The following is a 144,179-nucleotide window of genomic DNA, read 5'->3' as shown; positions in this document are numbered from 1 at the left end:
AAAAGCAGAACCTTTTTAGAGTGCTGTGGTAGATCACTGGATCAGTTTAAGGGTCAGTGAACTGCACTGCTTGGGGAGTCAGTTTTAGTCAGTCATACGAACACATGAAATAGGAACAGAAGTAGGCTATTCGGCCCCACCATGCCTGCTCCGTCATTCAATAAAATCATGGCTGATCTGTTTGTGTTTCGATTTCCACATTGCCATTTACCCCGACAACTTTGATTCCCTTGCCTAACAAGAATCTATCTACCTCTGCCTTAAAAATATTCAATGGCCCCGCCTTCACTCCCTTCTGAGGCAGAGAGTTCCAAAGTCGCACAACGTTCTGTGAGAAAAAAATTCTCCTCATCTCTGTCCCAAAAGAGCAGCCCCTAATTTTAAAACAGTGCCTCCTTGTTCTGGACTCACCCGCAAGAGGAAACATCCTTTCCACGTCCACCTTGTCAATACCATTCAGGATCTTATATAATTCAATCTAGTCACCCCTCACTCTTCTAAACTCCAGTTTACAAGCCCAGTCTGTCCAACCTTTCCTCATAAGACAACTCACTCAATTCAGGTACCAATCTAGTAAACCTCCTTTGAAATGCCTCCAATGCATTTACATTCTTCCTTAAATAAAGAGACAAAAACTGCACATAGTATTCAAGATGCGGTTTCACCAAGCCCTGTATAACTGAAGCATAACATCCTTATGTTCAGTTCCTCTCATAATAAAGGATAGCATTCCATCAGCCTTCTTGATGACTTGCTGTACCTGCACTTTAACTTTTTGTGACTCATGCACGAAAACACCCAGATCCCTCTGCACCTCAGAATTCTGTAATCATTCTCCATTTAAGTAGTACTCCACTTTTTTATTGTACATGCCAAAGTGAATACCTTCACATTTTCCCACACTATACTCCATCTGCCAGATCTTTGCCCACTCACCCAACTTATCTATATCCATCTGCAAACTCCTCATGTTTTCTTCACGACATACTTTCCTACCTATCTTTGTGTTATCTGCAAATTTAGCTATTATGCCTTTGCTCCCCTCATCTAAGTCATTGATGTCAAGTGTAAGATGTTGAGGCCCCAGTACAGACCCCTGCGGGATTCCATTCGTCACATCCTATCAGTCAGACAAAGACCCATTTATGCATACTCTCTGCTTTCTGCCAGCCAGCCAATCGTCTATCTAAACCAATAGGCTACCCCCTACACTATGAGCTTTTATTTTCCACAATGATCTTTGGTGTAGCACCTTATCAAATGCTTTCTGGAAATCCAAGTACTATACGTCCACAGGCTTCTGCCTATCCACTTCACATACTACTTCTTCAAAGAAATCTAATAAATTGGTTAAACATGATTTCCCTTTCACAAAACCATACTGTTTCAAGGGCTAGTAGGCCACTCCCAATAGTGACTTCTTTCCCCTACTATTCCTCATCTCCACCCAAACCGATTTTACATCCTGATCCCCTGAACCAACGTCATCTCTAACTATTGCACCAATGCCATCCTGGTTTAATGGTGCTACCCCTCCACCTTTAACTAGCTTCCTATTCTTCTTGAATGTCATATATCCCTCAATATTCAGGACCCAATCCTTGTCATCTTGCTGCCATGTTTCAGTAATGGCTATCATATTTATTTACTTCAATGTGCGCTATCAATTTGTTTACTTTGTTATGAAAGCTACGCTATTCAGATAGAGTGCCTTTAGTTTAGTCTTTCCGTTACATCTCGTCTTGATTCTTTGCGTATTCTTAAGTTTTTTTCTCTTTGTCCCTTCCTGCCATTCTCTGACTCTTGTTTCCCATATTGCTATTTTCCCCTCTTACCTTGTCTCTACACTTTGATATACCACATCTGAAGCAGTCCATGTCCAAATGCAGCAAGAACTGGACAATATCCAGGCTTGGGCTGACAAGTGGCAAGTAACATTCATACCTCACAAGTGCCAGGCAATGGCCATTTCCAACAAGAGAGAATCTAACCATTGCCCCTTGACATTCAAAGGCATTACCATCACTGAATTCCCTGCTATCAACATCCTGGGGTTTACCATTGACCAGAAACTGAACTGGACTAGCCATATAAATACTAAAGCTAAAAGAGCAATAATTAATTCATTTTATTATCCAGTGTTTTCATTGCATCCATTTGAAAACTTAGCTGTAATTTCTTTCCCCTGCACATTGTTAAACTGGACAGGACAAGCAATTAACTATAACAGTGATGTAATAATAACATCAACTTAGCTGTCTGTAATCTTATTCCAGTATATATGGATTATCAACTCCAATTTAATTAACAATTAATGTTAACTTCATAGTTTTGCTTACCAAGCCCAATTTAACAATTTATTGTATCTATGTACCCCAGACACCAGCTACCATAACAAATTGAACAATTTGCTCATTTAATTAGCCAGAATATTTGTTGTATCCAATTAAAGAAATTACTAACTGTATTCCCTTGTGTATTGCTTATCATGTCCAATTTAACTATTAACTATAACTTTATTGCCCTGAATTATGTTATCAAACTCACTTTTTAAAACACTGCAACATTCCTCTATGTATGAGATTTTAACTCCATTTTGACAATTGACTGTACATTTATTCATCTGTGTACTTATTACAAATCCCAACAGAACAATTTGCTTTAATTCTATATCTTGGTATTGTTTACCATGAATAATTTAACAAATAACCACACTTTATACCATCAGTAAAAGTTTGCAAATGCAATTCAGCAGTTACTGTATCTTTATGCCCTATAAACCCTTTTGTAAGAATGCCCTTGCTCATTTTACCAGCCAGTATTGTTGTTCTATTCAATTTTTAAAAAACCCTCAGCTTATTCCCTGAACATTGATGTGCCATTCAATTTAACATAGAACCATAGGAAAGTTACAGCACAGAAAGAAGCCATTCGGTCCATTGTGTCTGCGCTTGCCGAGAAAGAAAGAAATAAAAAAAAGTAGCTGCTCATTCTAATCCCACCTTCCAGCACCTGGTCCATATCCTTGCAGGTTCCAGCACTTCATGTGCAGATCCAGGTGCCTTTTAAATGAGTTGAGGGTTTCTACCTCCACCATCAAACCAGGCAGCGAATTCCAGACACCCACCACCCTCTGGGTGAAGAAGTTTTTCCTCATTTCCCTTTTAATCCTTCTACCAATCACCTTAAATCTGTGCCTCCAGTAATAGACCTCTCCACTAGGAAAAACAGGGCATCTCTGTCTACCCTATCTCGGCCCCTCGTAATCTTGTACACCTCAATCAGGTCACCCCCTCAGCCTCCTCAGTTCCAAGGAAAACAACCCCAACCTATCCAATCTTTCCTCATCGCTGCAATTTTCAAGCTCTGGCAACATTCTTGTAAATCTCCTCTGTACCCTCTCCAGAACAATTATGTCCTTCCTATAATGTGGTGACAGAACTGTACACAAAATTCCAGCTATGGCTTAACCAGCATTTTATACAGTTCCAGCATTACATCCCTGCTTTTGTACTCTGGATCTTGTTCAATAAAGGACAGCATTCCGTATGCTTTCTTTACCACCTTATCCACCTGTCCTACCACCTTCAGGGACCTGTGGACATGCACTCCAAGGTCTCTCACTTCCTCAACCCATCCCAATATTCTCTCATTTATTGAGTATTCCCTAGTTTTGTTTGCCCGCGCCAAATGCATTACCTCATGCTTCACTGGGTTGAATTCCATTTGCAACTTTTCTACCCACTCAACCAAATCATTGATATCATTCTGGAGACAACAGCTATCCTCTTCACTATCAACTATGTGGTCAATTTCCCAATCATGCTTCTCGTTTAAGCCCAATTCATTGATATATAAAACAAACAGCAAGGGACTCAACACTGAGCCCTGTGGAACACACTGGAAACAGTTTTCCATTCGCAAAAACATCTATAAACGATTACTCTTTGTTTCTTGCCACTAAGCCAATTTTGAATCCAACTCACCACATTCCCCTGTATCCCATGGGCTTTTACTTTTCTGACCAGTCTGCCATGTGGGACCTTGTCAAATGCCTTACTAAAATCCATGTAGACAACATCCACTACACTACCCTCATCAATCCTCCTTGTTACTTCCTTACAAAATTTGATTAAATTAGTAAGACATGACCCTCCCCTAACAAGACCATGCTGACTGTCCCTGATTAATCTGTTCCTTTCTAAGTGACAATTTATCCTATGTCTCAGAATTGATTCTAATAATTTTTCCACCACAGATATCAGATTGACTGGCCTATATAATTTTCTGGCCTATGCCTCGCATCCTTTTTTAACTAATGGTACAGTGTTCACAGATCTCCAATCCCCTGGAACCTCACCTGTATCTAGTGAGGATTGGAAAATGATCCTCAGGGCATCCTTGATTTCCTCCCTGGCTTCCATTAACAACCTGGGATACAATCCATCTGGCCCTGGTGATTTATCCACCTTCAAGGATGTCAGTCACTCCAGTACATCCTCTCTCACTATGCTTATTGTATCTAATATTTCACACTTCTCCTCTTTAACTAGAATGTCTGCATCATCCCTCTGCTTAGTGAAGACAGAGATAAAGTATTCATTGAGAACCCTGCCCATATCTTCAGCCTCAACACACAAGTTACTATGTACATCTCTGATAAGGCCTACCTTTTCCTTAGTTATTCTCTTCCTCTTAATGTATTAGAAAAACATATTTGTGTTTTCTTTGATTTTATCTGCCAATATTTTTTCCTTTCCTCTCTTTGCTTTCCTAATTAGCTTTTTTACTTCTCCCCTGTACTTCCTGTACTCCTTTAGTTTCCGTTATAGCAATGATATCACGCTGCCATGTGTCTACCTGTGCCCTCAGCTCCTAGGCTTTGATTGCTATACTTCCTGTATATAAATAAGTACCTTTAACACTGCCAAATTCCTGTGCTGTAAGCCTTTTAACCTTTGCTTCTTCTGAGCTTCAGAGTCACCTGCTAATATTCCCCCTGATCTGAATTTGTCCTATCTGAATCTGCCCTCAGGTTCCCATCCCCCTGCCAAGCAACTATAATGTTATTCCCTTGTGAACTGGTTATCAACCCCATTTCATTATTTAACACTATTTCAAACCCTGTGTTTCTTTTTGTTTACCATTGTCATTTTAACAATTAGCCAAAACTTTTAAGCACTGAGTATTCATTTCAAAGTGCAATTTAACAATTACCTATAACTTTGTAACCCATGCAAACATTATCATGATCAACTGTTTACTCATTTCAGTAACCAGTGTATTCATTGCATTGAATTGAAAAATTAATGGTAATTAAATCCCCCTGCATAATGCTTATCACGTCCAATTTTCTATAAAATAACTAACAATATTCCCCTTTGTATTAGATATCAAGCCCAATGTAACAATTAGCTGGAACTCTGGGTGGAATTTCATGCTTGCGCTAGTGTCAAGTTTGGAGGCTAATAGGGTATGTAATTAGGCGGCATGGAATCCCTCCACCAGAATTAAGTTCTGGGTGGGAAGGCCCATGGTTGACCTTCCTGCCCTGCCTCCTATTGAGGTCCTTAAGTGGCCAATTAATGACCACTTAAGGGGTTTATCCTGCCACCGTTTGTATTAACTCAGCTGCAGGTGGGTTTGTTGCCATGTAGCATGCACAGCAGCTACAACTGTGTGGCCAGCTTCTCACCTCCAGGATGGAGGGGTGGTGTCAGGATGTCAGGAAGGAGTGGGAGGGGGTTGCTGTTGAGATCCAACTACCTGCCCTTGTAGCCGACTTCCATGCGCCCCTCTCCCCATGACACCCACCCTGCAGAACCTCCCATCACTCAATTACATATCTGTAGTCTGGGTCACCCCACGATCCCGGGAAGCTGGTGCTTGTCCTTCCACCAGCAGCCACGTCCTCCCCAGTGGCGCTGCTGAGCACAAGAGCTGGTGGCCTCTGATTGGCTGGCAGCTCTCGGTAGATGAGGTTTCTGCCCCCAGGGCCTTCATTTGACAGCGGGACTTCCTGAAAAGAGAAAGTGCATGTCTCTCATCAGCTCTCCAGCCAGAAGTTGGGACCCCGATGCCTCAACAAGATTCCATCCTGTCCTTCCTTGCATATTGATCATCAAGTCCATTTACAATTGAACATACAAATTAGGAGCAGGATTAGACCATTCGGCCCCTCAAGCCTGCTCTGCCTTTCATTAAGATCATGGCTCCACTTTCCACCTACCCCCGACAACCTTTGATTCCCTTGTTAGTCAGGAATCTATCTATCTATGACAATAAAATATCTATTGACCCTGATTCCACCAATCTCCAGGGAAGAGAATTCCATAGATTCATAACCGTCAGAGAAAAATCACCTTCTCTATCTTAAATGGGAGACCCTTTTTTTCAAACTGTGTCCCTTTGTTCTAGTCTCCCCCACAGGGAAAACATCCTTCAGCATCCAACCTGTCAAGTTCCCTCCAGATTTTCAGTAAGGTCACCTCTTGTTCTTCTAAACTCCACTGGATACAGGCCCAGCCTGTCCAAACTTTCCTCATAAGATACCCCACCCCCATCCACTCCCACAATCCCAGGAATCAGACCAGTGAACCTTTTCTGAACTGCTCCTAATGCATTTGTATCCCTTCTTAAAATAAGGAGACCAAAACTGTACACAGTACTCCAGATGTGGTCTCACCAAAGCTCTGCATAACTTATACAGCTTCAGAAAACACCCTTACTTTTATATTCCATTCCCCTTTTAATGACCGACAACATTTTGTTTGCCTTCCTAATCACTTGTTGTACCTGCATACTAACTTTTCCTGATTCATCTACCAGGACACCCAGATCCCTCTGTACCTCAGAGTTCTGCAATCTCTCTCCATTCAAATAATACACTGCTTTCCTATTCTTCCTGCCAATGTGGACAATTTCACATTTCCCATTCACATTATACTCCATCTGCCAAATCAGATTGGAAATTACTCACTTAACCTATCAATATCCCTTTGCAGACCCCTTATGTACTCTTCACAACTTTCTTTCCTAACTATCTTTGTGTCATCAGCAAATTTAGCAACAATACCTTTGCTGCTTCCATCCAGGTCATTGACATAAAGAGTTGAGGCCTCAGCACTGACCCCTGTTGTACTCCACTCATCACATCATGCCAACCCAAAAATGACTAATCTATGTCTACTCCATTTCCTGTTGGCTAGCCAATCCTCTATCCATGCTAATATGTTACCCTCCTACACCATGAGCTCTTATTTTATGCAGTAACCTCTGATGTGGCACCTTGTCAAATGCTTTCTGGAAATCTAAGTACAGCACACCCACAGGTTCCCTGTTATCCATATTGCTTGTCACTTCCTCAAAGAGCTGCCATAAATTAGTCAAGCATGATTTTCCTTACACAAAAACATGTTGATTCTACCTGCTTGCTTTGAGATTTTCTTAGTGCCCCGCTATAAACTCCTTAGTAAAAGATTCCAGCATTTTCCCTATGTCACTTGTTAAGCCAACAGGCCTGTAGTTTGCTGCTTTGTGTCACCCTCTTTTATTGAATAGGGAAATAACATTGGCTAATTTCCAATCTGATGGGACCTTTCCAGAATATAAGGACTTTTGGAAAGTAAAATACTGTGGGGTATTAGTTATCCATCACAATTTAACAATTAACTATAACCTTGGTACCTGTGCTGTCATGTCCCATTTAGTACATTTAAGACTGGGATGGACAGATTTTAGGTTTCTCAGGAAAATAAGGGACACGGGAAGTGGGCAGGAAAATGAAGCTGAAGCCCGAGATCAGCCATGATCATATTGAATGGCAGAGCAGGTTCGATGGGCAGTGTGGTCTACTCCTGCTCCTATTTCTCATGTTTTTAGTAATTTGCATTTTAAAGCCTTGATCAAATTAGCAACGAGCTTTAACATTGCTGTGCATCATTGCTAATTTGATATTTGCATGTAGGATTATACCCCTGTGTATTAACTAACAATAATAATTTGACTAATAACTGTACCCTTGACTTCCTGTGCATTGGTTAGCAAGACCAATTTGACAAGTAACTATAACCTTGTTCCCCTGTTTATCAGGGCCAATTTAGCAATTAACTGTAATTTAACAAGTCCAATTTGACAAGTAACTGTAAGCTCATTTCCATGTGTTGACTCACAAGCCCAAATTTACAATTAAATATAATTCAATTCCTCTCTGAATTGGATACCTAGCAGAAATGAACAATTAACTGTAACTTTAATACCTTGCATATTGATTAAAAAGCTTAGTTTCACAATTCATTGTAAAAGTGTTACCCTGTGTATTTGTTACAAAACCAAATTTGAAATAATTAACCATTTTTATTCATTCATGCGATGTAGGCTTCGCTGGCTGGGCCAGCATTTATTGCCCATCCCTAATTACCCTTGAGAAGTTAGTGTTGAGTTGCTTTCTTGAGCCGCTGCAGTCCAGTGGTGTAGGTACACCCACAATGCTGTTAGGGAGGGAGTTCCAGGATTTTGACCCAGCGACAGTGAAGGAATGGAGATATATTTCCAAGTCAGGATGGTGAGTGACTTGGAGGGGAACTTCCAGGTGGTGGTGATCTCATCTAGCTGCTGCCCTTGTCCTTCTAGATGGTAGTGGTTGTGGGTTTGGAAGGTGCTGCCTAAGGAGGCTGAAACTTTGTATCCCATGCAGTCACTATGAGTAACAATTTAACAATTAATTCATTTCTTAACCCGTGAATTTGCTGATTTCAATTGCAAAAAGACCTGTAAATTTATTCCCCTGCGTATCGCTTATCATGTCCAATTTTACCATCATCATGGACAATCCCTCATGTTGAGGATGATTCTTTCTTCTGAATGGCTGGGTGAGATGTCAGTGTAGGCTGTAGGTTTGTAGATGGCTTATGAATTTGATCTTAGCTCGGTAGGCTGTCCCACAGTGAGGACATTGATTGTTGGCTGACAGAGATGGGTGACAGATCATTGGCTCAAGCAGCCACCCTCTCTTCTCTCTCTGCCAGTGGCTGCGCCTGTTGATTGGTAAGTCTTGACACACTCTTGATGATGGATCGCCATTTCAGTTGCAGTTGGGTATCTGCTTTCCATGTGTTGACCTTAATAGAACAGATCTTCATGGAGGTTTTGAGATTGTCTTTGAAACATTTCCTTTGGCTCTCATGTGAACATGGCTCCCTGCTGTAGCTCTGAGTATAGCACCCATTTGGGCAGTCTTGAGTCAGACATTCTGACAATTTGTCATGTCCAACTCAACTGATGTGAGATTATAATAGCCTCTATACTTGACATGTCTGCATCGGGGAGGACGATCATCTTTGTTCTTTGTCCTCCCAGTTGATTCACAAGATTTTTCTTGTGAAATCTAAGACAGCATTGATGATGTTGTCCTAGGCCCTTGATAATGTTGTCCTAGGCCCTTGATATAACCTGGGTATATTGTCTGTGATTCAGCACCATAAGAGAAGTTAGGGACAACTGCTACCCGATAGATGTTGTGTTTATTGTCGGGTCTGATATCATGATTCTCAGAAACTCGAGTCCACAATTTACCATAGGCTGAGATGGCACATTGGATTGAGTGGTGTACCTCTGTACCTCTTCATCAATGTCAGCTTTTTGGGATAGATATTGTGAGGGACATTTCCCAAAACATCACCATGAGTCTCAATTGAAAGCTTTGGGTTTGATGCATTTGGTGTGGGTCGGTAGGGGATTTTCGTGCTCAAAGCAAGAAGTCCCACGCTCTCATGGGCTTTGGTGGATACATCAACTATTTGTTGTAGTTCTACTTCAGGGTAATCACTCACTTGTGCACCATCAGCATACCATTCTTCTATTATAGAAGTGGTTGGTGTCTCAGCCTTCAGCCAGTTGAGGTTGAAGAGTTTACCTTCAGTACAATAGGTTCTTGTCCAATTTAACAAGTAATTATGACATCATTCCCTTGGATATTGTCACCAAGCCCATTAAAAACATAACTGTAACATGCTTCTTCTGTGCATTACTTATCAGCCTAAATCTAACATTTAATTGTAACCTTGTTCCCTATCAAACCCAATTTAACAAATAAATGTAACTTTGTAACTATACGCCTAATTTAAAAAAATAACGGCATGTTTATACCCTGATCATTAGTTGCCAAACTCAATATAATGTTACAATCCTATTAGAGACTGTTAAAGTTTCAAGAGAAATATGAACACCCAGTAATTAACTGAAAGAACTAGACCACAAGATTTCACATTTTTAAACAAAACCAAATTTTATTGTGCATTTAAAAACTAAAGAAAGAAAGCAGTATGGACTTAACACTATCGTTTATAAAGGGTTATGCTGTAGACTCAAGTTCTACTTTTACTTCTGCCCCGCCCCCAAATGAACAACAGTTCATTTACCTTATGAAATCTTGAAGGTTCATTCACTTTCTTAATCAACCCAAAGATATGCCACAGCCCTCTGGAAGTCATCCTCCAAGGTATGAAATTGCGTGGGGATCCTTCCATTAGCTTTCGGCTCAGTGATCCTCCAATTTCCTATCAAAGACTTCACAACTTACCCTTTCAGTTCAAGCATGGGCTTCACTGACTTCTTGCTCAGGGATTTAAACATTAGGAACACTCCATTACCTAATGGCCTTCCATGCTCATACAGCTTCTGATCCCATAGCTGATTCCCAGCTCTTGGAGCAGACACATACATACACACACACGCACACACACACAAGCCCTCTAACTCCTACAGCCCATCTCCATGACAATGTGACATACTTGGGATATTCCAAACAGAAATGTAAATTAATCATTTTATACCTTCAATACAACTCTTTGATTCTGTAACCCGTATGAATAATTTATATCTGTAATTGATAGGATTGCCCTCTCTCCAGATTTGCTAATTGTTTTGTTAAGGAAACCCCTGTTTACAAACTGTTTCCATCCTCTTTTCATCTGGGATCTACATGAATAATTTAAACCTTTCATTGAAGACTTCCTGGCTACATTAAGCTAAAATAGAAAACAAACTATTGTTTATTGCTTTCACACCTCTACCTCTGACCTTGCAAGATAAAAATAGGTTAGCTTTTAATTGTAATTGACTCCAAGCTTGTTTGAATTGCATTCACTTGAGATGAATTTCATAGCCAGATGTTTCCATTTATCTTACCATTTAACATTTAATCCCTGAATCTAAAAGTTATATTCTCAAACATATGAACTAGATAGTCACAAAAATAATAATTAACTATAAATTTACTTCTTTGTATATTGGTTGTCAGGTAAATTTTAATAAATGGTTGTAACTTTAATCTTTGCAAGTTGACAAGACCAATTTAACAGTTAACTAATACTTATTAGTTACTAAGACCAATTTAACAATTAACTGTAAGCCTGTTCGCTGTGTTTTGATTATCAAGACCATTTAAAAATTAACTTCAATTAGTCATTTGGTAGTACAAAACTTGAGTATTGCTGATGTTGTGATGTGGCAGATGATGTGTGCCAGGCAGATCAAATCCACGAGGGAAACTTGGTCGCACTATCATAACGGTTTTGCAATTTGTATTTATTACGAGATGAATGCACAGAATGCAGAAGTAATAGGTCCACCAAGACTTCTAGAGATTTTAAAAAATTAAAATTAAAACATCTATTAACAAAATAAAAGATTCCAAGCACATGCATAAGATTTCAAGTTACTTACTATTATAATAACTCCTAAAAATTCCTAATTAACCTGACTCCCAGTTACACACCATTTAAGGCAATGGTTCAAAAATAGATTTTAGATTTTAAACAGATCCAGCAAGTTAACACAATATGCTGGACAGTGGAATTCCAAATGGCTTTTCCCCAGTTTCAGTTTCTGTAGACAGCAGGTTTATGCACAAATGCTGGAGGCTTCATTATTGCTATTTCACACACTTCTGTTATATCTCACAATGCCCTCACCTGACACATAACCTGATTCTCCTTTATATATGTTTCTCTCTTTTAATACATAAATTATATTTCTATATGTCTTTGAAACTGTATCTTCCTCACAATATGAATACTTTCATGTTGCTACTATTTATTGCCAGTAACCTTTGAGAAAAACAAATGCATTCCTTAGCCTTGCTTGTCTGGCTAGTTGTAAACAGACTAAAATCCCTTTGAAATCCAAATCCCCCTTCATCTATCTAAAAATGCAATTTCCCTTCACACCTTACATGCTAAGCCAGCACCCATGTTTACTCATTAGCATATCAAGCACCTAATTTCTTTTGATGAGTTAAATCTTGCAGTCCAATTGACTCCAAATGTAATTAAATCCACACAGACAGACCCAACTACACACACTTCACAATAAACCAGAAAAATATGAAAATGATTATACTTTCATGACACCTCCATCCAAGTTATGCTGCAAATGTATAAAACTGGTTAGGCCACAGCTGGAGTACTGTGTTCAGTTCTGGTCACCACATTATAGGAAGGATGTGATTGCCCTGGAGAGGGTACAGAGGAGATTTATCAGGATGCTGCCTAGGCTGCATGGTCTGAGCTATGAGGAAAGATTGGATAGGCTGGGGTTGTATTCCTTGGAGCAGCGAAGGTTGAGAGGGGATCTGAATGAGGTGTATAAGATTATGAGGGGCATAGATAGGGTGGACAGGAAGGTACTTTTTCCATTAGTACAGGGGTCAATAACCAAGGGGCATAGATTTAAGGTAAGAGGTAGAGGGCTAAGAAGGGAGTTGAGGAGAAGTTTTTTCACCCAGAAGTTGGTGGGAGTCTGGAACTCACTGCCTGAAAGGGTAGTTGGGTCAGGAACTCTCGTAACATTTAAGAGGTATTTAGATATTCGATTGCATTGCCATAGCCTCCAGGGCTATGGGCCAAATGCTGGAAAATGGGATTAGTGTAGTCAGGTCTTTGTTGACCGGCGCAGACATAATGGGATGAATGGCCTCCTTCTGTGCTGTAAATGTTTATGACTCTATGAGAAAATGAACTGTCATAATTTAAAAAGATGGCTTCATTTTCTTAACCTTATCCATACTTATCTTTATACTTATATATTATCTATATACTTATTTACTTATCTATATACCCAAGCCACTACATTACCAGATGCATGCATAACAATATAGATATACAAATCCTTGGTATCAAAAGAAGTCATTCTAGTCCAGTGTCCGGGTTTTAAATATCCAATTTCCCTTTGAGCTTTAAACTCTCAACAATACATCTGCAATCCGATTTTCTCACCCAGCCACATGTATAATCTATAGATTAAATGGTTGCAGTAAAAAACTCCAAATCAACAGCCTTGCACTCCAGTCTCGAAACCTGTCCAGAAATTTTAAAAGAGCATGGTCTGTATAAACAATTATTTCTGATGAATTGTTTGCAACATAAACCTCGAAATGCTGCAATGCTAACACCAAACCTAGAGTCTCCTTTTCAATTGTTGAATATTTTCTCTATTGTACATTCAACCTTCATGAAAAATACCCTAGCAGTTTCTCAGTTCCAGTTTCACGCTCTTGCAACAGTACAGCCCCAATGCCCACATCACTTGCGTCAATCATTATAGGCCCCTCAGAGAATGAGGCTGGGGAAATACTAAATAGTCAAGGGGCAAAAGTGGGGGAAGGAAATAAATGCAATAACTATCACTTGAGAAAAAGTACTAGGGAAACTAATGGGGCTAAAGGCTGATAAGGCCCCTGGACCTGATGGGTTGCATCCTAGGATATTAAAGGAAGTAGCTACACAAATAATTGATTCAATGGTAGTAATCTTCCAAGAATCCTTAGATTCTGGAAAAGTTCCAGAAGATTGGAAAACTGCCAATACAACGCCCTTATTCAAAAAGGGAGGGAGACAAAAAACTGGTAACTATAGGCCAGTTAGCTTAACATCTGTCATTGCAAAAATCTTAGCGTCTATTATAAAGGATGTAATAGCAGAGCATTTAGAAATGCACAATATAATCAAGCAGAGTCAGCATGGCTTCATGAAGGGGAAATCCTGCCTGACAAATTTATTCAAATTCTTCGAGGAGGAAACAAGCAGGATAGATAAAGCGGAACCAGTAGATGTAATATATTTTGATTTCCAAAAGGCGTTTGATAAGGTACTGCACATAAGGCTACTTAAAAAGATAAGAGCCCATGGTGTTGGGTGTAATATATTAGCATGGATAGAGGATTGGCTAACTAATAGAAGACAGAGTCAGGATATGGAAGACATTTTCAGGATGGAGAATAACTAGTTGAGTGCCTCAGGGATCAGTGCTGGGGTCACAATTTGATGTGGGAAGTGAATGTACTATTACCAAGTTTGCGGCTAACACAAAAATAGATGGGAAGACAAGTGGTCAGGATGACACAATGAGTCTACAGAGGGATATAGACAGGTTAAGTGAGTGGGCAAAAACTTGGCAGATGGAATATAATGTGGGAAAATGTGTGGTTATGCACTTTGGCAGGAAGAATAAAGGAGCTGAATATTATTTAAATGGAGAAAGACTGCAGAAAACTACAGCAGAGAGGGATTTGGGAGTTCTCATGCATGAATGCCAAAAAGCTAACATACAAGTTCAGCAGGTAATAGGGAAGGCAAAAGGAATGTTGGCCTTTATTTCAAAGGGAATGGAATATAAAAATAGGGAAGTCTTGCTAAAACTATACACTAGTTAGACTACACCTAGAATACTGTGAACAGTTTTGGTCCCCTCATCTAAGGAACGATATTGTCATGAAGTTATTAATGTATATAATATTGTTGGAAATTATTTTTTTTAGATAGATGTTTGGTCTGTGGGTGTGTCTTAATTGTATTAAAGCCAGCTAGTCTGGGTGCTTTGATGTATACTGGTTTTGAGATGTAAGAGAGGTAGAGGTACATTTGCATTTTGTTGAATACAGCATTCAAGAAGGGGAGTAAAAGCTGGCACCTAGCTAGCAGAGGTCAAGCATTGTTTATATTACTAATAAAATCGTTACTATGAAAAGGGTTTTACTGTTAGAAGAGGTGAAATTCAAAGGGGCTGGTAATACAATGAGAATTTATATTCAAAGAGATGTGCTAGGTATAACAGAAAGCAGTTTTGTGTGTGCAGAGTAGAGGCATGTAACATCAAAGCCACTGTAAGCCTACAACTGTCTGCACAGGAACCAAAGTGAAAGGAACCTCATTTTGAATTTGTAAGGTAAAAATGCTTTGCCTGCTGTCTACTTAAAGTCTATGAGTGTTGTTGCCTTCGTGGAGATTAGTTTGGGAATTTGTTAAAAGTTATGACAGTAGTAATTTGTGGCCATGTGTATATGTTTAACATGCGTAGATTAATAAATGTCTCATGTAATTTGATATAAAACCTCTCGAGAACTGGTGGTTTTATGCCTGAATTCAGAGTTGCATCTCAAACATAACCAAAAGAAAATATAGGTTATAACAGTAGTTTAAAGTTTCCCTCTGGGATTTTTAAAATAACTCAGCTACCAACTGCTGTGTCATAACAATATACTGGCATTGGAGGCAGCCCAGAGATGGTTGACTAGGTTCACTAGGGGGGGTTGACTGGGTAGATGCTGAGAGGTTATTTCTCCTTGTGGGAGATTCTAGGACCAGAGGGCATAATCTCAGAGGTCGTTCATTTAAGATAGAGATGAGGAGGAATTTCTTGTCTCAGAGGGTAGTGAGTCTGTGGAATTCTTTACTGCAGAGGGCTGTAGAGGCTGGGTCATTAAGTATATTCAAGGCTGAGATAGACAGATTTTTAATCAGTAAGGGAATCAAGGGTTATGGTGGGGTGGCGGAAGGCAGGAAAATGGAATTGAATCTCATTGAATGGTGGAGCAGAGTCGATGGACTGAATGGCCTACTTCTGCTCCTACTTCTTATGGTCAATGGCCAGCTTAAATTGCTTGGTGTAATTGAGTACTACCAAAACTGGTGTTGTAGTTAATACAGTTTTTAAACTGTCAAATGCTTTCTGACACTCCAGTGTCCATTGAAATCTCTTGTTCTTTTTTTAATAGTTCAGTCAGTGGAGCAACCACTTGGCTAAAATTTGGTGAAAACTTCCGGTAAAACCCACTCATGTCCAGAAATCTCAAAACTTCTCATTTTGTTGTAGGCATGGGGAAATCTACAAAAGCTTTAACTTTCATGTCTCTCGGAGCCACCTTGCCATGTTCAATGGTATGGTTTAGATATGTAACTTGAGCTTTTGCAAATTCACTTTTACTCAAATTCATCACCAAATTAGCTCCTTGTAGTTGATTAAATAATTCTTCCAGATGTTGTAAATGCTGCTTCCATGTTTGACTGAAAACTACCAAGTCATCAATATAAACAGCACAATTGCTCAGTCCCGCAATTATTTTGTTTGTCAGTCTTTGAAATGTTGCTGGTGCATTTTTCATACAAAATGGCATGACCTTTAAACTGATATAGTCCATCTGGTGTCACAAAAGCCCATATCCCCTTTGCTGTCTCCAATAACGGTACTTGTCAACATCCTCTCAGCAAGTCAATCTTTGTGATAAACATTAACTATCCAACTTTCTTAATGCAATCTTCCAACCGTGGTGTAGGATATGAATCCGCATTTGTCACCGCATTCACCTTTCAATAGTCCACACACAGTCTTTATGTTCCATCTGAGTATACAGAACCAGGAATGGCATTGTGAGATTTCAAAGTGGGAGACTACAAAATGGCATTGGCAGTTTCTACGGTTTGTCTGGTAGTAGAAGTTATAACCTTGGATGGTTTACAAGAGGTAACTAAAGCTAAGTTAATCAAATTGGCAGATAACTTGCAGTTGAGTTTGACTGCAGGGACAACAAAAGCAGACATAATTGAAGTAATAGCACAGCTTTTGAAATTGGAAGGGATACCTGAAGCTAGTGAGTCACAGCTGGAGGTAGTGGGCAGAATTTTGCCCTTGATGGGCAGGCAGGCTCCACCAGCTCAGCGGCAGGCGGGCAGCCGATCGCCGTTGCCGAAACGGGCCCAGCCGCCATTTTGAGTGGGCGGGCCAATTAAGGCCCACCCAGCGGGCTGCCCAATGGGAAGCACTATGTGCTTCCTGTGCAGGGGGAGGGATTCCCCAACTGTCAAAGTGCGCTCTTTCACGCATGCACGCGAAAGAGCGCACATCTCCCTGAGACTAAGTGTTGTCTCAGGGAGATTGGTGAAAGCTTTATAAACATCAAAAATAGAAAAATAAAAAATTATTAACGTATCCCCCTCATGTGACAATGTCACACGAGATGGGACATGTTAATAAAAAGCACAGAAACTTTATTAAACTTTTTAAAAACAGACATGAAACCTCATCCCGCCAGTGGATGAGGTTTCCTGTTTTTTCAGAAGCCCGCTGGGACTCCTGGCCTGCCCGCCAACCTTAAGCTTGGACGGGCAGGTCTTTAATTAGGTTAACTACCCTGTCAATGGCTCAATTGGCCATTGTCAGGTCGGCGGGCGGACAGCTGATTTCACAATCCGCCTGCCCTCCTGAAGATTTAAATGGAGTTCCCCCCGACAACGTCATCCCGCGTCATTTTTGCATCGGCGAGTGGGCCCCGCCCCCAGCTCACCGACAGAAAAATTCTGCCTAATGAGACTTCAGTTACAAATAAAAAAGCTTGAAGTTGAACAAGCAAAGGAACTGAAGAAACTTGAATTGGAAGCAAAAGAAAATAAAAATGGAAAAGAGAGAGAATTGGATTTGAAAAGGCTAGAGGCAGAGGAAAAGGAAAAGGAAAGAGAAAGGGCATTCCAAAGGGAACTGGCAGAATGGCAGGAGAGAGAAAAGGCAAGAGAACAAGAAGAAAGAAGACAGGAAAGTGAAGTAGAAATGGTGAGGTTAGGAAAGGAGGAAAGAGAAAAAGAGGGAGACAGAGAACTCCAGCTTAAAAAGTTGGCAGTTATAAAGAGACACCAGAAGGTGAGGAAGGACTTATTTCCAGATCAGAACCCATTGGGAAGATGTTTAAATTTATACAAGCTCTTCCAAAGTTTGAAGAAAAAGATGTCGCAGCATTCTTTATCTCATTTGAGAAGATAGCTAAACAGGTGAAATGGCCAAAAGAAATTTGGATATTAATTTTACAGTCTAGGTTGGTGGGTAGAGCTAATGAAGAATATACGTCGCTGTCGGAAGAAATATCTGGGGAATATAATGCAACGAATAAGGCTGTTTTGAGTGCCTATGAGTTGGTTCCAGAGACATACAGACAGAAATTTCAAAATGTGAGAGCCTGGACAGACTTATATGGAGTTTGAAAGAGTCAAACAAAGGAATTTTGACACGTGGATCAGGGCATTAAAAAGAGAGGGAACCTATGAAGCCCTTCAAGCAGTAATTCTTTGGGAAGAATTTAGAGATTCACTTTTTTCAGTAGTAAGAAGCCATGTGGAGGAACAAAGGGTTAAAACTGCTAGGCAGTAAGATAGCAGATGATTATGAGCTGGTCCATAAATTAAAACCTTTCTTCAGCACCCTTTTAAATCTGAGAAGGATAGAAAATGGGAAGGTGCGAGGAAAATAGGTAGTCAAGGATGGGAAAGAACAGCTGGAAATTCAAAGGAGATTTCACCTTAGACTAGGACGAGAGGTGCTGAGAATGGAAGAAATGTAAGAAAGCTTATATGTTTTCATTGTAATAAAATTGGCCATACAAAGTCAATGTGCTGGGGTTACATGAGAAATTTTGTGGATTAGTAGGAACTATGAAAGGTGCCATAAAGTCAGAGGCTTTAGAACAAGACAAACCAACAGGATTTGTCCAAGCAGAAAAGCAAGCACAAGTATTAGCCGAAGGTGTGAAAATGGGTTTGCAATCTATTCCAAGAAATGTTGAAAGGCAGGTTGCAGACATGTTTAAAGATTTCATCTGTGAAGGAAAAGTCTTTTCATGTCTACAAGGTGGAGTTGGCAAAGTTATTCAAATTATAAGTGATAAGGGAGCTAGTCAATTCTTAATGTTATGTTATAATGATATTTGTTGTTCAGAAGGAATTTTTCAGGAAAAGGTATTGATAAGGGGAATTCATGGAGAAACAAAAAGTATTTTTTGTTGGTGTAAGAGTCAATTACTAGGGGACATAGATTTAAGGTGAGAGGAGAAAACTATAAAGGTGATGTGCGGGGCAAGTTTTTTACACAGAGAGTAGTAAGTGTCTGGAATTCGTTGCCAGAGGAGGTGGTGGAATCAGGTACGATAGTGGTGTTTAAGAGGCAGCTTAACAAATACATGAATAGGATGGACCCCGGAAGTGCAAAATGTTTTAGTTGATGGGCAATATGATCAGCGCAGCTTAGAGGGCCGAAGGGCCTGTTCCTGTGCTGTACTTTTCTTTGTTCTTCTTTGTTCTTTATTCCATTGTGTAAGGTGGATTTGAAAAGTAACTTGAAAACAGATGAAGTGATTGTAGGAGTAGTGGAGAAAATGCCTATTTCAGTGGTTCAATTTATCTTAGGAAATTATATATCTGGGTCACAGATGTTGGTGATGCCTAATGTAGTCGAAAAATCTGTAGAAAAGCAACCCACAGAAGTTTTGAAGGGGGAACATCCCAGTTTGTTCCAGACTGTGTGGTAACACAATCATAGAATCATAAGCTGAGACAGGAGGAGGAGGACTCTAGAAGACAGGGCAAAGAGACTGTAGTGCAATTAGTTGATACTATCTTTGATAAGATTGTTCAGCAAGAGAGAATGGAGAAGAATGAAGCTGAAATGTTTAGCTCGGAAATTGATAGAGTTACAGCAAAAACATCTGAAAATAAATAAAAAATAAAATTAATACCAAACAGCTTATTCAGAAACCACACTCATTGACTGTGTATCAAAGTTCAGGGAAAGATTGAACAGAGCATGTGAATTAACTAAAGAGCATTTTAAAATATTGCAGCAGGTGATGAAGGCAGAAGCAGATAGGAAGGCAAAGAATCGTAGCTTTTTAGCTGGGGAAAAAGTGTTAGATTTGTTGCCAGTATCAGGCGAACCATTAAAAGTCAGATTTAGTGGACCTTACCAAATTGAAGAGAAATTAAGTGATGCATTATTTAGTAAGAACTCCAGAAAGAAGAAAAATCCAGAGGGTATGTCATATAAATATGCTCAAAAAGTACTTCAATAGGGAGGATAACCAAAAAGAAGTAGTTTTAGTGGTGATGAATCTGGAAAAGGAAGTAGCGATGGAAGATTCTGAAACTGACTTTCTTCGACTTCAATTGGACAATGAGGAAGTGCTTAAAAATTTGAATGAAATACTGGGTCACCTTTCAGATCAGAATCGAAGTGACTTGAGAGAGCTATTGCAGTCACATGGAACTATCTGTGGGAATAAATTGGGAAAAACAAAGGAAGCTGTACATGATGTAGATGTGGAGAATTCTGTTCCAATCAAGCAACATCCTTATAGATTGAATCCAGTAAAATTATCACAAGTGCAAAAAGAAATTGAATTTATACTCAAGAATGACATTATTTAGTTGAGTTGCAGCAATTTGAGTCCACCCATTGTCATGGTGCCAAAAGTGAATGGCACACAAAGACTGTGGGCAGAATTTTACATCCCGTGGGTGGGTGATCGGGCGTAAAATTGCACGAGATGATGCTGGGCGAGCGTCCTGACATCATCACGCACTCACGCAATATTTAGCTTGGCAGATGCACACAAAAGTCAGAAGCGTGCCTGCCGACAATTAAGAGGGCAATTAATCTCATTAACAATTCAATTGTCTGCGTTTTCTGTGGCTCTTACGGTAGGTGGATGGGCAAATCGGCCAGGCGGCCTTTACATTTTTCATCAAAACTCATCCAAGAGCGGGATGAAATCTTCGTTATGAAATAAAATAAAAATAAATATCTGTGGACAGCATTTTTATGAGGTATGCTTTCAGGTGCTTGATTGTGATGCATGGACATTTTTCTTTGCAGCTTTTTACACCTTTGCAGGTCTGCAGCTCCCTGAAGCAGCTGTCTGCCTTCAGGGAGCTCTCTCGCAGCGCTCATCCTTGCTGACGTCAGTGCCCGCCCTCTTCCCACCCCCACCATGGCAGTGCTGAGCTGGCTGGCCGTTAATTGGCCAGCCAGCATGAAATCATGATTGGGGGCCGATCATGGTTGGGGGTACCTTTCCCGGTCACTCCCGAGCTTGCCGTTCACGCATGCCCACCAAGGGTAAAATTCAGGCCTTTGTGTGGATTATCGAAAAGTGAATGCAGTGACGAAAGTGGATTCATATAAATTTTCATGTTTGGAAGACTGTATTGAGAAAGTGCGATAATCAAGGTTTACTGCAAAGATTGACTTGCTATTGGAAAGGGCGAAAGAGGTTTCAGCTTTTGTAACAACGGATGGGCTCTATCAGTTCAAAGTCATGCTGCTTGGTATGAAAAATGCACCAGCAGCCTTCCAGAGACTAACGAATATAGTTATTACTGGACTGAGTCACTGTGCTGTGTACTTTGATGATTTGGTAGCATTCAGTCCAACATGCATGTCCAGCATCTGGGAGAACTATTTGATCGTCTATAAGAAGCTAATTTGGTGATGAACTTGGCTAAGAGTGGACTTGTGAAAGCACAGGTCACATATTTACTGTTGGACATGGTTAGATAGCCCCAAGAGATATAAAAATAAAGGTGATTGATGAGTTCCCAATGCCTTCAATGAAAAGGGAAGTTTTATGATTTCTGGGCATGAGTGGTTTTTACAGGAAGTTCGTGCCAAATTTTAGCAGCTTAAAGAAGAACAAGTTCAATTGGACATCAGAGTGCCAAATTGCATTCAAAAATCTGAAAACTATGTTAACAACGGCGCCAGTTTTAGTGACACGAAATTATCCCAAGCAGTTTAAATTGATTATTGATGCAAGTAATGTGGGTGTTCATACTGTTTTGTTGTAAGAAGATGACACAGATATTGAAAAGCCTGTGGGATATTTCTCAAAAGTTAAATATTCATCAACAAAAATATCCGATCATTGAGAAGGAAGCACTGAGTTTGGTACTGGCATTGCAACATTTTGAAATTTATGTTGCCAACAATTCATCAGAAACAATTGTTTACACTAACCATAACCTGTTAAAATTTTTGGAAAAGTTTTGAAATCGGAATGTGAGACTGTTTAGATGGAGTCTATTATTACAACCATTTAAATGCAAATTATACATATGGCTGGACATGAAAACCTCATTGCAGATGCATTATCAAGGGCTTAAGGTGTAAAGAAGATTGGACATGTGAAGCCTGGAAAAAAAGGAATTGAAATGGACTCTATTTTTACTGAAACCTTGGGTATATTATGTTAATGCATGCATCTTATAATGTAATAGTATAGTGTATAGAGATAAGTAGTAATTAATGGGAAAGAGGTTGAGAAAATGAAACCATCTTTTTGAATTATGATGGTTCATTTTCTAAAAACGGGGGGGGGGAGGTGTCAAGAAACAAGAAATGGTAATATTTTCTTCTGTTAATAACCCTGTCATATTTCTTATGTATTGGAAGACAGGCTGTTGGGGGTTGTAAATTTGGTAATTGGATTAAGAGCCAGAGTGACTGCAAGAGTCTAAAGTCAACAGTAGAAGTGGTTTTGATACGTTAATGAACCAAGAGGAACTTAAACCAGAGGTTTACGTTTAAAAAAAAACAGGAGTTTTGAATTGAGTTGTTTTAGTTCAAAGGGGGATATATGCAGGTTGTTTTATGAAGAAGAGTCTAATCAAGTCTGGAGGTAAAGCGTTTCTAAAGAGACTGGTTGAGACAATAGAGATCAAAGGGAAGGAACACATTTAAGGAAATACTGAAGCCTATGAGAGGGGGTAGTTATTGAGATCTCCCAGAAGACAGTGTGAACAAGGCTAGACTTGAAAACCCAGTTGCTGTCAGCCTCAGAGGACACCCCTAGAAAGAAAGACACTGTGTGGTTATATATTACTAGAATTCTATAGATTTTGCAATCTATAAGGATAATTGCTGAACAGAAAAGGGGACAGTTAGCTCTGAGGGTAGTTAAGATCTTGTGGAACTGTTTTAACGTAATGTTTACTGCTTCTTAAGTCATTCTTGTGTTTAAGTGTAATTGCAGTTTTTTTTCTCTATATTCTTTTAATAAACATTACTATGAAATCATCACAACTAGTCAGGGACTTCATTTCCTAATTTCAGAACCTCTCTTCATACTACACAAATTGCAAAAACTGTTTTGGCAGCTGTTTCAAGTTTCTCTCTGGGATTTCAGCAGCTTGGCATTTACCATCAGCCATGCCATAACAGTGAGGGTCCTGTGGATGTGTGATGGGTTTGTGAGCGCGTGAGTCGAAAGCGATGAGAAGAGTGACTTAGCCTGGTGGAATGGAGGAGATCGTTCATCCTCTTTCTACACTGGGTGGCTGTCCTCTTTTGTAGGGTGTTGGCGCTGACCACTGCTGCCACCGCCTCCATGGTGATGTTGCTGCCCATCCTGCGGTCAGAGTCAGGGTAGAGAACATCATGGCAGGCCTCCGCTGCATCCAAAAAGTGCTCAAGGGACGCACCATTGAACCTGGGGGCTGCAGTCATTTTGCCTTTTGGGGCCGTGTCTTCCATGCAGCAGTCATGAGCTGGAAGCACTGAGAGGTGTGCATACAGCTGCACTTTAAACAAGGTGCCCAGCATGATGAAACGGCAAGGTAATGCCATGGCGGGCGAATAAGAACCTGCCTGTCATGGAAACTGTGTTTCCCAGAAATGCATAGTTAATGTGGCGGGTTTGGGACGATACGACATGAGAAGCTGCCATTGCGGCCAGTGGGTAAAACGTCATTTTCCTCAGCTACTACCACACCTGGTGCAAATCTGGGATGATTCCACCCAATAGCTCAAACCCAGGCACTTTTACAGATCTGGTTTCTAGGAGGTTAGTGGGCTGTATTTTGATTTTTCACCTCTTGTAGGGATTCTGGTTTTGCATCTTCTTTGGGAAGCTTCCTCTCTCTCTATTTCTTGGAGTTCTAAATCTATTCATCTCTGTTCCAGCTGTATTTTGGCCAATTCTATTTCTTTTTGTACACTTGCCTTAGGTTTGCAACCTAATGCTCTGGCCATTGTTTTCACATTATACATATTACAGCTTTCAGGGAAACTCTAATTCTAAGTGCCTCTCTCGTCCCTTTTGACTTTTTAAGGGACAGAATGCTTAAATCCTCATAAGTAATTTCCCCCTCTTTGAGAAATGCAATGGCATCAAATGTGGACATTTTTGCACTTTGGTATTACAGAACCCAGGAAATCTTTTGCAGATTTTAAATTGTGTTCAAAGGAGGAATTTATGATTATTTTTATTAGCCTAATGGGAACAAATCCCAGGTAAGAGCCCCCAATTTGGTTATGACTGGATGAGGAGGGTGAACAGGCTCCCCTGTATTCAGCCCCCTTGATTGGTCGTAACAAAAGTTTTTTTAAAATTCTTTTCCCCTTCGATGCCTTTTTCAATCAAATTGCATTTACTTTCTAATAAGGAGCCAATCAAACCAGCTTTACTTGAGTCAAAGAAAGAATAAGTTTATTAGTTAATATAAACGAGAAAAAATAATAAAAGACACGATAGCACATACACAGACACAGACACACATAGATATCAGAAGTAAGAAAAGTTAGAGTCCAAATAAAAGTTAAAAGAATATATGGTTAAATCCTCTGTTTGTCCTTGAATGTTGTGGCCATTTGAACATACGAACAGTGAGCAGGAGTAGACCATTCACCCCTCAAACCATTTAATAAGATCATGGCTGATATGATAGTAACCTCAACCCCACATTCCTGGTTTCCTTTAAAACCATGGAGTTCAATTGAGTTTGGTAACTGCGCTTTGCTGGAAACACTCTGACTTGGTTATAATCTGCACTTGTTGATATTTTTGTTCATTCATTCATGGGATGTGGGAATCACTGGCTGGGCCAGCATTTATTGCCCATCCCTAATTGCCCTTGAGGAACTGGTGGTAAGCTAACTTCTTGAACCGCTGCTGTCCATGTGGTGTAGATTCACCCACAGTGCTGTTAGGGCTTTCCAGGATTTTGACCCAGTGAGTGAAGGAACGGTGATATATTTCCAAGTCAGGATGGTGGATGACTTGGAGGGGAAGGTTTAGGTGGTGATGTTCCCAACTATCTGCTGCCCTTGTACTTCTAGAGGTAGTGGTCATGGGTTTGGAAGGGGCTGTTCAAGGAGCCTTGGTGAACTCCTGCAGTACATCTTGTAGATGGTACACACTGCTGCTATGTGCATTGGTGGTGGAGGGAGTGAATGTTTGTGGATGTGGTGCCAATCAAATGGGCTGCTTTGTCCTGGATGGTGTCAAGCTTCTTGAATGTTGTGGGAGTTGCACTCATCCAGGCAAGTGGAAAATATTTCATCACACTCCTGACTTGTACCTTATAGATGGTGGACGAGCTTTGGGGAGTCAGGAAGTGGGTTACTCGCCGCACTATTCCTAGCCTTTGACTTGCTCTTGCAGCCACAGTATTTATATGGCTAGTCCAGTTCAGTTTCTGGTCACTAGTAACCCCCAGGATGCTGATAGTGGGGGATTCAGTGATGGTAATGCCATTGAACATCAAGGGGCGATGGTTGGATTCTCTCTTGTTGGAGATGGTCATTGTCTGACAGTTGTTTGGTGCGAATGTTACTTGCAACTTCCCGGCCCAAGCCTGGACATTGTCCAGGTCTTGCTGCCTTTGGACATGGACTGCTTCAGAGTCTGAGGTGCCGCAAATGGTGCTGAACATTGTGCAATCATCAGCAAACATCCCCACTTCTGACCTTATGATGGAAGGAAGGTCATTGATGAAGCAGCTGAAGATGGTTGGGCCTAGGACACTAGCCTGAGGAACTCCTGCATTGATGTCCTGGAGCTGAGATGATTGGTCTTCAACAACCACAACCATCTTCCTTTGTGCTAGATATGACTCCAACCAGTGGAGAATTTTCCCCCTGATTCCCATTGACTCGTTTTACTAGGGATCCTTGAAGCCACACTCTGTCAAATGCTGCCTTGATGTCAAGGGCAGTCACTCTCACCTCACCTCGGGAGTTCAGCTCTTTTGTCTATGTTTGAACCAAGGCTGTAATAAGGTCAGGAGCTGAGTGGCCCTGGCAGAACCCAAACTGGGCGTCAGTGAGCAGGTTATTGCTAAGCAAGTGCGGCTTGATAGCACTGTAGATGACCCCTTCCATAACTTTACTGATGATGGAGATTAGACTGATGGGTTGGTATTTAGCCAGGCTGGATTTGTCCTTTTTGTGTACAGGACATACCTGGGCAATGTTCCACATAGGTAGATGCCAGTGTTGTAGCTGTACTGGACCAGCTTGGCTAGGGCGCGGCATGTCCTGGGGCACAAGTCTTCAGTACAATGGCCATAATATTGTCAGGGCCCATAGCCTTTGTAGTATCCAGTGCCTTCAGCTGTTTCTTGATATCATGTGGAGTGAATCGAATTGGCTGAAAACTGGCATCTGTGATGCTGGGGACCTCTGGAGGAGGCCGAGATGGATCATCCACTTAGCAATTCTGGTTAAAGATTGTTGAGAATGCTTCAGCCTTATCTTTTGCACTGATGAGATAGGCTCCTCCATCATTGAGGTTGAGGATATTTGTGAAGCCCCCTCTTCCACCACCATTCATGGCTAGATGTAGCTGGACTGCAGAGTCTAAATCTAATCCGTTGGTTGTGGAATTGTTTAGCTCTGTTTATGACTTGCTGCTTATGCAGTTTGGCATGCAAGCTGTACCTTCACCAGGTTGACACATTTTTAGGTATGTCTAGTGCTGCTCCAGGCATGCCTTCCTGAACTCTTCATTGAACCAGGGTTGATCCCCTGGCTTGGTGGTAATGCTGTGTTATATTTTTTTCCTTCACCTATTGTCTGCTTGGCAGAACATGTTTTTGAACTTCTGTCTGTATATTCCCAGAAAGTAATTCAATTAGTATGTCTTGCAGTCATTGTTGTAGGCCAAGTAATCCTGATTTTTTGATCTTTTCAACTTTTGACACATTTCAAGGTAGAAATCAATAGGAGATGAGTTTATTCCGTCCCCCACCAAGGTTTTGAATGTCTGATGACTATCTGGCTGGTTTGTCGTTCCTATTGTCTTGTTGGAATGACAGATAATTAAAGTCCAGCACTTTTCATTTTTAATGCCATCCTTTCAAGAGAGTCCCAGTTTGAAGCGGACCTTGACACCCCCAGGTATGAAATTCCATGCAACAGGTCTGCAGTGCTATTCCTATAGAACTTTCCAGAGAACTGGTCAACTTTACAGTATCATCCACCAGGTGACTCGTGCTCTGTTCTTGTTTTTTTAAAACAGGTCTTCTTTAACCAATTCAATGTCAATGGTTAGCTGTCGAAGTTGTCGGCAACTCTCACTTCGTCAGTTTTCCTGCCGTTGTGACAATAGCCCTAATCAAGCTGTTCCAGTACAGCTACAACACTGGCATCTCCCTGACAATGTGGAAAATTGTCCAAGTATGTCTTCTCTACAAAAAGAAAGACAAATCCAATCCAACCAATTACTGCCCCATCAACCCAATGACTCTCAATTTTGTCAGCCAAGTGATGGAAGGGGTGGTTGACAGTGCTATCAAGTGGCACTTAGCAATACTCTGCTCACTTATGCTCACTTTGGGTCCTGCCAAGACCACTCAGCTCCTGACCTCATTACAGCCCTGGCCTAAACATAGCTAAAAGTGCTGAACATGTGAAGTGGGGTGAGAGTGACTGCCCTCGACATCAAAGCAGCATTTGACCGAATGTGGCATCTAGGGGCCCTAGCAAAACTGAAATTAATAAGAATCGGGGGGAAATATCTCCAGTGATTGTAGTCATACCTAACACAAGGGAAGATGTCAGAGGCTAATCATCTCAGTCCCGGGGCATCACTGCAAAGATTCCTCAGGGTAGTGTCCTCGGCTCAACCCATCTTCAGCTGCTTCATCAATGACCTTTCTTCAGAAGTGGGAATGTTTGCTGATGATTGCAAACTCTTCAGTACCACTCCTCAAATATTGAAGCAGCCCATTTCTGCAAAAAATATGATCTGGACAACATTCAGGCTTAGGCTGATGAGAGGCAAGTAATATCTGCCCTACATCACTGCCAGACAATGACCATCTCAAACAAGAAAGAATCTAACCATCGCTTCTTGACATTCAAGGGCATCACCATCACCCATCACTGAATCCCCTATCAGTATCCTTAAGGTTACCATTGCCCAGAGACCGAACTGGAACAGCCATATAAATACTGTGGCAATAAAAACAGATCAGAGGCTAGGAATTCACCTCCTGATTCCCCAAAGCCTGTCTGCCATCTACAAGTGTTTTGATGTGGCAGATGATGTGTGCCAGGTAGACCAAATCCATGAGGGAAATTTGGTTGCGCTATCACAACGGTTTTGCAATTTATATTTATTTCGAGGTGAATGCACTGAATTCAGAAGTAATAAATCCACCAATGCTTTTAGAGATTTTCAAAAATTTAATGAAAATATTTATTAACAAAATAAAAGCTGTCAAGCACATACATAAGACTACAATTATGGCTATAATAATTTCTAAAATTCCTAATTGACCTGACTGCCAATCAAAACCCCTTTAAGGCAAAAGTCCAAAAATAGATTTTAGATTCTAAACAGAACCAGCAAATTAACACAATACCCTGGACAGGGGAATTCCAAATGGCTTTTCTCCAGCTTCAGTTTTGGTACAGCAGACTTATGCACAAATACTAGAAGCTTCATCAAGGCTACTTCACAGACTTCCGTTAGATCTCACAATGCCTTGTCCTTACACATAGCATCATTCTTCTTTATATATGTTTCTCTCTTCTTAATATGTAAATTCTATTTCCATATGTCTTTAAAGTTGTACCTTCCTCACAATATAAAAACTTTCATGTTGCTACTATTTATTGTCAGTAAGCTTTGGGAAAAATAAACACATTCCTTAGCCTTGCTTATCTGGCTAACTAAAATCCCTTTGAAATCCAAATCTCCCTTCACCTAGCTAAAAATACAAATTCCCTTCATACCTTGCATGCTAAGCCAGCATCCATGTTTCCTTATTAGCATAGCAAGCACCTAGCTTCTTTTGATGAGTTAAAGCTTAGAGTCTACTTGATGCCAAATGTAATTAAATCACACAGAGACAGACACAACTATACTTGCCCTCATTAACCTACTTTACAATAAACCAGAAAAATATTATGAAAATTATTTTGTTTTCATGACACAAGGTGCAAGTCAGCAATGTGATGGAATACTCTTCACTTGCCTAGACGAGTTCAGCTCCAACAATGCTCAAGAAACTCAATACCATCCAGAGCACCCCATCCGCCACCTTAAACATGCACTCCCTCCACCACCGATGCACAGTAACAGCAGTGTGTGCCATCTACAAGATGCACTGCAACAATTTGTCATGGTTCTCCCAATAGCCCATTCTAAAGCCATGCCCTCAACTATTTAGAAGGGCAAGGGCAGCAGATACATGGGAATACCAACAACTGCAAGTTCCCTTCCAAGTCACACACCACTCTTACTTGGAAATATATCACTGCCTTCTCATTGTCACTGGGTCTAGTAATCCAGAGACCCAAAGTAATGCTCTGGGGGCCCAGATTCAAATCTCACCATGGCAAATGGTGAAACTTGAAAATCTGTAATTAAAAGTCTAATGATGACCATAAAACCATTATAAAACGAGAAGGGTTTAATTAATAATCTTGTTATGCGGGGTCCTTAACGGAACAGCGACCATAACATGATAGAATTCATCATCAGGATGGAAAGTGAAGTAGTCTGATCTGAAACTGGGGTCCTAAATCTTAATAAAGGAAACCATGAAGGTATGAGACATGAGTTGGCTATGGTTGATTGGGGAACTTCATTAAAAGGCATGATGGTGGATAGACAATGGCTAATATTTAAGGAATGAATGTATGCATTGCAACAGTTATACATTCCTTTCTGGCGCAAAACCACAACAGGAAAAGCAGCCCAATCATGGCTAACAAATGAAATTAAGGACAGTATTAGATCCAAAGAGGAGTCATATAAAGTTGCTAGAAAAAGTAGAGTAAAATTGCAAGGAACATAAAAGCAGACTGTAAATGCTTTCATAACTTTTTAAAAAGAAAAAGATTAGTGAAGACAAATGTAGGTCCCTTACAGTCTGAAACAGGAGAAGTTATAATAGAGAACAAGGAAATGGCTGAGCAATTAAACAATTACATTAGTTCTGTCTTCAGAGAGGAAGACACAAATAGCTTCCCAGAAATACTAGGGAACCAAGGGTCTAAAGAGAAGGAGGAACTGAAGGAAATTAGTATTACTAAAACAATAGTGCTGGAGAAATTAATGGGGCATGAAAGCAGATAAATCCCAGGGCCTGATAATCTACATTCCAGGGTATCAAAGGAGGTGGCCATGGAAATAGTGGATCCGTTGGTTGTCATATTCCAAAATTCTGTAGATTCTGGAACAGTCCCAGCAGATTGGAAGGTGGCAAATGTAACTCCACTATTTAAAAAAGGAGGGAGGGAGAAAACAGTGAATTACAGACTGGTTAACCTAACATCAATAGTAGGGAAAATGCTAGAGTCTATTATAAAGGATGTGACAACAGGAAACTTAGAAAATATCAACGGGATTAGACAAAGATCATGGATTTATGAAAGGGAAATATTGTTTGACAAACTTACTGGAGTTTTTTGAGGATGTAACTAGCAGAATTGATGAGGGAGAACCAGTGGACTGAGTGTATTTGGATTTTCAGAAAGTCCCACATAAGAAGTTAGTGTGTAAAACTAAAGCAGGTAGGATTGTGGGCAATATATTGGCATGGATTCAGAATTGGTTAGCAGACAGGAAACAGAGAGCAGGAATTAATGGGTCTTTTTCGGGGTGGCAGGTGGTGACTAGTGGGGTACCGCAGGGATCAGTGCATGGGCCCCAGCTATTCACAATATAAATCAATGATTTGGATGAGGGAACTAAATGTAATATTTCCAAGTTTGCTGACAACACAAACTAGGTAGGAATGTGAGTGTGAGGAGGATGTTAAGAGGCTTCGAGGTGATTTAGACAAGTTGAGTGAGCAAATACATGGCAGATGCAGTATAACGTGGATTAGTGTGAAGTTATCCACTTTGATAGGAAAAACAGAATGGCAGAGTATTATATAAATGGTATTAGATTGGGAAATGTTGATGTACAAAGGGACCTGGGTGTCCTTGTACACCAATCACTGAAAGCAAGCATGCAGGTGCAGCAAGCAGTTAGGAAGGCAAATGGTATGTTGGCCTTCATTGCGAGAGGACTTGAGTACAGGAGCAAGAATGTCTTACTGCAGCTGTACAGGGCCTTGGTGAGACCACACCTGGAGTATTGTGTGAAGTTTTGGTCTCCCTGCCTAAGAAAGGATATACTTGCCATAGAGGGAGTGCAGCAAAGGTTCACCACACTGATTCCCTGGGATGGCAGGATTGTTGTCTGAGGAGAGATTGGGCCGACTAGGTCTGTATTCATTGGAATTTAGAAGAATGAGAGATCTCATTGAAAGATATAAAATTCAAACAGGGATGGACAAACTGGATGCAGGGATGATGTTTCCTCTGGCTGGGGGGGGGGGGGGGGGGGGGGAACTAGAACAAGGGGTCACAATTTCAGAAAATGGGGTGAACCATTTAGGACTGAGATGAGGAGAAACTTCTTCACTCAGAGGGTGGTGAACCTGTGGAATTCTCTACCGCAGAGGGCTATGGAGGCCAAATCACTGAGTATATTCAAGAAGGAAATAGATAGATTTCTGGACCTTAAAGGCATCAAGTGATACGGGGAGAGAGTGGGAGTACGGCATTGAGATAGAGGATCAGCCATAAACATACTGAATGGTGGAGCAGGCTTGAAGGGCAGAATGACCTACTGCTGCTCCGATTTTGTATGTTTCTATGATTGTCGTAAAAACCCATCTGGTTCACTAATGTTATTTAGGGAAGGAAACCTGCTCTCCTTACCTGGTCTGGCCTACAGGTAACTCCACACCCACAACAATGTGGTTGACTCTTAACTGCCTTCTGAAATGGCCTTGCAAGCCACTCAGTTGTATCGATCTGCTAAAAAGGAATGGAACAAGACGGACCACCCAGCATCGACCTAGGCACCTGAAACAACAATGGAAAACTCAGCCATGTCGATCCTGCTAAGTCCTCCTTACATCTGGGGACGAATGCCAAAATTGGGAGGGCTGTCTCACAGACTATACGAGCAACAGCCTGACATACTCATACTCATGGAATCATACCTTACAGATAATGTCCCAGACTCCACCATCATCATCCCTGGGTATGTCCTGTCCCAAAAGCAGAACAGACCCACCAGAGGTGGTGGGACAGTGGTATACAGTCGGGAGGGGTTGCCCTGGGAATCCTCAACATAGACTCAAGACTCCATGAAATCTCATGGCATCAGGTCAAACATGGGCAAGGTAGCCTCCCGCTGACTGCGACGTACCACCCTCCCTCAGCTGATGAATCAATGCTCCTTCATGTTGAATATCACTTGGAGGAAGCACTGAGAATGGCAAGGGCGCAGAAAGTACTCTGGTTGGGAGACTTCAACGTCCATCACTAAGAGTGGCTCGGTAACACCACTACTGACCGAGCTGCCCAAGTCCCAAAGGACATAGCTGCTAGACGGGGTCTGTGGCAGGTGGTGAGGGAACCAACAAGAGGGAAAAATATACTTGACCTTATCCTCACCAACCTGCCTGCTGCCGATGTATCTGTCCATGACAGTATCAGTAGAAGTCATCACCGCACAGTCGTTGTAGAGATGAAGTCCCACCTTCTTATTGAGGATACCCTCCATCATGTTGCGTGGCACTACCACCATGCTAAATGGGATAGATTTTGAACAGATCTAGCAGCTCAAGGCTGGACAACCATGAGGTGCTATGGGCCATCAGCAACAGGCGCATTGTACTCAAACACAATCTGTAACCTCATGGCCTGGCATATCCCCCACTCTACCATTACCACCAAGCCAGGGGATCAACCCTGGTTCAATGAAGAGTGGAGGGCATGTCAGGAGCAGCACCAGGCATACCTAAAAATGAGATGTCAATGTTGTGAAGCTACAACACAGGATTACTTGCATGCCAAACAGCATAAGCAGCAAGTGATAGACAGAGGTAAGCAATTCCACAAACAACGGATCAGGTCTAAGCTACATGAAGTCATGAAATGTGGTGGACAATTAAACAACTGACTGGAGGATGAGGCTCCATATATATCCCCATCCTCAATGATGGAGGAGCCCGGCACATCAGTGCTAAAGATAAGGCTGAAGCATTTGCAACAATCTTCAGCCCGAAGTGTTAAGTGGATAATCCATCTTGGCCTCCTCCAGAAGTGTCCAGCAGCACATATGCTGGTCTTCAGCCAATTAGATTCACTCCATGTGCTATCAAGAAACAGCTGAAGGCACTGGGGACAGTAAAGGGGGCCCGACAAAATTCCGGCAATAGTACTGTAGACTTGTGCTCCAGAAATTGCTCCATTACAGCCTTGGTTCAAACATGGACAAAAGAACTAAACTCCAGAGGTGAGGTGAGAGTGATACCCTTGACATCAAGGCAGCATTTGACTGAGTGTGGCATCAAGGAACCCTAGCAAAACTACAGTTATTGGGAATCAGGGCGCAAACTCTCCATTGGTTGGAGTCATACAAAGGAAGATGGTTGTGGTTGTTGGAGGTCAATCATCTCAGCTCCAGGACATCACTGCAGGAGTTCCTCAGGTTAGTGTCCTAGGAAGATGGTTATCTTCAGCTGCTTCATCAATGACCTTCCTTCCATCATAAGATCAGAAGTGGGGATGTTTGCTGATAATTGCACAATGTTCAATACCATTCACAACTCCTCAGATACTGAAGCAGTCCATGTCCAAATGCAGCAAGACCTGGACTATATCCATGCTTTGGCTGACAAGTGGCAAGTAACATTTGCATCACACAAGTGCCAGGGAATGGCAAATTAAATTTGTGTGCCAGCAAGAGAGAATCTAACCATCACCCCTTGATGTTCAATGACATTACCATCACTGAATTCCCCTCTACCAACATCCTGGGGGTTATCATTGACTAGAAATGGAACTGGGCTAGCCATATAAATACTATGGCTACAGAGCAGGTCAGAGGCTAGGAATCCTGTGGCAAATAATTAACCTTCTGATTCCCCAAAGCCTGTCCACCATCTACAAGGCACAAGTCAGGAGTGTGATGGAATAGTCCCCACTTGCCTGGATGAGTACAGCTCCAACAACACTCAAGAAGCTTGACACCATCCAGGACAAAGCAGCCCTCTTGATTGGCCTATCCACAAAGATTCACTCCCTCCACCACTGACGCAGTGGCAGCAGTGTGTACCATCTATGAAATGCACTGCAGAAACTCACCAAGACTCCTTAGACAGCATCTTCCAAATGCTACCACCTAGAAGGAAAAGGACAGCAGATACCTGGGAACACCACCACCTGGAAGTTCCCCTCCAAGCCACTGACCATCCCGACTTGGAAATATATCTCCGTTCCTTCACTGTCGCTGGGTCAAAATCCTGTAACACTGTGGGTGTACCTACACTGCATGGACTGCAGCGGTTCAAGAAGGCAGCTCACCACCACCTCCTCAAGGGCAATTAGGGATGGGCAATAAATGCTGGCCCAGCCAGTGACACCTACAACCCATGAATGAATAAAAAATTCTGTAACTCCCTCCCTATCAGCACTGTGCATATGACTACATCTCAAGGACTGCAGCAGTTTAAGAAGTTGGGTCACTACTACCTTCTCAAGAGCAATTCAGATTGGGCAGCAAATACTGGCTTTGCCAATTCTCTGAATAAAGAAAATCAGTGACTGACAATATAATCTAGGACTAATATCTCTTCATAACAGAGAATCGATGAGTAGAGATAAGGACATAAGACTGATTTCCTCACACTAACACAATTTCACTGGATAACAATCAGTAGCAGGAATTTGAGCAGATTCCCCACACTAATTTGGAATCACCCGACGTTGAGCAGAAGCAGGAACCTGGGCTGATTCCTCCACACTAGGCGAGAGTCACTAAGATCGGTTCTACTTCCCCCAGTGAAGCTTAACTCTGGTGATCTTCATTTTTTTCACTGGAGTGTTAGGGAAATATCAGCTCAGCAGTAACTTGATCCCATATAAACTGCTAGTTCTCATGTCAAATATTAATTTCTATTTTATGATTAATTTTATTGAATTAATTGAGTCTCTGGCTCCAGCAGAGAACCCTATCACAGGTACGATCATTTCAGAATGTTATTGGATAAAGTAACGAATGACTATGAGTGAGGCAACTAGATGGATCCAGGAAGTAGCACTGCAGGAGCCTCAGCCCTTGCCCTTATCCAACAGGTTCGAGATTCTTGCTCCGTGTGCAGAAATAGCAGAGATGCTTAATCAATATTTTGCCTCAGTTTTCACGGCGGAGGACATTGGTACTACCCCAATAGTAACAGGTAGTACAGAGAGTATAGAGAAGAAGGAACTTAGAACAATCACCATCACTAGGGAAAAAGTACTGAGCAAACTATTGGGATTAAAGGGTGACAAGTCCCCAGGACCTGATGGCCTACATCCCAGGGTTTTAAAAGAAGTGGCAACGGAGATAGTGGATGCATTGGCTATAATACTCCAAAATTCCCTAGATTCTGGAAAGGTTCCAGTGGATTAGAAAAATGCTAATATAACGCCCTTATTCAAAAAGGGGTTGGGGAGGGAGGCAGAAAGTAGGAAACTATAGGCCAGTAAGTTTAACATCTGTCGTTGGGAAATTGTTGGAATCCATTATTAAGGAAATAGTAATGAGGCATTTGGAAAGTCAAAATGCAATCCATCACAGTCAGCATGGTTTTATGAAGAGTAAATCATGTTTGACTAATTTGCTAGAGTTCTTTGAAGATGTGATAAGCAAAGTGGATAATGGGGATCCTGTAGATGTAGTATATCTGGATTTCCAGAAGGCCTTTGATAAGGTGCTGCACAAAAGATTAATACACAAGACAAGATCATATGGAGATAAGGGTAATATATTAGCTTGGATAGAGGATTGGCTAACCAACAGAAAGCAGAGAGTCAGGATAAATGGGTCTTTTTCTGGATGGCAAGCTGTAACTAGTGGGGTGCCACAGGGTTTGGTCCTTGGGCTCTAACTATTTACAATCTATATTAATAACTTGGATTCAGGGATTGAAGGTACTATAGCTAAATTTGCACATGACACCAAAATAGCAGGTAAGTAAGTTGCAATGAAGAAATAAGAAATTTACAAATGGATGTGGACAGATTAGGTGAATGGGCCAAAATTTGGCAGATGGACTTTAACGTGGATAAGTGTGACGTTACCCACTTTGGTCAAAAGAATAAAAAGGTGACTTATTATTTAAATGGAGAGAAACTTCAGAATGATTCAGTGCAGAGGGATCTGGGTGTCCTCGTGCATGAATCGCTGAAAGCTAGTATGCAGATACGGCAGGTAATAAGGAAGGCAAATGGAATTTTGGCATTTATTACTAAAGGAATAGAGTATAAAAATAGGGAAGTGATGTTGCAACTGCACAAGACATTAGTGGGACCGCACCTGGAGTACTGTGCACAGTACCCTTACTTGAGGAAAGATGTAGTTGCATTGGTGGTGATTCAGAGGAGGTTCACTTGATTGATTCCAGAGATGCGGGGCTTATTTTATGAGGAGATTAAGCAGTTTAGGCCTACACTTGCTAGAGTTTAGAAGGATGAGAGGAGATCTAATTGAGGTATATAAGATGCTAAAGGGGATAGACAAAGTAGACGTGGAGCGGATGTTTCCCTTTGTGGGATGAGAGGCCATAGTTTTAGGCTAAGGGGCGGTAGATTTAAATCAGAGATGAGGAGGATTTACTTTTCTCAAAGGATCGTGAATCTGTGGAATTCACTACCTCAGAGTGCAGTGGATGCCGGGACGCTGAATAAATTTGAGGAGATAGACAGATATTTAATTAGTGACGGGTTGAAAGATTATGGGGAGAGGGCAGGAAATTGGAGTTGAGGCCGAGATGAGATTAGCCATGAACGTAATGAATGGCGGGGCAAACTCGAGGGGCTGAATTGTCTACTCCTGCTCCTAGTTCTTCTGCAAATCTCAATGAATACTCAGTGAAACTGATAATTTGCTCCCAGCCTAATGTATGATTTTCCTGTTTATCTCCCATGATCTAAGTTAACATAGTGACAATCGTGAAACCGTCTTGGGGAAAGTGTGATCTCTCCAAATGTTTCGCTTGCTACCTGGTGTCCATGGCAGTGGGGGATATATTGGTCCTTACATTCCATCTGATACTGAGGTGCATTCCCATTAATTATAGGAAAGAGTTCAATTTCCTGAAGGTCAGCCCCTTGTGTAATATCCACGCCGTTCTGAATAAATCAACCACTGACTGTTTTGTCTGCTTCACCGTTACTTTCACCTTTGATCGATTTGTGGCCATTTGTTGCCAGAAACTGAAAAGTAAATAATGCAGAGAGAAAACAGCAGGTGTGATTCCAGGGTCAGTGATACAGACACAGTGGGGTCAGTCTGCTCTCTCCCTGGGGTCAGTGATACAGACACAGTGGGGTTAGTCTGCTCTCTTCCCGGGGTCAGCGACAGACACAATGGGGTCAGTCTGTTCTCCCCAAGGTCAGTGATAAGACACAGTGAAGCCATCCCCTGTACACAGTGTGTGTCTCTCCCAGTGTGCAGCTATACTCTGTAATATATGGTCCTGTGTAAAATTGCTATGTACTTAAAATTACCTCAGCAAAAATCTGTGAAGTTCTCGCCACAGTATATAACATAAAATGGTCACCACACATATCAGTTAAAGAAGTTACATCAAACATCATTTCAAATGGCCACAGCGTATATCATCGAAAATTACCAAAACAAATATCAGTTAGAACGTAAGAACAATAGAAATAGGAACAGGGGTAGACCATTTGGCCCCTCGAGCCTGCTCTGCCATTCAATGAGTGATCTTCTTGTGTTTCGATTTCCACATTCCCATCTAACCCTGATAATCTTTGATTCCCTTGCCTAACAAGGATCTAAAGAATCCAGCTAGTCTGGACACTATAAATATCACTGAAAATTGTTGCCAAGGATATCACGTAATGTTGTACAGTGCAAATCACTTCAACTGACCATAATAAATATCAATGAACATTCACAGCATGGATATAATTTAAAATGAACACTACAAATATCACTTAAAATCATTGCCATGGATATAACTTAACATTTGCCTAAATGCATATGACCAACACTGGCCTCCTCAAATATCTGTGTGTCTACCTGTGAATATTGTCCTGGAGCTAAGGCATCACACTAATTTTTTATAAAATATATATTTATAAATGGCTAATCAGCATGGCTAATTTATAAAATATTTAAAACTGGACAAAGGCTTTACAATGATTGAAGCATTGATGATGATGATTCCCACACTAGGAACTTTGTGACCAAGGAACTAGGAACAGTTACGATCCCTGAAGGAACGCTAATAACGCTGTGCTTGCAGAGAGCAAATTCCAAAGAGATGTACCAAGGCTATTTACATCTCTAAGGCCGGAACCAGCGAATGGAGACTACCTGTCTTTAGGACAAAGGACCACAAAAACTCCTCTAAAATGATCAATGGTTGAACATTAACCATCTCAAGAATCTAGACAAAGAATTACATCCTTTGTCCAAACCAAAGGGAAGAAGTGGGGAGTCATGTCACATGACCCCCCCCCCCCCCCCCCCCCCCCACCCCCCCCCCCCCCCACCCACCAAAGCTGCTAGAACCTGTAATATTGCCTTGTGAAGCTAAGAAGGGTAGACTGCCATTTTCCATCCAGCAGGAGGGCTCTGTCCAGGTTTTTTGACTACTTGGTTCCCCACCTGCACTGGAATTTCTGTACAAGCGCTTACAAGGCTAATTCATCTCTACATGTCTTTCCCATTGTGAAAGTCATCACTGCTGGAAAAATGGGTTACCCCACATCAGCTTCAGCCGACTAGCCTCTCTGAAGGAATATACCATTGAACTTTTGATTTGGAACTCTGGACTCACTACCCATGTGGATAGTGGAAGCAAAGACAATGATTTCGAAGGATTTTGAATGGGCATTTGAGCGAAATAAACTTACAGGGCTATGAGGATAGAGTGACTGAACAAGACTGATTGGATTGCTCAACAGAGAGCCAGCATGGTCTTGATGGGTCAAATGGGCACCTTCTGTGCAATGACACTATATCCATCTTGTGGACAAATCATACTATAATTTCTTCCAAGCCCTTAATTTCCTTAATTCAGGTCCCACATCCCTGCAACCATTACTAGTGTTCTTAATTCCATTCTGATTGCTTCAAAGTTGGCTTCTTGAGGGGACGTGCTTTGATGGTTTAAAATGTCATCTCAGTTTACTGACCACATTAATCTTTTCATGTTGTGCTGTTTGTCAGATAACTGAGCATGTCAAAATGGAGAGCAGCTGAGCTAACTGAGTGAAGACTTGGGGCAGAATTTTACGACAGTGGGATATTACGTTCCTGCTGTCGTCAATGGCATTTATAATGGCCCGTCCATCCCCACCGAAACGGGGCCGTGAAATTCTGCCCTTGAAGTTTGGTGAGGGAGGAACTTAAAGTGTTAATTTTATTAAATTTTGCTCTTAAAATCTAATTCAGTCTGTAATTAGCTGTAACTGGAAAGTACTGTGTAGGCAGACTAAGTTCTTTCTTTCTTGCAGTTTAGACAGGGTAAACTCACTCTCAGCTATAGGAGCTGAGTAGTTAGTTAGCTAACTGGTTGAATCTGGTTACAGTAGCCCCAGTTCAGTTAACTATAAATTCAGGATTCTTTAATGCAGCCAAGATAAAATGAGTGCAGCTGAGCTGAGTGAAGACTTGGACTTTTTGGGATGAGGAGGAGGAGGGGGAGGAAGAGGGGGAGGAAGAGGGGGAGGAGGAGGGGGAGGAGGAGGGGGAGAGGAGGAGGAGGAGGGGAGGAAGAGGGGGGAAGAGGGGGGAAGAGGGGGAAGAGGGGGGAAGGGGAAAGAAGGGGGTAGGGGGAAAAAGGGGGAGGAGGGGGAGGGACGGAGGGAGGAAGGGAGGAGGGATGGAGGAGGGAGGGAGGGAGGAGGAGGGAGGAGGGAGGGAGGGAGGGGGAGGGAGGGAGGAGGGTAAAGGAGGAGGGGAAGGAGAAGGATGAGGGGAAGGAGGAGGGGGAGGGGGAAGAGGAGGGGGATGGTTGAGGTGGGAGGAGGAGGGGAAGGAGGAGGAGGAGGGGAGGGAGGGGGAGGTGGAGGGGGGCGGGGGAGGAAGAAGTTCGGGGGGGGAAGAAGTTCGGGGGGAAGAAGTTCGGGGGGAAGAAGTTCGGGGGGAAGAAGTTCGGGGGGAAGAAGTTCGGGGGGAAGAAGTTCGGGGGGAAGAAGTTCGGGGGGAAGAAGTTCGGGGGGAAGAAGTTCAGGGGTTGGGAGGGAAGATGTTCGGTGGGTGGGGGAAGAAGAAGTTCGGGGGTGTGGAGGAAGAAGTTCGGGGGTGTGGAGGAAGAAGTTCGGGGGTGTGGAGGAAGAAGTTCGGGGGTGTGGAGGAAGAAGTTCGGGGGTGTGGAGGAAGAAGTTCGGGGGTGTGGAGGAAGAAGTTCGGGGGTGTGGAGGAAGAAGTTCGGGGGGGTGGTGGGGGAGGAAGAAGTTCGGGGGGTTGGGGAGGAAGAAGTTCGGGGGGTTGGGGAGGAAGAAGTTCGGGGGGTTGGGGAGGAAGAAGTTCGGGGGGTGGGGGAGGAAGAAGTTCGGGGGGTGGGGGAGGAAGAAGTTCGGGGGGTGGGGGAGGAAGAAGTTCGGGGGGTGGGGGAGGAAGAAGTTCGGGGGGTGGGGGTGGGGAAGATGTTCGGGGGTGGGGGAGGAAGAAGTTCGGGGGGTGGGGGAGGAAGAAGTTCGGGGGGTGGGGGTGGGGAAGATGTTCGGGGGTGGGGGAGGAAGTTCGGAGGGTGGGGGGGGGGGGGAGGAAGAAGTTCAGGGGGTGGGGGTGGCGGGGGGGAAGAAGTTCGGGGGCGGGGGAGGAAGAAGTTTGGGGGAGGGGGAGGAAGAAGTTCGGGGGGCGGGGGAGGAAGAAGTTCGGGGTGCGGGGGAGGAGGAAGTTCGGGGGGCGGGGGAGGAAGAAGTTCGGGGGGTGGGGGAGGAAGAAGTTCGGGGGTGGGGGAGGAAGAAGTTCGGGGGCCGGGAGAGGAAGAAGTTCGGGGGCCGGGGGAGTAAGAAGTTCGGGGGCCGGGGGAGGAAGAAGTTCGGGGGCCGGGGGAGGAAGAGGTTCGGGGGCCGGGGGAGGAAGAGGTTCGGGGGGGCGGGGGAGGAAGAGGTTCGGGGGGCGGGGGAGGAAGAAGTTCGGGGGGCGGGGGAGGAAGAAGTTCGGGGGGCGGGGGAGGAAGAAGTTCGGGGGGGGGTGGGGGGGGAAGAAGTTCGGGGGTGGTGGGGGGGGAAGAAGTTCGGGGGGGTGGTGCGGGGAAGAATTTCGGGTGGGGTGGTGGGGGGGAAGAAGTTCGGGGGGGGTGGTGGGGGGGAAGAAGTTCGGTGGGGTAGTGCGGGGGAAGAAGTTCGGGGGGTGGTGGGGTGGAAGAAGTTCGGGGTGGTGGTGGGGGTAAGAAGTTCGGGGGGGGGGTGGTGGGGGAGAAGTAGTTCGCGGGGGGAAGAAGTTCGGGGGGGGGAAATAAGTTCTGGAGGGGAAGAAGTTCAGAGGGGGAAAGAAGTTCGATTGGGGAGCTGGGCGGGGGGGGGGAAGTTCGGTGGTGAGGGGTGGGGGGTTCGGTGGTGGTGCACTGCAGTGGAAGGTGGTTTCTGTTTCCCTTTTCTATCTTTCTCACCCTATAGGAATTGGTTTTTGCTCAACTACAGGGAAAGGAGCTAGCTGTTCGGTGAGTATCTGGTAAGTTCTATTCTATCCCTAATGTTTAAAATAGTCCATAAATTGGTGTTAAAGTTAATAAAATACACAAGAAAGCAACATAAAAAGGCTCTTACCTTTTTAGTCTATTATGCATCATAGTAAAGGCCTTTTAGAAATTTAGACATACTGTAGCTCCTGCATTATCCTTGTCTACATTCTCAGTCACCTCGTCAAATAATTCAATTATTGCATTTCTATTTTCACCTTGAGTGGAAATTCTAATATATTTCCTACCATCAATGTTAAGCTGACTGGTTTATAGCTCCCTGGGCTTTTTTACCTCCTTACTTAACCTTAGCTATATGCCAGTCCTCTGGCACAGTGCTTCTATGATATATGCAGATACAATCTACCCAGATGAGGGGTTTTATCCTCTAAATTTGATCAGTTCATCTGATACTTCTCTTCTTATTTTCAATCTAGTTGTATCATTTTTCATCTCACCTGCTCATATCATGTCCACCTGATCCATCTCTCTGGTAAATACTTAAATAAAATAATAATTTAATGTTTTAATGTTTAAGGTTTCACCATCAGTGATTTTATCACGACCATCCCTTTTTGGCCCTATTCCCATCCAATTTTTTTTTAGATGCACCTGTATTATCTTTGATTTTTTTTCAATAATTTAATTTTATGGATCCTCTTTGCCTTCCTAACTGTTTTGTTTTGAATACATGAAAGGTCATTAACCTGAAATGTTATTCTTCCACTCTCTGCAGCTGGGACAAAATCCTGGAATTCCCTCCCTAACAGCACTGTGGGTGTACCTACACCACATGGACTACAGCCTTCCCAGAAGGCAGCTCACCACCACCCTCTCAAGGGCAACTAGGGATGGGCAACTAAATGACCCAGCCAGCGAAGCCCACATCCTGTGAATGAATAAAAGATTCTGCTGAGTCTTTCCAGAATTTTCTGTTTTTATTTCAGATTACCAGCGCCTGCAGTGTTTTCTTTTGTAAAGGGAAGTTGGAGATGGGACGGTAATGTGCAAGGATGGTGGGGTCGAGGTTGGTTTTTGACAAAGGGTGATAACTGCAGATTTAAAGGAGAGGGAGACAAAATCTGGAGAGACAGAATCATTAACAATATCGACTAACATGGAATCAGAATGGAAAGTTAAGTGATCAGTAATTTAATTGGATTAGGATTGAGAGATCAGGACGTGAGTTTCACGGACAAGGCGAGCTCAGGAAGGGAGATAGGAAAGAAACTAGAGAAAGATGAGTCCAGCAAGAGGGAACGTTCGAGCAGTCTGATCCAGTGGGCGAGATGCGACAGAGGCAGCTGATTGGGTAGTCTTGATTTTAGTGACAAATGTGCTCCTGACGTTTATTGTTGGAGGTCAGAATTGAGGAGGCAGGGGAAAGGGGTTTAAGAAGTCAGTTTGCAATAGAGAAAAGGAGCTGGGGAGGGGAGGGGGGAGGTGGGGAGTGTTATCTTTGCATTCCAGGATGATCCTGGACTAATGAATAGTTTTCACAATCAAGAACACCACCTGAAATTGCTTTATGTGGTCCAGCCATATTTGGCAATGGACAGCGAAGCAAGTTGTCCACCATATCCACTCAAGTCTGCATTCCTTAGTCTGAAGGGAGGGTAGATGAGGGCTGTACCAGGAAACCAGGATGAATGGCCAATGTGAGACAGAGTAATGATTCGAATGGGAGCTGGTGTAAAGGTGGAGGTGAAGGTGTGTTTGAGCAAATTTATAGCTGTAAGTATAATTGTTTGCCAATATTGTTGTTCATTTCATTTTCCCAGGTTCTATTCTCAGCCCCTAATAATCAGGTCTCTCCAATCTATTATCCTGATGTGTGTCATCGTCAAGTCCTTCTCAATTATTATCTTAAACCATGTTATATGATCATTATTGCCAGGATGTTCCCGTCTTTTGCCCTACCTTTACTCTTACCAGCTCTCTGGATTAGAGAAGTATGTGTGACAAAATAAGGTCAGCAGAAATAAAACTAATTAATGGAATGAAGTGGTGGGGGAGTCTCAGGGATGGTGATATTACAGAATTTTATAAATGTTTCTTTTTCCCAAGATTTTAAGCCCATTTCACTTAGAGGTCTTTTAAAGAGATTAAAATTGACAGAAACCTAGCTCCATCTATGAGGAAACATATCAGCTTAGCTTATGAAATAAAGGGCATAGAGGGGATTTAAAGGAGGAGGCCCATCACATTATTAAATTTGGTTAAGAACATGGCATGGGTTATGACAAATCTTATGAAGGAAATGGTGCTGCAGATAGTTTCATCCTCTGAGTGCTATGGAGTCACAGACAAGGACATCACAGACTCAGTGACTTCAATCCAAGATGCATTGACTTTCATGGAACAGACTGGTAGGGAGGCTAATGTGCTAAACAAAAATACAGTCTCATGAGTTTTCTATTGACAGTTTTAGAAAAATGTTATTAGATGGATAAGGCTTTTTTATTTGAACATATTTGGCTGTCTGAAATGGCTTCTTATCTAAGTATTTTCCGATACACAGGTCATCGAGACAGGTTTGTCCCTGTCCCCATTGCTGTAGATAATGGTTACAGAGCCATTATGTTACATGATGGAGAAGGAACAAGTTTCTGAGGTTTCAGTTCCAGGCTCATGTCAGCAATATGCCAATATGTAGATGACACAGCCTTAACATTGAAAGGTTGGGGAGTTGGTAAGGAAAGCTATGCAGTAGTGCTGTGAAGCTTTGGCAGCCAGTGAGAACTATTAGTGTGGTGGTGGGAAGGAGTAAAAGGGAGAGGTTGGAGGCTCTGAAAGCTCTTGATTCATATGGGTTACCCATAGGACACAGAGGAAGTGGATCGATTAAATTGGGAATCAAATGTTAGAATATTAGGATGATTTTGGAAAGCTATGGAAAAGGCATTGGAAAGTGCAAGTAAGAAGGGGAGTGCTGCTATCGAAACTATGGTACATACTGGAAGTGGAGGACATTCCTGAATGAAAAGTCTGTCTGAGAAGCTGATGTTTTAAAATAAAGTGGGACCAGAGGACAGACAATATTTACATGGAATGTAATGATAGTTTTTGAAACTAATTAAGTGTATTCGCTGACTTTGTAGGGAAGTCTTGGATCCAAACTTAAAGTGTGCACCCCAGGGTGTTGAGGAATTTTCAGACCAGCCCGTATTTTTAAACAGATAGGTAAATATCAAAGGGAACGCATTATTTAATCAAGTTTTTACAGAAGCGGGTATTATATGTGTGAAAGATGTATTTAGATTGGTTGCCAGTGATGATCATGAGGGAAATGGATTGGGAGGAGAGTCAGGAGGTTAAGGAAAGAGCAACAAGGATCTTGTACGAGAAGATTATGAGATGACGCCACACGGTTGGATACAAGAAATAAATGCACAAATCTGTAGAGGAACTAAAAGGCATCCCACTTTTCAGCAGAAGAAAGGAGATGGGTTGGTCCGATTTGACAACTGCAACATGACAGATTCTTATATGCGTTATTTCGAGAAAAGAGATTCAAGACACCTGCTGGTCAGGAGTTTTGGCAGATAACGTGCTGATAAGCTAGACGTTAACAGAATATGGAAAAGATTGTGGACAAATTGTGTATTCAGAATGGATTGAACTGGGTTTTAAACTAGCTCTTTACTGTATATTTACCATGGTTGTCATATCTGATAAGATTGAACAAGTGGAGGCAGCTGCTTGCCCAGAGTGTGGGACATGGGCTAAGACTCTGACACATTTACTGCTCTTACGCCCACAGTTAAATGGTTTTAAGTAACACGTTCCCATAACTGTGTAAGGTTTCCTTACTAGGTGGGGTTGAAAGTGAGAATGGGACTCAATTTTGAACTGGGGATTGCAGGAGATTCCACCCAAGCCTAGCAGAGCAGCGATTAATTTACTGTTCAGTTAGTCTAGATTTGTGATTGTGCAATGAAAGAATGCCCTGTTTTATAAGGGGAGAATAAACCTAAAAGCCTTTTAAATATAGACTAAAAGATAAGGTACTGTGGATGTTTTATTTTGAAAGGAATTTATGGATTACAGTATTTAAAATACAATAGATTAATACATATCATGGAAAACAAATTAAACTTTTAGTTTTTCAAAACGTGATGAGGGAATGACTAGGTAAAGTGGCAGTATGGTGGTGTGGTTGTTCATGTTTTAGTCATGACTGTTTGGTGCAGGAAACTGGAGAAGGGTAATGGTCTGGTAAAATAGAATGATTACAATATTGTAAATGTTTTCAATATCGAATAAATCTAATAAAACTCTTCACAATGGAAAGGGCACTGAGTTCCGAAGTTATGGACTGCAGGTTCAAGTTCCATCAATGGGAATATTGAAGACAGCTTTTTGAAGATAGATAACTATAGATAATTGGTCATTGTGGAATAATGTTCACCCTACACAAAGTGTGAATGAGAAAAACTTATGGATTTGCCTTGCCAGCTTGAAACAAATATGGGAAAAGAAATATCTAAAATTAAATGAAAGAATAGCCATCAACTCTCGGACTGTTTTACTAAGTAAATGTATGAAGAAATTGTTAGGGGTTCTGTAGGAGGATCATCACACAACGTAATACTTTGTACAAAGTACAGAAGTTATTAATTATCTTAAATGTTGGTTGCACAAAAAAAATTCTCATCTTATTTTCATTTAAAGGAGGAATTTGTTAACTGTATATCAGTTAGGTGGTGGGCATTAATTGAGGACACACCTGAGCTCAGGTGGAGCTGGGTGAAAGTGTGGTTCTTGGTTGGAGATGCACAAAATGCTGTTTGAGGCTCTGCAAATAAAAACTTATTACATCTACAAAGGCTAAGCTTCGGTGTTCTATTCTTCAATGTCTGGCTGCCCAAGTTCGAACATGTCCAGGAGCATGTTCCATACTGTTCCTTTTCAATCAAGAGCAGTGCCCCATCCAGTGGACTGACTCTCAGTGAAAGATAATGAATCAGCTGTCAGAATGTTGTAATTATTACTCAAAGTAAAATGCAACGTACTCCAAATAAAGTGCTGAATCTTCCATAAAATGTCATGGACATTTAGCAAGAAGTAATCAGCTCTGTAAAAACTGACAACCTTAATGGATAGAGAACATTCAAGAAAGAGTGATGCATTCGAAGTAAAATGTGTTGACTTCTCAGTAGTAAATTAACTAAAGGCATTTAGGATCCCTGGCTTGATTTTGGGTCCTATTATCTGGAAAGTAAGTCCAGAAGTTGCAGGGGAAGCTTTATGGGGCTGGGAGCTTTGGCAGGGTTGAATATCTCCTTACTCTTCAGTGCACCCCTCATGTTCTGAGGTCAGGGAAAATTACATATCGTGGTGCCCATTCCATTTATGATTTTGACAGGGCTTACGTGGGGTGGATAGTAACACCCACCTCTGGCAGACCATATTGTGGATGAGAAGGCAAGGATCTAACTTAACCCAGCTATGGGCTGTGTGTTCTTGGCTTGCAGGAGTAGGAAACGCAGAATCCTGAAGAACAAGCATTCCAGGAGCAAAGGATTCTAGCAAACCGGGGAAAGGAGGGATCCCGGATCCAGCAAGGGTGGGGGTTGAGGTGGAGGGGAGTGGAAGGATGGTCCTATTTCTGTTTAAATAAATAGCTACATCATGAATAAATACATAGTTTGCCAATTTGATGGTTTTTGTAAATTTGGTCAACATCAAACTATGTTGGAAACCTTCAGTTTAATTCATTAACTTAAATACAAATCGCAATGATAGCCAACATCAGGAAAAAATGACTGAAGCAGAGGTGTCTCAAGGAGCATAAAACTGAAGTTAAAGGCTTTGTCACATTTCCATATTCACATAAGTTCCACAATGCTCTAAACTGGTAGAGAGAGCAGGTTATACAACTTTATATATATTCACAATGAAAATGTAAACCATCACAGCTTAGAACCTCCTCAGAGTTCTGCCAATTGTCTGCCATAACCTCAATAGATAACCCATTTACACCATATGGCCAGGATTGCTGCCAAAGTTTTGGCAACCTATCAAGAGAACCAAGGAAATCTCTGGTAAGTAACTCGAATTCTAGTGAAGTATTAAGAACGGGCAGTTATAAATGAGATAGCTCAGAACTTACTAATTCTGTGCTGAATCATGGAATAATTACAGCAGAGATCATTCAGCCCATTGAGTCTGTACTAGCTCTCTGCAAGAGCAACTGACCTCGTGCCTTTTCTCTGTAGCCCTGAAAATGTTTTCTCTTCAGATGATGATCCAATTCTCTTTTGAAAGCCATGATTGAATTTGCCTCCATCACATTCTAAGGTAGCACGTTCCAGCTAAAGAATATCAATTTTGGATTGAAAAAGAAAGTGTAATGGAAACATTACAATTTGCTGGGAGTAGGGCTGTGATGCTGCTCCTGTGTATTTAACAAACTAAAGGATGGAGCTTTAGCTTTCACACGACAAAAAATAAGCTTGTCACCAATCTCAACCCAGAGGTGCTAACTGAATGATTCAGGGTTTTGGCACAAACCAGGAGAAAGTGTAACAGGTCCTGACTGACCAGTAGGGCAACAATATCTGGCTCCAGTGAACACCTTTCCCACCTTCCTCTCATGCCCAAAAATAAGCCTAGAACATTGCTGCCATGTTGTCTTGAAGGAGTTGGAGAGATATTTCCAGGACGAGAAATAACAAAGCAAACATTGGTTTTTAACCACAAGGTACACAAGGACTCAAGTCCTGACAACAACAGTAGTGGAATCACTCAGCCAGGACAGAATGACCAAAACAGATGTAAAAATCAAGTAAATGTTCCTTCAATGTATGTTCTGAGCTGCATTTTAAATGGTGAGAAGTGTGACCTTCAGAGTGAGAGAATCCGGTTAACAATGCCATAGCAACACTGTCTTTTAGTACAACTGACTGTGATTGAGCACTCTGTGGTGGCTCACTGAATATGCAGCTACTCTTTATCCTGTCTCAAAAGATCCTAAGGAACAAACCTATGCATCCGCTAAAATATACTATGAAACTGCTGGAACAACAAACACTAGTCTACAAGGCTCAAGGTTAAGAATCATTAGTGTCCAAGTGATTTCCAGCAGGGTGCAGCTCTCTACATTTCTTAAGGAATCAGTAGACGTTTCGCTGGTCCCAATAAGGAGCACACTTGGAAGAGAAAGGTAGGTGCCCAGGTATGGTGGATGGGATGATCAGGTAAAGACGACAGTTCAAGGTAGATGCCTAGGTATGGTGAATGGCGATGATCAAGTAGGATGTGGCATCTCCAGAACAGTCAATCACATTCCCTGACCCCATATGATAATTGCACCACAAGAAGTTAAAGCCAAATACACTTTACAAGATGGATTCCTTCATGCACAGCCTTTCATACATGGGACCCTCAAAAAAAGTTTCCATTGTTTGGGTTAGGAATAGGTTATGTATGTCAATTGGCAAGATATGATGAGAAGTGTCCCCTCAGGAACCTGTCCTGGTACCTCAGCTTTTTACAATAGGTATAAATGACTGATGAAGTAATAGAGAGCCATACATCCAAATTTTCTGAAGAGACTAAGTTATGTACAGACAATAAGTAGTATAGATGGGATAGAAAGTTGTAAAGAGATTAACAGTGTCAATTTGCCTGCATCAATTACATGTCAGTGGAGTTAAGGTAATGATCAGCCATAACCTAATTAACAGCATGAACTTACACAACGCTTTTAACATCGTAAAACACCCCAAGTGGTTGCAATAGGAGCTCCAGTGGACGAAGTTTGATGTTAGACCTCAAACAGATACAAAGGACAAGTGATCAAAAGCTTAGTCTGAGAGATATGTTTTAAGGAATGACAAAGGAGAGAGAGGTAAAAAATAGGGGTTTATGGGGGGGTGGTTTCAGAGATTAGGGTCAAGGCAGCTGAAGACACGGCTGTCAAGAGAATGGCAAAGATAAATGGAAGAGGGTGGCAAAGATAAATGGAAATGTGCAAGAGGCCACAATTAGAGGAAGTGCAAAAATCTCAGTGTTGTAGGTCTTTTTGAGGTTATAGATAGGGAGGGGCAAGGCCATGGAGGGATTTGAACGCAAGAACAAGACTTTTAAAACTGAAGTATTGCTGGACTGGACTGTAGCACAGGCTTAACTCAATTAATGGTTTCCCTTGAGTGCAACAGTCTCAGAAGACAGTGCTCCTGACACAACCCGAGGTAGAATCAGCTAATCTGCTTATTCTAGAATTGGGTAGGTGCGGGGACAGGGGGTTGGGGGGATGAAGCTTAGCGGCTGATCCCTATCTGGCCTGTTATTTTCCCAATTCTCCTCTTCTTCTTCTTAAACACAGATACATCAGAATTAGGGCCAAAAGTCAGAGTCCTACAGCAGAGTGCATAAAGCAGATGTTATAAGTTCAGGACTAGGGATTTTACAGTGCCTGTCCTGGTAACTTTAAATTAATTTTTGCCTTTACTATATGGATGTGATTACCATCCAGCATTAAGAAAGCCACAATGGGAAATATGTTAATACATGCTGTCACCATGTCATTATCACCTCTCTTAAATACATTTCCTTTCATTTAGCAACTGGAGGAAGTAACTTCAGAGAATCAGACAGGTATGAAACTGGGAAAGGATTTGCACTAGCAACAGCTTATATTTATATAGTACCTCTAACAATAAAATGTCCCAAGGAGCTGCACAAGAGCATTATAAAACAAGATGTCACACTGTGTTACGTGAGGAGATATTAGGCCAAAAGCTTGTCAAAGAGGTAGATTGTAAGGAGTGTCTTAAAGTAAGAAAGCGAGATGGAAAGTCAGAGAAGTTTAAAGAGGGAATTTTAGAGCTTAGGGCCCAGGCAACTAAAGGCACAGCCAGCAATGGGGGAGCAATTAAAATCACGGATGCTCATGACCAGAATTATATGAGTGCAGGTATCTGAGAGTTGTGGGGCTAAAGGAGGTTACAGAGATAGGGAAGGGTGAGGCCATGGATTTAATAACAAGGGGGTGGAAATTTTAAAATCAAGAAGTTGGTTGACCACGAGTCAGTGCAGCTGAGCAGTATTTACTGTGACATTCATCGCTTTATGCCAGAATACTACCGAAAACTCTGCAGCATTCAAAATAAGTCTTCTCAAAAAAATGCTAGGTCATTCCGTTGTTCAGAAATCTACTGTGTGGCTCATCAATGTGAAAGCCAATCTGATTGGCTGATTTGAGGCACAGAGCACTGCCACCTCCCAATGGAAACATCACCAATACTTAAAAATCATCACAAGCTTAGAAAAACTAAATCTTATTTCATCCCTTCATTGCTAATCAAGAAAATATGCATCTTGAAGATGTTCAATGCACTTGAGGCTCATATTACTCCGAGAAGCATGTTTCTTCATTTGAATGCCAGAAATGCTGCCATTGCCAGTAATGCCCAGGTCCCATAAAATAAAGAAAAAAATATATTTAAAGCAATACCGATAAAGTGTTTTAGTAATGAGTTCAAACAGAAGTGACCAATTCCCTTCAGAATCCAGTTGTCAGTCAAAGGCATGGTGGAATAAAAATAAAAATAAAATTAAGCTAGGCTATTGGGAAGAAGTAGGGAAAACTGAATTGTGCACAGTTATTGTGGCTTATTGAAAGGGTGATCCTTTAAGGAATTGGCAACAGGATTTAAATCTGCATTGGCCTCTGAAATTTAACAAACAAAGCGACTGGAAAACCACCTTGTCCATCCTCTGTCACGTGCTTAATCGCTTGTCCGGTTTAGGTACACATTTCAAAATTGCTGCTCTCCACAATGCCGGGGCAAGTAAAAGGCTTAAGGTAGTTACACTAAGGATGAGGAGGTACACCTGCAGAGGCAGAAAAGCAGCATAATTTTAGATTTTGTAGCACAAGCAGTAGAAATACTCTTCAGAACACATCAAATTGTAACATAAACTGATGGTGAGCAATTACAAATGACCTTACCTCTCGAGAGACGATGCCTGACTTACGAGCCCGGCTACTCAGAACAAAGGAAAACTCACTGACTTGCGCTAAACCAGCAGAAACTATCCACCTGATGTATTTGTTGTTTCTTGGTAGGATCAGTGAGAGGACAAGTACTGCTAAGATAAACTAGAAGAGGAAACAAGTGTTAACTTTACTACTCACTGCACCTTTTCTTGACAATTATGTGTATTCTGGGTCATTGCACTGTATGACACAGATATTTCCATAACCAATATCCCTATAAAGTCTGTGACTGCTGAGGATAATTTTGGTCTTTTCAATAACTTGGACAAGTGAAGTGCATAGGTTGGCAGCCGTGGAATCAGCTTGGAATCCCTTTCCATTTTGGTCATGTCCTGATGATAATTTTTAAAAATTCATTTACTGGAGGTGGCGTCGCTGGCTGAGCCAGCATTTATTGCTTATCCCTCATTGCCCTTGAGAAGATGGTAGTGAGCTGCCCTCTTGAACCGCTGCAGACTGTGTGGTGTAGGTACACCCACAGTGCTGTTAGGCAGGCAGTTCCAGGATTTTGACTCAGTGACAGTGAAGGAATGGTGATATATTTCCAAATTAGGATGGTGAGCGACTTGGAGGGGAACTTCCAGCTAGTGGTGTTCCTGTGTATCTGCTGCCCTTGTCCTACGATATGGTAGTAGTCATGGGTTTGGAAGTGCTGCCTAAGGAGCCTTGGTGCAGTGCATCCTGTAGATGTACACACTGCTGCCACTATTCATCAGTGGTGCAGGGAGTGAACATTTGCAGATGGGGTGCCAATCAAGTGGATTGCTTTGTCCTGGATGATGTCAAGCTTCTTCAGTGGTGTTGGAGCTGCACTCATCCAGGCAAGTGGAGAGAATTCCAGACTTGTGCCTTGTAGATGATGGACAGGCTTTGGAGGGTCAGGAGATGAGTTACTCGCCGCAGGATTCCTAGCCCCTGACCTGCTCTTGTAGCCACAGTATTTATATGGCTAGTCAAGTACAGTTTCTGGTCAATGGTAACCCGCAGGATGTTGATAATGGGGGATTCAGTGATGGTAATGCCACTGAATGTCAAGGAGTGATGGTTAGGTTCTCTCTTGGTGGAGATGGTCATTGCCTGGCACTTGTGTGGTACGAATGTTACCTGCCACTTGTGAGCCCAAGCCTGGGTATTGTCCAGTTCTTGCTGCATTTGAGCATGGTCTGCTTCAGTATCTGAGTCATCACGAATAGTGCTGAACATTGTGCAATCATCAGTGAACATCCTCACTTCTAACCTTATGATGGAAGGTAATTGATGAAGCAGCTGGATAGTTGGGCCTAGGACACTACCCTGACGAATTCCTGCAGTGATGTCCTGGAGCTGAAATGACTGGCTTCCAACAACCATAAACATATTCCTTTGTGCTCGGTATGACTGCAACCAGTGGAGAGTTTTCCCCCTGCCCCGCCAAATCCCATCAACTCCAGGTTTGCTAGGGCTCCTTATTGCCAGAATCAGTCAAATGCTGCCTTGATGTCGAGGGTAGCTACTCTCACCTCACCTCTGGAATTCAGTTCTTTTGTCCATGTTTGTAACGAGGGGAGAAGTTGAGTGGCTCTGGCAGAATCCAAACCGAGCATCAGTGAGCAGGTTATTGTTAAGCAAGTGCCACTTGATAGCATTGTTTATAATCTCTTCCATCATTTTACAGATGATCAAGAGCAGACTGATGGGATGTTAAATGGCCGGGTTGACTTGTCCTGCTTTTTGTGTAGAGGATATACCTGGGCAATTCCCCACATAGCCGGATAGATGCTGGTGTTGTAGCTGTACTGGAACAGCTTAGCTAGGGGCACGGCAAATTCTGCAGCACTAGTCATCAGTACTATTGCCGGAATATTGTCAAGGCCCATAGCCTTTGCACTATCCAGTGCCTTCAGCCATTTCTTGATATCATGTGAAGTGAATTTAATTGGCTTGTGACTGGCATCCATGATGCTGGGGACCTCAGGAGGAGGCCAGGTGGATCATCCACTTGGCACTTGTGACTGAAAATTGTTGCAAATGCTTCAGCCTTATCTATTGCACTGATATGTTGGGATCCACCATTATTGAGGATGGAGTTATTTGTGGAGCTTGCTCCTCCAGTGAGTTGTTTAATTGTCCATCACCATTCAAGACTGGATGCGGCAGGATTGCAGAGCTTAGATCTGATCCATTGGTTGTGGAATCACTTAGCTCTGTCTATCACTGGCACGCAAGTAGTGTTATGGCTTCACCAGCTTGACACCTCATTTTTAGGTATGTCTGGTACTGCTCCTGGCATGCCCTCCTGCACTCTTCATTGAACCAGGGTTGATCCCCTGGCTTGGTGGTGATGGTAGAGTTGGGGATATGCCAGGCCATGAGGTTACAGATTGTGTTCGAGTTCAGTTCTGCTGCTGCTGATGGCCCACAGAGCCTCATGGTTGCCCTGTCTTGATTTGCTAGATCTGTTGGAAATCTGTACCATTTAGCACAATGGTGGTGCCACACAACACGCTAAAGGATATCCTCAATGTGAAGGTGGGTCTTCATCTCCACAAGGACTGTGTAGGTCACTCCTACCGATACTTTCATGGACAGATGCATCTATGGCAGACAGGTTGGTGAGGATGAGGTCAAGTATATTTTTCCCTCTTGTTGGTTCCCTCAATACCTGCCGCAGATCCAGTCTAACAGCTATGTACTTTAGCTCTTGGCCAGCTTGGTCAGTAGTGGTGCTACTGAGCTACTCTTGGTGATGGACGTAGAAGTCCCTCTCCCAGAGTACACTCTGTGCCCTTGCCACCTTCAATGCTTCCTCCAACTAGTGTTCAACATAAAGGAGCACTGATTCATCAGCCAATGTGAAATAACTCCCCAGCAGGGCAACTCACTGATCTGGAGGCAAGAAACTTGGTGAGCTAATCAAATGGGAAGGTCCTGCAGCATTATCTTAAAAGGAGAAGGATAGCAGCATCAGGAGCAGATAACAAGTAGCACTTCACAACAGCAGTCAGCCTTTTTGCAGAAGCTATGGCAAGAGTACATTACATTCGGTATCCTTTACCGCTCAAAATCCAGATTGGTTGTTATAAAAATATGCGTCAAGTTCCAATCCTGCTTTCCCTGATGGCAGGCAAGGATCCCTTTAACTTTTGTTAGCAATGGCCACCTGGCAACATGTTTGGCAGGAAGTGACAATCTAAGATAAATTGTACCATTTTACAACATATGCACAAATCTTTGAAGGTGGTATGTTGTTATAGAGCAATTAAAAAGTATATGGGATCTTGGACTTTATAAATAGAAGCATAAAGTACAAAAGCCAGCAAGTTATGCTAAACCCTTATAAAGGCTAGCTCAGCCCTTGCTAGATTATGTACCACTTAAGGATGGATATCAAATCCTTGGAAAAAGTGCAGAGGAGGTTTATTAAAATCATACGAACATATTAATTAGGAGCAGGAGTAGACTACTTTAAGCCTGTTCCACCATTCAATGAGATCATGGCTGATCTGAGTGTAACCTCAACTCCATATAATATCCTTTCGCCCCTTACTTATCAAGAATCTATCTAGCTCTGCCTTAAAAATATTCAAAGACTCTGCTTCTTCTGCCTTTTCAGGAAGAGAGTTCCAGAGACTCTCAAACCAATGAGAGAAAAATGTTTTCCTCATCTCTGCCCTAAATAATTTTTAAACAGTAGTCCCTATTAGTAGATTCTCCCACAAGAAGCAGCATCTTCTCCACATACACCCTGTCAAGATGCTTCAAAATCTTATATATATCAAGCAAGTCACCTCTTATTCTTCTAAACTTCAGCGGATACAAGCCCAGCCTGTCCAACCCACCCATCCCAGGTAATAATCTAGTAAACCTTCTCTGAACTGCTAGGGATGAGAGGCTTCAATTACATGGAGAGATTGGAGAAGCAGGGGTTGTTCTCCTTAGGAACAGAAGAAGAGGAGATTTGATAGAGGTGTTCAAAATCATGTAGAGTTGAGATAGAGTAAATAAAGGGAAACTGTTTCCAAAGATGCGGAACAACTGTAGGAATATGGGAAATCAGCAGGGGAATGGGACTAACTGGATTGTTCTTCAGAAGAGCACAGACTCGATGAGCCAAACAGCCTCCTTTGCTGCACTATTCTATGATTCAATCAGGCAGGCAAGATAATGTCTGTTTTAATTGTCTTAGCCCATCAATCGCCGAAACACTCTTCCATGTTTTTGTTACCTCCAGCCTCAACTCTTCCAATTCTCTCCCTGAACTCCCACCCTGCACTCCCCTCAATGAGATTTTATTTTTAACTGTGCAGCCTGCAATCCTGATATTTTACGTGACCGCCATAAAAACTGTCAGACCACAGGCAGGTTCAACTGCTTCTATGTTTATGTTTTATGCAGAACACTGCTGGGGAACTGGGTGGAAGAGTGTGCCAGACTCTAGCTTGCATCTCCTGACTTGTGTAAAACATCCAGCCCAGATGGTTAGCTGTAAGGTTCCATTTGTAGCTAGTTTGTACATTCTACATTCACTCTTCAGAAGCATGGGCCACAGAAGACAAACAACCATTAAGCCGGCAGCGATTGGCAATGTTACTCCGGCATAGTGTGAGAAATAGAAACATTACCACACTTGTACATAGAAGGAAAGCACTCTTCCAAGATTGAAGTAGTAATTAGGCAGCATGGGGGAACTCTTGGTGTATACTTGTTTGGGTACCCCAGCACATGAAGTCAGAAATCACTTGCAGTCCTCAAAAAGTCAAGCTCTGAGGTAAATCATCACAACTAACATTACCAATTACTCTTTTGCCACCCTAGTCCTGAAGTTGCTGTGACACAATTCCACAGGTAATGCTAGACCCTCAATACTGTTGGCAAGTGCCCAGCTGCACTGTAACACTTTCAACAGCAGGAGGCAAAGGATTCTTAACTTTTGGAGAGTAAGCCATGGGCAAACCTCAACCAGTACTCACCCTGAGCAGAGCACAGTCCAGAAGCTGAAAAAGCCACCTGTTGCTCTACATGGGGGCTCAGTAGCACATGGCTGGTCTCACATGTCAAATAACTGAAAGCAAGAAAGTATTAAATTCAGTGTTGCGTTACACTGGCTAATACTGCCATCCTTTTACCCAAATTATTATACCTGTAATACTGACCTTACCGATGTGTTCATGACCTTTTAATCTAACGAGAGTGGTAATGTTTTTGAATACAAGCAAGTGATTTAATTTTCAGAATAGACTAGTGCCCTGTCATTGGATTGGATACCTACTTGGTTGCAGCATACACAATTGAGTGTGTACACTGGATTGGATACCCTCTTGGCTGCAGCATACACAATTGAGTGTGTACACTGGATTGGATACCCTCTTGGCTGCAGCATACACAATTGAGTGTGTACACTGGATTGGATACCCTCTTGGCTGCAGCATACACAATTGAGTGTGTACACTGGATTGGATACCCTCTTGGCTGCAGCATACACAGTTGAATGTGTACCCTGGATTGGATACCCTCTTGGCTGCAGCATACACAATTGAGTGTGTACACTGGATTGGATACCCTCTTGGCTGCAGCATACACAATTGAGTGTGTACACTGGATTGGATACCCTCTTGGCTGCAGCATACACAGTTGAATGTGTACCCTGGATTGGATACCCTCTTGGCTGCAGCATACACAATTGAGTGCGTACAATGGATTGGATACCCTCTTGGCTGCAGCATACACAGTTGAGTGCGTACACTGGATTGGATGCCCTCTTGGCTGCAGCATACACAATTGAGTGCGTACACTGGATTGGATACCCTCTTGGCTGAAGCATACACAATTGAGTGTGTATACTGCAGCACTTCCATAGCACCCTCACCTCCATGATCGTTCATCATTGAGAAGGATAAGAGCAGCAGTTTGCCAGAACACCAAAATCTCTAAGTAGGCCTCATCACTCACCACACTGATTCAGATATAGATCAACACTCCATCAATGTTGGCTCAGAATCCTTGAACTGCTAACACTGTGGGAGAAGGCCCACCACCATATTCTTAGGGCAATGAGGGATAGCCACAAATGCTGCCTTCTGATTGCTGCCCACTTTATAAGAATCATAATACCAAAAGCAAAATACTGCAGATGCTGGATACCTGAAACAAACAGCAGGAAATACACAACAGCTCTGGCAGCAGATGTGGAGAGAGCAACTAACAACTTTTCAGGTCAACGTGCTTTCGTCAGAATGGTTCTGGTGAAAGCTCGTCAGCCTGAAATGTTAACTTTGTTTCTCTCTCCAGAGATATTGCGTATTTCCCAACTTTTCTGTGTTTATTTCACAGAATCATAGAATAGTTACAGCACAGAAGGCTATGCAGCTTGTCGTGTACTAGCTCTCTGCAAGGGCAATTTACCTATTGCCACTCTCCTGCCTTTTACCACATGACCTTGCAAATGTTTCCTCTTCAGACAATGACCCAAGTCTCTTTCAAAAGGCACCATTGAACCTGCCTCCACCACACTCTCAGGCAATGCATTCCAGAGCCTAACCACTCACTGCATTAAGAATTTTTGCCTCATGTAGTCATTGCTTCTTCTGCCAATCATCTTAAACCTGTGCTCTCTGGTTTCCAATCCTCCCAGCAATGGGAACAGTTTCTCCCTATCTATGCTGTCCAGACCCCTCATGATTTTGAATACCTCTATCAAATTTCCTCTCAACTTTCTCTTCTCCAAGAACAGCCCAACTGTTAATATGGCAATCACCTTGTTAAAACCAATTGCTAGTTAAACAGGTGATGGGCATTGATTATCCCATCAAAATAGAATAAAAAGATACAGCTGGGACACGTTCTGTGGAAGCTAGTGGCACTGAGGCATTGTCTTGAAAATAAATCAGCTTGATCCAGACCAGCCTGGATTAATTCTTCCACCACAACCTCTTATTGTGAAAAACATCAATTTCTCCAATTTATCTACGTAAGTGAAGTTCCTCATCCTTAGGACAATTCTTGTGAACCTTTTCTGCAATGTCTCCGAAGACTTCACACCTTAAATTGCAGCCAGAACTGGATGCAATACTCCTATTGATGTCAAAACAGAGTTTTAAATGGGTTTATCATAACCTTCTTGCTTTTGTACTCTATGCCACAATAGAAAGGGTTTTAAACTTAATAGTGGGGGCAAGGGATCAAATTTGGAAAGATGTAGTAAATTAAAGAGCAGAGACAAGAAAAATGTGTTATTATGGGAAATGAAAAACAGACTGGGAAATGATAGAGTACATATCTAATAGTAAATCAACAGATGAAACTAAAGGTTATAAAAAGGATAAAACTAAAAGCTCTGTATCTGAATGCACACAGCATTTGAAACCAAGCAGATGAACTGAGAGTGCACATAGAAATAAATAATTATGATTTGATAGCCATTACAGAAGCATAGCTGCAGGAGAACATGGATTGGAAGCTGAAAGTAAGAGCGGAGATTTATAATGAGCGGGAGCTCAGAATCACAGCGGAGATTTATAAAGAGTGGGAGCTGGAAGTCAGAGCTGAGATTTATAAAGAGCGAGAGCTCAGAGTCAGAGCGGAGATTTATAAAGAGCGGGAGCTCAGAGGGCACAATGAGGGCACAGGATATTTAGGAAGGACAGGAAGCAAAGACAAGGTGGAGGACTGGGTCTGTTAGTTAATGATGGTATTAACACAATAGAGAGCACTGACTTAAGTTCAGGAAACCATGGTTTGGGTAGAGCTGAGAAATGGGAGTTGTGTACAGGCCCCCTACAGTAACCACATGGTAGGATAGAGCACAAAGGAAGAAATAATTGAGTTTGTCAGAAAAGCACAATGAAAATCACGGAAGATTTTAATTTACATATAGGCTGGAAAAGTCAGATGGGCAAAGAAAGCCTTGATGAGGAGTACATTGAATGTTTTCAGGGTAGTTTCTTAGAGCAGCATGTCCTGGAGCCAACCAGAGAGCAGGCTATACTAGACCTGGTATTGTGCAATGAGATGGGAGTAATTAATGACCTCATAGTGAAGGCACCCCTAGGTAGCAGTGACTGTAACAGGATTGAATTTTACAATCAGTTTGAGGGAAGAGAGGAGTGAGTCTGAGACTAAAGTTTTTAAACTTAAATAAGGGCAATTATGAGGGCATGAAAGCTGAGCTGGCTAAAGTGAATTGGCAAATTTGAGTTAAGGGATATGTCAATAGAGATGTAGTGGCTAATATTTAAGGAGATATTTCAAAATGCATAGAATAGGTACAAACCTATGAGTAAGAAAAAGTCCAAGGGACAGACACACCATCCATGGTTAATTAGAAAGGTTAAAGATAGTATCAAACTTAAAGAAAAAGTGTATAGTTGTGCAAAGATAGGTGGAAGGCCAGAGATTGGACAGGATATGAGGAACAACAAAGAATGACAAAGACTAATAAGGAGGGAAAAATTAGAGCATGAGAGAAAGCTAGCTAGAAATATAAAGTTAGTAAGAGTATTTTAATAAATATTTAAAGAAAAGAATTAACAAAGTGAGCATTGGTCCTATAGAAAGTGACTCTGGAGAAATGACAATGGAAAACAAGGAGATGGCAGATGAATTGAACAGGTATTTTGCAACAGTTTTCACTATTGAGGATACAGGTAACAAGTACTGTGGAAAATAACAGCTCACGGTATAGGGCATAACATATTGGCACAAGATTGGCTGGCTAACAGGAAGCAGAGAGTAAGCATATGAGTCTTTTTCAGGTTGGCAAGATGTAACAAGTAGCGTGTCAAGGAATCAGTGCTGGGACCTTTTATATAAATGACTTGGATGCTGGGACTGTAGGCTTGGCTGCCAGATTTGTTGTTGAGACAAAGATGGGTAGGAAAGTATTTTATGAAGATGGCATAAGGAAGCTACAAACAGATATAGTTAGGTTAAGTGAGCGGGCAAAAGATCTGGCAAATGGAGTATAATGTGGGAAAATGTGAAATTGTTCATTTTGGCAGGACGCAGCATATTATCTAAATGGTGAGAGATTGCAAAGCTGTGAGAGATTGCAGAGCTCTGAGGTGCAGAGGGATCTGGGTATCTGGCATGAATCACAAAAAGCCAGTATGCAAGTAATTAGGAAAGCTAATAGTGGTTAACATTTATTGCGAGGGGAATTGAATACAAAAGTAGGGAGGTTATGCTTCAGTTGTTCAGGGACCATATATATATTATATAGGAGTGTTGTGAACTGCAAGAAGGACAGTTAGGACATAGAGAAGTTGGTGGAGTGGGCAGATAGGTGGCAGATGAAGTTCAATGTGGAGAAGTGAGGTGATGCATTTTGGAAAAAAGAACATGGATAGACAATACAAAATAAGGGGTGAAATTTTGAACGGGGTACAGGAACAGAAATACTTGGGTGTATATGTGCATAGACCATTGAAGATGGCAGGACAGGTGGAGAGAGTAGTTAATAAAGCATATAATATCAGGGGCTTTATTAATAGGGGTATAGAGTACAATAGCAGGGAGATTTTGCTGAATTTATATAAGACACTTGTTAGACCTCAGCTGGAATATTGCACACAGTTCTGGACACCACATTATATGAAGGATGTAAACACATTGGAAAGAGTACACAAGAGGTTTACTAGAATGGTTCCAGGGATAAGAAACTTCAGTTATGAAAATTGACTGGAGAGGTTGGGACTGTTCTCCTTGGAGAGAAGGCTGAGGAGGTTTGATAGAGATGCTCAAAATCATGACGGGGCTGGACAAAGTATAGGGAGAAGCTGTTCCCGCTCATAAAAGGATGAAGAACAAGAGGGCACAGATTTAGTGATTTGCAAATGTAATATGAGAACCTTTTCACACGAGTGGTTCGGGTCTGGAATGCACTGCCAGGAAGTGTGGTGGAGGCAGGCTCAATCGAGGCATTAGATGATGATTATTTGAATAGAAACAATGTGCAAGGGTACAGAGAAAAGGCAGAGCAATGGCTCATGTGGAGAGCTGGTGCAGACATGGGACAAAAGGCCTCCTTCTGTGCCATTAAAATTCTGCAATGATCTTATTAAATAGTGGAGCAGGCTAAAGCTCCTGCTCCTTGTTCACACGTTCTAAAACTCAGAATGCCCTATGGTTTTTTTAACCGTGCTTGCGATCTTAAATGATTTATGCATATGTACCCCCAGGTCCCTCTGCTCCTGCACCTGCTTCAGAATTGTACCCTTTAATTTATATTGTTTCCTCATTGTTCCCACCAAAATAAATCACTTCACACTTCTTCGCAATAAACTGCATCTGCCGTTTGTCTGTCCATTCCACCAACCTGTCTGTCCTTTTGACGTTTGATACTCTCCTGCTCACAATACTTCCAAGTTTCATTTCATCAGCAAATTTTGAAATTGTGCCCTGTACACAAGCCTAGGTGATTAATATAGCTCAGGAAGAGCAGGAATCCCAACACCATAGTCTGGGGAATCCTACCATAAACCTTCCCCCAGTCTGAAAAACAACCGTTCACCACTATTTACTTTGTCATTCAGCCAATTTTGTATGCTACTGTCCCTTTTGTTCATGAGCTATAACTTTGCTCACAAATGCTTTTTGGAAGTCCACGTACACCACACCAACTGCATTACCCACATGCTCCCTCTCTTTAACCTCATCAAAAAACTCAAGCAAGGTAAACATAAAAAGATAAGGAATAGGAGTAGGCTATTCAACCCAATGAGCCTGCTCTGCCATTCAATAATATCGTAGCTGATATGATTGTGATTTTAATTCCACTTTCCTGCCCGCCCCCTATAACCCTTGACCACCTTACAGATCAAAATTCAGTCTAATTCAGCGCTGATTATATTCAATGACCCAGCCTCCACAGCTCTCTGGGGTAGAGAATTCCAAAGATTAACAACTCTCTGAAGAAATTCCTCATCTCTGTCTTGAATAGGAGACCCCTTATTTTGAAATGGTGCTCCAGTTCTAGATTTTTCCCACAAGGGTAAACATCCTCTCAGCATCTACCTTGTAAAGCCCCCTCAGAATCTCATGTTTCAGATCACCTGTCATTCTTCTAAAGTCCAATGAGTATGGGCCCAAACCACCAATTGGGTGTTCCTTAATTAACTGGCATTTGCCCAAGTGACTGTTAATTTTCTTCCAAATTATCATTTCTAAAAGCTTCCCCATCACTGAAGTCAAAATTATAGACCTATAGTTGTTAAGACTCATCCTTACTCCTTTTTTGAGCAGGGGTATAACATTTACAATTCTTCATTCCTCTGGCAAAACCCTGTATCTATGGTGGATAGGAGATGATGACCAGTGCCTCTGCAATTTCCACATTTATTTTTTTCAGTACCAAGTATTCAGTATCAAAATCAAATTTGAAAAAAAGAAAAACACTGCAAGTGCTGGAAATCTACAAACTAACACATAGGATGGAAATACTCAATAGGGAATCGGGCATTCAGACTCTGAAAAAACAGAAGTCTGTTAGTTAACGGTTCAGAACTAAAGACTCTTCCTTGAGACTTGCATTAAGCACATTACCTTAAACACCACCACGGCCAGTGTAAGGCACATTAGGACAGTCAGTTCATAAAGCACAAATGTTGGGAAGACATGAAGACCTGTAAAGGACAAAGGGGCAATAATTATAATTGTCATTCTTTAAAACACAGTAGGTAGAGCAGAGCGACCCGCCTCGTCGCTCCCACCGAGTGACCCACCTCATCAAATATCTTACCCCATGACTCTGGCTAATACAATTCACGTTATAAACCATTATCTGAAGATGGCTAAAAGATGGTGCACAAGCAGGACAAGTTACCAAAAAGACTAATAAAACTTTGTTTTTTTATCTTAAGGAAGGTGGAGCTTAAAACCAAGGGCAAATCCTTGTAGACCTCCTCTGGAGCACCATATACAGTTTTGGGCACTGAGCCTCAGGAAAATAACACTTGGCCTTGGATGGAGAAATGTGCATTTTTTCACAAAAACAATAACAGGGCTCGCAAGGTGAAATTGTGGGAACAGATCTCATGAACTTGAGTTTAAATGGTTGAGGAGTGATGTGAAAAAAAAATCTCTCTAACCTGGCCAATTACGCACTTATCAGACTCCTCTCATTAGTTGTAAAATGGTTAAAGGAATCATCAACAGTTCTATCATAAGGCACATACATCAATCTCTGCTCACCAATACTCAATTCAGGTTCCATTCGATCTACTCCTGACCTCACTGGAGGCTTGAATTGGACGTGGACACAGAGTTGAATGATATAGGGGATGTGGATATAGCTGCCTGCAATGGCAAGGCAACATCCACAAAGAAGCCCCTAAAAATCTAAGGTCAGTGAGGCCGAGGGGAAACCTCTTTAATTAGTCAAACAGGGCAAGCAGGAAGATGGTTATCCAAGACCAATCTTCACAGACCCAGGCCAGGCTTGGACACAGGGATTCCTTTGGGATGAGTCCTCAACCCAACAATTTTCAGCTGTTTCATTAATACCCATCCCTCTGTCATGAGTCGGGATGTTCACTGATAAACATTTCCAATAATGAGGAAACTGATGCCAATCTATAACGGAACATCCAGGTTTAAGTTGATAAGTGGGTGCTAATATTTGCACCCATCTCCAACAAGAGAAAGCCTAGTCACTTTCCTTTGATTTTCAATGGCACTATGATTGCAACACTACAATGATAAAAGAAACACAGTGAGGGTCAGTGACCAGAATCTTCACTGCAGCCATATCAACAGCATAGTTACAAGAACAAGACACAGTCTGGTACACTGCAAAGTCTCTCCAACATCTGCAAGGCTCATATAAGGAGCTCGATGCAAGTCTCAACACTTGTGTGAATGGATAAAGCCACAATAGGACTCAAAACATTCAACACCAATCAAGACAAAAACACATTGGTGCCCTTGCCACTGGACTCACTATTTTGACTTGAAAGTATATCACCATTCTTTCATTGTCAGTATCTTAAAATTCCTTATCATTTATTAATTTTTATTCACTCACGGGTTGTGGGCATCGCTGGCAAGGCCAGCATTTATTGTATATTTGTTTACATATGGTAGATACAACCACAGTGCTGTTAGGGAGGGAGTTCCTGGATTCTGACCCAGTGACAGTGAAGGAATGGTGATATACTTCCAAGTCAAGATGGTATGTGGCTTGCAGGGGAGCTTACAGATAGTGGTATCCCCATGCATCTGCTGCCCTTGTCCTTCTAGGTGGCAGGGGTGACGGGTTTGGAAGGTGCTGTTGAAGGAGCAGGGATTGAGGGATATCACTGGCATAAGGATTGCAGCAGTTCAAGAAGCAGGCCCGACAACCACCACCTCAGTACAAGGGATGGACAAAAGTACCAACATTCCAAGAACAAACCGTGAACTTGTTTTGGAGTAGATTTTGATTCTGCTAAAGAGATTGTATAATGGTGACCAATGAAGAAAATGCTTATGAAACCTTTGTAAGGAAAGGGTAAACTCACTTAATGTTGCAGTCATATTAACTTTTCGTTTTTGCCTGTTGGTCTGCACTAGATTGCTGCTTTGGGTGCATTAGTGTGCTTAGGTTGGAGTTTTGTGAGTGAGGGAGTTCAGTGAAGAGGGAAAGGAGGTGGTCCTTTCTTTTTCTATCTTTTTTAGCCCCCAACAGCTGACTCGTTCTTTGCTACAGAGTAAGAAGCTGATTGGTGAGTAACTGGTAAGTTATTCTTCTTCTAATTGTAATAAATAGTTCCTAAAGTTACAGAATGGCAGGTCAGCTTGGCGCAGTGGAATGTACATCCTGCAGTATGTGGGAAGTCATGGATGTATCATGTGTCCTATCATCTGCAGGAAGTGTCACTGGCTGCACAAGTTTGAGCTCTGGTTTACGGAACTTGAGCAGCAGCTGGAGTGACTGTTGTACATCCGCAAGGCAGAGAATTATGCGGATAGCACGTTTAAAGTGGTGGTCACAGTGCAGCTTAAGATTGTACAGGCAAAGAGGGAACGGGTGACATCAGGCAGTCTAAGAGATCCAGGTAGATAGCACAGGAATCGGTTTTCCAGTTTGGATACTGGTGAGGGCAATGGTTCCTCATGGAGTGCAGCCAGAGGCAAGTCCATAGCACCATGGGTGGCTCAGTTGTACAGGACGGGAGGGAGAAGAGTAGGAGAGCAACAGTGATAGGGGATTTAATAGTCAGGGGATTGGACAGGTATTTCTGCAGCAGTAAATGTGACTCCAGGATTGTGTGTTGCCTCCCTGGTGCCAGGGTGAAGGATGTCACAGAGCAGATGTAGGAGGGTGAACAGCTAAAGGTCATGGTCCACACTGGTACCAATGACATAGGTAGAAAGATGGATGAGGTCCTGAAAGTTAGGAAGGAAATTAAAAAATAGGACCTCAAGAGCAGTGATCTCAGGATTAAACCCAGTGCCTCATGCTAATGAGCACAGGAATAGGAGGATTGAGTGATTGAAAACATGGCTGGAGAATTGGTGTAGGAGGGAGGGCATCAGATTTCTGAAACATTGGGACCGGTTCTGGGGCAGGTGGGACCTACATAAGCTGAACGGGTTCCACCTTAACAGAGCTGAGACTAATATCCTTGCAGGGAGATTAGCTAGTGCTGTTGGAGAGGGTTTAAACCAGCTTGTCAGTGGGTGGGAAACTGAGGGGCAGCTCAACTTGGAAGGAAGTAAAGCTCGTAACAGGAAGTAGAAAAGTGGTAATTGAAATTAGAAGGCAGGCGAAATGAAGGCGAGCATCAAGTAAGCCTATAAATGTGGAATAATGCCAAAAAGACTAAGTTAAGGGCACTTTGCCTGAATGTATGCAGCATTCGCAACAAGGAAGGTGATTTGAAAGTACAAATAGAGGTAAATGAGTATGATCTAATTGCCATTATGAAAACATGGCTACAGGGTCAAGACTGGGAACTGAATATTCAAGGATATTCAACATTTAGGAAGGACAGGCTAAAAGGAAAAAGAGGTGGTGTTACGCCGGTAATAAGGGATTGGATCAGCACAGTAAGGGAGGATCTCAGATCGGAAGAACAAAATGTGCAGTCTGTTTGAGTGACTGAATTTTGGAAGATGATCACCAAGCATCCATTATCTCCAAAGCTACCTCTTTCAACACCCTGGGATGTAGAATACCAGTTCCTGGGAACTTATCAACTTTCAGTCCCATTAATTTCTCCAATACAACCTTCTGACTAATGTTCATTTCCTGCAATTCCTCATTCTCCCTAGCCTGTTGGTCTCTAATTCTGGGAGATTTCTTGTATCTTCCTCAGTGAAGACAAACACAAAATAATCATTCAGCTTCTCTGCCATTTCTCTAATCCCCATTATAAATTCTCCGGACTCTGCCTGTAATGGATCCACATTTGCCTTAGCCAAATGTTTCTTTTCAACATACCTATAGAAGCTGTTACAGTCCATTTTTATGTTTTTTTCCTAGTTTACATTCATATTCTATTCTCATTTTCTTTTAATCTTGTACAATCCTTAACTTCCTTTGTTAGCCACAGTTGACTGACTTTTATTTTTGGGCTTTTGTGCCTTAAAGGAATGTATAATTGCTGTAAACTATATAGTACTTCTTTAAATACTATCCATTGCCCATGTACCATCATACCTTTTAATGTATTTTCCGAATCCACCTTAGCCAATTTGCCCCTCATACCTTCATAATTTTCTTTATTCAAATTTGACATCCTGGCTTCAAATTGAACTACCTCACTTCCAAACATAATGCAAAATTCTATCATATTATGGTCATTCATTCCTAAAGGTTCTTTTACAACAAGATTATTAATTAGCCATTTTTTATTGCATCATACTATACCTAAAACAGCCTGTTCTGTAGTTAGTTCCTCAACATACTGCTTTAGAATACTATCCCTAACATTCCAGAAACTCATTCTCCACAGCATTAGTACTCATTAGGTTTACCCAGTCGATGTGCAGATTGAAGTCACCATGATTACTGTATTACCTATACTACATGCTTATCTAATCCCCTGATTAATACCATGTCCCATACTACCACTACTGTTTGGTGGCCTATAAACTCCCAACAATGTTTGCTGCCCCTTGCTGTTTCTCAGCTGGAATGATTCCTGCAGATTGGAAGATAGCAAATGTCAATCCACTATTTAAGGGAGGAAGAAAGGGGAACTACAGACTTTTAGCCTTGCATGAGAAGTATGGAAAATGCTAGAATCTATTATAAAGAATGTGATAAATGGATACTTGGATAATAATGATCTGATTCAGCGTAATCAACATGGATTTATGAATGGGAGATCATGTTTGACGAAGCTTTTGGAGTTTTTTTTGAGGATGTTAGTAACAGAATTGATAAAGGGGGGTCAGTGGACATTGTATACTTGGATTTTCAGGATGCTTTGGATAAAGTCCCCCACAGGAGGTTGGTTAGCAAAATTAAAGCACATGGGTAATATAGTGGCACGGATTAAGGATCGGCTAACAGGCAGAAAACAGAGTATGAACGAACGAGTCATTCTCGCATTGGCAGGCTGTGACTAGTGAGGTATTGTAGGGATCAGTACTTGGGCCCCAGCTGCTCACAATACATATCAATGATTTGGATGCGGGGACCAAATGTAATATTTCCAAGTTCATGCATGACAGAAAGCCAGGTGGGAATGTGTGTTGTGAGGAAGATGCAAAGTGACTTCAAGAGGATTTGGACAGACTTAGTGAGTGGGCAAGAACAGGGCAGATGGAATATAATGTGGAAAAATATGAGCTTATCCACTTTGGTAAAAGGAACAGATGTACAGAGTATTTCTTAAATGGTAAGAGATTAGTAAGTGTAGATGTACAAATGAATTTCCTTGTCAATAAGTCACTGAAGGTTAACATGCAGGTGTGACAAGCAATTAGGAAAGCTAATGGTATGCTAGTCTTTATCACAAGAGTACAGGAGTAGTGAAGTTTTGCTTCAATTGTATAGAACCTTGGTTAGACAGCACCTGGAGTGCTGTGCGCAGTTTTGGTTCCCCTACCTTAGGAAGGATATTATTGCTATAGAGGGAGTGCAATGAAGGTTCACCAGACTTGTTCCCAGGATGGTGGGACTGTCCTATGAAAAGAGATTAAGGAAAATGGGACTGTATTCTCTAGACTTTCTAAGAATGAGAGGTGATCTCATTGAAGCCTACAAAATACCTAAAGGGATAGGCAGGATAGATGCAGGTAAAATGTTTCCCTTGGTTGGGGAGTCTAGGACAAGGGAACACAATTTTAAAATAAGGGAGAAGGCACTTAGGACAAGATGAGGAAAAATCTTTTTACTCAGAGGGTTGTGTATCTTTGAAATTCTCTACCCTAGAGGGCCATGGAAGCTCAGTCATTGAGTATGTTTAAGGCAGAGATTGACAGATTTCTAAATGCTAATGATGTAAAGGGATATAGGTATAGTGTGGGAAAAAGGCATTGAAATGGATAATTAGCCATGATTGTATTGAATGGCGGAGCAGGCTCGATGAGCTGAATGGCCAACTTGCTCTAATGTTCCAAAGTGGGGATTAAAAGTTGAACCAGTTAAAGACACTCTTTAGCTAATAAGAAATTACTAAGATGCTGCCTTTATTAGATTCAGTTGTCTATGAATTAAAAAATGAGGAGGGTAACCTTGCAGGAAAATACGATCTGTGTCCCGCATGATCAAGCCAAATTAAATATTGAATAATGAATGTGGATTTAGAAATATTAAAACATGCAAATTCTCATATAGCCAGAGTCGGAAAAAGTTTAAAAGGGATGACAGGAGAGATAACTTGGGCAGAATTTTGCCCTCGGATGGCAGACAGGCAGCTAAACTCTGCTGCCGAAACGGGGCCGGCCGCCATTTTGAGTGGCAGGCCAATTAAGGCCTGCCCAGCGGCCTTCCTGACAGGAGGGGGGTGGGGGGTGGAGGGATTCCCCATCTATCCAAGTGCACTCTGCTCCCTGAGGCAAAGTGCTGTCTCAGGGAGTTTACTGATAGGTGAGAAAAGTCAAAAAATTGAGAAATATCAAAATTATTAGCATGTCCCCCTCATGTGATAATGTCACACTAGATGGAACATGTTAATAAGAAACACAAAGTTAATTAAATTTTTAAAAAATGGACATGAAACTTCATCCCGCCAGTGGATGAAGTTTCATGAATCATCTGGAGCCCACTGAGGCTCCTGGCCTGCTCACCAGCCTTAAGCTTGGACAGTCAGGGTCTTTGACAAGGTTAATTAGCCTGTCAATGGCCTTAATTGGCCATTGACAGGTCGGTGGGCAGACAGCTGATTTCGCTGTCCACCTGCCTTTCTGAAGATTTAAATGGACCAGGATGGCGTCGGGGGTTCCTCCCATGTCATTTTCCCCTCGGCAAGCGGGCCCCGCCCCCAAATCGCTGAGGGGAAAATCCGGGCCGTCAAAGTTCATCAAGATTTGGTCAGCCAACAACCTGGAGCTCAAACTGTATTGAAGTAACTGAGCTTTTAAATATATGTGTAATTATTGTTATTATCATTTAAATTTCCACGGTTGCCAATAAATGTTTTACTGTTACCTATACCTTATTACCTTCAAGGATAACTTATAAACTTGGTGAAAACATCCATTCTCTAAAACCTTAAAGCTTTTAATTACCAATAGAAGCAAAGAAAATGATGGCCAGAAAATCCCGAATGGGTTCCATGCACAACATAACTTCCTCTGTAGCAACGTGACCTTGTGATGAAATTAATGCCCCAGCCAAGAAACAACCCAGCTCCATGGAGACATCTAGCACTTCAGTAGCCTACAGAAAAATAAAAAATAAAATTAAAAACTGTGAACTCTGTAATTAGGTCTGCTACATGTACTGTGAGGAGCAATGCTACAATCACTAATGATGAACAGCACTGGTATCGTTGCATTGATGTATAGCAGCAATCACTATTGCTGAACATTCCTCAAAAATCATAGCCATTGCCGTCACAAAGCAGCAAGAACAAGCAACTCTCATTCAATGCATTTATTCCCCAGCATTTGTGATGCTAAATTAAATTCTTCCTCATGCTTTGCTGTTATAGGTTTTTCCCTAACTAATCTCAACCAGACATAACTCAATGCTTTGACGTGTGGCTATTAACATGTGACATATAACTAGACTCTTGACACATGAAGAACATTAACCCATCATTCCCCAGACTTGGTTAGTTTTTTGGTATATGATATTGATTATGAAATAATTTATAATTTAATAATATATTAATCTGAACACTACCTAATTTAATAAATATACAGGTAATATCTAATTCCAATAAAAGCATTTCCCCTATATGTACAGATATCTTGAAACAAAATTCAACTAAAATACAAAAATGTAAATTATTCAATAGGATCCTAATCATCCTTTCTCAAATGAAAGTCTCCAAACCCATGTTTTCTTTTTCATTCATAGGATGTGAACATTGCTGGCTAGGCCAGTATTTATGCCCCATCCCCAATTGTTCTTGAGAAGGTAGTGGTGAGCCACCTTCTTGAACCGCTGCAATCCATGTGACATAACGCTGTTAGTGAGGGAGTTCCAAGATTTTGAATAAACGACAACAAAGGAATGGTGATTTCTTTCCAAGTCAGAATGGTGAGGGGTTTATTACTGAACTCCAAACAGGAGAAGTCATGCGCTGCTGGGTATCCTTGTAGTCAAATCATAAAAACCTTGCACATATGTACAATAAGTATTGAGAAAGGCAAATGGAATGTTAGCCTTTAATGCAAGGAAGATGGAGTATAAAAGTAGGGAAGTAACTATACAGGGCATTGATGAGACCAGAGTACTGCGCACAGTTTTGATCTCCCGATTTAAGCAGGGAAATACACTGTGGCCTCTACTGCCCAGAACTCCAAAATCAGGAAACACCAGTTGTTCAGAAAGATTTCAGCAGGATCCACAACTCTCAGACTTGCCACTGGCACTACTGCAACCAATAGTTCAACTATGACGGTGCTTTCCTGTGCTACAGTTGGGTACTGATGGGAAACAATTAAGGGGCATTTACCTGCCTACTCTCCCAGATTCCACCTGGTAGGTAGGATTAAAATTTTCCAAGCAGGTTCTGTAAATTTTTTTTTATTTGCATGGTTCAATTGGGAAAGTTATGAATTGTGGAACTCGCCTTACAGATCTAACTGGGCTAGTCAAAATTAGGAAACTCTCCTTTGATTCGAGAATTCCAGAATTCAATGAGAGAGGTGCAACAGCTCAGTCACAACTAATTTCTGCCTGGTTAACCATTTAACATTTGACAAAGTCCTCAACTTGTAACACTTTCAAACTTACGGTCCAAAAATGGAACCTTTTGGAAATGAACCCAATGAAATCATTGAATTTTTTTTAAAGGAAAAGGGATCAAATACTAGGATATAAGGAGAGACTGTGAAGTGGAGCTAGGTTTAGAGTGCTCCAGAAAAAAAGTTGCCATAGCAAAATGTCTAAATGGCCCCTTGTGCTATATAATCCTCTATGATTCTATAGCTATTAAGGCTTGCACAGTCAAATGGGATTCTCCCCTCCAGGATGCCTCACTTCACGTCGCTCCAAAGTCAAGTCTCAGGCCACAGTTACATTATCTGGGTTGGACAATATCATCCAGGAATACGACTCTGCAACGATTTCTCCAACTAGGCGGAAAGATTTTAAAATCTTTTCTTGTGGGAGAAAGGGGAAAAGAGATGCTTTACATATAAAATCTTACTCAAATCGGCAAGTTTTAGTGCTGACAAAAATCTGCAGATAACATTTTTCAATTGCAGAAAATAGCAGTCAGTCATTTTTTTGTAAGTCATACACACAGCAAAAACTTTTACCATGCAAATCAACAGATCTCACCAGACATCTTGCTTTGGCATGTTCTACATTTAACCTAGTTGAGGGGAACTAGCAGGATGAGGGTCTCCAATCTTACTCTGAACTCTTTTGTAGCATATTATTCAGCAATCCACCTAGACACCCTCTCTCATGCACATCCAGGCCGTTTCATCCTATCAGCCTGTGCTTTCCCACGAGTCCAGATCTCCTCATCAATGCTCCTACAAACCCTCAACAATCCACCTTCATAGTGAAACTAGTTTTGTGGAAAAGGTTTCATCACTGTTAATTTTCTGAGTTCAGATGAAGCATAGCAAAGTTCAGAACAAATGATCCTTTAAAACGCAAACGTTTTTCCCCAAGATTCCAGAATGAAATATATTTAAGATCATAGCAGGTGTATCATCAGCCACAAAGAAATTACAGAAAATACATTATTATTTTCTGGGATGACTGCCTCATGTCAAGCATTTTATACATTTGGTCTAGGAGAGATTTCATTTTTTGCTCTGTTCTTGGAATAATGGTGATGCTGGCAAGGCTATAATATTATTCTCCATCCATGCCCTGAAGTAGTGGTGGTGAACTTTTCCCATTAAACCACTGCAGTCCTTTAGAGTGATGATGCTCAGGCAAAGGTGTTAGTTAAGGATTTCCAGGATTTGATCCAACAATGATGGAACAGCATTAGATGTCTACATCAGGACTGTTGACATGGAGGAGAACTCAGCATTGACAGTGTCTCAAGATCTTACTCTTGGCAGTAGAGGCTGTGAAGCAGGAAGGTAATATAGCAGTTTATTGCAGTCACATTGTGCCAGCAGTGGATATCAAGTCCAGGGATAGGGGCACTAATCAAGTAAACTGGTTTGTCTCAGATGATGTTGAGAATCCTATAACACTCCTGACTTGGGCCTTGCTTATGCTGGTGAGACTTAAGAGTCAGGAAATGAGCCACTCATCCTAGCCTCTGTCTTTATCTCGCAGCCTGTGGTGACAAAGCAACTCCATTTAGGCATCTGGTCAGGCTATCATCTGAAATGTTGATAAGGGACTTGGCAATGGTGTTCCTACTGAAAATCAGAGGAAAGTACTAGGACATTTGTTTGATCAAGATGCTACCATTTGTGGTGTAAATATTACCTGCCACCCAGCAGTCCAAGCCTTGATGTTATCTAGGTGCAGTGCAGGATGCCATAGGGGCTTTTTTAATATTGGAGGAGTGGTTGTTGGAACTAACACTCTAAAATCATCTCTTAAGAAGTCACAACTGATATGAAGGAAGGAAGAATAAGTAGTTAAAGATGGTTGGGTTGAGGACACTGCATGCCAGCAATAACCTGGGGATTAGCCACTGACCATCATGTCTGGCAGCCCATCATGCACAACTCCAGTGGCTGGACGGTATCGCCTTAACAACCCCAACTCAATCAACCTTAGTTTTGATAGACCCAATAGTCAGTCGAATAGTGTTAATATCAAGCACTGCTGCTAATCGTATCTTCTCTGGCATTCAGCTCTGAGAACGAGAACTGAGCAGTTCGTGATAAACCTGAATTGTGCATTACAGAGTAGAGTGTCAAATTATTGTACTGCTGAAGACTCCTATCACTTTGCTGAGCATTGAGAAAAGCCTGATAGGGTGGGAATTTTCTGGACTAGGTTTATGCGGCTTCTTCTAGATAGGATATAGCCAGGACTTTTCCACATTGCTGGGTGTCAAAGCTAACCCAGCTGTGGTGGGCATGTCTTTAGCATTAAAGTCAGGATATGAGTGGGGCCCATTTTTTTTCTGTGTCCTGCACACACTAATTTCTTAAATACTTACAAAGAGCGACAGAATTGTTACAATGCAGAAGGAGGCCATTCAGCCCATCATATCTACACTGGCTCTTTGAATGAGCAATTCATTAGTGTCATTCTCCCTTCTCCCCATAAAGCTGCATATTCTTCCTTTTCAGATAACAGCCTAATTCCCTTTTGAAAGCTTTGATTGAACCTGCTCACCACACTCAGGTAGTGCATTCCAGACCTTAACCATTCGCTGCATGAAAAATATTTTTCTCATATTACTTTTGCTTCTTTTTATGCCTTCGCGTTTTCAATCCCTTCATGAGTGGGGAAGTTTCTCCCATCTACTCTGTCCAGGCCCCTCATGACTTTGAATATCTCTATCAGATCTCCTCTCAGCCTCTTTTCTCAAGTGAAAACAATCCTATCTTCTCCAATCTATCTTCATAACTGAAATTCCTTACTCCTGGAACCATTTTTCTGATTTTTTTCTGCAGGTTCCCCAATGCCTTCACACCTTTCCTAAAGTGCAGCACCCAGAACTGGATATAATTCTCCAGCTGAGGCCAAACTACTCTCTGAAAAAAGTTCAATATAACCTCCTTGTGCTTGTACTCTGCCCCTATTAATAAAGCCCAGGATACTGTATGCTTTATGAACAAGTTTTGTATCATCCACAAATTTTGAAATTATGCCCTGTTCACCAAGGTCTAGGTCATTAATATACATCAGGAGAAGACCCCCAACACTGCCCCTGTGGAATTCCATTACAAACCTTCCTCCAGCCCAAAAAAGTCTATTAACCACTACTCGCTGTTTCCTGTCATTCAATCAATTTCGTATCCATGTTGCTACTGTCCCTTTTATTCCATGAGTTCTAACTTTGCTCACAAGTCTGTCGTGCTGTACTAGATCAAATGCTTTTTGGAAATTCATGTACACCACATCAACAGTATTGCCCTCATCAACCCTCTCTGCTACCTCTTCAAAAAAACTCCAACAAGTTGCTCAAACACAACCTTCCTTTAAGAAATCCATGCTGGCTTTCTTTAAATAACCTGCATTTGTTCATGTGACTATTAATTTTGCCCCTAGAAGCTTCTGGCCTGTAGTTGCTGAACAAGGATGTAACATTTGCAATTCTCCAGTCCTTTGGCACCAACCCTGAGTCTAAGGAAGACTGAAAAATTATGGCCAGTGCCTCTCCAATTTCCACTCTCACTTTCCTCAGTATCCTTGGATGCATCTCAATCATTCACAGTGCCTTGCCAACTTTAAGTACATATCCAATACCACACCTCATCAATTTTGAACCCTTCTAGTGTCTGAATTACTATCTCTTGCACCATGACCTTAGTACCATCTTTTTCCTTGGTAAAGAGAGATGCAAAGTATTCATTTAATACCTTACCTATGCCCCCTGCCTCCATGCGCAAATCCCCTTTTTGGTCTACTCCTCCTTTTTCCACCCTTTTACTATTTATATGCCTATAGAAGACTTTGGGATTCCCTTTTATGTTGGCGGTCAGTCTCCTTTCTTACTCGCTCTTTGTTTCACTTATTTGCTTTTTCATCTCCCCTCTGAATCTTCTGTATTCAGCTTGATTCTCAATTATGTTGAGATGCATCATCAGTACACTTTTTTTTTTCTCTTTAATTTGTATCTGTCACCCAGGGAGCTCTGGATTTGTTTGCCTTACCTTTCCCTTTTGAGGAAATATATTTTGACTGTGCACAAACTCTCTGTTCTTTGAAGGTAGCCCACTGATCAGCTATCATTCTGCCTGCCAACATTTGACTCCAGTTTATTCGGCCCAAATCCGTTGTTACCCCACTGAAGTTGGCTTCCTTCAGTTAATTATTCTTACTCTGGATTGCTCTTTGTCCTTTTCCATAGTCAGCCTAAAACTTAATATAAAATGATCACCATCCCCTAAATGTTCTCCTACTGATACTTCATCCACTTGACCCACCTCATTCCCAGGAACCAGGTCTAGCAGTGCCTCCTTTCTCATTGGATTGGAAATAAGACTGTAGAAAATTTTCCTGAATACACTCCAGGAACTCTTGCTCTTCTCTGCCCTTTACACTACAGCTATCCCAATCTATATTCGGATAATTAAAGTCCCCCATAACTACTCTATAATTCTTGCACCTCTGTAATTTCCTTGCAAATGTGTTCTTCTATGTCCTTCTCATTGTTTGGTGTAGGCCACCACCTAATGTAACTGAACCTTCATTGTTCCTTAGCTCTAGCTAAATAAATTCTGTACTTACCCCCTCTGGGACATCCTCTCTCTGGCACTGCAATGTTCTCCTTAATCAATACCGCCACTCCTCCTCCTTTTCTTCCTTTCCTATCTTTCCTGAATACCTTGCATCCAGGAATAGTTCATATTTAGTCCTGCCCTTCTTTGAGCTAGGTCTCTGTCAATTTGCATCTGTAACCCACCAATCCTACTAATCACACACCGTGCACTCAGTTTCACACACAGTAACCTTGTTATAGACTTTATTACTTTCTCCTTTACACTGACACCACCTGATAATTTATTATTCCCAACTCTAGTGCTATCTCTCCCAAGATTCTGTGCATGTTGGTATTCCTCTCTGATATTGCTTCCCGGTTCCCAGGCCCCTGCCAAATGAGTTTAAACCCTCCCCAATAGCACCAGCAAGGAACTTTATCCCAGCTCTATTTAGGTGCAACCCATCTGGTCCACACAGATTCTGCCTCCCCCAGAGCCAGTCCCAATGGCCCAAGAATCTAAAGCCCTCCCTTCTGCACCATCTTTCCAGCCAGGCATTCATCTGCTTTATTCTCTTATTTTTATACTCACTTGCGCATGGCACTGACAGTAATCTGGAGATTACTACTTTTGAGGTCCTGCTTGCTAATTTCCTCCCTAGCTCCCTGAATTCTGACTGCAGGACCACATCCCTCTTTCTGCCTTTGTTGCTCGTACTAATGTGGACCATGACTCCTGGCTGTTCACCCTCTCCCTCCACCCCTTCCCCAGGGTGCTCTGCAGCTGCTCAGTGACATTCTTGACCCTGGCATCAGGGAGGCAACATACCATCCAGGATTCATGTCTTCAGCCAGAAAAACACCTATTTATTCCCCTAATTCTCGAAACACCTATCACCATTGCTCTTCCAGTCTTCTTTGTACCCCTCTCTATAGTTGAACCATTCATGGGCTTGGTTCTGGCTGCACTCCACAGATGAACATTAGTATTGAGAACTGAATACCATTGACCAGAAATTGAATTGGACCAGCCATATAAATACTGTGGCTGCAAGAGCAGGTCAGAGGCCAGCAATCCTTTGACAAGTAACTCACCTCCTGACTCCCTAAAGCTTGACCACCATCTACAAGACACAAGTCAGGAGTGTGATGGAATACTCTTCATTTGCCTGGATGAGTGCAGCTTCAACAACACTCAAGAAGCTAGACACCATCCAAGACAAATCAGCCTGCCTGATTGGCACCCTTCCACAAATATTCATTCCCTCCGAACAGTAGCAGCAGTGTGTACCATCTACAAGCTGCACCTTAGAAACTCACCAAGGCTCCTTAGGCAGCACCTTCCAAACCCACCACCACTACCATCTAGAAGAAGGGCAGCAGGTGCATGGGAATACCACCACCTGGAAGTTCCCCTCCAAGCCGCTCATCATCTTGACTTGGAAATATATTGCCGTTCCTTCACTGCCCTGGGTCAAAATCCTGGAACTCTCTCCCTACACAGGGAAAGCAGTGGTTCAAGGTGGCGGCTCACCACTACCTTCTCAGGGGCAGTTAAGGATGGGCAATAAATACTGGGCTAACCAATGAAGCCCACATCCCATAAATGAACATGAAACAAAAATACTGGTTAGAGAGTGGGATGCACTCAGGCAACTCCTGCGCTACCTACCTGTTTCTTTTTGCCTATCTGGCAGTCACCCATTTTCTCTCTCTCGCTGTATACCCATAAGCTGTGGAGTGACGTATAAGCATGCTATCTACGAAGCTCTCAACCTCACAGATGCTCCACAGTGATGCCAGCTGCTGCTCAAGTTCTGAAATCCAGAGCTCAAGCTGTTGCAACTGACAACATTTCCTGCACAAATTGTTGTCCAGGACAGGGAGAACGTCCTGGAGTTCCCACATAGCACAGGACGTGCACTCTAGAGACTGAAGCAGCCCTGCCATTCCTCAGTTAGTTACTGAACACAAATTGATTAGCACTGGTATCTATTAGAGATCTTGTGAGGAGGCCCAATTGGACTAACTAGCACTTTGGATGAAGACATTTGGAAATACTTTGGCCTCATCTCTTGCACTTATGTGCTGGGATCCGGCATTCTTAAGGATGGGGATGTTCATGGAATCAGTTGCCTGATTTCCCACTATACTGAACTGGATATAGTATAACTCAAGAGATTGCCCTGATCTTCTGCTTTTGGTGTGTCTTAACCAGGCCTTATAGCTTCACTAGGTTATATTATTCAGAGAATGGGACTAATAATCCAGTGAACATAAGTTCAAAATCCATCATGACAGCCTGACATTGCAAATTCAGTTTCAAAAATTTGTAACTAAAATTCATTAAAAGCGACAATGAAGCTGTCGGGATCTTGTAAAAATCCAACAGACTCATTAACACCCTTTAGAGAAAAAGACCTACTGTCCTTACCCGGTATTGGCTCTACATGATACTAGTCCTACATTAAAATAGTTGACTTTAACATAGTCTAGCAAGTCAGTCAGTTCCATCACTGCTTTCTCAGAGCAACTAGAGATGGGCATATAAAGGTCAGCCTGGTCAACTACACCCACATCCTAATAAAAATAAAATCTAACTATCTCCTGGCACACACTTATACGCTGCCTACTAAACCAAGTATTGTCTTCCAGCTAGATGATGATCAAGGAATGAGAGATGTGTTAGGCCTGGCATTACAGATTGTGGTGTTATAAAATTCTGATGCCCACAGTGCCTCATGAATGTCAGTTTTGAGCAGCTAAATCTGTCCTTGTGCTGCTCTAAATCGCACAGCAGCAGTGCCACGTTTCACACTGCCATTATTGCGAAGATGCAACTTTGTCTTTACAAAGATTTTACTGTGGCCATTCCTACCTATGCTGTCATGAACAGATAATGTGCATAAGCTAAAATGACGATGACATCAAATAGGTTGCTGTCTACTGATCTCATCACAATCTGATGAAGGCCATCCTGCAGCCATATCCTTTAGGACTTGTCCATTAGTGGTACTATCAACACATGCACAATAGACATTAAACATTTCCCACCCAGAGTACATTTTGTGCCCTTGATTATCTTACTGCTTACAAGCTGTACTTAATGAGGTGTAACTGATGTCAACTGAGAGGCAAGGCTTCATAGGGTCCAGATATTGAGGCCATCTATCTGTATAACATATATAGTCAATTTACATTAGGAATGTGGATTCTGTCCAGTAGCTGTGACCAGACAGCCACTAACAAAATTGTGTTTCTCACATAACTATCAGTTTGAGACAATGAGGTTCAGCAGCATATACCAGAAGAAAAAAATAGATAAATTCATAGAGATGGGCAGAGAGATAGAGGCACAGCAACAGGGAGAGAGAGATTGTGAGACAGAAAGACAGAGATATGTACAAAGGCAGGTGAGTGGGGGTGGGGTGTGCGCAAGAAAGAAAGAGTCAGACAAAACTATTGAGGGAGTGAGTCCCAACCAGTGATTTTGATCAGTAAAGTGAGGTCTAGATCAGAGCAAAGTGTGTATAATATTTTATTTTGATATTGAGATCTTGCTTCCCACCTCCTTTACACTCCACATGTTCTCTTTTGATTTGAAGACGAACACGGTGCAAAGGGTAAAGATGTGTTGAGAAGTGTGTGGGCAGCACAGGTACAATTCCAGTGGGAACAGTTAGCACAAAGAGTTGGTGGAGCATAGCCACATTGTGCAAGAACTAATTTGTTTGGGGATGGTGGGAACAGTTTGCACTGGGGAGAGGTGGGGTTTCTCACTCATGTACACACTCCAGATGAAAACATGACTACATGAAAGCTGTAGGATATAATGCTTTAGGTGAATGTTCCAGACATATGGCTCTAAATGAAAGATTTAGATTTCATGACTTTAGATGGAAGTTTTGCACTGGTTTCTATTTTTTCCAAGGTGAGTGCTACAATGCCATAACTTGATTCAAAATAAATATATTATTACCATTAACATAAGAAAGATAAATGCTGAAATTCCTAGGACAAGTTTCTCTCTATTTCCTTTACCCTCTGTGTGTAGTTTTCTGTAAAATGGTCCAATGAGGTAAGTCTTTACCACTAGAGACATCAGAAGAATTGCAGCCAACGAAAACAGAATTTGACCAATAAGAGCGAAAATCCGCAGTATTTCTAAAATTATACTGTAGAAAAAGAAGAAAGGCAAAATTGTGAAAACATATCCCAAAATTAATTGAAACATGATACTGATATGTGAAACAAATGATTTTTAGTTTGGGGTCTTATTTTTTAGATAATGATCTTTTGCAGCTTAAAATACTTTAATCTTTGTCACTTGTTCAACTTCCATATGTTGCACTGTATATTCCATGGGAGCAAGTCAACTGGGAGACAAATTTACAACAAATGTAGTTACTGGTCACATAGTCATAGCCATTACTATTATAAAGCTTCATCCTGAGCCTTGCTCCAAGTTCCTTGCTGCTGTTACTGACAGCAAAGTTTCTGCCGCTTCGCATCACAGAAAGTGCATAGTTCACTATTGTGCTTTAATTCATTCTGGTTCATAGTCCAAGTGGTTTATTGGCTACCAAGCCTTCAATTTCAGCTTAAACCAAATCAGTCCTGTCCAAGCCAAATCCATCTTAAACAATGAGCCATCCATGATCTAGAGCCATATGTTCTGGAATTCCTGTCCTTATAAAGTCACACATCATCTGTTTTACTGTAAGTAGTGTCATAGGATATTAATCCCTGATGTGCATATATCTGTATTCCACTTACAGGGATGTGTCTGGACTATGTTGTTGCTGAAACTTTTATTTATTGTGAGAGTGCAGTATTTGAGCTGGCAGAATATAAAGCAGCCAAAATGTAGAGAAATATTCAACTTCCAGCATCTGCAGATGACAGACCCCACAAAAGCTCTGACTAGTATTTTACTCATTGACTTCAAACTGTCATCGTTGTCTGATTTCTGTCAATGAACTAGGATGTGACAACTATTTAACAAAACACTCCCGTACTGGAGAACACCTTGGGCTGTCATCAACTCAGACTGACCATGTAGTTTATTCTCTGTATGAGAACATCAAATACTTCTGATCGCATAATCGTAACCTGTGTGAAAACTATCCTTGAAATCTACAAGTGCCAATACTACCAGCAGGAAGCTCTCCATGCAAGAAAATGTGTAAGTCAAAAACTCACTGTCCTCTGGTGTACATCAAAGCAGTTCCCTAATCTTTCTGGTATGTTGTGCAATGTGCCTTGCCCTAAATTGAGGCAAATTATGAAATGTATTCTTGAATGGATAAGGAACAACATTCTCCCTGAGGAAAGGAGTGGGGTGGAGGCCCTTTCTGACCGATGGCAATGTGGCATTCTCAGAACATCCCAAGAAAGCTATCTGAATTCTAGCTAGAGTAATCCTTCACACTAACTATCAAGAGCAGTAAAAGCCCAAGAAATCCTGAAAGTTAGTAGAGAAAGGTTTCCTCCCCACTTAAGAGCGTGGTGTCTAAGCTATTAAGAGTTGTTTGACTCGTTGCCATGGAATATGCCAGAGTGGCAATTCCAAAGAGTGGTGCGTCTATTATTTAAGACTACTGACTGACATCAGCTGGGCTCAATGCTAGTGAATTGTTTTGGGCAACAAACAGAGAGAGGAGGAAAAACAATTAGTACGGGATGAAAGCAAACAGAGGGACTGAAGCAGGGAGAAACGAAAAGGCAGGTATGAACACCCGAGGCTAGAAAAGAGAGAGAGAGACAACATAAGTGACAGTGAAAAGACAAAAACCGGCATGTCTGAGGTAACGCAAGTCAAGATACAGACAGAGAAACTGCAAGGTTCAGGTTGGGCATGTTCCATATCTAGCATCTGCAGGAAGCGGCACATATCAGTAACACTTCTCTGATGTAGCAAAGATAATGAAAAAAAGCAGCTTCTTAGCTGATGACTACAAAGACTATGGATGGTGAACATAGGCACCGGATAGTCTCAGCATTCTGGCCTGAAGACTGTGGAAAACACTGGTTGTAACTTAGTTGAAGAAAAGGAACTGGTGCCAAAATCCAGAATGTGACTTTGTACACAACGTGGGCTGAGAGCTTAAGTTTTGAGTGCGTGAAAACCATTAAAGAAATTGTATCACACGGCTGTTCCTTGTTTGAAAAGAACAATGAGCAGTGAGAATGAACTCTACCTATTTGTTAAATAATAAAATCACTTGGATTGTTAAACAGGGCAATGACAAAGGAAATACATAATTATAGGCCAACATGTTCTTTCTGTAGCCCAAAAAATGATGTTACAGTTAGTAAGCAAAAGGTTTCCAGGTTCACGTAGCAGGATATGGAATTGCAGATCACTGAGAATGTTTTAGAGGCTGCAAGCACACTTATGAGATTCTAACGTACAAACTCTTAAAACAGTCTTCCAAAATTCACCACCAGGTCAATGGGTTCTTCAAAAATAGCAGAGACGGATTTTACTGAACCTCACCAAGCATTCATACGCATGTCTGTTATATACATCTGGTATATAGAAATGTCCAGCAACGGACAACATGATTACATGCAAGGGAATATTCGTTAAATGTATTTGTTTCATTTATACGGGATGGCCTAATAGGTGAGCTCGGGCAAAATACAAGTGACATTAAGCCCCTGTGATCATATTGCATATCCAACCTAGCCATTAGAAAAGGTTTTGCAACAGTGGTAAGCACCACTTTAAACATATAATGATCATATCTGTATTGATTTCCTGGCACATTTTTATTTTTTGTTGGACCCTCTTAAGGTTTGTTCTCCCTCTATTTATTATATGTTCCTTTCATCTCTTTAGCCTAACTTCGCTCGTTTCTGGTACATAATTCTACCATTATCAGTAGTTCATCCTTTGAATAACCATCTTGAAGTATCTGATTCCCCTTATTTTTGGTATACAGTTCTGTGGCCTTTGAGGTTGCCAACCCTCCAGCATTGGCCTGGAGTCTCCAGGAATTGAAGGTCTATCTCAAGACATGGCTGTGTGCAATCTCAGAGAAAAATCATCAGGACATTTAACAGAAAATTGTTTTTGTTTTGTCATTTTCTTTGAACATTTCTTATTACCAGACATAAAAATATTGAAAATAGGGAGAAAATGGTTTTTTGGCTGACAGTCAATCATCATCCAATTGGGTAATGAATCTTTTTGGTTTTCAATTGGTGTAGAAAGGCAGTGTGTCACAAGGATGGATGTGTTGGCCCACTAATGGGTGAATAGTGGGGGCAAGTCATGTGATGAAATCTCCAGGAATACACTTAATCACAGTTGGCAACCTTAGTGTCTTTCACCATGTCTTCCTTATTTTCCTTTAATCTTGACACTGACCCTTGGGTGTCGATATGGTCCATATCTCTCAAACGTCACCTTTACATCTAACGGAGCCCAGAGGAATGGAAGATGAATTCAAACAGATCTGTGGTACCAATACCTGAAATGATCTTTATCAGTGGATGAACAACCAACGGCCCAACAAAATATTTTCTTCAAACTTACATCAGACATCTCCTTGTATAAGTCATGGCAATCTTCTGCCCTCTGCCTAAAGCAGGTACTGGTTTAAAAATGGATCTAACTCAATCTGAGTGCTGGTAGATACTATCTGACCACCGACTTCACCGTTGAAGGAGATTCTTATTTCTAAGCAATATGTTACTTCGCACCATCACATTCAGAGTCCAACTGGAAGGAAAATGCTCACAATTATAAAGTGGTTATGCTGTTGGAGGAGAAAACAGAAATAGAATCATGACAAGCAACATTCAATTATACAGGTACCTAAGAATTTACCTGTTAGAAGTGCTACTGCCTGCCTGGGTTAGAGTGGGCATCACAGCAATGAATAAGCTCAGCTGAACATCCTGCATCACCAGCATTCCAAGCAGCACGCTGCTATAATCTGCATCCCCTATTCAACAACAGAAAAATCAAATGATAGCCATGTGTAGTTCATTGGCAATAGTTAGATGAAATGAATGGGTCCGCTGGAGTCATGTTACAAGTCGATGTACATTGGTTGTAAATTTTAGCTCAACTGGAAAAACAACATCCAATACAGCGCAAAACAATGTCAAAATTGAGAAAGGAAAGAGCCATTGAAAAGTTATGGTACAGAAAGTGGCCATTCAGCCCATTGTGTCTGCACCAGCCAAAAAGAGAGAAAAGAAACTCATTTTAATCCCACTTTCCAGCACCTGGCACCAGACCCAGGTACCTTTTAAATGAGTTGAGCGTTTCAGCCTCAACCATCAATGTAGGCAGTGAATTCTAGATTCTGAGTGAAAAAGTTTTCCTTCATGTCCCCTCTAATCCTTTTACCAATCACCTTAAATCTATGCCCCTAGTAATTGACCCCTCAGCTAGGGGAAACAAGTCTTTCCTGTCTACCCTATCTAGGCCCTCATAATTTTTCTTTTTTTACTGATTCAATAGGTTATTTTATTCTATACAGATGTTTGCTTCTCATCTGATCCACTTTGGATGGGCTGAAACTAGTGTAAAAGTGGGGAAATGCTGAAAGTTCCACAGAATTTCAATGCTCTCAGTTTTCATTCTCTAGCGATGTCCTCCATTCTTCCTGCAAGAAAATAGTGCATATTCAACACCCAAAGCCACAACAAATGCTGCAAATCCCCACTTGAAGCCTTGAAAGAAGACTTCACTGAGGCAATTGGTTTAGCAAAGCCTCCGCTGAACCGCCAGGCCTTATTGCAGGCCCAGGGGTCCCTCAGGCCCCACAGACACTCCTCCACAGCCTCTAGCGGGGTCCCCTCCAATCCCCAGGTCCAGGAATCCGGCAGCGCCGGCCCAGGTCACCTCTCAGTCTCCCCTTTTCAAAGGAAAACAATGCCAGCCTATCTAATCTCCCCCCATAGATGCAATTTTCCAGCCCTGGCAACATTCTTGTAAATCTCCCCTGCACTCTCTCCAGGGAAATTATGTCCTTCCTGTGACATTAGGACAACAAAAATAAGGAAATTTCCTTGATTTTCAATGGCAGTATTTTTTTTCAATGATTCACATAAGTTCCCAAATTGTTATCTCTGTATATAATTTTGAGGTGTACAGGCTGTGAAACTGGTTAATATTCAACTCTCACTTTTTTTCAAAAAAATCAGTTATGGATCCTGAACTCATATTTTCAAATTGAACTCCAGAAATTCTCATCTAATGTTCAGAAAATAGAAAGTCATACAACTACACAGACAAGCCAAGAAAATCTTTGACTCATTGGTCACTTAGAATGTAAGTATTTTTATATGTTGTTTAAAATACCAGTTATGCAGAAACCAATGTGAGCAGGGAGTATGGTTTCGGGTAACCAGCCAGGATTAATAAATTCACAAAACCTTGCCACATCTTGATTGGGTACTGGAGTTATCCTCCGAGTTTAGCTCTATGCAGCATTTTTAACTCAATTGGGTTTTAAAATTGGCTCGTTTTCTTTCTGAAATTAAATTTTTCACATATTGAATACAAAATAATAGTCTACAACTACAAACAGCCTCACCTGCAGGGTCATGTGCATTAGAATTTTACACTTATGTCTGCAGACAATACATTGGAACATCCTTATGGCAATTAACTGGCTGCCCAGAATCAGAGTTGTTAACTGTCATACTTGATAACATTAGCACTTCTGTGACTCCTAGCTTCAGGTGCAAAAAAAGTCAAAGGGTTGCTTCTTTGGATTCCTTCTGAAAGCCTGAAAAGTATCCCCATTCAGGTCACTGATTCAAACAACAGTCTGGCCAAATTACATTGTCAAAGCTCAATCTGCGTATTTAGAGAAGGCCCATCTGGGGTCCAGCAGGTGGTTCTTAACTCCCAATTGGAAGAGATTAAAACTGAAGACTGTGGAAAAGGAGCAGGTCATTGGTAGGCAAGTCTTCAGAGTGATTTCATTGCCTTCTTGGTTCCAACCATGTAGAGAGGATTCAAATCGCCCCATGTCAAAGATATAAATCAGTTTGAGCTAGATTTTTATCTTCCCAATAATTGCAGTTCCACCTGCCACTCTGGTGTTGCTGTAATCTTCTGGTTTAGGGGCATTATTCATGCACAGCGCAATCCAGGTAGATTCCTGCCACTAACAGGTTGTATGCCAATGCCACAGGGAAATATCAGGCACTACTGCAGTATCCAAAGAGATGCCAAGGGTCCTTAAACACGCAGAAAAGTCCCCAGAGATCAAAGCCCACAGAAGTTTAAGTCTGTTGGGCCAAAATGGAGGGAGAAATGGGCTGCTGGCTCTTCTCCTTCCATTTGTGACAATCAGAGCCATCAATGCCACAAAGCCCAGCTTGCTAACCCCTTCCATCACCCAAGGAAGAGTGCTATTGGGCAGGAGGGATGCTGGGCTCCATCTCCTGCCAACATCACATGTGGCAATTGTAATAGGCACAACCATTGGCCACTCCCCATCGTCAGACTCCGCTCTTCCTCCAGCTCCCACCCAGCTTCTCCCGCTCCCCAACCTTAAGGGAATTCAATGTAGTATTTACAAATACACAATAATCCTACATTCATATGATCAACTGCTTCCTTTAAGATATACCTTCTTTTTCTCCTCTAGCACCGAGAGCAAGGAATCTGGATACTAAAGGAGTACTTGATAGAGACAAACATGTAGAAATAAAGATACATTGTGTTGGCCTGATATTTAACAGATGTCCCCAAAGTAATCCAAATACAACCATCAGGAATGTCATATAACTGGTTCCTTGCAAAGAAATCTTCCAGACCTAAGGGCAAAGAAATGTAAAACAGTGTACTTTAATATTTGAAAATATTAAGCATTAATGTTACAATATTCTTTTTCTTACTATGATTAAAGACCAGAATATATTAAATAATGTGATTCTAAACTCTAACTGTACAAGGCACCGATCTTCCCTAACCAGAAGATGACCTTTTAAGCATTGATGAGGCACTGATCACAGCACAAGCACAACCAACGCCAATTGAGGTAAAGGTTCAGTAAGTTGGGACAAGTGCTAAGATGATGTCCAGCTTAGGGTTCAACAGCCTGAAGCTTGTAGTAGGAAGGAATTACTGAAAGAAATGAAGAGTTCCACAGGTTTGGTACTCCTCCTCTGTAGGCTTGCTACTGAATTGAAGACTCATGCAGAGAGTAAAACGGCAAGCAAACTGAGGTTCCTGCTGGGTAGATGGAACAAAGAGGAAGGTTCAGAGAATCAATGGCTGCAGTAATATCAATAAAATAGAAACTAGGAAGAAGAGAAACCAGACTAGATGACAGAATGTTCACCTATCCCACCAGATTTCCTTGAATCCAGTCACCGGGATCGGACGAGATGCATCCAAGGGTATTGCAGGAAGTGAGAGTGGAAATTGCAGGGGCACTGGCCATAACCTTTCAGTCTTCCCTGGCCTCGGGGGAGGTGCCAGAGGACTGGAGAATTGCAAACATTACACCCTTTTCAAAAAAGGTTGTAAGGATAAGCCCAGCGATTACAGACCAGTCAGTTTAACTTCAGTGGTGGTAAGATTCTGGTGTTACGAAAGTATAATAATTGTCATAATATTTTTTTCGTGATTTATTATAAAGTAAGTTTATGGGGCGGGGGGGTTGTGTTTTTCTGTGTATGTGGATTAATTACATTTTGTAGCCAAGCAGACTGCAAGTTGAAGTAATCAAAAGAAGTAAAGTGTAGAAGTGTCTTTAATATGCTAAAATAGGTAAACATGTTTGGGGTTTGGGCATGTAAGGTATGAAGGGAATTTGTATTTTTAGATAGATGAAGGGAGGTTAATGAGAATATTGGCAACATGAAAAGATTTATATTATGAGAAAGGTAAAGTTCCAAAGACATATGGAAACAATGGAACTTACATACTAAAAAGAGAGAAACATATATAAAGGAGGATGAGGCTGTGTGTCAAGAGAAGGCATTGTAAGATCTAACAGGTAGCCATAATGTGCATAAGCCTGCTGTCTACAGAAACTGAAGCTGGAGGAGAAGATCATTTGGAACTCCACTGTCCAGAGTTTTATGTTAATTTGCTGGATCTGTTTAAGATCTAAAAATCTATTTCTGGACCGTTGCCATCAAGGGGGTGTAACTGGGAGTCAGGTTATTAGGAATTTTAGGAGTTATTATAGTAATAATTTGTAGTCCTCTGTATGTGCTTGAAACCTTCTCTTTTATTAATAAATATTTTAATTAAGTTTTTTTTAATCTCAAAGTCTTGGCGGTCTTATTACTTCTGAATTCAGTGCATGCATCTCAAAATAAATACAAATTGCAAAACCATTGTGATAGTGCAATCAAGTTGCCCTCGTGGATTTGCTCCACCTGGCACACATCATCTGCAGCATTATAACACTGGAAACAATTATTCGGGATAGAATTAGTAGTCACATGGAAAAATATGGATTGATAAGGAAGAGCCAGCACAGATTTCTATAGGGGAAATCGTGTTTAACTAACTTACTGGGGTTTTTTTGAAGAGGTAACAGAAAAGGTTGATGAGGGTAATGCTGTTGATGTGGCGTACATGGACTTTCAAAAGACATTTGTTACAGTGCCACACAACAGACCTGTGACAAAAGTTATTGTTCATGGAATAAAAGGGACAGTGTTTTAAAATTAGGGGGTCGCCCTTTTAGAACAGAGATGAGGAGAATTTTTTCTCTCAGAGGGCTGTGCGACTTTGGAACTCTCTGCCTCAGAAGGTGGTGGAGGAGGGGGTCATTGAATATTTTTAAGGCAGAGGTAGATAGATTCTTGATAGGCAAGGGAATCAAAGGTTATCGGGGTTAGATAGAAATGTGGGAATCGAAACACAAGAAGTTCAGCCATGATCTTATTGAATAGCGGAGCAAGCCTCGAGGGGCCGAAATGGTCTACTCCTGTTCCGATTTCTTATGTTCTTAGGACAGTAGCAACGTGGATACAAAATTGGTTGAAAATAGGGAGCAGAGAGTAATGGTCAATGGATACTTTTCAGGCTGGAGGGAGGTTTGTAGTGGAATTCCCTGGGGGTCATTATTGTGACTCTTGCTTTTCCTGATGTATATTAATGATTTACATCTCAGAGTGCAAGGGACAACTTTAAAGTTTGCGGATGATACAAAGCTTGGGAGTGTTGTAAACTGCGAGGAGGACAGTGTCGAGCTTCAAATGGACATTGACAAGTTGGTGTAGTGGGCAGATGAAGTTCAATGCAGAGAAGTGTGAGGTGATGCATTTTGGTAGGAAAAACATAGACAGACAATATAAAATAAGAAGTGAATTTTTGAAGTGGGTGTAAATGTGCATAGATCATTGAAGGTGGCAGGATAGGTGGAAAGAACAGTTAATAAAGCACATAGCATCTTGGGCTTTGTTAATACAGGCACAAGAGTACAAGAGAAAGGAGGTTATGCTGAATTCATATAAGACTCTGGTTAGACCTCAGCTGGAATATTGTGTACAGTTCTGGATGCCACATTATAGGAAGGATGTGAACACATTGAAGAGACTACAAAAGAGGTTTACAAGAATGGTTCTAGTGATGAGAAACTTCAGTTACAAAGATAAAGTGGAGAGGTTGGGACTGTTCTCCTTGGAGAGAAGAAGGTTAAGAGGCAATGTTCAAAATCATGAGGGGGCTGGACAGAGTAGATAAGGAGAAGCTATTCCCGCTTGTAAAAGGATCAAGAACAAGAGGGCACAGATTTAAAGTGGTTTGCAAAAGCAGCAAATGTGACGAGAAAAAATGTTTTCACACAATGAGTGGTTCAGGTCTGGAATGCACTGCCTGGAAGTGTGGTGGAGACAAGTTCAATTGAGGCATTCAAGAGGGCATTAGATGATTATTTGAACAGGAACAGTGTGCAGGGGTATGAGGAAAAGGCAGGGCAATGGCACTGTTTCATAATGCTCATTTGGAGAGCCAGAGAGACATGATGGGTCGAAAGGCCTCCTTCTGTGCCGTTAAAATCTGAGATTCAGTCAAGCTTGCAAAAAGAAGTGTTAGAAGAGCCTCCTAGGCAGGAGCAATATTTTAGTCTTGGACACACATCAGCTTTATAGAGTTAAAAACTGAGAAAACATTCTAATCTAATATAATAGCCTACTTCTAGGAGGCTCTTTCTATGTGTCAGTAAATATTCTACCTAATATAGAGGCAGCATGGTTTTGTGAAGGGGAGGTCGTGTCTCACTAACTTGATCGAGTTTTTCAAGGAAGTGACAAAGATGATCAACAATGGAAGGGCAGTGGATGTTATCTACATGGATTTCAGTAAGGCCTTTGACAGACTGGTACAGAAGGTAAAGTCGCACGGGATCAAAGGTGAGCTGGAAAGATGGATACAGAATTGGCTTGGTCATAGAAGACAGAGGGTAGCAGCGGAAGGGTGCTTTTCTGAATGGAGAGCTGTGACTAGTGGTGTTCCGCTGGGATCTTTGCTGTTTGTAGTATATGTAAATGATTTGGAGGAAAATGTAACTGGGCTAATTAGTAATTTTGCAGACGACACTAAGGTTGGAAGAGTTGCAGATAGTGAAGAGGATTGTCAAAGGATACAACGGTATATAGATCAGTTGGAAACTTGGGCAGAGATATGGCAGTTGGAGTTTAATCCGGACAAACGTGAGGTAATGCTTTTTGGAAGGTCTAATACAGGTAGGAATTATACAGTAAATGGCAGAACCCTTAAGTACATCGATGAGCAGAGTGATCTTGGTGTACAGGTCCACAGGTCACTGATAGTGGCAATGCAGATGGATAAGGTAGTCAGGAAGGCATATGGCATGCTTGCAGGGGTATTGAATATAAAAGCTGGGAAGTCGTGCTGCAGCTGTATAGAACCTTGGTTAGGTCACACTTGGAATATTGTGTGCAATTCTGGTCGCCACATTACCAGAAGGATGTGGAGGCGTTGGAGAGGGTGCGGAGGAGGTTTACCAGGATGCTGCCTGGTCTGGAGGTGATTAGCTATGAGGAGAGGTTGGAGAAACTCGGATTGTTCTCACTAGAGCGACGGGGATTGAGGGGCTACTTGATAGAAGTTTACAAAATTATAAGTGGCATGGACAGAGTAGATTGTCAGAAGCTTTTTCCCAGGGTGGAAGAGTCAATCACTAGAGGACATAGATTTATGATGAAAGGAGAAAACTTTAGAGATGTGCGAGGCAAATTTTTTATGCAGAGGGTAGTGAGTGTCTGGAATTCACTGCCAGAGAAGGTGGTGGAAGCAGGTCAATAGTGGTGTTTAACAGGCAGCTTGACAAATACATGAATAGGATGGGAATAGAGGGATACAGACCCCGGAAGTGCAAAATGTTTTAGTTTGACAGGCAATATGATCGGCGCAGGCTTGGAGGGCCAACGGCCTGTTTTTGTGTTGTACTTTTCTTTGTTCTTCTTCTTTGTTCTTGTTATAACTGGAATTTTGGGTAGTTTTCCAGTCACTGCAACCTTCCAATGTGCCTTCCAACATTTGCTTAAAAATTGCACAGGTGTCTCTGCATTATTTCTTGCCATTTGACTATGTATCTGATCAAGATAGTAGCTGTGCCTGTTCTCTTAGAAGAGGAACTTGAGGAATATAATGCGAAACAATGAAGGCACAGAAGGTGATTAGGAGAGTTCTTTATACATGTGGAACGAATGATGGGCCAAAGATGAACTACGTTGGTATATCAAATGGGCAAATTATGAGGAGGTAGAGATTTAAGGTGAGTTTGAAAGAGCACTGTGATGAAAACAGGGGCTTGCATCTTTATGATTGTATGATTTTAGTAAGTATAGTGAAATTTAAAAAAAATTATCTTGGATAAATGCTCTGTGGCTGAATGACAAATTAACATCAACTGATGGATAGCCAGAAAACTCTCATTGTTTTAACTGAAATCATTATTTGCATTACTCCTAGTTAAATACTTTCATATAAAAAAAAGGGGGGCTGGAAATCATTATACCAGGAAAGTCTGAAAATCACCCAGGTGATATCCATTCCAAGGTACATTAACACAGCTCGCTGGGATGCTTTTTCTAAAGACAGTCGGCAATTTCAAAGAAAATTAAGCTTTGATTCTCTCAGTATTTGGGTCAACAGAAGCAGAGCCAGACATCATCAGTACACATGGCAACTGGCCAAGTTTCCGGATGACGTTGTCAAGGCAAATCATATATTGGTGAAGAGGCAACCATGTGGGTAGGGAAGGAGAATGACTCACTGTGGCGAGTGGCTAAACTCCTTAATTTCCCAAAGTTCCTCTGCCACCTACAAGGCATAGGTCAGGAGTACACGTCACTTGCCTGGATGACTGTAGTGGCAAACAAGATTTAAGAAGCTTGGCATCATTCAAGACAAAGCAATCTGTTTGATCGGGTGGACATTCACCACCTTAAACATTCACTCTCTCCTCTCCCTGTGCGCTGTGGCTGCATTGCCGGCTACCGACAGGATAGGAAGCCAACAACAGCACCAAGCCAACAGTCAACAGCACCTCCCAAACCTATGATTGCCACCACTTAGAAGGAAAAGAATAGCAGGTGCATGGGAACATCTCCTCTGGTTCCCCTCCAAGTCATGTGCCATCCTATATATTACTGCCTCTTCACTGTCACTAGGTTAAAATCCTGGAACACTAACATCAATTCGAGAGTATCTTCACCAAACAGACTGCATTGGCTAGTGAACATCTTAGAGATAGAATGTGTGGGGTATGAGGAGATTAAATGTTGAACTTAATTTTTTGGGAGGTTTTGTCATATCTAACTGGCTAAGTGGTTGAAGGGGCTCTATATTCAGGATGCTGCCTCCTCTGGAGGGATGGGTTCAAATCCGACACCTGCCATTAGTTGCTGCTGCTGGGATTAGTAGCCAATGTATGTTTGCAAGAAAAGATATGAAAAGCTGGACTCTGTTTGGGACAGGGTGCAGTAGAATTTTGGACAGGCTGAAATTTATGAGGATGAAGACTGGGAGAAAAGCAAGGAGAATATTAGAGCAGTTGAGACTGGAGATGACAACTGTACGGATAAGATGGGATGGAAGTACTGCAGCTATACAGTATTGAAGGAGATGGGAACAGTGCATCATGTACTAGATGAAACGTAAAATGACCAAGCGGGGCACTTTAGCACGCCATTCAGTCAAACAAGTCTGAGTTAGTATTTATCCAATGATAGTCCTGATCCCATGTGCCCACTCTGGTCCTAGTGCCCATTTCCTCTCTTTCCTTCAACCACCAATCTAACCTGATTTTTAAGTGTTAATATGGTCTCTACTTCAATCATTAACTTTGATAGTGCATTAACAGGAGGAATTCAAAGTTATTTTCAATCTTTCCAATTATTAACAACTTTGGTCATTAAGAGGGTGGGTTAGTTATGCTGATCAAATGGTAAATGAGTTTGAGCTGATGAGTTGAGACTTTGAGATTACAGAAGTGACTGTTACAACACTTTATGTGACAGGCCAGGGGAGGGAACAAGGAATTCAGATTAGCTAAACAGGAGAAAGATGAGCAGTGAACATAGGAACATGGGAATAAGCAATTGAGGTAAGTGCTGGCATTGAGTTGGCAGCTTGTGCCATGGCTGACGCAAAGTAGGATGCCAAATTTGAGTTAGACAGAGTTGTAAACAGGCAATATCTAAGCAGTAACAGGATGGGTGTTTAGGAGGAGAATAGCACATATTAAGACTGGATAATGGGTGATTCGTGGAGCAGTTATTGAGGGATTAGGATATAAGGAAGCAGAAAAGGACAAGGTAAAATAAGGGGGGAGTGGATAGTGGAGCTAAATGTATGGGTTAGGGTAGACAGCCATGACGTGCAAGCAATAAAATAGGAGCCAGGAAGAGTAGCTACGACAAAGATTTAATAGGGGCTGCCACAAAGCAAAGGTACAAACTCAGGTAGAAGAAAATGGTCAATACTATAGGGAGAAGCTTCACAAAAAGGCAGTCAGCTTGCAGTGAGTTGCAAGTCAGGAAATAGGGCTAGATGAAGATCAAAGGTTCAACAGGAATGTCCTGAGATGTGGGTTCTAGAGAAGTCCAAAGATTGGCTTCCATGTTCAGTAAACACTAGGGACCAGCTCCTCAGATTGGAGAATGCTGCAAGAATTAATGCATTAATTGAAGCAGCAAAAGCCAAGGGATTTAGTTGTGGTTTTTAATGATATAGTGGGATTTGATTTGGTTGGTGGAGTGTACAGGATAGGGAGAAGGGAAAGGCTCTTTCCATGAGGAGCCAACAATGGAGGGTCATCAATTTATCACTCAGCAAGGAACAAGGTTAGAAGAAACTTCTTTATACACAGTAAGGCAGTGAGATTAGTTTTGGATTCCTCTAGCAAAGAACCAGATAGATACAATGAGTAGAATGGTCTCTTTCTATGATTTGAAATGACAGAGAACAAATGACTATGGGGTTGGTGGGAAGTCCAGAGGCTGAGAGGAAAATCAGAAACCCAGAATCTACAAGGAATTTTGGGAGAAATCAGAAGGCAGAGCACAGTAAAGTCGTGTATGGTTGAAGGCCGGGGGTAGTTGGCAGAATGTGAACAAGATTCAGAGAGAAAACCTGAGCATCAGGGATAGGGGCAGGGGCTGTTATACAAGGGTCTCACTCCCTCAGATACTTAAGGTGACAGATAAGTGATCAGAGGTGCTGGTTGGGGATGGTTGCTGGGCTGGATCACGTCCAATGTTGAAATAACTGAAGAAATAGTGATTTAAGATACAACAATTCAAACTAAGCTACCAGTGGAGAGGCATCAGACCAACAGGCACAATGGTTGATAGCAAGATCTCTAACAATAACAGCCATGAGACAAGTGTCATATTGAGGAGGAAGTTATATAGTCACCATCTTGTTTGAAGACATTTTCAGTGGGTACCTAAGTTGTTATTCCTGGCTTCTATAATCTGTGTAATATGGGTAACTAGGGAACCTGTGGATCAAGCTTTACAAGATCACAAACTCCGTATAACACAAGTGAACTGGACAACTTTGGACTCCACTGGAAGGTCTGGGGATGCGACAATGTAGTAGTTAAGCACTGAGTTAGCAGTTCAAAAGTTAAAATGCACTGTGGCTACTTGTGAAATTAGTTCAATGAATGGAGCAATTTGTGGCTGAACATCAAACAGTGATCATAAAAGCAGCTGGATTATTATAAAAATCCAACTCGTTCACTAATTGCTTCAGGTTTAGAGAAACCACCACCTACTCCTACATACCATATAGTTGACACTTAATACCTAACCCTATTTGAAGTTCCAGAGGGTAAGAAATACATCCTTGACAGGGTCATCCTTATCCAGAGGACAAAAAGAGGGATAATGCTTAGATTAGGTTTTTGCATACCTGGAAGTAATTTAGCAATGAGGCTCACGTTAAGTATCACACAATAAGCAATTCGTCTGGAATTGCTAGTCTCAGACATACTGACCAGTTGGTTGCAATGCTCACTGATAAACAGGGTTTCACTATTAGAATAAGAATGTTATGACAATATCATCATTCAGTATTGTCTAACACAGGACTTGTAATTGTTGGGGGGGGGATGAAAAATCACATTTAAATAAAGAATTTTTGAACGGCAAATGAAGAGTTAATACCTTTCTGAGTCTATCGGGAGAAAACTCCAGACCAACGACAAACAGAGTGAAGAACACACCGAACTCACCAAGTGTTTCCACTTGCACAATAGACTGTGGAAAAATGTGGCAAAACATAAAAATCCTCTGCAATCAAGAAATATTACAAAGCATTTACAGCACAGAAAAGTCCATTCAGTTCAACAGATCGTGTTGGTGTTTATCCTCCACATGACCCTCTTCCCAGCCTTCTTCATCTAACCATATTAACATATCCTTCTATTTTCTCCCTCAAATATTTGTCTAGCATTTATGCTCTCCGACTCTCACACTCCATGTGGTACAAGTTCCATGTTCTAACGACTCTGGGCAATGACGTTTCTCCTGAATTCCACACTAAATTTATTAATTTATGATCTCTAATTCTGATCTCATCAATAGTGGTCTTCTGTACATTTACTCCACCAAACTTTTAAAAGATCTCTATCAGCTCAGCCTCAGCCTTCTCTTTTCTATAGCACCAAACAGCTCTTAACAAAGTCACACATCCTATGCGACTGCAACAAAGGCAAACTTTCCCTCCTCGTCCTTCTCAACCTGTCTGCAGCTTTTGACACAGTTGACCACAACCCTCCTCTGACACCTCTCCACTGTCGTCCAGCTGGGTGGGACTGCTGTCACCTGATTCCATTCTTGTCCATCTAATCATAGCTAGACAATCACTTGCAGTGGCTCTCGCACCATTACCTCTAGTGTCCTTCAGGAATTTAGCTATGGCCTCCTCCTATTTCTCATCCACGTGCAGTCTCTCGTGACATTGTCCAAAAGCACAAGCGGTAGTTTTTACATGTATGCTGAAGACACCCACCACCTCTCTCGACTACACCACTGTCGTTAAATTATCAGGCTGCTTATCTGACGTCCAGTACTGAATGAGGAGACTTTTCCTCCAACTAAACATTGGGAAAGCTAATGCCATTGTTTTCGGTCCCCACTCCAATTTCCGCTCCCTATCTCCAACCTTACCCCCTCTCCCTGCCAACAATCTGAGACTAAGCCAGCCTATTCACAACCTTAGTGTCATACTTGGCAGCGAGATGAGCTTCTGACCACATATTTGTGCAATCACAGTAACATCAGCCTACTTTCCTTGTCTCAGCTCATCTGCTGCTGAAACCCTCATTCATGCCTTAGTTACCTCTAGACTTGACTATTTAAACTCAATCTTAGTTGGCCTCCCACATTCAACCTTCTAGAAATTTCAGGACACCGAATCTTTGCTGCCCACGTTTTAACTTGCATCAAGTCCTATTCACCTATTACCCTTGTGCTCACTGACCTACATCTCCTAGTGGAGCAACATTTGGATTTTAAAATTCTTATCCTAGTTTTCAAATCCTTCCATAGCCTAGCCTCTCCCCAGCTCTAAGCTCCTCCAGTCCCATTACCCTCCAAGATACCCATGCTCATCTAATTCTGGCCTCCTGAGCAACGGCCAATTTTAATTGTTCCGACGTTGGTGGCTGTGCCTTCAGTTGCCTAAGCCCCAAGTTCTAGAATTCCCTCTCCCTCTCACTTCCCCCCTTTAAGACACTCCTTAAAACCTACCATTTTAGCAAAATTTCTGTTCACCTGCCCTAATATCTCATTGTGCCTCGCTGAAATACTTTGTTTATAATGCTCCTGTGAAATGGCCTGGGGTGTTTTGTTACATTAAAGACACTGTCATTTCTGTGAGAAGTCCCAGCCTGTTCAATCTTTCCTGAGAAGTATCATTACACAGGGCACATTAATTGCATAAACTACATAAATTACACTATACAGTACAGCAAGGGACCATTTGGTACATCATACCTGTGCTGGTGCTGGCTCTTTGAATGGAGATGTTCACTCTAGTCCTATTTTTCTGTTCTTTTCCCATATCCTTCCTTATCAAATACTTATCAGTTTAATTGATGCTATAATCTCTGGCCCCAAATGTCTGCACAGCAGGCAATGCTACATTGACAAGATGAGTTTGGTCCTCCCAAGACTTATGAAGCCATTGTCTTTCACGAATCAACTCACTTACACATCCATTGGTGTTAAATGGCTGCTTGAAAATGAGGGTGCAGCCTTTACATTGCCATTCCATGGTTGAAGACTGTAGCAGCAGGTGAGTAGTGAAGTGTTTGGCCACTCAGTTTAGGACAGAAACTCTAGATAGCACATGGCATATTTGTGCCACTTTTCAGCCAGTGAAGACAGAAAAGCAATAACTTCAATCAGTTAGACCTTGATGCAAAAGATCAAAGGGATGGACAAACAGTAACATGTAATGATATAACACCTTTAACCAAACAAAATATGGTTCATGGCAGCATTATCAAACAAAATGCAACACTTAGCCAGACAAGCAGGTACAAGAACAGTAGACCAAAAGCTTGGTAAAGGGGGCAAGTTTAAGAAGCATCTTAAAGAGGAAGAACATAAAGAGAGAGAGAGAGATTTAGGGAGGGAATTCCAGAGCTTAGCACCTGGGCATCTGAAGGCATAGCCACCAACAGCAGAATAATTAAAATTGGGGATGACAAGTGGCCAGAATTAATATCTCTGAGGGTCGTTGGACTGGAGGACATGCATCAAGATAGAGGGGCAAAATCATTAGACGTTTAAAAACTAGGATGAAAAATTTTAAAAACTGAGGTAGGTGAGATGAGTGGGGCGGAGTCAGGCAATGTTATGCAGGTGCAAACAGGCAGTCCGAGTGACAGAGTGGATATGCAATCAGAAGCTCACCTTGGGGTCAGGTACAATACCAAAGATGGGTACCCACAACTAAAAACGTATTTTGTGCCATGTAAAGGGAGATGCAGCTGGCTTGGTTACAAATCTCATCCCAGCACTGTATACCAGCACCACAAAAAGTTCAATTATTCAACCAGGACAGGCAGAATAAACACACTAACTGATCTGGTGTTTCTTTTGAGGAGCTGCACATTCTTCGCACTATAAAACTAACAGATGTAATCTTGATGAATATAGCACACCATTCTCCTATAATAAAATATTATTTAGTAAATGAACTGTTTGCTCAAAGACAGCTTAAGCTAAGAACATTGTCCTTCTGTATGACATAAGTAGAATTCATACCTTGATGCGGTTTAGTCCTGAAGGACCTAAGAGGACTCCACAAACGATATAACCAAACATCGTGGGAAGCCCCATTAAAGTACAAATCCAGCCACAAGGCAGAGATACCAACACGATAAAAATTATATCCTGCAAATAAATTGCACATTTAAATATTATAGTGATTGGTGTACAAAGAGAGAGACTGAGAATACAGTAACAGTATCGCCTCTTCGTCTGTATTCCTTTCTTCCACTAACAGAATGTAGGGATTTGGATTTTAAACTTTGAGTTGTTTCTGGGCATTTAATTGCTAGTTTCATTTTTTTCCCTGAATAAACATTATTCCTCCCCACTCCCAAAGTCCTTTTCCTGATTAATATACAGTAGAATTACATTATCCATTTTGTGGTTGTTTGATCCCAAACATAATAAAATGGCCTTGAAATGGCACATTTGATAGTGTACATCATTAATTGGACATTTAAGCTCACCATTAACATTATAAAATATTTGTGCCATAAATTGCTGGAAAGAAAGAACTTTCCATGATCTCAGATTGTCTCAAGCTATTTTAGAGCCAATAGAGATCTTTAAGTGGAGTGACTGCTGTTGGAAATGTAGCAGGCAATTTGCACAGAAAGATTAAAAACAAAAACAGAATTACCTGGAAAAACTCAGCAGGTCTGGCAGCATCGGCGGAGAAGAAAAGAGTTGACGTTTCGAGTCCTCATGACCCTTCAACAGAACTGTTCTGTTGAAGGGTCATGAGGACTCGAAACGTCAACTCTTTTCTTCTCCGCCGATGCTGCCAGACCTGCTGAGTTTTTCCAGGTAATTCTGTTTTTGTTTTGGATTTCCAGCATCCGCAGTTTTTTTGTTTTTATATTTGCACAGAAAGATTCCCTCTTAAGAGTTCCCTCTAAGCTGCCTGGCTGTGCAACAATCTGCAAGCTACCATGTGGTGAAACAAACAGGCCACACACAACCAATGCCCCTTGTAACACGTACCCAAGTGCAGTCGTGCAGCAATCTTAAAGGGCAGTGCAACACACAGGCAGTGCACAATGAAGAAAAACTAGAAGGAACACCGAATACAGTCCAACAAACAGCAATGCCTTGATAAACTGCTACTGGTTGAGGGACAAACGTCAGCCAGGACACCAGGGAGAACTCACCAGCACTTCTTCAAAAAGTGTCACACAATCTTTTACACCCACCCAAGACAGCATACAAGGCTTCAACTTGACATCTCATCTAAAGACAACAACTCTGTTGGTGCAGCACTTCCTCAATACTACATTGGAGCTTCAGCCTAACATTATGCTCTCAAATCTTTGAAGTGGAACTTGAAACCAGAACCTTCTGACTTAGTGTACAACCAGAGTTACATCTGGCACAAACATGGATACAGCTTGTAAAATTATGGGATCCCTCAAGCATGCACTGGCAGATTGCTACAGTTTAGCCAGATAACCTTCCAAGTGAATGCCCTAGATGTACAGCAGTTTTAACTGGATAACCAATGGGAAGCTTACCATCGCACCTTCCCCAACCCCTCGTTCGCTATCCTGATAAGCTGCAAGGTCTTAAGTGGTCAAACTCTAGCAGTACCCTTGCACATACTTGAGGAAATCCTAAGCCTTGGCATTTGTACCTTTGTCTTTGGAATTTAGATTAATGGGGTAAAAAGGGCAATCAGAAATTCAACCAGCTTGGCTTGAAGACCATTAAACATGGTGATGGGTTACACTGCAGTCAGACACTAAGCTAACAAATAAAAAATCCTTATGAATGTGATTATGTTGATTCTTCCTACTTCCTCCTCTTCTTCATTTTTCTATGATCCACAAATTAAGGTTTTGCTTTTAATGTCCTCCTTTGTACATTAGAAACATAAATAACAAAGAATGCCAAGACAGATCCTTAGAGCAACTCACTGGCAAACTATCAGAAGACAATCTAAAGAATATTTATTAAAGAAATGTGGATGGTTTCATGTAGGAACCTCAATGACCACCTCTAACCAACAGGTATTCAAGCTAACACATGAAAACTAATGCAACAGATAGAACTGACATGATTTTTTCTGGTTCTTTCATAATCAGGGAGTGGGTGTCGCAGTAGCAAAAGAAATGGATAATATTCTGACCTTACTGCAGTCACTAGTTACATGAATAGAGAATACTACTTAGCACTGACAGCATCTGAAATGCTGCTGTTTGATATCAACAGATGGAGCTCAAGATTATTTCAGCAAAGTATTTGGCTTGGGCCTCAATATAGTTCTATCCTACTGCTATAAACATGTAGGGTCACACTACCATCAGGGCTTGATGCTCTCTGATCCACCTTACAGTCACCAAGAAAGCAGCTGCTTTTGAAAATCAAAATTGAGAAGTTCTGACATTTGAAAAGAATAAAACTGAGCATAAAGGGCCCTGGTTACAGTTATAAAACATAGGTCCCAATTACCTTTATAAAATGAATATCGGCTCGAGGGATGGTTGAGTCCCTAGGTTTGGTCAGTATATACTGGTTGTTCTGAGAGTCAATGAGCATGCTCAGCCCCAAACCACCTTCTACTTCATGCACAGAAAAGTTTCGCTTATGGCCTTCCTCATCCTCTTCGACTCTGATAACTGCTTCAACATTTCCACCACGGACCTGAAAGATAAAAATACTGTAATTCCACAATTGATGCCAATCACCACATTTGGATCAGACACATTCAGCACAGTCCAAATAAACAACCAGTCATTGTGACAACTGATTGCCACAATCAATGCAAGTGCCTTGATAAACTCCAGTAGAAGAAAGATGCTGCAACACTAGGATATTAATTGCTTAGATGCTTGTGAACACAGCAGATTCCAATTTCCACTAATTGTAATTTTCAACCTTTCAACTGATTCTGCTAAGCAGTTCGTCAAGATCCTTGTTGACATGACAGCTAAGTGGCAGAGGAAGCGTAAAAGATGAAAGGTGAGACAGAGGTCCAGGTGAACAACTGCTGAAGATGCAGTACTGATCAGGCTTTGTTGAATCATACAAGGCAAATTGACTTTGACGTTTCTGTTTATACACCTTTTTCTAAGGCCAACAATTTAGAGGCACTTCAGATGCTGGTCATGAGAAGATCTTGTACATTGGTCTGTTGTGGTACTGTGCCTTCATGTACAGCAGTTGCAAAATAAAATGTGCAAGCTCAAAAATAAATAAATATTGAGAGCATAGTGAAATATGATGATTGTTGTTTAAGAATTTGCTTTTCCTAGGTGTAATTTTTAATCAAAAAGTTGTGTGTGGAATAAAAACCTCTTGCCCAATTAGAAAATTAGGATGTTACTTTACAAGCACTGTAAAACTTAACAGGTTGACAGTAAGATTTTCATTCACAGAGTGAGCATGAACTCAAGTTAATGAGTTCACTGTCCAGTACAGGACGAAGAAAGGGGCAGCATCAATTCAGAGAGTTTCCACCTATCAGCATGAGACATGCATCAACACCGGGATATTCTGGGCATTGCATATTCTGTACTAGGACAAGTCCCAATTTAGGCTTGCTTGAAATTTTTGAGTCACAAAGAGTAATTGAGATAACAAACCACTGGTTCTATCTGCAGAGTGCCTTTTCCTAGTTAAGATGCAGCCAAGGTTAAAGAATCCCATCTAACCTTGCAATGGCAGAGCCACCCACAACCACGAGACCCAAGTATTCCATTGAACGTTAACCTGGTATTCAGAGCCAATGCGAAGTTTTCCTTTGCGCGGCTGTTGGGTTGGTGGGGGGGCTGTGTCACTTGAACCCAATTCTTGTGGCCAAGACAAGAATACTGACTGTGCCCATGGTGACTTTATCTAAATACCATAACTGGTCGGTACTGTCTCGAGTGGGGTCCAAAGCCTTCACCTGAATCAGGAACAGGAATGCCAGCACTCAGCAGAAGGCTCACTTCTAGGTAGAATAGTGTCCAGCATATACCCTCCATTTGTGTGCATTCCCTGCGATCAGTTTTCTGTCACTCTGTCAATTTACTTCCGTTCTAAACTCCATTCTCCCTGTTTATTACAGGTTCTGCCCATCTTGTTCTCCCTAACTGCAATAAACTCCCTAATTCTGACAAACTGGTTTGGAAAATATTTCCCTCATCTGCCTTTCTTCTCATTAAATATACAAAGTGAGAACTAAAAGTTATGTATCTCACACTAACATTTGAATGGATCGAATGAATTTATGTTTGTGCTTTTTAATGTCTTCATTGAAGCTTTTAGTTAAAGGTCTTAGCTTGTCCCAGAGCCTTGCCGTCGAGTTGATATGTTTCCCTAGCATTGTAGCTAAGTGGAAAATCAATTTCGCAGTACAGCGTATCAAATTCTCCATTGAAACATCAGAACCAGAAAGTGCATTCAGCACAGAGTGCACAGTCACCTTTGGAGCTAAGTTGCCTCACCCTAATTGTGAGAAACACAATCAACCAAATTTCTATCTGCTATCAGAGACAGAGATACCAGAGTGTTCCACTTTCCTGATTTTTTTCAAGACATCCAGGAATGAGGAGTCAAAGTATCAGTATGAGGGGTCAGCCATTTGGCACTGAGACGTGGAGAAATTTCTTCATTTAAAGGACTGAACTTTTGGAATTCTCTACTCCAGAAAGCTGTAGATGCTCATTCAGTATATTCAAGACAGAGGTCAATGAATTTTTGGATACCAAAGGAATCACGGGATATGGGGAGAGTGCAGTGTCATTGCCCACTCTGCACCAAATTTGCAAGGGACTCATGATCTCTTCATTTCTGCACACAAGAAACTTAGTCTGTCCTTGAATGTTGCCAAAACAAAACTCGTATATCAACCCTCACCTGGTCATCAAAACATTCCACTCCCATATATATTGAAGTAGACTCTACATTGAGCATTCTCGTTCCTTGGGAGCCACCTCTCCCAAAAGGCCACTATTGACGAGGAGATCCAACACCAGATCAGCAGCACCAGTTCAGCCTTCTATAAACTACAGCAGTGAGCATTTGACAACAAAGACCTCCACAAGTCAATAAAAACCTAGTGTACAGAGCAGCTGCTGTCACCACACTCCTGTACTGCAGTGAGAGCTGGGCTGTGTATCAGTGACACATAAGAGGGCTAGAGAAATTCCACCAGCAATGCCTCCCGCATCCTCTAGATTCAATGGGAGGGCCACTGAGCAAAAGCTAGTTAATGCCAGCTCCACAAACATCAGGCAAAAGTCCTGTAAAATCAACTTCAATTGTGTCATGAGTGTAATCATTTTCATAACATTTTCCTGATCTATTGTAAAGTAGGTTTAGAGGGGTAAATAGGTCTGTGATTAATTACATTTTGTAGCCAAGCAGACTGTAAGTTGGTTATCAAAAGGTGTAGAAGCATCTTAAATATGCTAATGAGTAAACATGATTGAGATCTTAGCATGTAAGGTGTAACGGGAATTTCATTTTTAGATAGGTGAAGGGGATTTTCTTTGCAATGGGATCTCATTCTGTTTACAAATAAGCAGACAAGCAGGCTAAGGAACGTGTTTATTTTTCTCAAGGGTTACTGGCAATATAGAGTGACAATATGAAAGATTTTGTTATGAGGGAGATACAGTTCCAAAGGCATATGGAAACAATGGAATTTACATATTAAAAGGGGAGAAACATACATAAAGGAGAATGAGTCTGTGTGTCAGGGGAAGGCATTGTAAGATCTAACAGGAGTGTGTGAAACAGCCTTCATAAAGCCTCTGGATTTGTGCATAAACCTGCTGTCTACAGAAACTGAAGCTGGAGAAAGCCACTTTGAATTGTACTGTCCAGAGGGTATTGTGTTAATTTGCTGCATCTGTTTAAAATCTAAAATCTATTTCTGGACTGTTACCTTCAAAGGGGTGCAATTAGGAGTCAGGTTAATTAGGAATTTTAGGAGTTGTTATAGTAGTAATTTGTAATCCTATGTACGTGTTTGAAATTTCTTTAGTTAATAAGTATTTTAATTTAGGTTTTTTAAAAATCTTTAAAGCCTTTGTGGACTTATTACATCTGAATTCGGGGCACGTACCTCAAAATAAGTACAAATTGCAAAACTGTTGTGATAGTGTGATCAAGTTTTCCTCGTGGATTTGATCTGCCTGGCACACACATCAATGGACTGGCCACTCTGTCTGCATGGCTGACAGGTCCTGTTTTCTCAACACTCAAATGGCTAATGCTCCAGAGGACAAAGAAAACACTTCAAAGACACTCTGAAGGGGACACTCTGGGGGTCTTCTCTGGAGGTCTCCAACATCACAGATGCCAGTCTTCACCCTGACAATATTCTGGCAATAGTACTGGAGGCTTGCACTCCAGAACTTGCTGCGGCCCTAGTCAAGCTGTTCCAGTACAGCTATAACTCACTGGCATCTACCCAGCAATTTGGAAAATTGTCCAGTTATGTCCTTTATACAAAAAGCAGGACAAATCCAACCAGGCCAATTACTGCCCCACCAGTCTACTCTCCATCATCAGGAAAGTGATGGAAGGAATCATCAACAGTACTATCAAGCAGCACGTGCTTAGCAATAACTTGCTCACTCAGTTTAGGTTTGAGCAGGCCCCTCAGCTCTTAATCTCATTACAGCCTTGGTTCAAGCATAGGCAAAAGAACTGAACTCCCGAGGTGAGGTGAGAGTGACTGCCTTTGACATCAAAGCAGCATTTGACCAAGTGTGGCATCAAGGAGCCCTAGCAAAACTGGAGCCAATGGGAATCAGGGGGAAAACTCTCCGCTGGTTGGAGTCACACCTAGCACGTAGGAAGATCATTGTGGTTGTTGGAGGTCAGTCATCTCAGCTCCAGGACATCACTGTAGAAATTCCTCAAGGTAGTGTCCTTGGACCAACCATCTTCAGCTACTTCAAATATGCCCTTCCCTCCATCACAAGATGGGTAAGTGGGGATGTTCGCTGATGATTACACAATGTTCAGCACCATTTGCAACTACTCAGATACTGAAGTAGCCCACATCCAAATGGAGCAAGACCTGGACAATATCCAGGCTTGGGCTAACAAGTGGCAAGTAATAATCATGCCACACATGTCAGGCAATGACCATCTTCAACAAGAGAGAATCTAACCATCGCCCCTTGATATTCAATGGCATTACCACCACTGAATCTCCCAATACCAACATCCTGGGGGCTACTATTGATCAGAAACTGAACTGGACTAGCCATATAAACACTGTGGCTACTAGAGCAGGTCAGAGGCTAAGAATCCCACGACAAGTGACTCACCTCCTGACTCCCCAAAGCCTGTCTACCATCTACATGGCACAAGTCAGCAGTATGATGGAATATTCTCCACTTGCCTGGATGAGTGCAGCTTCACTCAAGAAGTATGACACCATCCAGGACAAAGCAGCCGCTTTTGACTATCTGTGGATGGGGTGCCATTCACTCCCTCCACCACCAATGCATAGTAGCAGCAGTGTGCACCATTTACAAGATGCTCTGCAGGAATTCACCAAGCCTCCTTAGGCAGCACCTTCCACTGCCACCTGGAAGGACAAAGGCAACAGACCGATGGGAACACCACTGCCTGAAGTTCCCCTCCAAGTCACTCATCATCATGACTTGGAACTATATCCCCGTTCCTTCACCGTCACTGGGTCAAAATCCTGGAACTCCTTCCCTAACAGCACTGTGGGTATACCTACAACATTTAGACCACAGTGGTTCAAGTAGGCATTTCACCACCACCTTCTCAAGGGCAATTAGGGACGGGCAATGAATGCTGGCCTAGCCAGCGATGCCCACATCCCATGCACAAATAAAAAAAAACTTTCCTGGAAGTGTAGCAGCATTGACATTAATGACTGGGTGGAGCTTGTTACCAATCATTCAAAATGGCGACAACTTGTCCACCAAGCTCCATCACTATTCGAGTCCCAACAGCTTAATTGTGAGGCAAAGCAGGGGCAGAGAAGGAAAGAAAATGAAGCAAATTCTGCACTCTGGATCCCATAATCCATGTGCCCAAAGATCTGTGGGTCGAGAATCGGCCTGATCAGTCACAAAGACCCCTGGCAAAAACAGATAACCCTGGGTAGCCATCCTTGAATTGAGGGACAGCCGACGATAGACAGTGCAGAAAGGTGAACATGAGGTAGAAGATCAGCCATTATTGTACTGAATGGTGGAGCAGGCCCAAGAGCCCAACTGGCCTGCTCCAGCTCCTCCCTCTTTTATTATGTCTTTATTCAACAACTCACCAATTTGTTGCTGTCGAACACATGGTCATCAATCTCCTCCTCCAAACGGTCAGCAGCCTTCCGCACATCTTCAAGAATTTCATCAAGTATTGACAAGCTTCTGTTTGCATGCTGCATATTTTTCAGTGCCTCAGCTTGGTGTTTCTCTGCAGCCACTAACTCCACATATTCTTTTTCTTCCTGTAGGTTAAAGAGAGCAGCAATATCGGAAATTGTTTACTTTCTCCTGCCCCTCAAATCGCCAACCCTTTTAGTACCTCACAACTGGCAGTGATACTTTCAGTGTCTTGGATTTCAGGGGATACTACACTTCAACAAGGTATCAAGGGTAGGCAGTATTACAAACTGCATATCGCTGGAGATTTTGCACAGCAATGAATGTTTCCTTCTAGTCTGAATTGGAAAAATCCCACAAAACTGTAACTGGAAGTTACAGAAATGTCCTAATTGAGAACAGCTTTCATCTTAAGCAGAAAACAGGAAATACTGGAAGTGCAAAGCAGGTCAGCCAGGCAACTATATAAAAAACTTCTTAGAGTATAACCTTTTGTCAGAACCAGTGATTAAGAATAAACATCCAAAACATTAGCCAGTCCACAAATGCTGACTGGTCTGCTGTGTATTTCCATATTTTCTGTTTTTGATTTGCAAATTTTTTTTCTATTTTTACACATGAATAGAAAAATAAGCATTGTTCGATGAAGAAGGCCTCAGTCAATCTAGTTCTATTATCTTCCTAGTTTCACGATACGACAATAATGAAGTTGGTGACTGACCAGTGCGAACGATCTACGTTAGTTAGTTTAGAACAGGTTTGAGGAAAAGCCCACTGCAGAGTGTGTTTCAAGAGCCATAGCCTCAAGGTCAACCTGTTCACCCCAAGACTGCTATGCTCAACACATCATGGCTCAAATACCTCAGATACTGTGTCCTAAAAAGCTATTGCCTGAACAAATTCTTGCTTATTTACTGAATCTCAGTGCAGAAGAGGCCCTTCGGCCCACTGAGTCTGCACCGACATGTGAGAAACACCTGACCTACCTATCTAATCCCATTTACCACCACTTGGCCCATAGTCTTGAATGTTATGATGTGCCAGTGCTCATCCAGGTACTTTTTAAAGGATGTGAGGCAACCCGCCTCCACCACCCACCCAGGCAGCACATTCCAGACTGTCACCACCCTCCGGGTAAACAAGTTTTTCCTCACATCCCCTCTAAACCTCCTGCCCCTCACCTTGAACTTATGCCCCTCGTGACTGACCCTTCAACTAAGGGGAACAGCTGCTCCCTATCCACCCTGTCCATGCCCCTCATAATCTTGTACAACTCGATCAGGTCGCCCCTCAGTCTTCTCTGCTCCAACAAAAACAACCCAAGTCTATCCAACCTCTCTTCATAACTTAAATGTTTCACCCCAGGCAACACCCTGGTGAATGTCCTCTGCACCCCCTCCAGTGCAATCACATCCTTCCTATAACGTGGTGACCAGAACTGCACACAGTACTCCAGCTGTGGCCTCACCAAGGTTCTATACAACTCCAACATGACCTCCCTACTTTTGTAGTCTGTGCCTCGATTGATAAAAACAAGTGTCTCATATGCCTCTTTCACCACCCCACTAACATGCCCTTCCGCCTTCAGAAATCTATGGACACACACGCCAAAGTCCCTTTGTTCCTCAGAACTTCTTAGTGTCATGCCGTTCATTGAATGCTTCCTTGTCAAATTACTCCTTCCAAAGTGTATCGCCTCACACTTTTCAGAGTTAAATTCCATCTGCCACTTACCTCCCCACTTGACCATCCCATCTATATCTTCCTGTAGCCCAAGACACTCGACCTCACTGTTAACCACCCAGCCAATTTTTGTGTCATCTGCAAACTTACTAATCCTACCCCCTACATAGTCATCTATGTTGTTTATATAAACGGCGAATAATAGGGGACCCAGCACAGATCCCTGTGGTACGCCACTGGACACTGGCTTCCAGTCACTAAAGCAGCCTGCTTGTCACCACCCTCTGTCTCCTACAATTAAACTAATTTTGAATCCACCTTATCAAATTACCCTGTATCCCATGTGCATTTGCCTTCTTTATAAGTCCCCCATGTGGGAGCTTGTCAAAGGCTTTGCTGAAATCCATATAAACTACATCAACTGCACTACCCTCATCTACACACCTGGTCACCTCCTCAAAAAATTCAATCAAATTTGTTAAGCATGACCTCCCTCTGACAAAGCCATGCTGACTATCTCTGATCCTTGCCTCTCCAATGGAGATAAGTTCTCTCCTTCAGAATTTTCTCCAACAGTTTCCCTACCACTGACATGAGACTCACTGGCCTATAGTTCCCTGGCTTATCCCTACAACCCTTCTTAAATAGTGGAACCACATTAGCTGTTCTCCAGTCCCACAGCAGCTCCCCCATGGACAGAGAGGAATTAAAAATTTGGGTCAGAGCCCCTGCGATCTCCTCCCTTCCTCCCTCAGCAGTCTGGGACACAAACCATCCAGACCTGGAGATATGTCCACTCTTAAGCCTGCCTTCAATACCTTGTCACTCCCTATATCAATTTGCTCAAGAACCTCGCAGTCTCTCTCCCTGAGTTCCATATCTTCATTTTCATTCTCTTGGGTGAAGACAGATGTGAAGTATTCGTTCAACACTCTACCGATGTCCTCTGGCTCCACCCACAGATTGCCCCCTTGGTCCCTAATGGGCCCTACTCTCTCCCTGGTTATCCTCTTCCCATTGACATACTTGTAGAATATCTTGGGATTTTCCCTACTTTTACCAGCCAGAGCTTTTTCATATCCCCTCTTTGCTCTCCAAATTGCTTTCTTAAGCTCCATCCTGCACTTTCTGTACTCCACTAATGCCTCCACTGATTTGCTTCCCTTGTACCTGCTAAAAGCCTCTCTTTTCCTTCTCATTGTATCCTGAATATCTCTGGTCATCCATGGTTCTTTGTGCTTTTTACTCCTTCCTATCACTCGAGAGGGAACATGTTGAGCCAGTATCATCCCCATTTCCTTTCTGAACACTCCCTACTGCTTTTCTGTAGATTTCCCCACATGAAGCTGTTCCCAGTCTACCTTAGCCAGATCCTGCCTTATTTTACTAAAATCCACTCTCCCCCAATCCAAAACATTTTTTTGCAACTTGTCTATTTCTTTGTCCATAACAATCTTAAATTGTACCATATTGTGGTCGCTATCACTAAAATGCTCCCGCACCTCAGCCACCTATCCGCCTTTATACCCCAGAATTAGGTCCAGCACTGCGCCGTCCCTTGTTGGACCCTCTACATATTGACCTTAAAAGTTCTCCTGTACACATTTCAAGAAATCCACTCCATCTAAGCTCTTAACATTATGTCTATTCCAATTAATGTTGGGAAAGTTGAAATCACCTAATATAATTACCTTATTGTTATTGTTTTTACACACCTCCGCAAATTGTGCACATATTTGCTCCTCAACTTCCTGCTGACTATCTGGGGGTCTTTAGTAAACACCTAACAATGTGGCTACCCCTTTTTTAATCCTAAACTCTACCCACAAAGCTTAATTCGATGCCCCCTCCAAGATATCATCTCTCCTTACTGCAGAAACTGACTCCTTAACTAATAATGCAATGCAATGCCTCCTCCTCTTTTACCCCCTCCCCTGAAGATTCTATATCCCGGAAGGTTGAGCTGCCAATCCTGCCCTTTTCTCAACCACGTCTCTGTGATGGCTGATTTTTACAATTCCACATGTCAATCCTCACCCTTAACTCATCCGTTTTACTTGTAATACTCCTGGCATTAAAGTAGAGGCCATCCAACCTTGCCTTACTCCCTTGAAACTTAATGCAGCTGTACTCCCTCTGACTTGATTGTTTTACAGTATTATGATGTGTCCCTATTCTGCTAACATTGTGTCCCCTCCCCCCGCCAAATTAGTTTAAACTCCTCCCAACAGCACCAGCAAACTCGCCCGCAAGGATGTTAGTCCCACTCTGGTTCAGATGTAGACTGTCCCACTTGTACAGGTCACACCTTCCACAGAAATGGTCCCAGTGATCCAGGAGTATAAAACCCTCCCTCCTGCACCAACTCTTAAGCCATCTGTTCTATTCTCCTATTTCTGTGCTCACTAGCACGTGACACTGGGAGTAATCCAGAGATTACAATCCAAGAGGTCCTGCTTTTTAGTCTACTGCCTAACTCCCTGAATTCTTGATGCAAGACCTTATCCCTCTTTCTACCTATGTCATTGGTACCAACATGTATCATGACCTCTGCCTTATCACCCTCCCCCTTCAGGGTGCCCTGCAGCCGTTCAAGTGACAACCCAGACCCTGGCACCAGGGAGGCAACATACCATCCTGGAGTCACGCTGACACCCACAGTAGCGCCCATCTGTTCTCCTGACTATAGATTCCCCTATTACTATTGCTCTTCCTCTCTTCCTCCCCTCCTGTACAGACAGGCTGCTTGTGGTGCCAGAAGCTTGACTTGTCTGCACTCCCTGGAGGAACCAGTGCCCTCATCAGCCTCCAAAATGGAATACTGATTTGCGAGCGGGACCCCAAGGGACTCCTGAACTACCTGCCTGTTTCCCTTAGACTGCTTGGTGGTCACCCATTCTCTTCCTTCCTCAAGTCCCTTCAGCTGCGGTGTGACCACCTCTCTAAACATACTATCCACGATGCTCTCAGACCTGCGGATGCTCCACAGTGTCCCCAGCCGCCATTCCAGCTCTGAAACCCGAGCTTCCAGGAGCTCCAGCTGGACACATTTCCTGCACACATGCTGGTCCCGGGCACTGGAAATGTTCCTGGCTTCCCACATGAAGCACGAGGAACACACCACGGCTTTGAGCTTTCCTGCCATGACTTAACCCTTTAAATTAAACCTTTTAAATCAATTACTCTAGAGCCCTTCTTTCCTGATCCTCGTTACTACAGAATATACAAACCGTAGACCACAAGAAGACCTTAAACTATAAGCGATAAAAGTAATAAATACTTACCCGACCTTACCCACTACTTACCAATCATTCCTCTCCCTTGTTGGCTCTACTACTGCAGCAGGACAAGACCACTCTCTGAAGATTTAAGAAGTTGGATAGCAAAGAAAAATTGCAAAGATCCTTTAAATGAATGAATACCGTTTCATTGATTGACCATTCCTCACTGAAATAACAGCCCCTGCATTAGTGGGGGCAAGCAGAAGGTGCAGGGGAGGCTGGTAGCGTGCTAGGAAGTCAGTGAGGCCAGGAACATGATGGCTCTGTAAATCTTAATCACAAAGCCTCATTTAAATAATTCTGCCTCACGGCCAGGGAGACATTAAGCAGCAAGGCTGCTTAATGGGAGCAGAAATTTAGCACCAGGCTGTAGACAGGGGTTGGAGTTGGGGAGGGAGAGAGGGATTGGAAATGCTATGGGGAGATGGGGAAAGGATGGGGCACAGCACATAGTACTTGTTGAAGTGCCATACATACAAGATTAAATTTAAGAAAATAAATGGCAGAAGAAACTCCTTTATACAGAGTGTAAGGCTGCAAAATTTAGTTTCAGGATTCGTGGCTGAAGCAAAACTATGCCGAAAGTCAAGATTAGTTTCAATAGATGGGCTGTTGTAATTGGGAGAGGGGACAGGGTAGGGAGAGGGGACTGTTTGTTTAGAAATAATTAAGACATCTCAATGCATCCTCCCCAGCAACTGCCAGAAACAGCCCCCTCCCAATAAAAACTCCACTACTCCAAAAGAATTGTAAATAATAAATAATTCCAAAGAAAGGAAAAGTGTCAGCTATCAATTTTCTCCCAATTTCTGAGGTTCAACTCTGAAGAGAATTGTCATTTTCTTTCTCCAGCTCCGGGAAAAGTTTTTTTTTTTTGCTTTTAATTCTCCTCTCTCCCATGCTCGCTCTCCAGCTCCTCCAATTACAGGTTCCCTCCCTCCTGCCCCTCCAACCAGATTCCAGGCCTGGATTGATGAGAGGGAACATGTGATTAGAGAAGCTGCAGCAGTGAGCAATCATCCCAACGTTTAATGGGAGAAAATTCCAGCTCATCCAAGATGAAGTGTTGGATATGCAGTATGACAATACAAAGGTGGGAAGTGGGAGGGAAGAGGTGGATATGGAGCCGGGTGGCATTAGCATATGTTAGGAACCTTAGTGCATGTCTTCAAACAAGATTACGAGCAGCATCTAGATGAGAAACAGGAGGCCCCTTTGGAATTCCACAGTTAATGATGCAGAGGTGGGAACAGAAGCCGTTGCTAAAGTTGCTCTGGCTATGACTAGATAGGTGTGAGAGGAACCAAATGAGGGCAGTCCTGCTAAACTGAGCAAGAGAGGAGATACATTGGTGCAAGGTGGCTTGTTAATGTTAAAGGTGGCTGAAAAGTCAAGAGAGGCTGTGCCAACTGCCATAGTCGCACAGGGTATCATTGTACCTTTGACTAGCTAGGATGGGTGGCTGGTCAGCAAAATGAGTAATAATGAGTAACTCTTGCAAAGGCAAGAGTTGAGCACACCATCTCCTGGACGTCAAACTGGCTGGAGGAGGAGCTCTGAGGGAGTGGGGAGGCTCAAGCCTACAGCCTAAACCTGGACCACTGGGGACTCATCAGCGTAACTTCATCAGATGAAGGAAGAGCAATATTCTTCAGGAGAAATGTATTCATTTCCAATCACTACTTCTTGTAAGTTTTTTTAAACATTTGCAATGTGCATTGGTGGCTGGCTGCACAATGAGAATCAGGTAAATGAGAATACAGTAAAGCCAAAGTTCTTATGAAAGGTACGATATCTAACAAGGTTAAAAATCTGACCTTTATAGCAGCTTCTCTTAAGGCTTCCAGACGTTGCTTGCTGCTTTCTCTCATGTTCACAATATCTTTGTAATCTCCCTGAAGAACTCTTTCAAGCCCATGGACTGCCTGGAAGACTGATTTCTCACTCTCATTCAGTTCCTTCTGGAAGATCTCAAAGGTATGTACCTGGAAGATCTTTTCTTCCACTGACAGTCTCGAGTCCAATCCAACGGCTTCAATTGCTTTCTTCAGTTTGTTGAGAACCACATTCTTCTGGCGAAGCATACCAGACAACTTCTTACAATTGCCCATGATCCATTGTGTCCCCTTTGTGATTGCTGCTCCTCTCCCTCTGTGTAGTTTGATTGCATGTTTGGCCACATCTACATACTCTGCTGCTTGCACTGAGGTGCAGGAAGCCAGGATAAAGACAGTCCACATGATTTCAGATTTAATCTGCTTCATTTTCTGACATTTAATTCACAGCTACAGAAAGATACACACAAACTTCTTTATTCTGATTAATTACAACACTGAAACAAAAACAGAATAAATAATTAGCAATTTTAACCACATCAAAACCGGGGCACTTTGATGTGTGTGCAATGACGAGTCACTTTACAAACACACAATATCATTATTCATCCACTAAAAGTTCAGCCACTGAAAGACATCACAAGAGAGATTTTTACAGTATAGGTTTTGTCTCATTTGGCTCTGGAATTAGCCTTCCACTTATTCCCATTCTTCTGTCCTTACTTATCTGAGAATCTTTCCCAGTTTTTTTTCCAACATTTATAAAATCAACTTTCCGCAACTAAACCGATCATCATTAAGATGGGATGTGTTTATTGCTTGGTATATTACAGTACTATGCTCTGCATATTTAGATAGAGAAAACAGACCTGCATTTGGGCCAGAATTTCCCTTATGCAGAAATTATGCCAAAATTTTCACCAGTTTCAATATCAACAGGAATTTCATACCAAAATTTCCTACTGAGCTCAACTGTCTAGGGCTGCAACATAAATCCAGTGTGAACAAGCCCAAATACTGTGCCACCAATTCCATGTGGACTGTTATTTCCATTAATTGCACCTCACTCAAAACATCCTTCTTCTGCCAGAGAGGTAGGCACATTGGGAAGGCTTATCCAGCTGGTAAAGTTCTTCTGAGTTATGATACAATCGAATATCCTCCATTTACCAGGCCAACAAGAACATGAATTGCAATTCATTCATTGTCATTAGGTCAAAAGCTTGGGAGTCCTTCACCAAAAGGATTTCAGGTGTTTAAGAAGGATCGCTACCTCAGGGCATTCAGGAAGTGGACAAAATCAACCCCCATCAGCGATGAACAAAAAATGTCATGGAAGGTGGAATTGAGGGCTGATTCAGATCAATGGCTATAGTTTGTGGTGAACAGAGGACAAAAAGCTACTATAATAAAAGCAAAATACTGCGGATGCTGGAAATCTGAAACAAAAACAAAAACACCTGGAAAAACTCAGCAGGTCTGACAGCATCTGCAGAGGAAACGTACAGTCAACGTTTTGAGTCCAAATGACTCTTCATCAGAACTAAGGAAATAGAGAAATTAGATGACCTATAAGCTGTTTAAGGGGGGTGGGACAGGTAGAGCTGGATAGGGGGCCAGTGAAAGGTGCAGGCAAAGAAGAGATTGCCAAAAATGTCATAGACAAAAGGAGAAAGGGGTGTTGAAGGTGGTGATATTATCTAAGGAATGTGCTAACGGTGACATTAAGGGTAGCAAACAGGACAGGCTAGTTGTAGATGGCCCTAGTGGGGGTGGGGGAAAGGGATCGAAACGGGCTAAAAGGTGGAGATAAAATAGATAAATTTAAAAATAGGTGGGAAAAGAAAAATATATATTTTTTTAAATTATAAATTATTGGAAAAAGGGGGATCGGAAAGGGGGTGGGGATGGAGAATAAAGTTCATGATCTGAAGTTGCTGAACTCAATATTAAGTCTGGAAGGCTGTAAAGTGCCTAGTCAGAAGATGAGGTGCTGTTCTTCCAGTTTGCATTGAGCTTCACTGGAACATTGCAGCAGTCCAAGGACGGACAAGTGGGCATGAGAGCAGGATGGTGTGTTGAAATGGCAAGCGACAGAGAGGTCTGGGTCGTGTTTGCGGACAGACCAAAGGTGTACCGCAAAGCGGTCACCCAGTCTGTGTTTGGTCTCTCCAATGTACAGGAGACCGCATTGGGAGCAGCGAATGCAGTAGACTAAATTGAAGGAAGTGCAAGTGAAACGCTGCTTCACTTGAAAGAAGTGTTTGGGCCCTTGGATGGTGAGGAGGTGGGAAGTAAAGGGGCAAGTGTTGCACCTTCTGCGGTTGCATGGGAGGGGGTTGAGGTGTAGGGGTGATGAAGGAGTGGACCAGGGTGTCCTGGAGGGAACAATCCCTGCGGAAAGCCACCGGGGGGGTGAAGGGAAGACGTATTTGGTGGTGGCATCATGCTGGAATTGGAGGAAGATGATCCTCTGAATGTGGAGGCGGTGATAAGTGAGGACAAGGGGGACCCTATCATGGTTCTGGGAGGGAGAGGAAGGTGTGAGGGCAGATGCACGGGAGATGGGCCAGACACGGTTGAGGGTCCTGTCAATCACTGTGGGCGGAAAAGGAAGAAGGAAGGAAGGAGGACATGTCAGAGGAACTGTTTTGGAAAGCAGCATCATCAAAACAGCAGCTACTGTCTTCATTAGCTTCCCTTTCTTTCAAAAGATTCTCAAAACTTTATCAACCCAGCTCAGCATCAAGATTTCCTCACCACGATCTGCAAGGCACTTTTGGACATTTCTAACATTAAAAGTTGCTGCATAAATGAAAGTTATGGTTAGCAAAATGATGATTCCGCAGAATGCCAATGTCAAGAGTCATAGGTCGAGCCACCTACGGTAAACACAGCATTGTAACCGCATCATGTTGGCAGCACTGAAACCGGTCATTCAGCTCTACTGCTCCGCCTACATGTGTGTGCTCCACAGGAGCCTCCTCCCACCAAAGTTCATCTCACCCTGCCAGAATTTATCCAACTTTCCCTTAAATCCACCCAATTCGCCTCAAGCCATTCCCTGGGGTAATAAGCTGCACATTCCCACCGCTCAGATTTAACAGGAATCCATGGGCTAGATTTCCTCTCTCTCTCTCTCTCTCTCACCGAATTCCTCCAACTCCGCCATGTTCTCTGTCCTCCGAGCCTCTAACGGCTTCACGGGCACGAGTGACGTCACGCGTCCACCGGCTAACGCGATGACGCAATCGCGCTGCCATCCGCCTGCCTGTTACGTCAGCCGCCGGCGGTCGAGCTGCGCATGTTCCGGGGGGAAGGGAGCCCGGAGTCTCTTAGCAGCCGGGGGCGTGGCCTTTGAGCGGCCTCTGGACATGAAGAGAGGTCTGTGGGGGTGGGGAGGCCATTTGCAGTCAGGAGACGGAGCAGTTATAAGTGGTTGTGAAGAAGGCCCATGATTAGCAAGGCGAAGCCTGACGGTTCCTGTGAGGGAGTTTGGGTGTAATCCTGCTCTTGGCCCACATGAAGTGCAGTAAAAGGCACTCACCATGAGGAGCTTTATATCCAGAACAAAAACATAAATACCTGGAAAAACTCAGCAGCTCTGACAGCATCTGCAGAGGGATACAGTTGACGTTTTGAGTCCGTGTGACCCTTCATCAGAATTAAGACATATACATCCTGGCTCTCTTTCACGTTTACCAAGTCCAAGAAACCCGCATAACAACTGGGTAAATGTAAGTTGATTGAACTGTGGGAGGCTGATTTTAATATGTCAACAAAGTGTGGCACCCCTCCCCAGCAAAACAACACATCTGTTATGGCGCAGCAGATGGTGTGTGCCAGGCGGATCAAATCCAGGAGGAAAACTCGATCACAACAATTTTGCAATTTGTATTTTATTTTGAAAGGTGTGCCCTCAATTCAGTAGTAATAAGTCCACCAAAACTCTAGAGATTTTTTTAACAAAACATTTATTAACAAAAGAAAGGATTTCAAGCACATACATAAGACTACAAATTACTACTATAATCACTCCTAAAACCCCTAATTAACCTGGCTTCCAATTACACCCCTGTTAAGGCAATGGGAAAAAATAGATTTAAACAGATCCAAGCAAATTAAAAACAATACCCTGGACAGTAGAATTCAAAGAGGCTTTTCCCAGCTTTGGTTTCTGTAGACAACAGCTTATTGCACAAATGCTGGTTGCTTTTCACACTTCAGGTAGATCTTACAATGCCTTCCTCTCTGACAAATAGCCTCTTCTCCTTTATTCATGTTTCTCCCTTTTAATGCAGTTTCCATTATTCCCATATGTCTTTGGAACTTTACCTTTCTCATAAGATAAATCTTTTCATGGTGTAAATATTACCAGTAACCTTTGGAAAAAATAACCACACTGCTTGTCTTGGCTTCTCTGAGTAGGCATAACATCTCTGAAATTCAAACTACCCTGATTTATCTAAAAATGCAAATTCTCCTCACCACCTTCTAAAACTTCAGCCATGTTTACATATTTAGCATTTCAAACCTAGCTTCTTTTGATAAATCAAAAGCCTCCCGACCAGTTGTCTCGAATTCAATTAAATCCCCCCCACACACACACACATACAAAAACTACCCAAAACCCACTATTAATCTACTTTTACAATAAATCACAATAATATTATGAGAATGATTATACTTTCATGACAACATCTATAACGTTTTGATAGGTTCACAATTCCTCAGATACCGAAGCAGTCCATGACCAAATGCAGCAAGACCAGGACTACATTCAGGCTTGGGCTGATAAGTGGTATAAGTAGTATTTGCGCCACACAAGTGCCAGGCAATGACCATTTCTAACAAGAGAGAATCCAACCATCTCCCCTTGACTTTCAAGGGCATTACCATCACTGAATCCCCACTATCAACATCCTGGGGGTTTGACCAGAGACTGAATTGGACCAGTCATAAATACTGTGGCTACAAGAGCAGGTCAGAGACTGGGAATTATGTGGAGAGTATCTCAACTCCTGACTCCCCAAAGTCAGTACACCGTCTACAAGGCACAAGTCAGAAGTGTGATAGAATACTCCCGACTTGCCTGGATGAGTGCAGCTCCCAAAAACATTCAGGAAGTTTGACACCATCCAGGACAAAGCAGTTCACTTGATTGACACCCCATCCACCACCTTAAACATTCACTTCCTCCATCACCTATGCACAGTGACAGCAGTGTGTATCTACAGGATGCACTGCAGCAATTTGCCAAGGTATCTTCGACAGCACCTTCAAAACCCGCAACCTCTGCCACCTAGAAGGACAAGGGCAGCAGCTAAATGGGAACACCACCACCTGGAAGTTCCCCTCCAAGCCACTCACCATGCTGACTGTCGCTGGGTCAAAATCCTGGAACTCCATTCCTAACAGTACGGTGGGTGTACCTATACCACATGGACTGCAGCGGTTCAAGAAGGCAACTCACCACCACCTTCTCAAGGGCAATTAGAGATGGGCAACATGCTGGCCCTTGAAAATGTTTTAAAACATTTACGGGTCATCTTCCTCTCCTGGTCTTTCTTTGGCATTTCTCTTGTAGATCTCTGACAGCCACTGAATATAATGGAGGAAAATTTATATTTTGCAGTCACAATGAAGATTGAAATACTTGCACAGTCTTAACCTAAGGACTAAAAATGTTTAATCCTGCAAACTGGAAAGGTTTGCTCTGGATTTGGTGTTGCTTTTTTTTAAATGTATTGCTTCATGGGATGTGGGTGTTGCTGGCAAGGTCAGTATTTGTTGCCCATCTCTAATCACTCTTGATTAAAACAAAATGCTGGAAAAACTCAGCAGGTCTGGCAGCATCTGTGGAGAGGGAAAAACAGTGTTAACATTTTGAGTCCGAATGACTCATCTTCAGACCTAATCACCCTCGAACTGAGTTACTTGCTATGCCATTTCAGAGGGCAGTTAATTAACCACATTGCTTTGGATCTGGAGTCACATGTAGGCCAGACCAGGTAAGGACGGCAGATTCCCTTCCCTAAAGAACATTAGCGAACCAGATGGGTTTTTTAGGTAGTTTCATGGTCACCATATTTACAGTAAGGAGAGGACTATTGGATGATGGTGATAACAATTGCAATACTATTGTTAGGGATGGGAGAGATAGTTCAGATGAAGGTCTCACTAGCAATTCCTCCTCTTCATGCTGCTCCACCTCCTGTTCCAGCAATACTTCTTGCTGCCTGGTGCTGTTAAGGACTGGTCGCTAATGGGTGAATGTATGGAGCTTGCAGGAGGCGACCACTTGGGTGAACAACACTTCTGGAATGGTGCAGGCAGTGGAACAATTGTTTAACCACACAGCTGCCTGCTCAATTACATTTCTGGGGGCAGAATGGCTCACTTTGTGGCAAGATTTTCAGCTATGCCTGGGTTTCCAACAGGATTCGAAGCCAAGTTTGGAGGGGATATCCTTTGTCACTCAGAAGCCAATCTGTGACTAGAGAGTGTGGTTGAAATAGAGGTGGCACAGAGAACTAGTGTAGGATGAATGGGTGAATCCTGGGATTCTTGGGCGGACCTGATATGCTGTCATAGCCACAAAGCTGCTGTATGTTGAGGGAATGGAATCCTTTACAAGTGATAAATCTGTCAAATTGATGATGGAGTCCTTATTACCGGGTAATCTGGATTCAGACTTGTACCTGCCATGAGTATGAATGTTACTGGTCTCTCATCCTGCTTCACTGTCCATAGTGAAGGAGATATAGATATTCTTCCTGATGTAGAGAGCCTCGGTAACCTCCCTGATACAGCAGTGAACTGTGATATATCACCCACTGCTGCCTGGAAGGAGTCTGTGGCATAAATGTCATGGACCATGGTGACCTAGACAGCCACAGGCAGTGCTGTCCATTTGTTGTGTGAGGCTTGAGCTGTTACTGCAGCAGGTGCCCTAGCTCACTGATAACGTTCTTAGTGAAACACTGAAACCTCACACATTGCTCCTCAGAGAAGCTGAGGAATGAGAAATGCTCCCTGAAGACCCGCTGTGTGTCTGGCCTCCTGAACTCTGGCCCCCTCCTCCTCCACCTCTCTCTTTCCCAGCTGTTCCTGCACTCTCCTGCCTAAGCCAGTCCCAAAGGCTGTGCTCCTGTGGTACCCACATTGTGAAAACAGCACAAAACATTGCAGCACCAGAAAAATCTTCATCCCAGCAGTCAGAAATAAGTTCTCAGAGTCAGATAACATCACAAAAGGCCCAGAGATGAAACCAGCAGCTAACCTGCATGCAGTGAGTTTCAGCACTGCTGAAGGTTCCTCCTAACTTCAATGTTTTAGCATCGTAAGTTGCTGAGTGAGTTTATCATGTAGTGAGTCAGGCACTGTCTATCAGAAGAGGGTCTTCCAACAACCATTGGGCCTTAACTTGAATAATTGATTCATCGTTCTAATACCTACAGAACAGCCAAATCCAATATGGCAAGCAGCACACTTCTGGTGTTTAAAGACCCCGAACATCCCATCTACCATGTTTGGTGCTGAAAAGCCAAGTTTGTACTTGAGAAACAGATGTGGGGCCATCAAATTTCTAGAGTCATGTCTTCCTGGTCTGGTGGCCTGCGCTACACACTGACTTAATACCCAGCCTTCCTATTTGTTCAAGGATTACTGCCTTGTGAAGCATAACACTAATTTAATTTTTAACATGATCAGACCCGTTATGTTTTAGTTACAGCATAGCAACATCTAATTTCTGTTGTGTGACTGAACTCCCTCCTGGGTTTCTCCCCTTCTAAAAGTTAAAGTGTTTCTGAATTTGCCAGCGAGAAGGCAGTTCAAACGAAACAGGGTAAGTTGGTCAGTCTTACTGTTTTGCCTTGTGGTAATTTAATGTTGAAAAATGTGGCTGAATATAAGGAAAATCTTACTCTTGTCTCAACACTCCGTTCTCAACAGGCTCAAGCACAAGGAGGATCTCAGAGGTTCACAATATCCAGTTGCTGATGACCATGCCTTGCAGAACCCAGGAGGCAAGTATACACAACTGTAATAGTTGAAAAGGGAGTGAAATTATATTGAATTTTACAGACAGAAACTGGTCATTCGGCCCAATTGTTCTATGTTGGCCTTTATGCTCCACATGAGCATCCCTCCCACCCTACTTAATCTTAGCATACCAATGACAGGGACTGACACACATAGTACACCATAAATTGCGGTGTATAGGTCAAAGCCTGTATAAGATGTATAATGTAAGGTGTATAAGATAACCCCATTTTTCCGGCCCTAGAAATCATGATTTTGTATATACTTGGCGTATAGGTCGACCCTCCTTTTCAGTCACGACGTTAGTAATCAACCTCAATTTTTCACCCCACAAATGCATGTTTTACTTACCGGAACCTTATAACTGGGTGCAATGGATCAAGCAGGCGATATGAGCCATGTTGCAAAGATGAGTGGGAGTTTATGACACACCCATTCTTTGCCTCAGATGCTGATGACATTTAAAATGGCGACCACCCACACCTGTGGTTCACAGGTTATACTTGGTGTATAAGTTGACCCCTGTTCTTGGAGGGATTTTGAGGCTTCAAAAGTTGACCTATACACCAATTTCTATGGGAGGTGAGTTCAAAGAATGCTACTCACAGCGGAAGGCCATTCGGCCCATCACGCCTGTGCTGGCTCTTTGTAAGAGCTATCCAATTAGTTCCACTCCCCTGCTCCTTCCCCATAGCCCTGCAAAATTGCCCTTTTGAAAGTTATTCTTGAACCAACTTTCAGGCAATGCATTCCAGAATATAACATCTCATTGCATAAAAAACTTTCTCCTCACTTCTCCAGAGTTATTTTGCCAATCTCCTTAATTTCCTCTTGTTATTGACCCTCCTGCAAGTGGAAACTGTTTCTCCTTATTTACTTGATCAAAATCCCTCTTAGCATGAAACATTGTAAAATTTCCCCATAAACTTCTCTGCCTGAAGGTGAACGGGTAGAGATTCTCAAATCTCTCCACGTAACTGAAGTTCCCTCATCCCTGCTAACATACTAGTAAATTGGTTCTGCACTCACTACAAGACCATGATATCCTTCCTAAAGTGTGGTGTCCAGAATTGGGAAATAATACTACAATGACTCATAGAGGTTAGGAACATAGGAGCAGGAGTAGGCCATTCAGCCCATCGAGCCTGCTCCACCATTCAATATGATCATGGCTGATCATACATTTCAATGACTTTTTCCCACGTTATCCCCATTTATTCCTATTCTGTTTTCTGCTTGTTAACCAATCCTTAATCCATGCCAGCATATTACCCCTCTATCCCACGTGCTTTAATTTTGCTAACCAACCTCCTGGGAACTTTATCCAAAGCCTCCTGAAAATCCAAGTATACTACATCCACTGACTGCCCTTTATCAATACTGTTAACATTCTCAAGAGATTCCAACAGATTTGTAAACCATGATTTCCCATTCATAAATCCATGTTGACTATGCCCAACCAGAATATTATTATCAAATTGTCCATTTATCACAGCCTTTAAAATAGATTCTAACATTTTCCCTACCACTGATGCAAAGCTAACAGGTCTGTAGTTCCCTGTTTTCTCCCTCCCTCCCTTTTTAAATAGTAGAGTGACATTTGCTACCTTCCGATCTGCAGGAACTGTTCCAGAATTTATAGAATTTTGGAAGATGCAAATGTGGGTCCATTACAGACAAATACATCCATTATCTCCATAGCTACCTCTTTCAGCACTCTGGGATATGGATCATCAGGTCCTAGAGACTTATCAACCTTCAGTCCCATTAATTTCTCCACTACAGACTTTTTATTAATACTAATTTCTTTCAATTCCTCATTCTCCCTAGTCCCTTGGATCTCCAATTCTGGGAGATTTCTTGTATCTTCCTCAGTGAAGACAGACACAAAATAATCATTTAGCTTCTCTGCCATTTCCCCATTATAAATTCTCCTGACTCTGCCTGTAATGGACCCACATTTGTATTAGCCAAATATTTCCTTTTTACGTACCAACAGAAGCTTTTACAGTCCATTTTTATGTTTTTTGCCAGTTTACATTCATATTCTATCCCTTTCTTTATCAGCTTCTTGGTCCTCCTCTACTGTATTCTAAAATCCTCCCAATACTCAGATTTGCTATTATTTCTGGCTACTTTATAGGCCACTTCTTTTAATCTTGTACAATACTTCCTTTGTTAGCCATGGCTGACTGACTTCTTTTTGGGTTTTTGTGCCTTGAAAGAATGTATAGTTGCTGTAAAATATGTAATAATTCTTTAAAAACTATTCATTGCCTTTGTACCGTCATACCTATTAATGTATTTTCGCAATGCACCCTGGCTTCAAATTGAACTACTTCACTTTCAAACATAATGTAAAGTTCTATTGTATTATGGTCAACGCATCCCTAAAGATTATTTTACAACAAGCTTATTAATTAACCCTTTTTCATTATGTAATACTAGATCTAAAATAGCCTGATTTCTAGTGAGTTCCTCAACATACTGCTTTAGAAAACTACCCCTAACACTCCAGAAACTAGTGCTCATTAGGTTTACCCAGACTACATGCAGATTGAAGTCACCCATGATTATTATATTACCTATGCTACATGCTTCTCTAATCTTATTAATACCATGCCCCACACTACCACTACTATAAACAACTCCTATCAATGCTTGCTGCCCCTTGCTGTTTCTTAGTTCCACCCAAACAAATTCCACATTTTGTCCTTCCGATCTGAGATCCTCCCTTACCAATGTACTGATCCCATCCCTTATTTTCAGCACACCACCACCTTTTCCTTTTTGCCGGTCCTTCCTAAATGTCAAATATCCTTGAATATTCAGTTCCCATTCTTGGTCACCCTGTAGCCACATTTCTGTAATGACAATTAGATCATACCCATCTACCTTTATTTGTACCTTCAAATCATCTATCTTGTTGTGAATGCTGTGTGCATTCAGATAGAGTGCCCTTAACTTAGTCATTTTGACATTATATTGCACTCTAAGCCGAGTTAATGTTCGCTTTGTTTTTCCTGCATTCTAATTTCACTTGCTGCTTTTCTACTTCCTGTTACCAGCTTTACTTCCTTCCAGTTTGGACTACCCCTTAGGTTCTCATCTCCCTGACAAGCTAGTTTAAACCCTCCTCAACAGTACTAGCAAATCTCCCTGTAAAGAAATTAGTCCCAGTCATGTTAAGGTGTAACCCGTCCATCTTCTACAGGTCCTACCTGCCCCAGAACCAGTCCCAATGCCTCAGAAGTCTGATGTCCTCCCTCCTACACCAATTCTCCAGCCACTTGTTCAATCACTCAATCCTCCTATTCCTTTGTTCACTAGCACATGGCACTGGGTGTAATCCTGATAATACTGCTTTTGAAGTCCTGCTTTTTAATTTTCTTCCTAACTCCCTAAAATGTTTCAGGACCTATGTCATTGGTAGGAGTATGGACTTTGACCTCTGGCTGTTCACCCTTGCCCACAAGGATGTCCTGCAGCCACACTGTGACATCCTTGACCCTGGCATCAGGGAGGCAACACACCATCCTGGAGTCACGTTTACTACCTCAAAAATGCTGCCCGATCCCCTGACTGTGGAATCCCCTATTGCTCTTCCACTCTTCTTCCTCCCCTCCTGTGCAGCTAAGCCACCTGTGGTTCCATGGACTTGGCTCTGGCAGTACTTCCCTGAGGAACCATCGCCCTCACCAGTATCCAAAATAGAAAACCAATCAGCAAGAAACATAGACTCAGGAGCCTCCTGCACTACCTGGCCAGTTCTTTTAGACTGCCTGACATCACCCATTCCCTCTCTGCCTGTATGCTCTTCATCTGTAGTGTGACCACCTCTGTAAACATAGTTCTCTGCCTTGTGGATGCGCAACAGTGACTCCAGTTGCTGCTTGAGTTATGAATCCCAGAGCTCAAGCTTCTGCTGCCAGTGACACTTCCTGCAGATGTGTTCGTCTAGGACATGTGGTGTGTCCATGACTTCCCACATACTGCAGGATGCGCATTCCTCTGGGCCAAGCTCACATGCTCGTAACTTTTAAAACTATTTATTACAATTAGAATAAGAAGAATAACTTCCAATTACTCACCAATCAGCTTCTTCCCCAGTAGCATAGTAAGAGCCAACTACGGAGGCTGAAAAAGGGTAGAAAAAGACACACTCACCCACCCTAAACTCTGTGCACTCGAGCAGCACTGAGGAAGGCCTGTTTTTATGGTCTCTGAAAAACAGCTGCTTCAAGCTTCTGAAAATCCAGTTTAAGGCAACGATCTAATTAACTGGCTGCAGGTGGGAGGTGGTGGCTTAGTGGTAATGTCACTGGACTAGTAATCCAGAGACCCAGGGTAATGTTCTGAGGACCCAGGTCCAAATCCCACCACAATAAAATGTGGAATAAAATGTATAATGATGACCATGAAACCATTGTCGATTATCATAAAATCCCATCTGGTTCACGAATGCTCACTTCTTTAGGAAGGAAATCTGCCGTCCTTACCCGGTCTGGTCTACATGTGACTCCAGACCCACAGCAAAGTGGTTAACTCTCAATTGTCCACTAGCTGTCCACCAGCCACTTAGTTGAGCCAATCCACTAAAATGTCTAAAAGGAATGGAATCCGATAGATCACCCGGCATTGACCTAGGCACTGGAAACCACAATGGCAAACTCAGGCCTGTTGACCCACCAGAGTCCTCCTTACTAACATCTGGGGGCTTGTGCCAAAAGAACGGTCTCACAGACTAATCAAGCAACAGCCTGACATAGTCAAACTCACAGAATCATACCTTACAGACCATGTCCCAGACTCCTCCATCACCATCTCTGAGAGTGTGCTGTCCTACCGGCAGGACAGACCCAGCAGAGGTGACGGTGCAATGGTACATAGTCAGGAGGGAGTTGCCCTGGGAGTTCTTAATGTTGACTGTCGACCCCATGACGTCTCATAGCATCAGACCAAACATGGGCAAGGAAACTTCCTGCTGATTACCACGTACCACCACACCCTTCCCCCCCTCCCCCACCTTGTACCTCCCAGCTGAGGAATCAGTGTTCCTCCATGTTGAACACCACTTGGATGAAGCACTGAGGGTGGGAAGGGTACAGATTATACTCTGGGTGGGGGACTTCAATGTCCATCCCCAAGAATGGCTTGATAGCGCCACTACTGACTGAGCTGGCTGCATCCTAATGGATATTGCTGCTAGACTAGGTCTGTGGCAGATGGTGAGGGAACTAACAAGAGGGAAAAAAACACACTTGACCTCATCCTCACCAACCTGCCTGCCACAGATGCATCTGTCCATGACAGTATCGGTAAGAGTGACCACCGCACAGTCCATGTGGAGATGAAGTTCCACCTTCACTTTGAGGATACCCTCCATCACGTTGTGTCGCCCTACCACCGTGCTAAGTGGGATAGATTTTGAACAGATCTAGCAACTCAAGACTGGGCAATCGTGAGGCGCTGTTGGCCATCAGCAGCAGCAGTATTGTATTCAACCACAATCTGTAACCTCATGGCCTGGCATATCCCCCACTCTACCATTACAACTAAGCTAGGGGATCAATCCTGATTTAATGAAGAGTGCAAGAGGGCATGCCAGGAGCATCACCAGGCATACCTAAAAATGAGGTGTCAACCTGGTGAAGCTACAACACAGAACTACTTCCGTGCCAAATAGCATAACCAGCAAGTGATAGAGAGGGCTAAGCGATTTCACAACCAACGGATATATCTAAGCTCTGCAGCCCTGCCACATCCATTTGTGAATGGTGGTGGACAATTAAACAACTCAGTGGAGGAGGAGGCTCCACAAATATCCCCATCACTGAGCCCAGCACATCAATGCAAAGGATAAGGCATTCGCAACAATCTTCAGCCAGAAATGCCAAGTGGATGATCTATCTTGGCCTCCTCCTGAGGTCCCCAGCATCACAGATGCCAGTCTTGAGCCAATTCGATTCACTTCACGTGATATCAAGAAACGGCTGGAGGCACTGGATACTGCAAAGGCCGTGGGCCATGACAGTATTCCGGCAATAGTACTGAAGACTTGTGTTCCAGAATTGTCGCGCCCCTAGCCAAGCTGTTCCAGATCTATCCATTGGTTGTGAAATTGCCTAGCCTAGTCTATTGCTTGCTGTTTATGCTGTTTGGCATGCAAGTAGTCCTGTGTTGTAGCTTTACCAGGTTGACAACTCACTTTTAGGTGTGCCTGGTGCTGCTCCTGGCATGCCCTCCTGCACTCTTCATTGACCCAGGGTTGATCCCCTACAAAAACAAAAATACCTGGAAAAACTCAGCAGGTCTGGCAGCATCTGCGGAGAGGAGCACAGTTAATGTTTCGAGTCCAAATGACCCTTCAACAGAACTAAGTGAAAATAGAAGAGAGGTGAAATATAAGCTGATTTAAGGGGGGGTGGGTGGGACAAGTAGAGCTGGATAGAGGGCCAGTGATATGTGGAGATAACCAAAAGATGTCTCAGACAAAATGACAAAGAAGTGTTGGAGGTCCCCTAGCTTAGTTGTAATGGTAGAGTGGGCATTTACCCAGCCATTTGGAAAATTGCCCAAGCATGTCCTATACATAAAAAGCAGGACAAATCCAACCTGGCCAATTACCGCCCCATCAGCCTATTCTCCATCACCAATAAAGTGATGGAAGGGGTCATCAACAGTGCTATCGAGCGACATTTGCTTAGCACTAACCTGCCCACTGAGGCTCAGTTTGGGTTCCGCCAGGGCCATTCAGCTCCAGACCTCTTTACAGCCTTGGTCCAAACATGGACAAAAGAGACGAACTCTAGAGGTTAAGGTGAGAGTGACTGCATTTGACATCAAGGCAACATTTAAATGAGTATGGCATCAAGGAGCCCTAGCAAACTGGAGTCAATGAGAATCAGAGGGAAAACTGTCCGCTGGTTGGAGTCATACCTAGCACAAAGGAAGATCATTGTGGTTGTTGGAGGTCAATTATCTCAGCTCCAGGACATCACTGCAGGAGTTCCTCAGGGAAGTGTCCTAGGCCCAACCATCTTCAGTTGCTTCATCAATGACCTCCCATCATACAGTCAGAAGTGGGGATGTTCGCTGATGATTGCACAATGTTTGTGAGTCCTCAGATACTGAAGCAGTCCATGTCCAAATGCAGCAAGATCTGGACAATATTCAGACTTGGGCTGACAAGTGGCAAGTAACATTTGTGCCACACAATTGCCAGGCAGTGACCATCTCTAACAAGTGAGAATCTAACCATCGGCCCTTGACATTCAATGGTGTTACCATCACTGACCCCCACTATCAACGTCCTGGGGGTTACCATTGACCAGAACTGGACCAGTCATGTAAATACTGTGGCTGCAAGAGCAGGTCAGAGGCTGCAGGTCCTGCAGTAAGCAGCTCACCTCCTGACTCCCCAGGTCCACCATCTACAAGGCATAAGTTAGGAGTGTGTTGGAATACTCTCCACTGCCGCTCCCACAACACTCAGGAAGTTTGACATTATCAGGACAAAGCAGCCCACTTGATTGGCACCCCATCCACAAACATTCATTCCCTCCACCACCGACACACAATGTGTACCGTCTACAAGATGCACTGCAGGAACTCACCAAGCCTCCTTAGACACAACCTTCCAAACCCATGACCACTACCATCTAGAAGGACAAGGGCAGCAGATAGATGGGAACACCACCACCTGGAGGTTCCCCTCCAAGCCACTCATCATCCTGACTTGGAAATATATCACCGTTCCTTCACTGTCACTGGGTCAATATCCTGGAACTCCATCCCTAACAGCACAGTGGGCGTACCTACACCACATGGACTGCAGCAAGTCAAATGGCAGCTCATTACCTCCACCTTATCAAGGCAAGTTAGGGATAGGCAATAAATGTTGGGCTGGCCATTGACACCCACACCCCATGAATGAAAAATAAGTTGCTCTCAGTATATATATTCCTGATTTAAGGCTGGAATAAAACTTACATTAAGGAGTAATTTTTAGATAGAAATTAACCCTTTAAACTCCTTCACCAGCTGCCAGTGCATAACTACTTTGTTTAATACACTATGCCTCTATTTATAAAACCACAGATCCTGTATGTTGTTATACAAGTCTGTTGAACGTGTTCTGCTGCTTTCAGGTTTTTGTGTAAATACACCCCAAATTTTACCATTTTGTTTTCATTCCCTCTCCGTACTCTTTCCAAAATCTCTCCCACATCTTCAATCTCCCTCTCCTTTCAGTCCAATTCCTCCTAAAGTCTCCTCTGCACAGTTTACTGCATTTCAATTCAAGAGAGTGGCAGGAAAGTGAACATAGCGGGAAGGAGCAGAGATTTGGAAAGGGAGGGTTAGAGGGCAGAGATCAGTTGTAGGGAGTGATAGGGAGGTGGGAGTTATCGGGAGGTGGATGGGAAGTGATCGGGAGGGGGAAGGGGAGTGATTAGGAGAGGGAGTGGGAGAGATCGGGTGGGGAGGGGTAGCGATCGGGTGAGGGAGGGAAGTGATTGGGTGGGGGATGGATGGGGAGGGGAGGGATTGGGAGATGGGAGTGATTGGCAGGTGGAGGGGATGTGATGGGAGAGGGATGGGAGAGGGAGGGGTATGATCGGGTGGGGATTGGAAGTGATCGGACAGAGGGGGGAGTGATCAGGAGAGGGAGGCGGAGTGATCGGGTGGGAAGGGGAAGTGGTCAGGTGGGGAATGGATTGGGAATGGGAGCAGGATGGGGAGTGATCAGATGGTGACGGGGAGTGATTGGGAGGGGCGGTGATCAGAAGGGGGGTGGAGTGATCGGGAGGCAGACCGAGAGGGTGAATGATCTGGAGGGGAAGTGATTGGAGGGGAAGGGAGAGTGGGCCAGAGGAGGAGAGGCAGTGATCAGGAGGGCAGTGACTGGGAGGGGGACGGGGCAGTGATCCAGGGGGGTTGGAAGTTTCCAGGAGTAAGGTGTATTGAGGGGAATGACTGGAGTTGGGGAGAATCACAGAATTTTAATGGCACAGAAGGAGGCCATCCCATCATGTCTGCACCAGCTCTCCAAATGAGCATTATGACCTAGTGCCTTTGCCCTACCTTTTCCCCGTAACCCTGCACATTGTTTCCATTCAAGCAATCACCTAATGCCTTCTTGAATGCCTTGATTGAACCTGCCTCAACACACCTCCAGACAGCACATTGACCTGAACCACTCATTGTGTGAAAAAGTTTTTTCTTCTTTTGCTTCTTTTCAAAATCACTTTAAATCTTTGCCCTCTCGTTCTTGATCCTTTTACAAAGGGGAACAGCTTCTCCCTATCTACTCTGTCCAGCCCCCTCATGATTTTGAACATCTCATTCAAACCTCCTCTTAGCCCTCTTCTGTCCAAGGAGAACAGTTCTAACCTCTCCAATCTATCTTTGTAACTGAAGTTTCTCATCCCTAGAACCACTCTGGTAAACCTCTTTTGTACTCTCTCCAATGTGTTCACATCCTTCCTGTAATGTGGCACCCAGAACTGTACACAATACTCCAGCTGAGGTCTAAAGAGTGTCTTCTATAAATTCAGCATAACCTCCTTGCTCTTGTACTCTATGCCCCTAATAAAGTCCAGGATACTATATGCTTTATTAATTGCTCTCTCCACCTGTCCTGCCACCTTCAATTATCCATGCACACATACACCCAGGTCTTTCTGTTCCTGCAAATCTTCAGATTTTCATCCCTTATTTTATATTATCTGTCCATGCTTTTCCACTAAAATGCATCACCTCACACTTCTGCACATTGAACTTCATCTGCCATCTATGTGGCCACTCCACCAACTTGTCTATGTCCTTTTGAAGTTCTACACTGTCCTCCTTACAGTTTACAACATTCCCAAGCTTTGTATCATCCACAAACTTTGAAATTGTCCCCTGCACACCAAGATCTAGATCATTAATAGATATCAGGAAAAGCAAAGGTCCCAATACCAACCCCTGGGGAACTCCACTACAAACCTTCCTCCAGCACGAAAAATATCCATTGACCATTACCCTCTGCTTCTCATTTTTCAGCCAATTTTGTATCCACGTTGGTACTGTCCCTTTCATTCCATGAGCAATAACTTTTCTCAAGCCCATTGTGTGGCACTGTATCAAATGCCTTTTGAAAGTCCATGTACACCACATCAACAGCATTACCCTCATCGACCTTTTCTGTTACCTCTTCAAAAAACTCCAGCAAGTTAGTTAAACACAATTTCCCCTTTAGAAGTCCATGTTGGCTCTTCCTTATCAACTCATATTTTTCCATGTGACTATTAATTCTATCCCAAAAAATTGTTTCTAGGATCCTGCCCACCACTGAAGTTAAACTGACAGGTCTGTATTGCTGGGCTTATCCCAAGGGAATTTGAACATAATGTTTGCAATTCTCCAGTCCTCTGGCACCTCCCCTGAGTCTAGGGAAGGCAGAAAGATTATGGCCAGCATCCCTGCAATTTCTACTCTCACTTCCTTCAATATCCTTGGATGCATCTCGTCCCGTCCCGGTGTCTTGTCAACTTTAAGTATGGACAGTCTATTCAACGCTTCTTCCTTATTAATTTTGAACCCTTCTAGTGACAGAGTTTCCTCATCTGTCACCATAGCCTGAGTAGCATCTACCTCCTTGGTAAAGATGGATGCAAAGTATTCATTTAATACCTCAGCCATGTCCCCTTCATCCATGTGTAAATTCCCTATTAGATCCCTAATTGGCTCTACTCCTCCTTTTACAACCCTTTTATTACTTATGTGCCTATAGAAGACTTTGGCATTCCCCTTTATGTTGGCTGCCAGTCTTTTCTCATAATCCCTCTTCGCTTCTCTAATATGCTTTTTCACCTCCCCCGATCCTTCTGTATTCCCCTTGGTTCTCAATTGTATTTTCTACCTGACACCTGTCATAAGCACACTTTTTCTTTTTTATCTTAACTTCTAACTCCTTTTTCACCCAGAGAGCTCTGGATTTGTTTGCCCTACCTTTCTCTTTCGATTGAATATACCTCGACTGTGTCCGAACCAATTCCTTTTTGATGGTAGCCCATTGTTCAGCTGCAATTTTTCCCACCAATCTTTCGTTCCAGTCCATCTGGCCCAGCTCCGTTCTTGCCCCATCAAAGTCAGCTCTTGCTCAGTTAATTATTCTGACTCTGGATTGTCTATTGTCCTTTTCTATCTTCATCCTAAAACATTCAATACATTGATCACTGTCTCCTAAATGTTCCCCCACTGATACTTGATCTACTTGGTCCACCTCATTTCCAAGAACCAGGTCCAACAGTGCGTCTTTTCTTGTTGGATTGGACACAATTCTACTGCTGTAGAAAATTTTGCTGAACTTGCTAGGAAATCCATGAACTTTTGCCCCTCTCCACCCTTTATACTACCACTGCCCCAGTCTACATTCAGGTAATTAAAGTCACCCATTATAACTACTCTATAATGCTTGCATCTCTCTGTAATTTCCCTGCAGATTTGTTCTCCTACGTCCTCCTCACTAGTTGCCAGCCTATAGACTACACCGAGCAATGTAATTGCACCCTTTTAGTTCCTTAGCTCTAGCCAAATTGATTCTGTCCTTGAATCCTCTGGGACATCCTCTTTCTCCAGCACTGCAATGCTCTCCTTAACCAATACCGCCATCCCTCCTCCTTTCCTTCCTTTCCTATCTTTTCTGAACACCTTGTATCCAGGAATACTTAACACCCAGTTCTGCCCTTCCTTGAGCCAAGTCTCTGTTATCACCACAACATCATTTTTCTACATGGCAATCTGTGCCTGTAACTCCCCAATCTTATTTACTATACTCCGTGCATTCACATACATGCATATTAATCCTGATTTACATTTTGTTACTTTCTCCCTCATCCTGACTTCAACTATTAACTTACTATTCTCTATACTAGTGCCATCTGTCCCTCCAAGAATTTTGTGCACCCTGGTATTCCTCGCTAATATTTTCCCTTGCTTCCCACACCCCTGCCAAGTTTGTTTAAAGGCCCCCTAACAACCCTAACAAAACGCCCCGCAAGGAACTCAAACCCAGTTCTCTTAAAGTGCAACCCATCCAGCTTGTACATGTGCCATCTCCCCCAGAGTCAGTTCCAGTGTCCTAGGAATCTAAAGCCCTCCCTCCTGCACCATCTTTCCAGACAAGCATTCATATGCCTTATCTTCCTATTTCTGTACTCATTGGCACGTGGTACTGGGATTAATCCAGAGATTACTGCATTTGAGGCCCAGCTTGCTAATTTTCTACCCAGCACCCTAAATTCTGATTGCAGGACCACATCCCCCCTTCCTACCTAAGTCATAAGGGAGGGGGGGTGTCAGCGAGGTCCATCCTTCGGTCATCTCCTGTCTAATGTATTCTTAAATGTTGACTTGGTCTTTATTCAGTCACTCATTCTGGCGGTGACTCCACCAGAGTCAGCAGCTCACAGCCCATTATGTAAAAGTTTCTACTGCTGTTTGTCTTCCATCTCTTGCATTTAATCTTGGATTGAGATTCATCATTATCATTTGCCATAAAACTGCAATTCTGTTGACTTTTTCTGAAGTCTTTCCACTGAATGTTCTGCTTTTGATGCTTTTGTAGTAGATATTTCTGGCATCTTTTGTATGTTGTTATTTTAAAAGTCCTCTTCCTGGGTCAGGATGCAGTGATCAACCTGAAGTCTGTCCAGGAACTTGCCAAAGACCTGGGCTTTCAATGGACCATCGTGGCCAACGAGCTGGGCTTCACCAGGGCAGAGATCGGCCGTTTTCATGCAGCCTCTATGCAGAAAAAGGTGCAAGCAAAGAAAATGTTAGAGAGCTGGTATGTCTAAAGTTCCATCACTAAATCAAGTAGTCTTAAGGTGTTGTATCTCACTTGTTATCTCCTAATGCTTTTCAATTTGCAACGCAGTGACTCTCTTACTATTCTGATAATGTACATAACTGTCCAAACCTGCGGACAATTGACCCAGCCTCCCAGGGTGCGTAGGAACTGGGTGATGTCCTATTGTAGCTGTCATGAATTCAATATATTGCACACTACTTCAATGAAGAATATTTGAAGTGTAGTAATTGTTCTTTTTCAAACTGATTCCCACTATACTGCTGACCGCTCAACTTCCCTTCCTGGCCCCAATGTTTCTTGATATTGTAAACAGTTCCCTCTCTTCAGCTACTCTTCCTCTCTCCATCAAACCTGTTGTCATCACCCCTCCCCTCAAAAAGCAATCCTTGACTCCTGCAGCCTTGCAAACAACTCCAACCTCCCTTTCCTCTCCAACGTCCTGAAACATGCTGTCACCTCCCAAATCCATACCATTTTTACTGCAATTCTGAGTTTGAATCTCTCCATCATTGTTTCTGTCCTTCCACGTTACCAAAATGACGCTTATCAAAGTCATAAACAACATCACCTATGACTGTGACAAAGGTAAACTTTCCCTCCTGATCCTTCTCGACTTGTCTGCAGCTTCTGACACGAGTGACCACACCATCCTCCTCCAGCCCATCTCCTCTGTCGCCCAGCTTGGTGGGACTGCTCTCATCTGGTTCCATTCTTATCTATGTAATCGTAGCCAGAGAATCACTTGCAATAACTTCTCTTCATACTCTTACACCGTTACCTCTAGATTTCTGGAAGGATCTATTTCTCACCCACATGCTGCCCCTTGCAACATCATCCAAAAACACAGCATCAGGTTCCACATGTACGTGGATAATAGCCAGGTTTACCTCAGAGCCATCTCTCTTGATTCCTCTGCTGTTGCTAAGTTACCAGACCGTTTATCCGACACAAGTACGGGATGAGCAGAAACTTCAGCAACAACTTGTGTGTGTATATGTATATGTATTATATATTATATATAGAGATATAGAGCACCTTTAAGCTAATAAAATGTCCAAGGTATTATAAAACAAAATATGACATGAGCCACATGAAGAAATATTAGGACAGATGGCGAAAAGCTTCATGGCCCCACAACCCTCCAAGAAATTGGCGTTTTTCCAATTTGCCAGGTTAATGTGGGTCATCTGGATCAGAGGTTAGTGATCACTAAATGATAGAATCCAATTGGTATGGACTGCTGTACAAAGTTTTGATTAGAAAGTAGTCAGTCACTGAACCTGTTCCTGTCAATGATACCTAGTTATTCTCTAAAAAGATAATTTTCCTACAGACCAGATCTAATTGTTCCCATTAATTTCTCCCATTTTGAGCTGTTTTCTATTGAACGCCTTCTATTATGATATGTTTTAAGAGAAACAAGAGAGGTAGAGAGGAGAAGTGTAAGGAAGTTGGAAATGGGACAGTAGTTTGTGAGGATGAAGTGGTTGAGTGTTGATTTTTTGAGAAGAGAGATGATGATGGCAGATTTGAAGGAGAGAGAGAGATACACTACCCGGGGAGATTGAACCATTAACAATATCGAATAACTTGGGGACCAGGAGTGAAAGTTGGGTGGTCAACAGTTTAGTGGGAATAGAGTTGAGAGAACAGGAAGTGAGTCTCATGGACAAGATTTGCTGCGAGACAGCATGAGGGGAGATAGGGGAGAACCTCAAGAAAAATGCAATTTCAAGAACTAATAAAAGATCGACACCATTATCTTTCACCCTTTCCCCAAACTCTGATCTCTAGCCACTGAATCCAACCCTCTCAGTGATTGCTTTGTGGGGCTGAATCAGACTCAGCACAAACCCAGTGACATACTTGACCCTGACATCAGCTTCCAACCACAAATCTGCACCATCATGTGGACTGCCTACTTTCACCTCTGTAACCCCTACCTCAGATCATATGCTCATTAATTCCTTTGTTGCTGCTAGACATGACTATTCCAATGTAATCCCATCTTCTACCCTCCATAAACTTCAGTTCATCCAAAACTCTGTAGCCTGCTTCCTAACTCGCACCAAATTCCATTCCCCTTTCACCAAAATCCCTTCATGGCCTCACCCCTCCCTATCTCTGTAGCCTTCTCCAGCCCCACAACCCTCCAAGAAATTGGCGTTTTTCCAATTTGCCAGGTTAATGTGGGTCATCTGGATCAGAGGTTAGTGATCACTAAATGATAGAATCCAATTGGTATGGACTGCTGTACAAAGTTTTGATTAGAAAGTAGTCAGTCACTGAACCTGTTCCTGTCAATGATACCTAGTTATTCTCTAAAAAGATAATTTTCCTACAGACCAGATCTAATTGTTTCCATTAATTTCTCCCATTTTGAGCTGTTTTCTATTGAACGCCTTCTATTATGATAACTGGGAACCGTGCTTTGAAACACTGGCAGTAATCAAGGGTTACTACGTCTGTTAACCTCAATTCTGCCTCTGAGTACAGAGGTGCTTATATACACAGACACATGCACACATACGCGCACGTGCACGCACACACGTACATATATACACACACACATACATACACACATTCGCACACATACACATGTACACACACATGCACATACATATACTCACTCACATACACAGACATGCACACACATTCACAGACACACACACAGACATGCACATGTAGATACACACACACAGACATACACACATAGGTAACTCACCACCACCTCATCAAGGGCAATTAGGGATGGGCAATAAATGCTGCCTCGCAATCGAAGCCCACATCATATGAATGTATAAAATACACACACACATGCACATAAACACACACACACACATATATACACACACCCACATAAAAACACATGCCCATATACACACACAAATATACACACACACACACATACATGCACATATATACACACAAACATACACACATATACACATACAAACACACACATACACACATCATTACACAGACACACACATGTGCACATGCACAACTTCGCTCCCAATTTCAAATGAATTGACAGTCTATGAGGTGTAGAACTTCCCTGCCAGTGGGTTTTACTTAATAAACTTCATTTTCAATTTACATTGTGTTGGCTCTGAAGTGCTTTGGGATGTTCAATGTGTAGGTCATCTAGAGCAGGCATAGGCCATTAAGTCTTTTCAGTCTGTTCCGTTATTCGAGTAGATCATGGCTGATCTGTATCTTAACGGTATCAACCCTCCTTGGTTCTGTATCCCTCAATACTTTGCCTAACAAAATTTTATCCCACATTTCCTTTACCTTTTACGTGAAGAAGTGCTCCTGATTTCACCTCAGAACAGCCTAGCTCTAATTTTAAGGTTATATCCCCTTGAGAGAAGTTTGAGGTGATGCATTATGGCAGAAGGAATAAGGAGAGGCACTATAGACTTAATGGCAGGATTTTTAGTTTGGCGAGCGCGCGCAATTGGCGGTCCCAGGAGCGGCCGTGGAACGGACCCCCGGCCTTAATTTCACGCTTGCTGGCTAATTAATGACCGGCCAGCATGAAGTGTGCATTGAAAAGCTCAGCACTGCTGGGGTGGAGGGGTGGGGGGGTGGGGGGCGGGAGGATGGCAGACGATGATTTGATGCGTGCATGGGTGAGCGCTGACCGAAAGCCCCCTGAAGGCAGAGAGCTGTCTCAGGGAGCTGAAGAATTTAAGTGCAATAAAAACATTTTAAAATCCAGAAAAAATACCAACGCTTCAGAATCAGTCACCTGAACATATACAAGATGAAAATTCTGTCCATACATTTTTAATATTTTTTATTTAATAACAGAAACCTCATCTTGCCCATGGATGAAGTTTCCTGAAAAATGCAAAGGCAACCTGGCCGATTCGCTTTTTCCAACCGTAACATCAGACAGACAATGAAAAATCTCCGTTAATTACAACTTTAATGGCCTTAATAGGCCTCTTAATTGTCAACGGGCGCGCTTCTGACTCTCGCGCATGCCCACCAATCAAAAAATTGCACAAGTGTGCAATGATGGGACACTCGCCCAATGTCACCATGCACTATTTCATGCTCATGTGGATCGGGCACCTGCCCGCACGCCAAGCGAAAAATTCTGCCCAATGGTTCTAAAGAGTGTGCAGTGATGGAGAGACCAGGGGATGCATGTGCATAGACCTTTGAAGATGGCTGGACATATTGAATGAGTAGTTAGCAAAGCATATGGGACCTTGGGCTTTATAAGTAGAGGAATTGAGTACAAAAGCAGGGAACTTATGCTGAACCTTTATAAAGCTCTGGTTAGGTCCCAAATAGAGTATTTCATCCGGTTCTGGTCACCACACTTTAGGAAGGATGTGAGGGCCTTTGAGGGGGCGCATAGGAGATTTACCAAAATGGTTCTAGGGATGAGAAATCTTAGTTACAAGGTCAGGCTGGAGAAGCTGGGGTTTTTGTCTTGCATTCAACAGGACAATTCGCAAGAATACCAAGTATAAAGGGAGCAACAATTTATACTATATGAGCAGAGAGTGCAGATTGGTTGGCAAGTGGACTCTGATTGGTATTCTTGTGAATTGTCCTGATGAGTGCAAGACAAAAAGCTTCGATTAAAAAATGTCTCTTTTTTCAGCAAAACTCAAGTTCTGTACTATCCAATGACTATGAATGAGATAAATGACAGAATAATCTTAATGAGTAACCAATGTTGACCGGCACACCGGGAGAACTTGCGCAGCCAAGACATCAGACTGGATTTTGGTTTTGTGTTTCATCCAAAAGACACTTGAAACACTGTAACATTAACCTCACAGCTTCTGTGCTCACGCCTGAGAGACTGGAAATCACAACCTGTTGACACAGTGATAAGATTCTTGAACCGTGGTCTCATTATTCTAGTCACAATAAGGATGGGCAAATGAGATGGCAGAGGGCTGCTGCAGATACCATCTACTGAAACTTAAAACAACGGCAAAAAATTCACAGTCATTTTGGTTCGCTGATATAATTATAGAATAATGACAAATAACCCATTTTTAAGAAAAGAGCTCTGGTCTGATTGATAACTTTTATTCTTGCTTAGGTATGAAAAATCATGGAACAAAATGAATAAAACAAAGTTACTGCAGGATGCTCTGGAGAGGGCTGGACAAAAGGACCTGGCAGAAAAACTGCAATGTCTGCACTGGGGGCATCAGAAACTCAGCAGCCGTGTGGAGCTACCCTCAGCCTTCCCATTCCTTATCGTCATCCACAAGACCATCAATAATAGGGAGGGCCTGCAGAAGATCAATCAGCTCAGCCATAAATAAGAAAGAAAGAACACTGGCTGTTGTCTTTTAACAACGCTCTATAAAGTAAACAGTGATATTAATAAACTTAAAAATGTTGCTTCAGCTGTATAAATCTGTAGTGGTGTGAGAGACACAGTAAAAGCAGCAAACTTTATCAGTGCTTCTCCATTATTTTATAACATATCCGATCCATCTTGGTCATAATAGGCCATCATTCGAAGCACCATAACTTACTGCCTGCCTCCTGCTAACAGATACCTCGGGCAGGGTACCTGAGATTGTGTGTGAGGATCCTGCAGTAGCTCAGCATCCAATTCCCCCGCCCTCTCTCTGTGGGGAAGTATCAGAGTCTCTGCTTGCTTCGTTCTCCAGTTGGAATCAGTAACTCTGCGGAAACCACATCCTGCCAACATGTAACACAGAATACTGAGCTCTAACACCTCATGGGAAAAACCAGTAAAACTTAAATGAAGGGCACCAGTAAAACTTGTCCAAACTGGTCTTGTATACCTTAAAATGGAACTCCAGCTTACTGGTACTGGTTTTACTGATTTTTACTGGGATTTGAAAATGTTGAACTGGTTTTTCCCTTTGTCACTTTATCAAATATCTTCTGGAAATCCAAGTACACAATATCTGCCAGTTCCCCTTTATCCACAGCACATGTGACTCCTTCAAAGGACTCCAATAAGTTGGTTAAACATGATTTCCCTCTCACAACACCATGTTGACTGTGCCTGATTGCCTTGAGTTTTTCTAAGTGCTCTTATAACATCTTTAATAATAGCTTCTAACATTTTCCCTTTCGCTTTCCCTAATCAAAAGGCAGACTATTATTTAAATGAGAGAGACTCCAAAAAAGTGCAGCACAGAGGGATCTGGGTGTTCTTGTGCATGAAACACAAAAAGTGAGCATGCAGGTGCAGCAAGTAATTAAGAAGGCAAATGGAATTTTGGACAGTATTGCTAGGGGGTTAGAATTTAAAAATAGGGAAGTCTTGTTACAACTGTATAGGATGTTGGTGGGGCCGCACCTGAAGTACTGTATACAGTTTTGACCCCCGTATTTAAGAAAAAATATACTGGCATTGGAGGCAGTTCTAAAGAGATTCACTAGGCTATTTCTGGGATGTTACTTGTATCCTCTATAGTGAAAACCGATGCAAAATAGCCAGTTAATTCATCCGCCACCTCCCTACTTTCCATTATCAATTCCCCAGACACACTTTCTACAGGACCAGCACTCACTTTGTTAACTTTTTTTATTTAAATATCGATAAAAACTTTTACCATCCATTTTTATATTATTAGCTAGCTTTCTCTCATACTCTCATTTTTCCTTCCTTATTAATCTTTTTGTCATTTGCTGTTCTTCATATTCTGTCCAATCTTCTGACCTATCTTTCCGTAATTATATGCCTTTTTAAGTTTGATACTGCCTTGAAATTTTTTTTAGTTAACCACGGATTGTGGGCCCTCCCCTTGGAATTTTTCTTTCTCATTGGAATATATATATTCTGTGTATTCCGAAATATCCCTATAAATGTCTGCCACCAAACCTCTATTGACCTATCCCTAATTTGCCAGTTCACTTTAGCTAGCGCTGCTTTCGTGCCCTCATAATTGTCCTTATTTAAGTTTAAAATACTAGTCTTGGACGTACTCGCCTCTCCCTCAAAATGAATGTAAAATTAATTCATATTATGGTCGCTACTACCTAGGGGTGCCTTCACTAGGAGATCATCAATTAATCCCATCTCATTGCTCAGTATCAAGTTGAGTACAGCCTGCTCTCTGCTTGGCTCCAGAACATGCTGTTCCAAGAAACTCCCGAAAACATTCTAAGAATTCCTCACAACAAATAAAAATTGCTGGAAAAACTCAGCAGGTCTGACAGCATCTTTGGAGAGAAAGACAGAGTTAACGTTTCGAGTCCATATGACTCTTCTTCAGAGCACAGAAAGAATTCGTCATCTATGCTACCTTTGCCTATCTGATTTTTCCAGTCTGTATGTACATTAAAATCCGTCATGATTATCGCCGTAGCTTTCTGACAAGCTCCCATTATCTCTTCCTCTATACTCTGTCCTACTGTGTAGTTACAATCACTCTTGGTGATGGGCATCAAAGTCCCCCACATTCTGCGTTCTTGCCAACCTTAGCGCTTTCTTCAAGTGGTGTTCAACATGGGGGAGTACTGACTCATTAGCTGAAGGCAGGAGGTTTCCTTACCCATGTTTGACTTGATACCATGAGACTTCACAGGGTCCAGAGTCAATGTTGAGGACTCCCAGGGCAACTCCTTCCCGACTCTATACCATTGTGCCGTCACTTCTGCTGGGCCTGCCCTGCCGATGGGACAGGACATACCCAGGGATGGTGATCCTGGTGTCTGGGACATTATCTGTAAGGTATGATTCCGTGAGTATGGGTATGTCAGGCTGTTGCTTGACTAGTCTGTGAGACAGCTCTCCTAGTTTTGGCACAAGCCCCCAGATGTTAGTAAGGAGGACTTTGCAGGCCAACAGGGCTGGGTGTAGCATTGTTGTTTCCGGTAGTAACCCAGCACCTAGGTCAATGCCAGGTGGTCCATCTGGTTTCATTCCTTTTAGAATGCGTAGTTATTTGATGCAACGGAGTGGCTTGCTAGGCCGTTCAGAGGATAGTTAAGAGTCAACCACATTGCTGTGGATCTGCAGTCACGTGTAGGCCAGGCTGGCAGATTTCCTTCAGTGAATCAGATGGGTTTTTACAGCAATCAACAATGGTTTCATGGTCACCACTAGACCAGATTGCAAACTCCAAATTTATTAACTGAATTTAAATTCCACCAGGTGCCATTATCACTACACCCTCATCTCCCCAATCATACAAGTATTTATGAAATCTTCTTACTCCAAAAATCAAAGATTTTCTATCACATTCTATCTGAGCATAATTCCACTCACTGGCACTGAGGGTACGTGAGGCAAATGCAATTGGCCTCTCCTCACCACTATCCAACACATGAGAGATCACAGCACCTAGTCTGTATGGAGAGGCATCAGATGCTAGCTTAATCTCTTTGCACACATCGTAATGTACAAGCATTGTACCATCTACCAATTGACTTTCACGCAACTGGAATGCCTTGTCACATGGAGCACC

General features: G+C 42.4%; 3 protein-coding genes across 4 annotated transcripts; 1 reads left to right on the top strand and 2 right to left on the bottom strand.

Moving 5' to 3' along the window:
* Window positions 1–47,788: 47,788 nt before the first annotated feature.
* On the bottom strand, window positions 47,789–118,077 carry tmco3 (transmembrane and coiled-coil domains 3). 2 transcript variants are annotated; one of them, XM_041211562.1, is made up of 13 exons: window positions 117,990–118,077; window positions 114,822–115,336; window positions 107,986–108,165; window positions 102,189–102,380; window positions 99,735–99,863; window positions 96,624–96,716; window positions 87,590–87,776; window positions 84,823–84,940; window positions 80,965–81,160; window positions 70,741–70,891; window positions 63,622–63,701; window positions 52,057–52,206; window positions 47,789–51,938 (listed from the first exon to the last, which is right to left on the bottom strand). In XM_041211562.1, the coding sequence occupies exons 2-13, from the start codon at window positions 115,266–115,268 to the stop codon at window positions 51,825–51,827; spliced, it is 2,037 nt and encodes a 678-aa protein (XP_041067496.1). In that variant the 5' UTR covers window positions 115,269–115,336; window positions 117,990–118,077; the 3' UTR covers window positions 47,789–51,824. The 2 variants fall into 2 exon arrangements, with proteins under 2 accessions (XP_041067496.1, XP_041067498.1); XM_041211564.1 differs by lacking the exon at window positions 96,624–96,716.
* Window positions 85,588–86,554, bottom strand: ndufb3 (NADH:ubiquinone oxidoreductase subunit B3). The gene is given in 3 exon segments (XM_041211192.1): window positions 85,588–85,700; window positions 85,703–85,802; window positions 86,543–86,554. Coding segments are annotated over 3 exon segments (225 nt in total).
* A 105-nt stretch (window positions 118,078–118,182) lies between the features above and the next one.
* On the top strand, window positions 118,183–141,186 carry wu:fc50b12 (uncharacterized protein LOC103911624 homolog). Its single transcript, XM_041211780.1, has 4 exons — window positions 118,183–118,576; window positions 122,796–122,869; window positions 135,557–135,720; window positions 140,822–141,186. Exons 2-4 carry the CDS (start codon window positions 122,843–122,845, stop codon window positions 141,048–141,050), a joined length of 420 nt encoding a protein of 139 aa, XP_041067714.1. The 5' UTR covers window positions 118,183–118,576; window positions 122,796–122,842; the 3' UTR covers window positions 141,051–141,186.
* Window positions 141,187–144,179: the final 2,993 nt, after the last annotated feature.

Source organism: Carcharodon carcharias, chromosome 18 (genome assembly GCF_017639515.1).
Source record: "Carcharodon carcharias isolate sCarCar2 chromosome 18, sCarCar2.pri, whole genome shotgun sequence".
NCBI lineage: Eukaryota > Metazoa > Chordata > Chondrichthyes > Lamniformes > Lamnidae > Carcharodon > Carcharodon carcharias.
This window is presented reverse-complemented; position numbering and strand designations above follow the sequence as displayed.

Coding starts and splice junctions, on each gene's coding strand:
- wu:fc50b12 (XM_041211780.1), top strand. CDS start 122,843: ATGACCATGCCTTGCAGAACCCAGGAG. Junction 122,870..135,556: donor TGCCTTGCAGAACCCAGGAG/GCAAGTATACAC, acceptor TTCCTGGGTCAG/GATGCAGTGATCAACCTGAA. Junction 135,721..140,821: donor AAGAAAATGTTAGAGAGCTG/GTATGTCTAAAG, acceptor ATTCTTGCTTAG/GTATGAAAAATCATGGAACA.
- tmco3 (XM_041211562.1), bottom strand. CDS start 115,268: ATGAAGCAGATTAAATCTGAAATCATGTGGACTGTCTTTATCCTGGCT. Junction 102,381..107,985: donor TGTTCGACAGCAACAAATTG/GTGAGTTGTTGA, acceptor TTTATCTTTCAG/GTCCGTGGTGGAAATGTTGA. Junction 52,207..63,621: donor TGGCCGTGGTGGTGTTTAAG/GTAATGTGCTTA, acceptor TTCCTCTTCTAG/TTTATCTTAGCAGTACTTGT.